Source organism: Oryctolagus cuniculus, chromosome 9, assembly GCF_051225735.1.
Source record: "Oryctolagus cuniculus isolate XC-2025 breed Fujian yellow rabbit chromosome 9, ASM5122573v1, whole genome shotgun sequence".
Lineage (NCBI taxonomy): Eukaryota > Metazoa > Chordata > Mammalia > Lagomorpha > Leporidae > Oryctolagus > Oryctolagus cuniculus.
Genome location: NC_142875.1, coordinates 70505416 through 70647814, shown reverse-complemented (window position 1 = coordinate 70647814; position 142399 = coordinate 70505416). Strand labels below are relative to the sequence as shown.

At 49.4% G+C, this 142399-nt stretch overlaps 2 protein-coding genes and 1 long non-coding RNA gene across 3 annotated transcripts in view; 2 read left to right on the top strand and 1 right to left on the bottom strand.

The window, feature by feature from the left end:
* The first annotated feature begins 42710 nt into the window (after positions 1 to 42710).
* On the top strand, positions 42711 to 83890 carry C9H13orf42 (chromosome 9 C13orf42 homolog). The gene is made up of 4 exons (XM_051832228.3): positions 42711 to 43171; positions 72456 to 72603; positions 81011 to 81251; positions 82121 to 83890. Exons 1-4 carry the CDS (start codon positions 42758 to 42760, stop codon positions 82293 to 82295), a joined length of 978 nt encoding a protein of 325 aa, XP_051688188.2. The 5' UTR covers positions 42711 to 42757; the 3' UTR covers positions 82296 to 83890.
* A 30641-nt stretch (positions 83891 to 114531) lies between these two features.
* LOC149124605 (uncharacterized) lies at positions 114532 to 127066 on the bottom strand. Its single transcript, XR_016213308.1, has 3 exons — positions 126355 to 127066; positions 123537 to 123697; positions 114532 to 114756 (listed from the first exon to the last, which is right to left on the bottom strand). It is a non-coding gene; the product is annotated as an uncharacterized LOC149124605 (long non-coding RNA).
* Positions 127067 to 131520: 4454 nt separating this feature from the next.
* LOC103352148 (putative guanylate cyclase soluble subunit beta-2) overlaps positions 131521 to 142399 on the top strand; it is a 25058-nt gene continuing 14179 nt past the window's right edge. The window contains 9 exon segments of the mRNA XM_089303305.1: positions 131521 to 131653; positions 132882 to 132928; positions 134188 to 134434; positions 134437 to 134481; positions 136509 to 136767; positions 136769 to 136842; positions 139331 to 139333; positions 139925 to 140076; positions 140925 to 141064. Of these exon segments, the coding sequence (XP_089159431.1) occupies positions 131521 to 131653; positions 132882 to 132928; positions 134188 to 134434; positions 134437 to 134481; positions 136509 to 136767; positions 136769 to 136842; positions 139331 to 139333; positions 139925 to 140076; positions 140925 to 141064 (1100 nt within the window).

Below are 142399 nucleotides of genomic sequence, written 5' to 3'. Positions count from 1 at the left end.
CCACATGCTGGTTCATTTCCCAAATCCTTGCCATAGTTGGACTGGGCCTGGCTGAAGCCAGAATCTGGAACTCAATCTAGGTCTCCCACATGGGTTGCAGGAAACCAAGTCAGATAGATATCTTGCACCATCATCTACTGCCTTCAAGATGTACATTAGTAGGAAGCTGGAATTGGGACTCAAACCCAGGCACCCTGATAATGGATGCGGGTAGCTCGACTGTTGTAATGTAAAAGTCAGGGAGTGTAACATCTCCTGTTTTGTTCTTTTTGCTCAATATTGCTTTGCCTATTCAGGGTCTCTTGTGGTTCTTTACAAATTTTAGTAGTTTTTTTTTTCTAGTTCTGTGAAAGATGTTGGTATTTTGACAAGAGTTGCATTGAATCTGTAAAGTCCTTGGGGTACATAAAGGTTTTTGATGAACTAAAAGATCAAGATGTGAAAACTTTATTTTCCTCATACCCTGATTTTCAGCTGTGAGTTGGGAAGAATGAAAACTTGGATTCCAGGGGGCCTGTGTTGTGGCATAGCCAATAAAGCTGTCACCTGCAATGCCGGCATCCCATACGGGCACTGGTTCACGCCTGGCTGCTCCACTTCTGATCCAGTTCCCTGCTAATGGCCTGGGAAAAGCAGCCGAAGATGGCTGAAATACTTGGGCCCCTGCACCTGTGTGGGAGACCTGGCGGAAGCTCCTGACTTCTGGCTTTGGCCTGGCCCAGTCCTAGCAGTTGCAGCCAAATGGGAGTGAACCAGCAAATGGGAGATCCCTCTGTCTGTCAGTCTGTCTGTCTTGGTCTCTCTCTCTCGCTGTAACTCTACCTTTCAAATAAATAATTAAATCTTTTTTTAAAAGCAAAAAAAAAAAAAAAAAAAACTTTGGCTTCAACTCATGGAATTTCCTCTTAAACCGAGTTCATAGATAATTTTGCTGAGAGAGGGAACATTCAATATTTGGGTAAAATGTAATAATAATAATAAAAGAATTATCAAGGATAATAACAGTGGCCAATATTAAGTGCATACCACATGCTAAGTGCTTCCCAAATCACCTCTAGTTCTTTCAACAAGAAGTACATTAGTTTTCAGTAATAATTCCTGAATACAGAAATAAAATCAGGAAGGTAAACAAAGTTTCCAAAATCATAGTACTAAGCCACGATGGGGTGAAAGGTCAAATTTTTAGCCACTTTTGAATTCCGACAGAATAAACACCAACCTCTGTCTACTGAATTGATGCAGGTCGCCAGATATTGGGTGTGTATGTGCTAGTTTGACAAAGTGATATTGCCATCATCCCCATTTTACAGATGGTGAAACCAAGGCTCAGGAAGGATTGATCGTTTCCTCTTGGTCACAGAGGCAGAAATCTGGAGAATCTGGATTCAACTCCAGGACTGGGAACTCCAGTCCCCAGCCTTCTCTCTCAAAGCTGTGATGGTTTCTGGGGCCAAGGACATTCCCAAGTGTGAAGCAAAAAATGTGCTTGGTGAGAACGTTTCTCTGTTCTTCCAGAGGAAGCTAGAACTTAATGTCAACTGTAGTTTTCCAGGGAAATTTATTTCAAAGAAGAAGGAAAAAAATAATGTCCCATATGTCCTTGGAAAGGAAATCCTTTGGGTCAAATGTATCCCTTGCCAATGCAGAATGTTCCAGCCAAGCCTGCTGGCTGCCCGCTAGGGGCAAAGGAGTGCGAGGAATTTTGAAAGCCCCACATCGCTCCATGCAGAGGAATCCTTTCTAGGAGCTGAATTTCACAAGGGATGGAGTGAACATTTGGAGGTATAAGGGAGAAGGCGATTGACATTTGAAACCAACGTGGAGCTGTGTGGCTTCAAGATGCTGGTGTGCATCCCACATTCCTGATGTGGGTCTACTGTGTCTTAATGGTCTTGGAGGGTGGATGTTGGGCTGGAGCGATGGGCCTTGCACCCTTGACCAGATGTGGGCATTCAATCCATCAACTGCTTTATGGAAAGTTTGCTCTGGAAGCCTGATTTCTCCCTTAAAGGCACCCATTTCTCTCCAGGAATCACTTTAAGGCATTCTGGTTACAGCACAGAGAAGTGATCAACACTGAACACAAAGGGTAAAGTGTGGGATACTTCCAAAAGTTTGTGGAAAATAGAATCAAATATAAATTGTTTTGGTACAAAAATATTGAAATCCATAAGTTTTTTTTTTTTTAATTTGAGAGCAAGAGTTACATAGACAAGGAGAGACAGAGAAAGGTCTACCATCTGCTGGTTCACTTTCCAGATGGCCACAATAGCCAGAGCTGGGCTGATCCAAAGCCAGGAGCCAGGAGCTTCTACCAGGTCTCCCACATGGATGCAGGGGCCCAAGGACTTGGACCATCTTCCATTGCTTTCCTTGGTGCATTAGCAGGGAGCTGGGTAGGAAGTGGAGCAGCTGGGACTTGAACTGGTGCCATGATATGAGATGCCGGCATTGCAAGCGGCAGCTGAACTGGCTGCACTACAACACTGGCCCTGGCACTTTTCTTCTGAAGTAGCAAAGTAGAATAATCTCATACCTTACCATTCATCAGGACTTTGTTATGTGACTACACTACGTTGTAAGGAAGGCTTGGAAATGTAGCCTTTATTTTGGGAAATCATTCATTCAACCAAAATTGAGAGAGAAGGGAACGTGGTTGCCATCTCCAGCACAGGAGACTTCAGCAGACAATGGGAACTAAAGCATCCAGTAATTTAAATCAGGCTCAACTCTTGCTTTGCCTCTTGCAAACTCGGCCTCCTTCAGGTATTTCTTTTTCTTGTCCGTGAAATAGAGATAATAAATGGAGACTCACATTTATAATATGTCTGGTGCATCAACAATGCAATAAAAAGATACTCTTCCCACTTCTTGGATTTCAAAACAATTTGAAGGGATAGCTACAATAGAAAGAAAATAGACTATATGAACCCTATATTGAAATTTAATATGGTTTGAATGTATGCATGGATCCATTTTGGGAACATGAACCCCATTATTCATTCATTTAGGCTCCTGCAGATGAATTGAGTGTACTGTACTTCAGAACAGTACCCCACAAACATGAACGATGACTTGAATTCTGCCCCAGGATGACAGGTGCAGCACAAGGATTGAGTAGATGCTATTAGGAAGGTGCCCAGAAGTAGATCCCATAAGACAGCAACTTAAAGAAAAACCAGGGAGAAAAGAGATGTGTGTTGGAGTATCCAGTGCGTAGTACTACCTTCAGTAGTGAAGGGTTCCTGTCTTCTCCCCTTCTACAAAGTATGGATGTTGCATTGGGAAGGCCCTGTTGTGTGGCTAGCTGAAGGCCAGAGCCCAGCTGTGTTCCTGGGACCCTCCTCCTCTGTACAGACATGCATACTGGGCGGCTGCAGCTAAAAAACTTAAGAAACATGATTCTGAAAGCTTCTCTCTGACCATTCGGAGCTCTCAGAGGTTAAAAAGAAAAGCCAGAAAGCAGCAGGATGTGCAGTACAACCAGAGCCTGGTGACCAAGTTGGAAATGAGTGTTATCTTCCCACATACCTGGGTGGAATCTGAAACTCCTGATTAGCTGAGCCCATCAGGCACTTATGCCTGATGTATAAAGAAAACGGCCACCCAGAACACTAAAAATAAATCAGACTGGAGACTTGTCTAACTGTGAAAATGGAATTTAAAGGCCACTTGTCACTTTGCTGTCATGTTGCCTCACAAGGAGATTGCTGTACCCACAAGCAAGCTTGTTCCTTATTCCTGGGCACCCAGGAGCCCCCGCCCCCCCGCCATTGCTGGTCTTTAGTGGCTAGCTCTCTCAGCTCTGCTTCAGGGAGGGATTTGAGGGATCCTAGACTCAATGGCTTTATGGCTGTTGCCACTGGATACATAACTGAACAGGGCTTTTCAGCTTTAGAAGGTGCTACTATGTACTTGCACCAGAAATTCACTTGTTTCTGACTCACCCAAAGACACTCAATGCCCCTCTCCTCTGTTCCCAGGAAGGTACAGGTGAAACCATGTGTATGTACAGGACAGCTGGTGGGTTTCCTGGACAGAATTACCTGGTATTTATATGAGCTTTTTATCTTAGTCCTTGGTGAATATTGGGCAATCAGATGTTTCTTCTTTGAATATGAAATTGAGACTGGCAGGGCTGGCACTGCGGCATAGCATGTAAAGCCAATGCCTGCAGCACTGGCATCCCATATGGGCTCCAGTTCAAGTCCATCTCTGGCCATTGCAGCCATCTGGGGAGTGAACCAGCGGATGGAAGACATATCTCTCTCCCTCTCTCTCTCTTTCTCTCCCTCTCTCCCTCTCCCTCTTTCTGCCTCTGCCTCTGACTCTGCCTTTCAAATAAATAAATAAATCTAAAAAAAAAAAAAAGGAAATTGAGACTGGCTGTGACAATCGTGTTATGATACAGAAAGCTTAAAGTCATGCCTGATTTTTTAAACTACTATTTATTTATTTTTATTTATTTATTTATTTGACAGGTAGAGTTGTAGACAGTGAGAGAGAGACAGAGAAAAAGGTCTTTCTTCTGTTGGTTCACTCCCCAAATGGCCGCTATGGCCGGTGCTGCACCAATCCGAAGCCAGGAGCCAGGTGCTTCTTCCTGGTTTCCCATGCGGGTGCAGGGCCCAAGCACTTGGGCCATCCTCCACTGCCCCTCTGGGCCACAGCAGAGAGCTGCACTGGAAGAGGAGCAACCCAGACTAGAACCGGCGCCCATATGGGATGCCAGCACCGCACGTGGAGGATTAACCAAGTGAGCCATGGCGCCGGCCCCATGATTTTTTTAAAAACAACCTTTTAAATTGTAATTTTTTGAATGCTATTTCAAAGGTTAAAAAATATGCTGGAAAGAACAGTGTTTTATTCAAACTCCAGCTCCTTTACTTCCTGGCTTTCTGAACATGAGAAGATTAAGTAACTTCTCTGTGTTGTGGTCCTTTGCTTGAAACTACACCCATTTAATTCTATATGAGCAGACATTTTCAATTACTGATGTATCCGCCCCTCCCCTCACCCCCTCCCTGCATTACAGCAGTACTTGGCCCACAGTAGATACACAATAAATGGCTGCTGAATGAATCAGTGAAATAGAAATAATAATTCTGCTTCATGGGATTGTTATGAAGATTAGATGAGACAAAACAGAGAAGAACCTGTCCCTGACCCTGGCTCTTGGTGCTTGTTTTATGGTGGCCACTGTTTCTATTCGGGAGTCTCTGCATTTGCATTGAGCTGTGCTGATTAAACATGTGGCTTCAATATGGTTTTATATCTCATTTTCTGGAAGCCAAGATTACATATTGCCATCAGGAAGAGATCAGCAGAATCTCCCCCCACGTTTTACATGGAAGCATCCAGCAGCATGCCACCAAAACTGCTCTTGCTGAGTCATGTTACTCAGTGTTCTCGGTGCTCAGCTCGCAAGACCTGCCATCGCCATTGACCCAGTCACTCAGCTGTCCTCGAACACAATTTCTTCACTGGCTGTCCAGGCTGCCCACACTCGAGTGCTCTTCCACCTCACTGCCGTCTCCTTCTTAGTCTCCTTCACTTGTTCCTGTTCTTCTCCCTAACCTCTTAAGTTAACTTCCCCAGGGCCCAGTCTTAAGGTGTGTGTCTATTTTCTTCATGCATTGGTCAGGCCCTTGGCAGAAAAAAATCTGGATCACTTGAAGAGAGTTTAATAATAGGACATTTTATAAAGATGTCAGCACAGTTTAGGAACACTAATAATAGCTAAAACAGGGTAGATACTCCTCAACTGACAATGGGGTTGTATCCCAATAAACCCCTCATAAGTTGAAAATATTGTAAGTCAAAAATTCGTATAATACACCCAGCCTGCTGAGCTCAGTAACACAGTATACTTTAGAGTGTGGATTGTGTCCCCTCGTGACAACAGGGCTAACTGGGAGCTGAACTCCTGCCACTGCCCAGCATCATAAGAGTAGAGTGGAGCACATAACACTTGCCTGCAAAAGAGCCAGATGCAAAATTTAAATTATGACTTCTACTGAATGCATGTCTTCATGCAGTCAAAAAGAAACAGTAGGAAGCTTGAGCATCTTAAAGCAGGAGTGGTTACCAGAATCCAGAAAGGATAGTATAGTGTGTGGGCTGACTGGTGGGAGCTATGGCCCTGAAACAGTGGAATTATTGACACAAAACAGCCCAGCAGGGAAGGATCTGGGAAAATCAGCAGCCCCACACCCTCCTTGTATGCTTTGATCTCCTGCTGATACTTCCATTGGCTGAAAGCCATTGGAAGGTGGAAATCTTATTGACAAAGTCCAAATGGGCCAATCTCTTGGAGTACAAAGTGGAATGGAGAAGAATGAGAAGTGGAACTATAGAGTCAAAGGGAAGATGGTCAGCACTCCTTGTAGTAATCACCTCCAGTTCCAGGCTTTACATACCATCTACCTGCTAAAGACCACCAACTCAATTAACTGCTTATTTGACATCTCAACTTGGATACCTAATTAATATCTCCACATAAGCATGCATAATGCCCAACTCTCACCTGCCCAGTCTTCAAATCTGTAATAGCCATGTCCTTCCTCATCTTAGCTGGTGTCAGATTCATTCTTTGAGTTGCTCAGGCTCATGTCATCCTTGTTCTATCTCTTTCTCTGACATTCTATAGCATGGCAGTTCGCTCTACTGGTTCTACTTCCAATGTGTATCTAGAGTCTAAAGAATTTCATGGTTTTCACAATTACTCACAGTGTTAATGGAGCATAATCTAGACATTCGGTAGACTTGTAATGTGACTACTTGTATAAAGCACTGGGCTAGGTGGTGCTGATGCAATGGTGAACAAATCAATAAGATCTCTCCCTTAGTGGGGCCTGCAGCCTGGTAGGGAAGCATGTCATGGTTACATTATGAGACCGTGTCCAGCATGTTTCCTATTAGTTCAGTGACTTCGATTTTGATGTTTTGGAACAGGTCATTGAGTTGTGGGGATTTGGTTGACATTCAGTATGACACAGGGCAGGTTAGAGAGAAGGTAATCGTTCTTATTGGTTCCCAGCTTCTGATTCTTTTTCTCTTTCAGCCTTCTTCTGCCCTCACACCTGTCTTACACATTCTGTCCTCCATGGTTCATTTCCCTATCACTTTCTTATTGCTTATTTTTTTAAAGATTTGTTTATTTATTTGAAAGAGTTACACAGAGAGAGGAGAGGCAGAGAGAGAGAGAGAGAGAGAGAGAGGTCTTCCATCCTATGGTTCACTCCCCAGTTGGCCACAATGGCCGGAGCTGCGCTGATCTGAAGCCAGGAGTCAGGAGCTTCTCCCAAGAACTTGTGCCATCTTCCACTGCTATCCCAGGCCATAGCAGAGAGCTGGATTGGAAGTGGAGCAACTGGGTCTTTTTTTTTTTTTTTTTGACAGGCAGAGTGGACAGTGAGAGAGAGACAGAGAGAAAGGTCTTCCTTTGGCCGGCGCCGCGGCTCACTAGGCTAATCCTCCACCTGTGGCACCAGCACCCCAGGTTCTAGTCCTGGTGGGGGCGCCGAATTCTGTCCTTGTTGCTCCTCTTTCAGTCCAGCTCTCTGCTGTGGCCCAGGAGTGCAGTGGAGGATGGCCCAAGTCCTTGGGTCCTGCACCCCATGGGAGACCAGGAGAAGCACCTGGCTCCTGCCTTTGGCTCAGCGTGGTGTGCTGGCTGCAGTGCGCCAGCCGTGGCGGCCATTGGAGGGTGAACCAACGGCAAAAAGGAAGACCTTTCTCTCTGTCTCTCTCTCTCTCACTATCTACTCTGCCTGTCAAAAAAAAAAAAAAAAAAAAAAAAAAGAAAGAAAAGAAAAAAGGAAAGGACTTCCTTTGCCATTGGTTCACCCTCCAATGGCCGCCACGGCCGGCGCACTGTGCTGATCCAATGGCAGGAGCCAGGTACTTATCCTGGTCTCCCATGGGGTGCAGGGCCCAAGCACTTGGGCCATCCTCCACTGCACTCCCTGGCCACAGCAGAGAGCTGGCCTGGAAGATGGGCAACCGGGACAGAATCCGGTGCCCCGACCAGGACTAGAACCCCGTGTGCCAGCGCAGCAAGGCGGAGGATTAGCCTAGTGAGCTACAGCACCAGCCAGAGCAGCTGGGTCTTGAACCGGCGCCCATATGGGATGCTGGTGCTTCAGGCCAGGATGTTAACCCACTGCGACACAGTGCCGGCCCCAGTCTTGTTGCTTATTTTAATTCCTTCATTCTCTTGTCCCTATCACTGTGTTCTGCTGAAAACTTGTGATGTTTCGGCCGGCGCCGCGGCTCACTAGGCTAATCCTCTGCCTAGCGGCGCGGGCACACCGGGTTCTAGTCCCGGTCGGGGCGCCGGATTCTGTCCCGGTTGCCCCTCTTCCAGGCCAGCCCTCTGCTGTGGCCAGGGAGTGCAGTGGAGGATGGCCCAGGTGCTTGGGTCCTGCACCCCATGGGAGACCAGGAAAAGCACCTGGCTCCTGGCTCCTGCCATCGGATCAGCGCGGTGCGCCAGCCGCAGCACGCCAGCCGCGGCGGCCATTGGAGGGTGAACCAACGGCAAAGGAAGACCTTTCTCTCTGTCTCTCTCTCTCACTGTCCACTCTGCCTGTCAAAAAAAAAAAAACAAAAAACAAAAAAAACTTGTGATGTTTCATCTTGGTTTTTATTTAAAGATTAATTTATTTATTCGAAAGAGTTACAGAGAGTGGGAGAGAGACAGAGGGGAAGAGAGAAAATCTTCCATTTGCTGGTTCATTCCCCAAATGGCTGCAATGACTAGGGCTGGGCTGGGCTAAAGCCAGGAGCCAGGAGCTTCTTCTGGGTCTCCCATGTGGGTGCAGGGGCCCAAGCACTTGGGCCATCTTCCGCTGTTTTACCAGGCACATTAGCAGGGATCTAGATGGGAAGAGACTTGAACCAGCACCCATATGGGTTGACAATGTTGCAGTGGTGGCTTTACCTGCTACACCACGGCACTGGCCCTTGGTTTTCTTCTCAGTGCTTAGGAGTCATCCTTTTATATATCTCTAGTGGGACCTCAGATTCTGACTATAATGGAATATTTGTAATAGACCAGTGCTTCTGCTGAGAAAAGCTGCAAAAAGTAAAAAATAAAATCCTTGAAGGACATATGTAAACAACAAAGGCTGCCAATGTTTGAAGGATAAGGTTCCAAAGAGCAGATAAAGTTCGCTGGGGTGAGCCCAACTTTCTGCATGCTGCTTATCTCAGGGGACATCTGCTAATCCTTGACAAAGAGAGAGAGGCAGTGAAGCCAGCATCAATCTCATAGGATTTGGGAGACATCAATAGGAGTTTGGGGCTGGTAAGGCTGCCAAGACTTGAAGGGTCAAGATTTCAGAGAGAAAAGGAGTGTGAAGGGATAACTTTGTCTCAATATCCATTTCCCTTCAATATGTAAGCCAATTAACCTGTTCAGGGAAAAGGGCTAAGAAGGCAAGTACAAAGCATCTGAAGTGGAGCAGAGTTTTTTGCAGGACCACAGCACCAGTGAAATAAAAAAATTGGAATTTGAGAAACTGCCAGTGAGGAGAGGCTCTGGGAACAGAATCAAGCATTCAGTTGGAACTGCTGCAGGACAGTGCTTCAGGAGATGTGAACCAGGAGGGGACCAAGGCATTCTGAGATTGCACCCAGCCCCAGGTAGCTCACAGCTTCATTGTATTTAGGTGATCTCCTCTGCCACCTTCCAGAGCAGAAGGTAAATCTTTTGAGGGAGATGTCATTCAGAGCCTCTACAGCTCTTCAAATATGATGTCCAGCATCCAACAGAAATTACCAGGCATTCTAATAAACAACTCCAAGTGAAAAAATAGATACATCTAAAAAGATTCATAGCTTTCTCTGACATTGACTAATCAATTATTACAGGCTTCAAATTAAGTAATTGATATATCCAGGAAATCATATGACAAGACAGAGAATATCATCAGAAAGCTGGAATTTATTCAAATGGCAAGCCTAGAGATAAAAAATGAAATAACTGAAATTAAAGACTTAGGAAGGCAAGAGTTCCAACACTTTGGACAAGCTAAAGAGAAGATTAGTAGCCAGAACAGTGTTAAAGGATGACCCATGAATTGATAGCTTTGGCAGTGGTTTAAAACATAGGCTGTAAGTTTTATTATTATTCAGATATGATGATGATATGGGGGAACTAGACAGGAAGATTAGGTAGAAATTAGTGAGCTGGAATTTCTACCAGCCCTGTATTATAATTCCACTCTCTTCCCTGTCAGTCTGGTACACTCACTTTCCCATGATGCACCTATGTCTTATCCAGGACCAGGAAGGAAGAGATGCCATGATGGCCATGTAGAAGTTAAACTCTACCTGGAGGCACCATGAAGCCCCCAAAAGCCTCACACGTGCTAAACAACTCTACCCCATTTGTATATGTGATTGGGCATCACCCCCTATTTTATAGAAGAGAATGATAATGTGGGAGGGGCCCTGCTCTTGCTCTTGGCCTCTGGACCATGCTTATAGATCCTCCTCTAGCTCCTCTCCATCTCCTTCCTCACAGGTAACTCTCTCGCCCAAGCATCATGGGTGTTTCTCCATGTGGGGTAGCCCATACCCCCCTGTGAATGTGTATTCACTCTCTCACTTTTAAATCATTCCTGCTCTCACTTGTGCCTGTATTTATGGCTCTGCTTTGAATTCTTTTCTGTGGGAACAAGAACTTAGAATAGACTTTAAGACACATAATATTGAGACTGACGGATCAGGAGACAATTGTCATTAAAAAGATGCTTCTTACTGACAGTTCCCAAGGGGAAGAGCCATAGCATAGCATGCAAGGCCACAAGGGGGAAGCAGCAGGGTTGGCTATGAGGCAGAAGGAGTGAGGAACACCTTGGCAAGAACATTTATTGTAGTTTCCATGGCTAAGAATGGATGAGGCAGGATAAACAGGTGCAAGATTGGCTAGTCTGAATAATTTCAGCAGGCTCTGAAGTGGAGGGGGCTGTCCTGAATTGTCTGGTACCTGGGCTTGGGGGAAATTATGTAGGGGAATGTTGGTCTGTAGAACAAGAGCCTGATGGACAGGTGGGAGGGAGTGTGATGGACCAGTTTGCATGTGAAAGCTGCTCACCTTCCAAACTCTAGGAACTGACCAGCCCCTGCAGGGGTGGTTTCCCCAGGGTTAGTAAGGCCCCAGAGTGAGCAAAACAATAGAACAAAGGCATGCTTAATACCAGCAATAGCTCAAGCTCATCCATCCATCCATCCATTGCTGTCTCTATCACTCTAGTGGTGCACTTCAGGACTTAACTGTGCTTGGACTCAAATCTGTTCATGATAGTTACATTTACTAAAAAAAAAACCCAACAAATATAATTTAGTGAAATTGTACATGAATCCATGGCGATGTCTACAAAAAGAAAGTTGCTATATCTTTGAAAGCTAAATATGAACAATGGTTGAGAAAAACTGCTTTTAAAAATATGGGGGTAGAAGGCCAGCACTGTGGTGTAGTGGGTAAGGCTTCTGCCTGCACTGCTGGCATCCCATATGGGCGCCAGTTCGAGTCCCAGCTGCTCTACTTCTGATCCAGCTCTCTGCTATGGCCTGGGAAAGCAGTAGAAGATGGCCCAAGTCCTTGGGCCCCTGCACCTGCGTGGGAGACCCGGAAGAAGCATCTGGCACTTGGCTTCGGATCAGCCCAGCTTTAGCCATTGCGGCCATCTGAGGAGTGAACCAGTGGATGGAAGACCTCTCTCTCTCTCTCTCTCTCTCTCTGCCTCTCCTTCTCTCTGTGTGTAACTCTGACTTTCAAGTAAATAAATAAAGATTTTTTAAAAATACAAAAAATATGGGAGTGAGGCTTGCACTGTGGCATAGTGGCTAAAGTGGCTGCCTGCAGTCCCAGCTGCTCCATTTCTGATCCAGTTCTCTGCTATGGCCCAGGAAAGCAGTAGAAGATGGCCCAGGTCCTTAGGCCCCTGTACTCATGTGAGAGACCTGGGAGAAGCTCCTGGCTCCTGGATTTGGATCCACACAGCTCCGGCCGTTGCGGCCATCTGGGGAGTGAACCAGTGGATGGAAGACCTCTCTCTCTCTCTCTCTCTCTCTCTCTCTCTCTCTCTCTCTCTCTCTGCCTCTCCTTCTTTCTGTGTAACTCTGACTTACAAATAAATAAATAAATCTTTAAAAAAATATGGGGATATTATGAGTACAATAGGATTTGTCTCTCCAAACTCACGCTGATTGTGGGGAGCAACTGGGAGCAACTCGGACTAGACTAAGTTACTGGAATTAAGACTTATTCTATGCATCTGCTCTCCCACAATATGGCGCTGGGAGAGGAGGAAACAGCTTCTACCCAGCTGCCTCTCACCAACTTGACAAGCTGCAGGAGCTGCTCCTGATTGGAGGAGAGCAGCGTACTCGGCGTGTGGGTAGCAGAGTTGGGATTGGTGGAAGAGGACTATAAAGGAGGAGAGAGACAACATGCACGAGGAACATCTATCTGAAGGAACACCTGTGCAGCCCCCGAGAGAGCTGGCCGGCGGTGTGCCGCTCCCCCGCGGAAGTGGGGAAAGTGGCAGGGGGAACCGCCCTTCCACGGAGGTGGAAGGGACAGTAGCCAACCCGGGAAGAACCAGCAGCAAACCCGGGGAGGGCCGAGCAGACAAAAGAACAGCGCAGGGTTCTGTGTCGTTCCTCCACGAAGACGGGGAGCGACAGCTGATGTTTAAACTCTGATATCCTAATATTAGCTGTTGGTGGGTTAAGAGTGTAGATCTGGTCTAACTGGCTGCTTGAGAGTGGGAGGTGCCTGGGTCCCTGGGTGGTTCAAGAGAGGATGAGTGTTTTGCACTAGAGTTGGCCCAGGTCCTCTGTCTGCTCCCTAGCTCACCATGTAGTCATGCCTCTTGCATGTGCCATGAACAGCCTCCATAGGCACCGGGCTGTGGGGCCACCTCATCCTCAATGGTAGTCTCTACACTGTAAGCTCAAACTCTTCTTTACCTAAGCTCCTCGTAATGAAAAGCAGGCCAATACAGTTGGTTTAGACAATTAGGAAAGGCAAAATGAGAAAGGGAGAAGGGGAGGCAGACAACCCAAAGACTCAGGGGACTGCTTCCTCCCAGGTACTTTTAAATTATTGACCCACTCCAGGTAAACTAGAAACCATAAGTGATACACATGGGGATTGTTATTGCAAGACAGGTGTCAAAGTTCTTAGCCCTGAATAAAAAGTCTGGCAAACAAATGTTTTAAGTTCAAATATTTAATATGTAGATGTATAATTTTTTCTTATATTTGCTCTACTTTCACATTACCAAATGTGTGACTGGTGTATCATGGATAAGAGGGCTTCCACCATAATATCAACACGTGAATTGGACTGTGCATAAGATAATAGGGAGTTTGAGGTCTTTGGTCAGGTACCTACTTAAAAATGTTAAAGTTCAAGGCCAGCGCCGTGGCTCAATAGGCTAATCCTCCACCTGCGGCATCGGCACACCGGGTTCTAGTCCCGGTCGGGGCGCTGGATTCTGTCCCGGTTGCCCCTCTTCCAGGCCAGCTCTCTGCTGTGGCCTGGGAGTGCAGTGGAGGATGGCCCAGATGCTTGGGCCCTGCACCCCATGGGAGACCAGGAGAAGCACCTGGCTCCTGCCATCGGATCAGCACGGTGTGCCGGTCGCGGCGGCCATTGGAGGGTGAACCAACGGCAAAAGGAAGACCTTTCTCTCTGTCTCTCTCTCTCACTGTCCACTCTGCCTGTCAAAAAAATAAAAAATAAATAAAAGTTCAAACTTTCAAAAACAATATAGCAAAATCTTAATGTCATCATTGATGTAGGCAAGGATCATCAATGAATGCTAAAACTATTGGTGCAAAGAGGTTAGGGAACAAGAGAATCACGTGATCATGAAGCCAGGATCCTGGAGCCTCTTCCGGGTCTCTCACGTGGGCGCAGGGGCCTAAGCACTTGGGCCATCTTCTACTGCTTTCCCAGGCCATACCAGAGAGCTGAATTGGAAGTGGAGCAGCTGGGTCTTGAACCAGAGCCCATATGGGATGCTGGCACTGCAGGAGGTGGTTTTACCCACTATTCCACAGCACCAGCCCCCTTGAGTTTTCTTTATGGACAATGTATCAACTGGAAAAACTGCAGATTTTTTGCTTTTCAATCCATGCAGGTTTTGTTTCTTCTTCTTGCTTTTCTTACAGCACGATATTGAATAGAAATGCTGGCCAAGGGACTCCTTGCTCTGTTCCTTGTTCCAGAGAGTGCTTTTAGTGATTTCCATTGGGAATAACACCTGCTGTGAGATTTTAATAGGTAGCTTAGAAAATCAGGTTAAGGAATTTCCTTTCTATTTTTGGTTTTCTGAGAGTCTAATCTTCTATCAGTGTGTTCCCACTCTTTTTTTTTTTTTTTTTTTTTTTGACAGGCAGAGTGGACAGTGAGAGAGAGAGACAGGGAGAAAGGTCTTCCTTTACCGTTGGATCACCCTCCAATGGCCGCTGCGGCTGGCGCACAGCGCTGATCCGATGGCAGGAGCCAGGTACTTATCCTGGTCTCCCATGGGGTGCAGGGCCCCAGGGCTTGGGCCATCCTCCACTGCACTCCCTGGCCACAGCAGAGAGTTGGCCTGGAAGAGGGGCAGCCGGGACAGAATCTGGCGCCCTGACCAGGACTAGAACCCGGTGTGCCGGCGCCACAAGCCAGAGGATTAGCCTATTGAGCCGTGGCGCTGGCCCCCACTCTTCTTGTACCTGTCACTTTGAGAGTTGTTCTTCAGGCTCCATCGAGACATGATCTCCTTTCTGGTGTCTCATGGTCAAATTCACACCTCCTCATTAGTGTTCAATGAGGGAGGCTTATTGCCTGCCTTCTCTTTTGTGCACCATAAAGTGTGTCAATATGGAGAAACAAATTAAAATTGGCATTGTGTCTGCTAGCCTTTTTTTTTTTTAAGTTTTATTTATTTTTATTTGAAAGGCAGAGTTACAGAGAGGCGGAGGCAGACAGAGAGAGAAAGAGAAAGACTTCCATCCACTGGTTCACTCTCCAAATGGCCATAACGGCCAGAGCTACACCGATCTGAAGCCAGGAGCCAGGAGCTTCTTCTGGGTGTCCCACATGAATGCAGGAGCCCAAATACTTGGGCCATCTTCTGGTGCCTTTCTAGGCCATAGCTGAGAGCTGGATTGGAAGTGGAGCAGCCAGGACTCAAACTAGCACCCATATGGGATGCCAACACTGCTGGCAGCTGCTGTACCCGCTACGCTACAGCACTGGCCCCCCCCTAGCTTTTATGTGACACTGTGTTACATCTGGGCTGGCAGGAGAAAGCCATGCCATGTTGTATAAAATTCATAAAATTGTGCAGTGCATGGGGCATATTCCAAGTCAACTGCCTGATGCAGCTCGCTTTATGCCGAGCCTTCGTGTCCTGTATCACTAATAATCCTGAGATCCCAGCATGGCAGTGGAACAACAATGACCGTAGCAGAGACTCAGAGAGGTTGTTTTTGCCTGAAAGTCAATAAAAATCCACCTGCAATCTATTTCCTCAGAGGGAGTCAGCAAGCCTGTCTCCCCATGGCTGGAGGAAGTCACTCCCTTGTGCTCCCCCACGCATCCCAGTCCTCTTCCTGACATCTGTGATTTTAATCATAAGGCAAGTGCGGTGCTCTTGGAAGTTCAGGGGAAAGCACCTCCAGGGAAGAGTACAGAAATCACAAGGGAGCAAATCTCCTCCCTGCCCCCGGCCCAGGGCTGGCCCCCTGCGAGCCTCCCTAGGAGTCTGTATTTTCAATTAACGCTGCAAATCCATTTAGATGGGCCGGACCGGCCTGCAGAGTGGGTGAAGGTGTCAAACACAGTAGTTTCTATGACTCAGAACTGGCACAGGTGTGCAGTGGGAGACAGCAGTTGGTGGATTCACTCTGTCGTCCGATCGGTCACAGAGAACCGTAAGGCAATTGAAAGCAAGCTGGCTTATCAGCATATTGACTCGGAATGAATGCACTTTTCAGTGTTTCCCGATTCCCTACGCAGAAGCAGCAGAGGGGGGAAACCACTTGTCATTGGAAAAAAATGATTTGCCAGAAAATGCTCTCTAACGAGCAGATTCATGCTTGTCTCTATCACACGAAGAGGACTGGCTGGTGCCATCAATTCCTCAGAACAGCCATCAATTCTGCGAAGCAGCCGGTGGGGAGGAAAAGCCCCAGTGATCAATAGCGGTTGTTTCGCGGAATTGATGGCTCACTGCCTGCCGTTCCATCCTTCGGCTGTCTTGAGTGTTCAGTGGGTGCCGCTGCTGTGACTCGTGGTGTGGGAACTCCGGGCTGAGGACAGACCTGGCTGGGGGCCTGCAAAGTGCCGGGTGGCAGAGAAATGCAGCTCGGCCCAGCCTGTGGGGGCGGCTCTTGCTGGAGGGGCCTTGCTGCGGCGCGTCCCTGTCGCAGGCACCGGCCTCTTCCATGCCTCCAGCGAGCAGAGGGCAAGTCATCGTAACCAGCATCCTCGGCTGAATGCTGCGAGAGAGGCACGCTTACCGTCTAACAGACTGGCAGGGCAGGAATGCTCGTCTCTCCCTGCTGGTTCCTTGCTCTGCAGTAGAAGAGAAGCCATTTCCTCTGCTAGCCAGCAGTGAGAGGCAGAGCCATACCCTCTGCCCATCATCGCGTGGTGGCTGAGAACACAGGTCCAGGAATCTGACAGAGATGGTGCAAATCCTGGTACCTCTGCTTATGGCAGGATCTTGACCAATTCACTCAACTGTTGTGAGTTTAAGTCTGCCAGTCTGCAAAATGGACGTCATACGTAGTCACCTTGGCAAGGTGTCCAAAGGCCACTGTGGAGGGGCTGCAAATGTGGCAAAGCCTGCTTTGCGTTGTTTCACTTTTAAAACATCAGTCTTAGGAATATTACTAAGGGTTGTGATTTGAGGTTGTCTTAAGCTCAGATAAGGACTACTGCCCTCCTCTTCCTCACTCTCACCCCTGCAGTACCTTGCACCATCTCCCTGAGAGCTAGATGGCAGGGGTCAGTATGCAATGGCCAAATTGTGAATTTTAGTGAGCATTTATTAGTTCATGACACCCTGGGGATTCTACCAGCTGCTTTATTTTGTGTTTTTTAAATGCCAGTGGTGTATCTCATGTGGTATGTTCTCTCCTTCACTGGTGTGTGTGTGGGGGGGGGCTGGGGTGGAGGGGAGATGGGCAGGAAGAAAGGAGTTTTCAACCAGGTCTCGTTGGCCACAGATACTCACTTGCCTAATCGGAAGGCACCAAGTGCCCATGAAAACATGAACTCCTAGAACCAGCAAAATGGGATGGGCTTTAGCACAACAGGTCAGACGCCACTTGGGAGACCTGTGACACATCGGAGTGTCCGGCGTCTGATTCTAGCTTCCTGCTGATGTGCACCCTAAGAGGCAGTAGGTGATGGCTAAAGGACTTGAGTTCCTGCCACGCATGTGGGAGACTGCGATTGAATTCCTGGCTCTTGACGTCAGCCTGGCATGGCTCCAGCTGCTGTGGGCATTTGGGGAGTGAACGATGGACGATCTCTGCTTGTCTGGTATACTTGGGGGTGGGGTGGGAGTTGATGGGGCAGGAGCAGAGGGAGACTTCCAGGTGCTGTCATTTCTCTGACCCTGAATCTGAGATAGCAGTGGGCTTTGGCAAGTTCATGGAAAGTGCACACATTGACTTTTGATTTTGTTTTCCTCTAAGCTTTGTGAAGCACCCTCATACATGCATATGACATTTGGGCTGTGCCTTGGTGGTTTGCACCCTGTACTGTATTTGTGCTCTGCTCTAATGAGGAATTGAAAATTTAATCACCAAATAAAAAGTGCCTGTGCAGCGTCACTTGGCTAGAGAGGAGGCCATGTGCCACCCAGGGCACCACTGCATTGATTGTACCCTCACAAACTCACCTAATGTGAGCCCATCCAGGTAGACAATCAGCTTGTGGGAGATGGGGCATACACAGGTGCTGAATGCTACTCAGGGTCTTCATTGCCCCAATCAATAATTACTGCCTTTGGTCAAGTCCCGGTTTTATCAATGTATAGATTTTGCCCCCTCTAGTCTTTTTTTTTTTTTTTTTTTTTGACAGGCAGAGTGGACAGTGAGAGAGAGAGACAGAGAGAAAGGTCTTCCCTTGCTGTTGGTTCACCCTCCAATGGCTGCCGTGGCTGGCGCGCTACGGCCAGCACACCGCGCTGATCCAATGGCAGGAGCCAGGTACTTCTCCTGATTTCCTATGGGGTGCAGGGCCCAAGCACTTGGGCCATCCTCCACTGCACTCCCTGGCCACAGCAGAGAGCTGGCCTGGAAGAGGGGCAACCGGGACAGAATTTGGTGCCCCGACCGGGACTAGAACCCAGGGTGCTGGCGCTGCAAGGTGCAGGATTAGCCTACTGAGCCACGGCGCCGGCCGCCCCCTCTAGTCTTTATAATAATCTCTAAAGCAGGTGGCTCTTGTTTCATTTTGTTTATTTCTTTTTAAAGATTTATTTATTTGAAAGTCAGAGCTACAGAGAGAGAGAGAGAGCAAGAGAGAGAGAGAGAGGTCCTCCATCCACTGGTTCACTCCCCAAGTGGCACAATGGCCAGGGCTGAGACAGACCGAAGCTAGGAACCAGGAGCTTCATCCAGGTCTCCCCTGTGGGTACAGGGGCCCAAGCACTTGGACCATCCTCAGTTGCTTTCCTAAGTGCATTAGCAGGGAGCTGGATTGGAAGTGCAGCAGCTGGGACTTGAACTGGCACCCATATGGGGTGCTGGTGCTGCAGACGGCCGCTTAACCTGCTATGCCACAGTGCCGGTCCCAATTTCATTTTAGCACCAAGTCAGTACCAGTCAGGCAGAGACTGAAGTGGGTGGGGAAGCAGTGCTTACCCCCGGTGAGTCCGGCCTTGGTCAGGAGCACAGGCTCTGGACACGGATGGTCTGCGACGGAGTCTAGGTCTGTATTCCTTGCTGCGTGACTTTGGGTGCATTTTCTGACCTATCTGTCCTTACTGGCCTCATCTTCAGAAATGGGGACAGTGGCAGCCACCCTTGTATTTCCCAGGTTTATCATGAGTGCATCCGTGGAAAGCCTGGGCACGTGGTGGAAGCTGTGAGTGTATAAGCAGAATTACTCGGGGGAAGGCCAAAGCCCATGACTTTGTGAGAGAGAAAGTAAAAATGTCAGCTCCAGCTGGACCGCGTTTGCTCTCTCCCTCCCTCCTGCAGGCAAAACCAGCCAGAGGGCCCAAGCACCTGGCAGCCTCATCTTCCCCAGCGGACCCCTGGGCCTGGGCCAGGTGGCAGGGTTGAGGGCCCTGTCACTGTGGCTCTCTCATGCCAATGTGATCCTCAAGGTAGTGTTGGCTTGGCAGCCATTGCTGTGTTGATGTCGGCTACAAAGAAGTCTGCGGAACGAGGAGCCGCCGGGGCTGTGCCATGAGGTTGTCTGCATAGATCTGCAGCCCCATTCCCACGGGGTACTGGCACCTGCCCCTCCCTAACCCACATGGTGATGGTGGTTCACGTGTTGGCCAGTGCCATCTCTGAGGTCACTCGTGACGGACCCACCAGAGTCGCTGCTCGCAGAAACTGGGGCCTGTGAGTCAGCAATGCTGACCCCCACGCAGCTGGGCTCCGAGGTGGAAGAGAGCTGCACATGGAGGAGTGCGGGCAGCCCCTTCCCACCTAGCTCCTCGGAACTAGTGGAGAACAGGAGCGTGCAGCAAGAGTAGATCAGAGGGCAAAGAGGGCTGGGGGACAGAGACCACTGGGAGACCGCTGAGCACCTTCATCGAGAGGTGGGTTTCCGAGGCCAGCAGGTACGGAGTTCAGGCGATTACACCTGGGCTGGGTAATGAGCTGATTCACTTCGTACCATTTTCTGGGAACCCTGCTTTGCTTCCCTACCGGAGGCCAGGAGCCCTCTCTACACCAGCGCCTCACTTCTCCAGACGGCCAGTGGTGACCTAGCCCAAGACTTGCTGTTCCGAAATTTTAACTGGCCCATATTAAAAGATATATTTAACGCGAAAATCCATAAGGAGTCTCCAAAATGCAGTTGAGTTGTCATCTCTAGATTTTTTTTGTCTTATCTGTATGGTTCCTGCATGATTTATTTATATTTTTAGTGTTCTTAAATATGTAGTTTACATCTATTTATGGCTACGTGGTTTCTTTTTTAAACTGAGCCTCATCCAGGAAATATTTAAGAATTAAGGGCTTCATGTAGTCGATGCATGTTTCTAAACATACTTTAAAGTGGATATGCACCTGTTAAAAATAAAAGATATTTTTGTGCTACCTAAAATCATCTCACGTGCCACTTTAGAAAATCCTGCCCTTTCCGCCTACCCCTTGCAGGCAGGGACGGTGACTCGTGCACTCCAACCTGCAGGCTCTGGGCTCCAGGCCGATACCTGCACTTCACAGAGCACATCTCAGGAAACTGTCCATGTGCACTTCCCATCCACTTTGCATGTCCTCCGTGCTGCCAGCCAGCTCTTGCCCCAGTTGTTTTTCTCTTTTTTAATTTATTTTTATTTTTATTTTATTTTATTTTTTTGACAGGCAGAGTGGACAGCGAGAGAGAGAGAGACAGAGAGAAAGGTCTTGCTTTACCATTGGTTCACCCTCCAATGGCCGCCGCGACTGGCGCATTGCGGCTGGCACACCACGCTGATCCGAAGCCAGGATCCAGGTGCTTCTCCTGGTCTCCCATGCGGGTGCAGGGCCCAAGCACTTGGGCCATCCTCCACTGCACTCCCGGGCCACAGCAGAGAGCTGGCCTGGAAGAGGAGCAACTGGGACAGAATCCGGCGCCCCAACCGGGACTAGAACCCGGTGTGCTGGCGCCACAGGTGGAGGATTAGCCTAGTGAGCTGTGGCACTGGCCCCCTGTTGGTTTTCAATACAGAGGGATCAAACACATTCACTGGTGAATGGAATCAGTTCCAGAATGTTCTCTCAGCCTCAGGTGTCAACATTCGCTTCTTTGACCAGTGGGGACATGAGGGGACAATCACTTTGCTTTTCTCATCTGCTCATTGGTGATAGTAACCCTAGCAAATGCTCCCACCCCCCCACCCCCCCAGTATCTCTTCCATTATCCCATCAGGCTCCCTTATAAAATGTGAGGATAAAATCATTAAGAGTTTTAAGATTGCAACTGCAGAGCCTCCAAACCTAACCCCTGCCAGCTGCGGGGTCCTGAGCAGTGCACTGCACAGACTCCTGGGAAACTGGCCCTGGTTGTGCCACAGAAACAGAGTAAACCTTCAGCCTCTGCAGCCAAAGTGTCTCTGGGCTTCCTGACGAACAGGATGGTTCTGAGGGTGTGCGGGATGCAGAGCCCCCGGGGACAGCTCAGGCACAGCAAGGAGACCAGCAGGGTGGAGCAGCCTCGCTGTGACGAGCTGTCTGGATGTCCCAGGACCCAGGTCCAGAGGACCAGGGCTTGGTTTGCCAGGGCCACCCTGATCTGTTTTAACTGACGTCAGGAGAAGTAAATTGAAGCTCCATGATGGGCAAGTGGAGCTGTTAGAGGATATGATCACGGGACTGAGGTTGTGTGGGATGAGAGAGTCACATTTGGTGACAAGGGGCCAGGTGACCTTTGTGTGGAGTAAAACTCCCCTGATGTCCCCACAGGAGATGTGCAACATCTGAGAAACAGCGCGGGGCAGGAGTGCACCTGCCGAGCAGGGTTTCCCGGCAGGGGGCAGCATTCTGTCCGGTCAGGGACTGGAGCCACCCGTCTGTGTTCTCTGCTCACACGGCAGCGTGCTTGTGAGAATGTTGTTACATGGGGCAGTGACTCTCCAACCGTAGGACATGCAGATCCCCCTCCGGATCTCCTTAGAAGGAAGAGTCTGACTCAGCAGGAGGGGCCGGAGCTTGAGTCTGAGTTTCTCAAAGCTCCCAGAGGATGTTGATGCTCCGGATCCCTGGACCATGCCTCGAGGATCAAGGGTCTAGAAGTCTGGACAATAAAGAAAGCGAGTGAAATGAAAGGCTGTGGGCCCCTGTGTGAGGCTGGAGCTGTGAGATCCCTCCCACGGGCCGCCCAGGCTCGGCTGAGGTGCTGCCCCTCCTCCAGCCCCAGGAGAGCCCATGCTGCTCCACACTCCGCTACCTGTCTGCCTTTTCTCTCTCCTTACGGTGGAGCCAACCACTGGGCATCTTTGCATCCCTGTTGGTGGCTCAGCGCCTGGCCACAGGTGAGTGGCTCGGTTTTCTGTGGCTTCCAGGACAAACGCCCATGACCCCAGTGACCTGAATCAGTACACACGTTTTATCTCACAGTTCTGCACGTTATGTGTCCAGCAAGGGTCTCAGTGAGCTAAAGTCAAGGGGCCAGCCAGGCTGTGTTCCTTCTGTGTTCTGCTCTCTAGAGGAGGATCTGCCTCCGTACCTCTGCCTTTTCCAACCTCTGGGGCTGCCCTCATTCCTTGGGTTGTGGCCCCTTCCTCCTTCCCCAAAGCCAGCGATGGTGAGTGAGGCCCTTCTCATCTTATGTTATTCTCACTGCCTCTCCTGTCACCCTGGAAGAAAATCCAGGACAGTCTCCTGAATCTCAACTGATTGGCGAGCTTAACTCCCCTGTCCCACATAACATGAGGTATTCGCAGATTGTGTGAGCAGCTCTGGGCCTCCTCGCTGGCTGTTATTCTGTTGTTAGGATCGATTTCCATAGAGTGGCTTTACACCTGCGGTGTGTCCTCTGGCCTCAGCTCAGGGGGCAGGGGTTCTGAAGAGTCTCCAGCCCTGGGCTTCCTGTGGCCAATTCCGTGGCAAGTCTTGTATTTTAACTTCAGCCAGAACCATGTCTGACTTTGGCTTCTCATTCCAGGAATACATCCATAGGCAGGGTCTGCCCAAAAAAAAACAAAAAATTCAGTTTGTCTCAGCAACTGTCAATTAAGCTCTAGTTTTGGTTTCCATTCCTGGCCAAGAGCCAAGGAGGTGAGGACGCAGTCCCCCCTGTCAAGGTGCCCACCAGGTGTGTTCAGGTGGCCCCAGGTGGGGTCTGTAGGATCATCTGGGTTGGGCCATTGTATTTATTAGGGTAGCCAAAACGGCTGTTTGGAGAGACGGAGGTTTTATAACATAGGCAACTTCCAGAGGTGTTTGAAGCGCTACAAAAACTATGTAATTTATGCAGAATTTGTGCCAAAACTGGGCTGCCTAAATGGCTTTAGCTTGTGACTAGGAGAGAGTCTGCTAAGAGAAGTAAATTTCTTTGTTTACTTTGGATTTATTTGAAAGGCAGAGGTGGAGAGAGAGACAGACAGACAGACACACACACACAGAACTTCCATCTTCTGATTCACACCCTAAATGGCCACAACATCTGGGACTGGGCCAAGCAGATGCCAGAAACCTAGAACTCCATTCGGATCTCCCCTGTGGGTGGCAGGCCTGCTGCTGCTTCCCACCCCCACCCCCACCCTCCCGCCACATTAGCAGGGAGCTAGGATTGGAAGCCGAACAGCCAGGACTTGAACCCACGTTCATATGGGATACTGGCATCTTCAGTGTTGCAAGAGACAGCTTAATCGGCTGTGCCACCATGCTGGCCCCTGGAAGTAAAGTTCTTGAAGACCACCTTCCCAAATGTGTTGAAGTTCTAATTTCACTTCCTAAGCGACTATCATCAGCCTGTTCTTAGCACGTGATGAACACAAAGAAAAACTTGTTTCCCCACAGCTCTCTGAGCAGGAGAAGCCTTGGCTATAAGCTTGAGTGGAAATTGTGCAGTGCAGTGACCAAGTGCCCCAAACCAAGTGCCTGTCAAAAATCTCCCCATCCTGGGGGCCCTGCTCACAGCTGTCTGCATGAATGCAAACGTGCACGGGAAAAGTTCATCGTGCGGCTTTGTCTCAAAAATTGTCCTCAAAGCGACACCTCTTACAGAATGCAGAAAACAGGGATTTCAAAAGAGAGCCTCTTTGAAGCTGGTTTTATAGCCACAAAAATGTGCAACTTTCCAGTGTATCGGTTGGAGCTTATTTGTCAAGGACTGCATGGGTGACCTGCGCACCTGGGCCTATTTTCTGGAAAGTTCTGTGTCCCGGTCTCAAAGGTGGACTCCCAGGACGGTGCCAGCGTCTTTTTGTTCTTGCTGTTCCTGGCACAGTTTCCATGCTGCCTGAACATGTCAGGAGAGGCTTCCCTATGCAAGAAGGGACAGCCCTTGTTAGGGATTGAAGATCCATTTCCACGCCTGGGTCCTTCAAGGGATGTGGGTATTTATAGAAACTCAGCAAAGTGAATTTGCATGCGACAGGCGGATTGTCTTTTGCTCCACACATGTGGCTTAACTTCCCCGCCCACGTGCTTATCTGTCGTCTTAACGTGTGTGTCTGGGGGCAGGAGGTGATCAACCAGAGCCAGCTGAATGGGGACCAGAGCCGGGCCAAAGGGTTCTCGCCTGCCTGATCATCCAGGGTGGATGCCTCTGGCCTGACTCAAAAGGGAGAGGCAGTTCACCCATTTTTCAAAATGGCTCTTCCCAGGAATGGTTTCCCTCGCTTGTATCTGAATTGCAGATTTACTGGGCTTCCTGTGTGAAAATCTTCACTACCCTTTATCACGTTTACTAATTACAGAAGAGACAGAAACCCGATTTCCGAGGGTTTTTCCCATCTCAACCCTTGGCCACTTGCTAGAAAAGATTTCCGTCTGCTTTGAGCATGATTTCCGAGCAGCCTTTGCAGCCAAATTCCCTATTTGGAACCGTGGGCTGTACAGGTCCGTACCGCCATCTAGTGGAGATATGGGGCATTGCCACTGCAGCTGTGGACGGAAATGAGCAGTGGGGTTGGAATTCCTGCCCAGCCCTTCCTGGTGAGCCCAAGAGGGTCTCTGCAGAAGCCTCATTGGGCATCTCCAAGGTGGGGGCCTCTCTGCATGAGATGGGGCAGGAAGTGGGCGGCTAGAGCGCTGCTTTGCAAGGGAAAGGAAACTGTCTTCCTCGGCCTGGTGTGGAAGGTGCTCCGGGTGCCCTTTGCAGGAAATGGAGCCTGGCCCACAGCGAGGGAGTGCAGCCTACAGAGGGTGCCCGAGCCCGGGTGTCCCTGGGGGTCTGCGTGCAGTGCAGCTCCTGAGAGCTGGTGCCCAGGGACCGCCAGAGCAGCAGGGAGTGTGGGGGCTGGGGAGGGGAGAGGCGAGGAGCACTACTGGTGGCTCCCGTGACCTGGGTGAGGCTGTTTCCTTTCATTCTCTCTTTCTTTTTCTTTTTTAAGATTTATTTATTTGTTTGAAAGGCAGAGTTACAGAGAGAGAAGGGGAGAGACAGAGATCTTCCATTCACTGGCTCTCTCCCCAAATGGCTTCAACAGCTGGAGCTGGGCCAGCCCAAAGCCAGGAGCCAGGAGCTTCTTCCAGGTCTCCCACATGGGTGCCTTGGTCCAAGCACTTGGGCCATCTTCCACTGCTTTCCCAGGTACATTAGCAAGGAGCTGGATAGGAAGAGCAGCAGCTGGGACTTGGGACTCAAACCAGTGCTCATCCGGGATACAGGCATCACAGGTGGTGGCCTAACCTGCTGAACCACAGCACTGGCCCCTTCCCTCATTCTACCCAAAAAGGCCCCAGCTGTGGGAGGTAGTGGCCAGCCCAGTGGCAGCCCCTTGTCTCTGCATCTCATCCATGCCCAGCTTCCGTCTTTGTCACTCTTCTGGGGCACCTGGGCCCCGGGGGAAGGCAGGAGGCTCCCCAGGTGAGGAGCCAGGTTGGGGAAGCAGGCGACGTCCACTTCATGGAGGCCATCACCGCAGCGGAGTGCCTTGAGTGCTACCCTCAAGGCCAGCAGGGGGTCCACAGGGAGGTTATCACACAAGGGGATGCGTTTTGAATACTGTTTACTGAGCCCGTGCTGGGTGCCGAGGGCAGCTACGGGAGCTGGGTCTGAGGAGCAGATCAGAGCCGACTGGTAGGGCTTTGCATTTTAACAGAAGATCAGTCACAGTCATGGTGGTGGCTCAGTGGGGCCAGGCAGAACTCAGGCCCTGTGAGCCATCCAGTGTCACGTAAAGAGTATGGGGGCATGGCTTGGGGCGGGGGGGATCATCCCTGCTGTGGTTTGGGTGTCAGCTTGGATGCTGACTGTTCCCCAGAGACCAGTGCAGTTACAGCTTGGCTCTGAGTCTTTGGCTGACGGTGCTAGGATGGTGGGAACACAATCCAGTGACAGTGTTTGAAGGCGGGCCTTTGGAAGGTGTTGAGTTGGATTGCGTCATCAGGGTGGAGCCCCACGATGAGATCCTGGTGGCTGTACAAGGAGAGACCACATAGATGTGGACATGGACCCTGGCACATAGGCTCCCTGTGTCTGGCTGGGTGATTCTCTGTGTGCCAGCAAGAACGCAATCGCCTGAAGCCAAGCCAATGTGTCCCCTCCCCGCCTCTTGGACTTGAACCTGCAAACCGTGAGCTGCATGAGCCCCTCACTTTGTAAGGTTAGTTGGCTCTGGAGTTTCATCCTGGTGACGCAAAGCTGACCCATCTACCGTCTCTCCTCGGGAGACCGTCTGCCAGGATTCTTCTCCTGGATGCTCATGGAGCCCTGCCCTGACCGTGTGACCGTGATGACAGTAACAGGCTGACAGCGACAGCACCACGGCGCTGGGTGCTTCATTCAGCCCTTCACCACCTAACGAAGCAGGTGTATTGTGCGGTGATGAGCTCAAGGCCCCACAGCAGCCAAGGGGCAGAGCTGGGAACGTGGGAAGAGCAGAGCCAGGAGTTTCCGAATCCAAGAGGACTCTGCCAGTGCCCCTGCCAGCCTGGACTGACTCGGAGGTCCTGGACGACTTTTTCATCGCTAAAATGCCAAAGGATTAAAGAAATGGGTATAAAGCAGTGCCTGGAAGATATTTAGTGTATAATGCAGGGTTACGGAAACAACTGGCACAGTTACTCCAGGTCGCTGCCCCCACCTGGCCTCCCTAGTGACCGCTGAGACGGGGACTCCTGCCTGGAGGCTGCTCCCTTGCGGCGGTAGCCGCCCCATGCCCTGCTCAGCCCTCTCTTGGCTCCACCGTCGTGGCTGTGCGAAGGAAGCCATCTGGGCTGTTTGGTCAAGCATGGGGCTTCCTGCTGTTTCTCCAGAGATGAGCTCTGTGCTGGGGATGGAGCAGTTGACTGGTGTTTCACCCTTGGAAAGGCCTAGGTGTGTTCAATCCCCCTCATCTTGCAAATGAAGCTCAGGATGGGCACGGGTTTCGCTTAGCCGGTATCACGGCACTTCTCTTACGCACATGTTCGACCTTGCAGGGTCTTTATTTGGCCTGTTCCAGGGGCCCGTGGACCAGCACCTGGACTCGCCTTCCTTCCTGGCTCCAGGCCCCAGTCTCACAGGCAGCATCTATCTAAGGTGTTGCTCCCAGGTCCTCATGCTCTTAAAATCAAACGAGCTGGGGTGGGCATTTGGCCTGGGAGTTAAGATGCCACTTAGGCACCCACGTTCCATACCAGAGTGCCTGGGTCTGAGTGCTGGCTCCGCTCCTGGGAGGCAACAAGTGATGGCTCAAGTCCTCGGGACCCTGCCACCCAGGAGGGAGACCTAGGTGGAGCTTAGAGCTCCCGGCTTTGGACTGGTCCAGCCGCATCTGTTGTGGGCATCTGTGGAATGAACAAATGGATGAAAGATATCTCTGTCCTGTCTCTGTCTCACTGCCTTCCAAATTAAAACACACACAAACACACACAGAGCTGAGTGTCGGAAGTGGGGTGACATCCGTTCCCCACGGGGCTGATCACTCACAATGCCCAGGTCCTCAACTCCCCAGCCTGACCCTTGTGGTTGGAGGCTCCTGAAGACCAGGGAGTGGGAGGGGGGAGGGCCTGGTTACTGCAGGCAAACCAGTGTGTGACCCTGACCCCACCCGACCTGTGACCCTGCACAGGGTCTGCCTCTTAGCACAAGGCCTGCCCTATGTTGTGCTGAAAACATTTCTTATCCCCTTAGGTGGCTCATAAATGGTCCCTCTCTTCTGCCAGAGCGGAAGTGGCCTGTTCCCACGGAGGCAGTGGGAAGGCCCTAGGGGCTCCAGAGACTCCTTGGAGACAGAGAAGGTAGCCACGCTCTCTGATCTGGGGCTGGGCCCCACAGTGTTTTGAGGCTGGTGGTCAGGTCAGCTTCAGCCAGTGAGGTTTCCTGGCTGGCTTGCTTGTCTAATTGAGGAACAGGAATTGTAAAACAGTTGAGTTGGAGAAATGAGCCCATTTTCTTTTCTCTTCTCTTCTCTTCTCTTCTCTTCTCTTCTCTTCTCTTCTCTTCTCTTCTCTTCTCTTCTCTTCTTTTCTTTTTATTGACAGGCAGAGTGGACAGTGAGAGAGAGAGACAGAGAGAAAGGTCTTCCTTTTTGCCGTTGGTTCACCCTCCAATGGCCGCCACGGCTGGCGCGCTGCAACCAGCGCACTGCGCTGATCGGAAGGCAGGAGCCAGGTGCTTCTCCTGATCTCCCATGGGGTGCAGGGCCCAAGCACTTGGGCCATCCTCCACTGCACTCCTGGGCCACAGCAGAGAGCTGGCCTGGAAGAGAGGCTACAGAGACAGAATCCGGCGCCCCGACCGGGACTAGAACCCGGTGTGCTGGTGCCGCAAGGTGGAGGATTAGCCTATTGAGCCGCAGCGCCGGCATGAGCCCATGTTCATCTTTTAGTATTAACCACTGGAAATTCCAAGAGAGTCAGAGTTTAGGGAGGATCATTAGCCCCAGGCCTGAGGCCTGCTTGTCCCCAGCAACCAGTACTGATGGTGGCTCCCTGACACCCCCAGATGGCTTGGCATTCAGGCAAAGCCAAGTGCATTACAGACCACTGCAGACCCTGCTAACAGAGATCCTGAGACTCACCAGTGTCTTGGAAAAGAGAGGGCAGAGTGGGAGGTTATTGAATGTTTTGGGTCCTGGCTTCAGCCTGGCCCAGCCCCAGCCATTGCAGCCATTTGGGGAGTGAAGCAGCAGATGGAAGGTCTCTTTCTCTGTAGTCCCAACCCCTTCTCTCTGACACTCTGCCTTTCCAATCAATAAAATCTTAAAAAGGAGGAATTCCTCAGTTGTCCAAACAAGCATGCCCGCTGTTGGCCTTGGTCCATCAGAAACAACTAGCAGCTGCCTCCCCCGCCCAAGTCTTGGGCCAGAACCCCCCGCACTCCGTTCCACCGGAGGAACTGCTTCCGAGCCCTGGACATCACAGCTGGCAATCAAAATCCTTGCTTTGGCCCTGGTAGGGGACCCGCTTTTTACACAGCCCCTTCTATTTGCAAACACATTACTGTTTGCAAACAAAGCCTCACAGAGCAAAGGGATCTGAAATGTGTAGGTAAACTCTGGAATGCTTTGCCCTCAAGGAAATACTCGCAGGATTCTATTCCACATCCCTCTGTCTGTCTGCCAGATCATTAAAATAGAGTTTTGCCTGAATACAATTACCTATTAATGTTATTATCAACAGAAAAGATGCTTTGGAAGCCAATTACATGGCAATGGGCAGATTAGAGAACAATGCTTATTTAACTTAAATGTTAAGACAAATGCATTTCATTGGCCTGTGCTTCATGTAAAGTGCTAATTACAAATAATTCCTTATTAAAGGAAAAACTGAAGCAAGTGACACAGTTTCTAGTACATGGTGGGTGCTCAGCCAATGCTGAAGAAACAGGCACAAAGCCTTTGCAGATTATTTTATTTTAATAAAAGCTGCCATTTTTAAAAGTTGTTTTTAAAAAGATTTTATCCAGGGGCTGGCGATGTGGCACAGCAGGTTAACGCCCTGGCCTGAAGCACAGGCATCCCATATGGACACTGGTTCGAGACCTGGCTGCTTCACTTCCAATCCAGATCTCTGCTGTGGCCTGGGAAAGCAATAGAACATGGCCCAAGTCCTTGGGCCCCTGCACCCACATGGGAGACCCGGAAGAAGCTCCTGGCTCCTGGCTTTGGATCGGCTCAGCTTTGGCCATTGTGGCCAACTGGAGAGTGAACCATCGGATGGAAGACCTCTCTCTCTCTCTCTCTCTTTCTCTCTCTGGATAAAATCTTTTTTTAAAAAAAGATTTATTTATTTATTTGAAAGTGAGAGTTACACAGAGAGAGGAGGGGCAGAGAGAGAGAGAGAGAGAGAGATTGATCTTCCATCTTCTGGTTCACTCCCCAGATGGCCACAACAGCCAGAGTGGGGCCAGGCCAAAGCCAGGAGACAGGAGTTCCTCTGGGTCTCCCACATGGGTACAGGGCCCAAAGCACTTGGGCCACCTTCCACTGCTTTTCCCAGGCCATTAGCAAGGAGCTGGATTGGAAGTGGAGCAGTGAGGACTTGAACCAGTGCCCATATGGGATGCTGGCACTACAGGTGGCGGCTTGCACCACCACCCCAGCCAGTACAACTTTTGTGTTGTGAGAGTGCACTTGTAGTTCTATCCACCCCTACGTATATGCACACAAGTGCAGACATGGAATTTGAACTCACCGAGTTGCACAGGAAGCCTTTATAATAAGGGCGTGGATCGGGGGCATGTGTTTAGCCTAGAAGTTAAGTTGCTGGTTGGGGCTCACATTAAGATGCTGGGAAGTGTCTGCTGGAACACTGGGTTTGAATCCTGGCTCTTCTGCCAGTTCCAGCTTCCCTGTAATGTGCACCCTGGGAGGCAGCAGGTGATGTCTCAAGTACTTGGTGTCCCCATGTAGGACACCTGGGTTGTGTTTTCAGCTCCCAGCGGCAACCCGGCCTAGCTCCTGCTATTTGGGGTATTTGGGGAGTGAACCTGAAGATGGAACCTCTCTTTCCCTTACTCTCAAAACAAAAACAAACATTTAAAGACATGGATTGCCCCTGCTTTGCTGTCTATGCCAGCAGAGCCCGGGCTGATCATGTGAAAGTGCTGCCCTCTGGTGGACATTAGAAGACTGGCATGCTCAGTCCAATGAAAGCAACCAGTTACTACTCCAAGAGCACAGTATCACATTGTGGTTGTATTTACTTAATGGCCAACAGACGGAGAGGAAATGGGAAGGATTCAGAGAAGGAGCAGCTGGAGGAAAAGCCACACACAGTCCAGGTCACCGACTTGCACAAAGTAGCTCCCAGTCCATAGCTGTTGGTTAAGATAAGCCCTGGGCCAGCAGATGAGGTTGACTCCTAGACACTGGGATGGGGTTCGGTGCCGGCAACCACAGCACCCTGAATCACTCTGTGCAAACACTGAGAATCCTGCTGAGTCTTGAAATTTTTCAATATTCGCTTCCAGTAATCACTTAATCTCCCCAGCACTGTGAGCGAGGCGTGAGGCTTCTCTCCATCAGCTTTTTGAGTTACAGCATTGAAATGGTCAGCCATTTTCCACTCCAAGGGAGTGAACGGGTTTAGGGATGAAATATGCATTCTTGACAAGTGCAATCCGTGTTTCAGAAGCCTCACCCCAGCCAGGCATCAATATTTGGTGCACAGTAGCAGTTTTACAGATTCTGTCCAGGAAGAGGCAAAGAACATGCTTTGCTGAGAGGGGCAAGCCGGGGAACTGAAGATCTAGTCGGGAGATGATGTAATTATAGGTCAGGATGGACAGATCCCTGTGTGTCAACCTCCTTGCAAACCTTAAGAGATCTGTACCTGCTCCTAATCTGCTTGTCACAGTAAGACTGGCACCTTCGCCTGGGAGAGAGGCTGTCACCGACTGGCGTGATGAGGCAGGCTGCTCGCAGGTATCCTCCTGCAGAGCTCAGAAACCACCTGCAGGGCCCCCTCCCCACCACGACTCAGCAGGGAAAGAATAGCAGGTCCAGTACGGAGGGTTCCCCCGCAGCGCAAACGGAGCAGGTTTCTTTGGAGGATGGCCTAAAGGAAAAAATCCCATTTGGATCCTGTGTGAAAGGCGCTCTGTGTGTGATGGGGATTAGCACTTACTTGAAATGACAAGAGCCAGAGCGGTAAGAGCAGCTGGAGGGGGACAGAGAGCTGCACATTCAGGCTGGAGCCCTAAGCGCGTGGCTCTCCAGTGTTGGTGGAAACCTCTGCGACTCTCCAGGAATGCTGGGAGATCCCCTAGCAAGCCGGGAGCCTGCCAAGAAGCCTGGGAACCCCCATGAACCGGCAGCTTCCGGACATGGGTCTTCCCACTTGCACCCTCCAAAGCTCAGGCATCTGTTGGACCACTGGGCTCAAGTGATTTGAGCACGGTGAGGTTCCGAGAGATGCGAGCTGAGCACTAACAACAGCGTGCAATGCCAAGGCCCTGACATTCCTACGTTCACCTCCTCACCATGCAAGTCAAGTTGCACATTCATTCGGTCAATAAATACAAAGCACTTGCTACTGTCAGGCGACGGGTTATGTGCTGGAGGTGGAATTCACTATGAAGAATTTATTCCTGCCCCATATGAGCTCACACTGGGCTAAAAGTGGAGGTGGGATGTGTCTATGAACCACCACAGTGCGCAGAAGTTGCTAGAACTGTTCGCAGATATTCTGGCTCTCATCCAGGTACACGTCGGGATCGGATGTTCCCCACCCGCTTTGAAGTGCAGGGGCCGTGTGGCTCGCTTTGGTCAATGGAAGTGTAGTAGAAGTGCCATGTGTAGCTCGCGTTTGCAGAGTTCCGCGGTGACGGATGAGTCACCACGTCCACTTTCCCCGCTGCGGTGGTTTGTTGAGATGGATCTCAGTTCAGTCTGAGACCCAAGGAACTGAAGAGCAGAGACCCCGGCCACCCCGGCCTTGGCAGGCAGAGAAATGAGAGAAGAAATCCGTGTAGCAAGCCCTGGTAAATTTGGGGGTATCTGCTACCCTCACAAGACTTGCACAAGAATGAGAACAGGGCTGGCGCCACAGCTCAATAGGCTAATCCTCCACCTTGCGGCGCTGGCACACCGGGTTCTAGTCCCTGTTGGGGCGCCAGATTCTGTCCCGGTTGCCCCTCTTCCAGGCCAGCTCTCTGCTGTGGCCCAGGAGTGCAGTGGAGGATGGCCCAAGTGCTTGGGCCCTGCACCCCATGGGAGACCAGGATAAGTACCTGGCTCCTGCAATCAGATCAGCGCGGTGCGCCGGCCGCAGCACGCCGGCCACGGCGGCCATTGGAGGGTGAACCAACGGCAAAGGAAGACCTTTCTCTCTGTCTCTCTCTCTCACTATCCACTCTGCCTGTCAAAAAAAAAAAAAAAAAAAAAAAAAGAATGGGAACAGGAGCTGGGGCGTGGTAGGGCAGTTGCTGCTGACCAACCGGTGCGCTGATTGCTTCTTCCTCACAGGTGGCTTTGATTTCACTCTCTCTGGAGAAGCTCAAAGAAAACTGATTAACCAAAGAGACGAGGCCAGGAGCAAAGCAGGCCTCAAAAACCATGCCTGCCTCCTCCCTTCTCCCCTCTCCCAAGAGTGCTCTTGGTCTGACCCAGATGATGAGAACCATCGCTGCCCGGCTGGGGAGGACTGGAAAACACGGGTTTCCTTTAAGCGTTGTTTTCCAGATGATAATCAGACATAAGAACAGAACTGCAGACCGAGAGAAATGAGCAGAATAGAGATGCACGAGGTCCCAAGGATTCAGTTCCGAGTTTAAGGCAGATTAGGAAGCGAGATGGGCTGCAGCCAAGGGCGGTGGATCAGCCTCCAACGTGCTGCTGAGCTGGGTCAGCTGGCGGGGGCACCGAGGGCGTCAGATGGCTGAACTAGCTCTCCACAAGATGGTGGTTGTCAAAGTGTGGTCTTTTACAATGTCTATAAATGTCTTATTTTTGATTGTATATATACATATATTTCTCATATACATTCTTTATTTGTTAATTTTTTAAAGATTATTTATTTATTTGAAAGACAGAGTTACAGAGGCAGAGAGAGAGGTCTTCCATCTGCTGGTTCACTCCCCGGTTGGCTGCAATGGCTGGAGCTGGCCAATATGAAGCCAGGAGCCAGGAGCTTCTTCTGGGTCTCCCACATGGGTGCAGAGATCCAAGAAGTTGGGCCATCTTCTACTGCTTTCCCAGGCCATAGCAGAGAGCTGGATTGGAAGTAGAGCAGCTGGGACAGGAACTGGTGCTCATATGGGATGCCGGCACTGCAGGTGGCTGCTTTACCTGCTACACCGCAGCACTGGCCCCTATATATTCTTTATATATGAATATATAAGCATGCACAGATTTTAAGTGTTTTTATTACACATTTATTATGTCACTTTTTTAAAATTTATTTGATAGGTAGAGTTACAGACAGTGAGAGAGAGAGACAGAAAGAAAGGTCTTCCTTCTGCTGGTTCACCCCCCAAATGGCCGCCACGGCCGGAACTGCGCCAATCTGAAGCCAGGAGCCAGGAGCTTCTTCCTGGTCTCCCATGCAGGTGAAGGGACCCAAGCACTTGGGCCGTCTTCTGTTGCCTTCCCAGGTGCATGTGAAGGGAGCTGGATGGGAAGTGGAATGGTTGGGACTCAAACTGGCACTCATATGGGATGCTGGCATCACAGGCAGTGGCTTAACTTGCTGCACCACAATGCTGACCCCTATAATATTTCTTCTGTATTTAAATATTCTTTTTTACATAACAACACATTTGTATGTATAACAAAAACTACATGAAATATTTATTAAGCAGACCCACAAGGGGGAGCGTGTTCTGCCTGCTGTTTTAATTGGACTTTTCCCACTTGACAGTGAACTTCTGTTTGTGTTATTAACCACTGTTCTGGGGCATCATTGTAACTGTCACAATCCATCAGGTGCACATAATTTATTTAGCTAACTCTCAGTTGTAGGAAATTTGTGGTCCGATATTTGTGCATACCTGCGGTGATTTTTTGAGTCTGGATTACTGGAAGTGGATAGCTGGATCTCAGTGAGTGTACAGTTCTCAGTATTTGGCCATGTGTCTCCAGACCACTTCTACAAAAGTTATCCCAGTATCTACACTCGCTGTGAATTAGAGTACTCTCCTCCCCTCAACTCTTCCCACCCTCCCAATGTGGGACATGACTTTTCTCACAGTCTTATCAACAAGCTTGAAATGTTATGTTAATTTAAATGTTGGTGATCACCAGCAAGGTCTGCATCCTGGAGTCACTCCCACTTCCCAGTGCACACTTTCAGTCTCTGGGCTTTTTATCTGCCCCCTCGGGGCCATTCAGTGTGTCCATTCACAGCTCCTGACTCCTCCACGTACAGGCATTCAACTTCTGATCTTGCACTTGACCCTAAGCTGCCAACTCCTGAGTTGGTGAGCCACGAGAATCCTAAAACCTTCCTTCAAAGGGGCAGAGTTGATTATGATGGTATTTTTTTGAAGAAGAAACCAAAGAACTTTCCAAAGTCATGGAGAAACAACGCACAGGCCTGAAATAGAACTCAGGTCTCAGAATCCCAATCTGGTGACTTTCAAGATCTCTGAATCAGCAAAGAAGGGGGGACATGGAGTGGGGAACATGGCCTCCAGGCATTTAGAGAGAGAGAGAGAGAGAGAGAGAGAGAGATCATCCATCTGCTGGTTCACTCCCCAAAGGCTGCAACTGCCAGGGCTGGGCTTAGGGCAGGGCCAGGAGCCAGGAACTCCATCCGGGTTTCCCACGTGGTGGCATTAACCCAAGCACTTGGGGCATCTTCCACTAGCTTCCCAGGCACATTAACAGGGAGCTGGATTGAAAATGGAGCAGCCAGGATTTTAACTGGTGTTCATATGGGATGCTGGCATCTGAGGCAACAGCTTAACTCACTGGGCTACAACACTGGCACCCAGATACCTATTTTTATGACCACAAAATTGTTGACTCATTTATTTGACATTTTTTTTTTGAGAGGTAAGAGTCACACGCACACACACACACACCCACCCACAGAGCGAGCGAGTGAGAGAGCACGAGCGAGCTACAGTGCTGCTATCTACTGGTTAACCCCCTCAAATAGCAGTCTAGCTTAGGCTAGACAAGGCCAGAGCCAGGAGCTGACAACTGACTCCAGGTCTCCTATGTGGGAGGCAAGAACCCAATTACTTTAATCATCACTGCTGCCTACCACGGTCTGCATTAGCAGAAAACTGGAATCAGCAACTGGCTTTGGGCATTGAACCCAGGCACTATGATATGGGTCGTAGGTGGCTTTACCACTAGACTCCTGCTCCCAACACATATTTAGTAAGCACCTGCTCTGTACCTAGAAAGGCAGTGTGGAGACAGCAGCGAGCAAGAGACGCAGAAGTTCCTGCCCAGGTGGAGCTTATTAGAATGTAGTGAGCACCCCAGGATCCAGGAGCATGGCTTCTGGGGAGCAAACCCCAGCTCTTCCATGTAGTAGACAGGGGAGCCCGGGTACAGAACTTAAGCTGTATGTTCCTAAAAGTCCACATCTCTGAAATGGGGATAATGATCATTCTTTTTTATTTTTTTAAGATGTATTTATTTGAAAGAATTACAGAGAGGGAGAGAGAGAAAGACTTTCCACCCGTTGGTTCATTCCCCAAATGGCTGCAGCTGCCATGGGCTGGGCCAGGCCCCATCCAGAAGCCAGGAGCTTCTTCCTGGTCTCCCACGTGGGTACAGGGGCCCAAGCACTTGAGCCGTCCTCCACTGCTTTTTCCGCTGCATTAGCAGGGAGCTGGATTGGAAGTGGAGCAGCCGGGACTCGCATCAGTGTCCATATAGGATGCTGGTGCTGCAGACCGTTGCTTAACCTGCTGCACCACAGCACTGGCCCGTTTAATGGTCATTCTTTTTTAAAAAAAATTTATTTATTTAAGAGGTAGAGTTATGGACAGTGAGAGGGAGAGGCAGAGAGGACGGTGCTCCATCCTCTGATTCATTCCCCAGGTAAAGTTGTAGGAGTGAGATGACACCAGCATGTACCCGAGTCAGTAGCTGCGAATGTTAACGGCGGTCATTACTGTAATTTCCACATTTATATTTATGTTACACTTACACTATTAATGGTAGCAGCTAGTATTCAGCAGACATGTCCCGGGTGCCTGGAAGTCACTGTGGACGTCGATGCTCTGACCCTGGCGCTCCGTTAGGAAGCAGCAGCTAAGCTTGCTTGAGAGCAGTCCTCTGGCTTGGCTGCTGAGGGGGCGACGGCGACGATGATAACTTCTCAGGTTCCCTGGCTGCTTTGTGAAGTTCTGGGGAGTATATATCTTTTTTAATTGTGGAAAAATTTCCCAGCATAAAATTTCCCAGGGTTGAGCATGCCGTTCAGCGACACTGAGGGCTTTCACCTGTGGTGCCGCCACGGCCACCCTGTCTCCAGGACTCTCTTCAGCATCTGCCGTGGAAACTCTGTCCCCACTCAGCAGCAGCTCCCCTTGCTGCGTCCTCAGGCCTCCACTTTCTGTCCCTCGGCTCCCCTAATACCGCACGTAAGTGGGTCACACTGCATCCGTCCTTTTTTGCATCTGGCTGATTTCCCTTAGCCTCGTGCCTTCCAGGTTCACCCATGTGGCAGCCTGGGTCCGAATTTCCTTTCCTTCCAGGGCCAAGCACTACACCCCTGGGTGGAGAGATCACAGCCAGTCTTTCTGTTGATCATCATGTAAGCGATGTTTATCCCTGTGAAAATAATTAAGAATAAGTTTCAGTCCCTACATTTGTCTAAGCATTTTATGATCCACTCCTAATTATCTACATTTCTTTTATATTTTGGAAAAATGAGACCTATTTCTACAGTGATTTATGATTCATTTTGGGCAGTGGGATCTATTTTGCCATTACTCTTAGCTGAATGCACTTAGGAAAATAAACCAAGATATATAATACACCTCATGTCAAACATTAAAGATTTGGAGATTTTTTTTTTTAAAAGATTTATTTGAAAGATTAAGAGAGAGACAGAGAGAGATCTCCCATCTGCTTGTTTGCTCCCCAAATGGCCACAACAGCCAGGGCTGAGCCAGGCTGAAACAAGGAGCCAGAAACTCCATCCAAGTCTTCCACGTGGGTGCCAGGGGCCCAGCACTTGGTTGATCTTCTGCTGCCTTCCCAGGCACATTAGTAGGAAACTGAACTGTGAAGTGGAGCAGCTGGAACTCGAGCCGGCACCCCAATGTGGGTGCAGGTGGCTTGACCTGCTGTGCCACAACACTGCCCCCTGGAGTGTATTCTACAAAAGAAAAATGTGCTTGCTGGCTGCCTTCCAGTGACGGCCTTCCCCTCCCATCTGCGCAGTCTGTGGGTGGCCCCATGGCCCATGCCTTCTTGTGTTCACAATATTTATTTTTTTAAAGATTTATTTATTTGAAAGAGTTACAGAGAGGCAGATGGGGAGGGGTGTCTTCTCTCCGCTGGTCCACTCCTCAACTGGCTGCAGTGGCTGAAGCTTTGCCGATCCGAAGCTGGGACCCTGGAGCTTCTTCCGGGTCTCCCACATCAGCAAAGGGGCCTGAGGACTTGTGCCATCTTCTACTGCTTTCCTAGGTGCATCAGCAGGGAGCTGGATCAGAAGTGGAGCAGCCGGGACTTGAACCAGAGCCCTTATAGGATGCTGGCACTGCAGGCGGTGGCTTTACCCACTACACCACAGTGCCAGCCCCTAGTGCTCACACTCTTGTATAGTCCCCTCACCTTAATCTGCTGATCCTATGATTGACTAAATCGACAGATGTGGCAGAAGGATCATGATACTGACCCTCACTTCAGCCCGAAGGCCCAGGGCTTTCTGCCTTTGCACAGAGGGAAGCCATAAGTGGCCATGTGAGAGTTCCAGCCACACTCTGGAGAAACCTTGTAGAGACAGAGGGTCTGGGCCATCCCAGCAAAGCCCAGCCCCAGCCAGCCCACCACTGAACACAGCCATAGGAGTGCTACTTCTAAATTGCGGATTTATGAACAAATATGATTGTTTTAAACCAATAAGTCTCAGGATGGGCTGTACATAGTAAGAGACACGGGTCTCTAGCTGTTCTAGAATCTTGTGGCGCTCCCACTTCAGGTTTCCAAATGGAATGTTCTCACAATGCCATTGGCCATATCATCTTCTATTCTACGTTCTTGGCCAGTAAAGCTTACTACACACTGCTGTGAGAACTGCGCACACCAGGGCACCCACCAAGGAAGTCAGTGGGGACAACTTGTCTGGCCTTTACCCAGGGAAGGCACTGTTCTAAGTCTAGTGATGATGTCTTAGGGGCTCCCGGAACTCTGATAAAAGGTCCTTTGTGAAATCAAATCCAAAATGGTAGTCCTTGCCCTGAAGACTCCTCTGCCACCACCGTCTCCCCTCCTCTCTGCCTTTCTCAACCCAGTCTCTCATCACCAGTCTCATCCCCAGCTTGGCTTGGTCACCTCCCACTGTTAGCTGAGCCCACTCCACCTTCCCACCTGCAGCTTTGTGGATGATGCTGTCACGGGGGCGGGTCTTCTAGAGGAGGGTGTGAGTTCTGCCACCAACTCTGTGTGTGCTCAGGCACCGGGACTTTGCCAGTCTCATCCACTCGGAGGGGCTAATGCTTGCTCTCAGGTGCATTTTTAGGAATCCCTAAGCAGGGCCGGCGGCTAAGCAGCAGGTGTTCTGCTTTCTGTCGTCATGTGTCCAGAGCCAAGCCCAGGAGGCTGCGAGCTGCTCTGCCCGCTGAGGGGGCTGGGCCTCACCCACAAAGGCCTATTTTCATTTCTCTTGGTCAGAGATCCAGAGCCCAGAGCACTGCTGTGCGAGCCAGGGAAGCCGGTCTCCAGGGACCTTGCTTTCCCTTGCAATCCACAGCAAACCCAAAAGCGACATGTTCCAGTGCACTGTGCAAGTGCATCACTGTGACATGGGATACACGTTGTCGCTCTCTGTAATCTTACCCTTCATTCAATATTCAGCACAATGATTCGATCCCCTCCTTTTCTCAGCCTCTCCCTGCTTCCTCCTCTGCTCTTCTGGCCTACCTCTTGCCCCCCAAGCCTCCCCTGCCTTCTGGGAGGTGGTGACTGACTTTCCTGTTGGGGACACAGCCACAGGGCTTTCTATATGTGAGGTTAGGAGCGAAGGTTCTGATGGTTTTCTGCAACCCAAGATTCTTTAGGAAGTATGGTTGCAGCCTGGCGGGATGGAAGGAGCCACGTCCCTGGGATGTGGGGCCCACCGAGACGCCCCCAGGCTGCCCCACAATGCTAAGCAATGCTCCCAAACTGTAGGAAGAGGTGATGGCTCCATGCCAGAAAGGGGTGGGAGGCCTGGTCCTGAGCCCTGTATGCAGGTGGGCTGTTCATGGTTGGGGGACCCCATTTGCATCTTGGGGAGACCTCACATTTCCAGGGCACTGGGCAAAACGGGCTATTTCTAAGCCAGCTGCTGTTAAGGCTGGCCTGCTTGAGTCTGTGAGCTCCACTAACAGGGAGGGATGAGAGGCCTCCTGGATTAGGTGTGGCTGCATCCAAAGCATTTGCCTAGGATAATAGTTTGTCAACTCTATGTCAGTTCTGCAAATTAGAACTAGTAAAAATGATATTTTATATTATTATAAAGGAATCATAAAGTTATCTACTTGAAAGGCAGGCTGAGAGAGAGAGAGAGAGAGAATTTGTCTATCTGCTGTTTACTCCCCAAATGGCTACAACAGCTGGGGCTGGGCCAGGCCAGAGCTCAGAGCCCGGAACTCCATCTGGATCTCTTGCATGGCTGGCAGAGGCCCAAGCACTGGAGCCAGCATGTTGAGTCAGGCTGCATTAGCAGGAAGCCAGATTGGAAGCAGAGCCAGAGCTAGATCTGGCACTCTGATACGGGTGCAGAAGTCCCAGTGGTGGCTTAGCCAGCAGAGCCTCAGTGCCCATCCCTGTCAGAGCTACTTTTGATTGCGCACATTTGCCATATGATGCATTCCATCTATGTTATCTGTATGTGTACTACATGATGTTTTAATATATACAGCTAAGTGCTTACTCTAGCCAAGCAAATCAACACATCCATTATCTCAGCAAGGTTATTCCTCTTTTGTTTTTTTGTAAGAGTGAGAATGGAGAACTGGGGAGATGTAGGTCAGAGGATATATCATCTCATTAACTCGTTACAGCACCCCTGCGAAGTAGGTGGAAGCTACTTGTGATGAGGCAAATGGGATATGGCAAGCACTCCACATTATCTCATTTAATGATCACAGCCCTATGAAGTCGGTAGGCTCTGGTAGATGAGGGATCCGAAGCTCAGAGAGTTTCAATAACTTTTCTAGGTTGGCTGGTGGCTGAGCTGTGTGGTTCAGGCCCAAGCGAAGCCCAAGTTCATGTCCTTTCCTACCTCCCTGCCCTGGGCTGGCTCCTGGGCCCAAGTGTCACTGCGGGAAGACCAGGCTCACCTGGGTGCATGTGGAGGCTCGAGCACCCTCTTCTCCACCTGCTGCCATGGCTGCTCTTGGCTGGCATCGCAGAAGGGCCACAGCTGCTCCCCTGGGCTTCCGCCCCGTGCGTTTAAGCACTTCTAGAAGAAAGCAAAGTCTGTTACACTGAGTCGCTTCACACGCACTGTCTGTCAAGCCTCGAGGCTCTGATACCACCACAAAGCGCAGGCGTGGTCCATACATGGCATAGAGCACGCAGCCCACTGCAGGGCTGGCGGCCAGGGTCCGAGACGGGGCTGGGGGTGGGATAGGACGCAGGCTGCTCCTGCTTCCTGCGCAGGCAGAGCCCTCCAGCAAGCGAGCAGAGAGAGATGCACGCGGTTTAGCGCTTGCTGGGCATCTGTGACGTTCTCAGAGCCCACTGTGAGGCCGCCGGCTGGTTTCACACCCATTTCTGACAGCTGAGCCAGGAGAAAACCTCAGTAGGGTACAACAGGCACAGTCACCATTCTGGGTGAATTGTTTTCCGCTGGCAGAGGTAACCAGTAGTTTTGTAAAGAGAAGGCTCTCTCTCCCCCCAGTCACCACAGAAGTGACCACCAGGTGAGGGTGGCCTCAGGGGGGACCGGCAAGGGGGAGACGAGAGCCGGCGGCTGCTGGTGACTGCTGTTGAACGCCCCGTCCCTCGGCATTCCCCAGTGCTCTGCCAGCTGACGTCACGATCCTTTTCTCAGTCTGGTTTTAACCGGTCTAAGCTCAGATGTGTTCAGTCTCAAGCAGGTGGCTGCCCTTCAACTCACTGCTGCTTTTGTGAAAAAAAGCCGCAGGTCCCGACACCTGAATCCTGCCGCCTGCACAATGGGCTGCTATCTGGTGACGCCCGTGAGGTCCCCTTACTGCAGGCGAGCTCCCGCAGCACGCTCCGCTCGGGTGCCTGCTGCCAGCCTGGCTTATCAGGAGATTTGCAAGCCCCTGCCAAGGGCCCCGGCTGCGGCCACGCTGCTCATCTCAGGGCTCTGGATTTTACGCTGAGCAACGCCCGTCTGAGGGCTGAGGGGTGTCCCTGCCATCACTGTGTCCGCTCTCATGTTGGGACCCAGAGGACGGAGGACTCGGTCAAGGTGGAAATGTAAATGTCCACACCAAGATCAGGTCAGCAGAGTGAGGCCACGCCCAGAGTTGGAAAAGGAAATGGGAAGAAAATAAGGGGGCGGGCAACGTGGCGTTCCGTTTTCCTCCGTGGACCTGGGGCTCTCCGTGGGTGGGCACGGGAGGTGTTGGCATCACATGGCCAGCAGGCCAACCTGCGCTCTTGCTGTTAGTTCGCTCATAGCACGCTGCCTCTGTCGTCAGCTTGTTCATGGCATCCTCATGAGAGACCTGCAGGTGCCACACCTGACTGAGCCGGGACCCCGGAGAGCAGAGGCTCCTGGACGGCAGATGGCGTGAGGCCTGCCTGCCGCCGCCTCCACCCTTGCCTAGATCAAGTGGCCCAGGCAGCTGGAAGGTGCCCACTGCCGGAAACTGAGCACCATGCTCAGAAAGATCCACTCGCTCTTCAACTCCAGCCCGCAGAGGAAGGCGGCGGCTGAGGGGCCCTGCTACGACGGCACCAGCCCCGCCGTGAGGCTGATCCGAAGCAGCTCCATGTATGTGGTCGGGGACCACGGGGAGAAATTCAGCGAGTCCTTAAAAAAACACAAAAGCACCAGCAGCGTGGACACGAGCCTGCATTGCCTGCAGCAGGAGGAGGACCGCGCGTGGATGCCCTCGGGCACCCAGGCCTGCCTGCAGTACCTGCAGGAGCTGCTGGCTTTGCGTAAGAAGTACCTCAGCAGCCTCAGCGACCTGAAGCCCCACCGCGCCCAGGGTCTCTCCTCGCCCTCCTCCAAGTCCTCCACGGGAGGCAAGAAGGCCTTCGCCCAGTCAGCCGCCAAAGACTTGAAGGTGAGCGCAGCTGAGCCGGAGCTTCCGTGCGGGAGCGCCCCGAGGCTTGCACGCCCGCTGGGAAATTGCTCCCCACCCGTGCACAGCGTGGTTCACGGGGTGCACGCTGAGCAGTGGCCCGGGTGGTCCCCAGAGACTCCATCACCGCCTCCCCAGGCCTCCCAGGCTCCGCGGCAGGGGAAGTGAGGACGGAGTCTGCAGAGCAGCCGGCGGGGAGGGTGTGGGCTTGGGAGTCAGAGCTTGCATCCTGCGTCTGCCACTTACTCTCGTCTTTATAGATGAGCTAACAGGGCTTCCAGGGCATTTGGATGACCACAAATAATTTCTCAGTAATTTTTAAAAAGTATGATTATGATCCCATACGAAAATCCCCATTGAAAAGTAAAATCTTCATATACACTAAATGATTTCATGTATCTAGGTGCTTAGCTCCATTTGAGGCTGGAAACGGGAGGATTCTCTCCAGCTGTGCCTTGGACCCAGGCATCCAGCGGCTTAGGGACAGCCAGAGAGAGCGTCTGTGCTGGATGTGACCGATGGCTTTGCTGGACGCTGGACGCCTCCAGCCAGTCACGAGCAGGAGATTGGTGAACGTGGGTGTCTTGGGTCATTTATATCACAGTGTATGTCGTCCTTCTTCGGGCATTCCAATAATGCCAGGGCAGAAGGCGGGAGAACTCCTTCTCAATCATAGAAGAGTAAACGGAGGCTCAGCGCCGCCCCACCCCCATTCTGGTCACCTGATCCTGGTTAGGAGCTCCCAATTCATTTGATGGCTCGTCCCTTCATTTCCTTTATTTTCTGGTTTCAGGCCTGCGGTTTGAGGCCGTTTTGCTGTCTTTGCCCATCTGTCAGTCATTTCCCTGGTGATGAGGCTGGGCAGTGTTCGGGGCAGCCTGTCTCCCGCTTCCTTGCTATCCCCACAGCGCCCCGTGGGCTGTGCCATGGCCATTAATGTTGCATGACTGATTGGCCTGCTGTCAAATCGCTAAGGCTTGGCCTAACCTGGGGGGGGGGTTCAACTGGCTGTGTGTTACCCCAGTGGGAATCATTTAAATGACTATTTCCACTGCACACGTGTGTCAGTTTGGCATACTAGCCACACAAAAGGGTCCTGGGATCCTGGTGCAGGGCCGTGGCCAGCTGTGGATTTGTGGGCCAGTCACCACCCTCCCTTGGAGCCCCTCTCAGGACAGAGAGCGTAAGGGCTCTGGCCACCCTTCCAGATTGGCTATTCTGGGGTTCTGGGCTCCGTTTAGATTTCTTCTAGCCCCCACTTGCAGCCCCTAACTCCCTTCCCGGGTGAGTGGTCTCAGGGTTGAGGGCGGGGACAGGAGCAGAGCAATCAGCCCTAGCCCTGCCGAATGGCTGTGAGGAGGACGCAACTGTGATGCAACACAGGCGCCCAGCTTCATCTGTGGGAGATTGGTTCCGGGACCCTAAGGATACCAAAATCCGCCATGCTCAAGTCTCCTGTCTAAAAATGGTGTGGGATTTGCGTGTAACCTACATGATCCTCCTGTGTACTTTACATCGTCTCTGGATTACTTTACAACACCTCATATACTGTGCATGCGATCTAGTTGGTTTTCTTGTAACATGTATGATTTCATTCATACAAAATTATTGAATTGACAAAATTATAGTAATGGAGATAGCTTAGTGGTTCCTGTGGGTTAAGGAGGGGTTGGGTATAGGACATGAGTGTGACCACAAAATAGTTGTTTTGTTGTTTGGGGAATAATAACAAGAAAAAAGGTCTGTATACATCCATCTATATGCAATTTAATTTGCAAAACGTTTTTGATCTGTGGTGGGTTGAATCCACAGACACAGACACCATGGTTACAGGGGCCAATTGTGTATGGTTTTCTTGGGACATGCCTTTCACTGTAGTATAATCAGGAAAGAACCTTGAGACAACATTGATGTCAATAACATCAAGGCTTGCATTTTATCTCTGTTCCTTACCAGCTGTGTGTCTTTGTCAAGAAAAGTTGACCTCTCTGGGCCTCCATAGCCATAGCATAGAAACAGAAATGATAATATCCTTGTGAGGAGTCAGCAAGATGCTGCAGGTGAGAGCACCTGGCACATCCTGGGCACTCCTGAAGGTGAGGTGCAGGAGGCTCTTAGCAACGCTTAGGCAGTTTCCTCTTCCTACAGAAGTTAGGGGAGAACTTGGCACAGGTGCTTTCCTAACGCCCTTGGAGAGAGCTCGGCCCTGCTGACACCTTGATTCCAGACATCTGGCCTCTATAAAGCTGCGAGACAATCTCTCCTGTGGCTCTCGGGCTCCCAGTTCATGGCGCTTTGTTATGGCAGCCCACAGAAACAGCACAGCCAGCCATCTGTAGAATGAGCCCCCTTCTCCCCCGAAGTGAGTCCAAACTCGCCTCTGTTCTAGCATTCATCACAGCCAGCTGGGCTCTGCTCAGGGGTGTGCCTCCCCCAGTGACATGGGTGCGCTTGAGGTTTCTTTGTCTTGATTCTATCTCTGGAGCATTGCAGAGAATACCATTGGTCTCGTGTGAATGCTTTCTGGATGTCCTTTGTGCCTTAGGTTAAGGGAAAGCAGGTCTGCATGTTAACTGTGACTCCAGGGCCTTGCTCCCTTCCTCCCAATACTGGCTCTGCCCACAGAACCTCAGGCCTCTTGTCTGTTCCTCTCTTGCCGGAAGAGGGTTTGATAGAACACTCCCAAAACTGGTTGGAGGAATTGCTATAGAACCCCTAAAACTGGGTCTGCTCACCCAATGCTCAGCAAGCCAATTAGTGACACCTCAGTGGTGGAAGGAAGCAGGTATATGGGCCAGGTATTGTGTCATCGCGGGTTCAGCCAGGGCCTGGGATGCCTGCATTCCCATATTGGAGTGCCTGGGATTGTGTCCCATTGCCACTTCTGATCTGGCTTTCTGCCAGCACATCTGAGAAGCAGCAGATGATGGCCCAAATACTTGTGTTCCTGCCACTCACGTGGGAGACCAAGATGGAGTTCCTGGTGACCGGCTTTGGCCTGGCCCAGCTCCAGCTGTTGTGGCCATTTTTGGGAGTGAATCTACAGATGGAAAATCTCTCTCTCTGTGTCTCTCTCTACCTCTCCCTCTTTATATCACTTTCCTTTCAAATAAATAAATAAAAGTTTAAAAGAAGAAAATAGTTGTTTATTGCAAGGACAGAGCAAGGAGTCAGGCAGTTATTGCTTAATTCCCAGACTCCCTGAGGGATGGGGTAAAACTTCCTACAGGTTGAAGCTGGGGCAGAGGGGGTGTGTTCAGCTCATGTCCATGGCCCTGTTTGGTGTGCAGTGCTCAGGGCCCTCCTTCGATTGGTCAAGGATATTGTGTTCGTTAGGGAATTTTGGTGACAGCAAAGTGAGCTCCACATTCAATCTGGATGTGCCTGCTGGTGGGAGTTACCTTTTGCTTGGCACCTGGGGTTCCTGGAAAAGAAATCCCTCAAGACAAGACCCAACATCAAGATATTATCGACAGGGAGATAAATGATGACTCAGTCTTGTGCTCAGGGACCCCTGCAGAGCTGTCTACACAACTCTCTCAATTCAGTGAGTGGATTTGAGTAAGAAAGGGATTTGTGATCGTAAAAGCAGGGCAAGGAAACTTTAGGCTAAGGGAAGGCAGCTGGCGATGAGGGGGGCCTATGTATGACTTGATGGTGTTCTAGCTTCTGCATCAAAGACACTGTACAGGGGCATGGTTTCTGTAGTGGCTTTTAACCCATTTTGGTTAAGAGCAACAGCACGCGGAGACGCAATTTTCCCAGCACCATTTGTTGAAGAGATTGTCTTTTCTCCAGATTGATTTTAGCTCGTTTGTCAAAGATTAGTTGGTTGTGCATGCATGAATCCACACATTTCTGGGGTTTTTATTCTGTTCCTTTGGTCTGTATGTGTATCTTTGTGCCAGTACCAGGCGGTTTTGATTATAACTGCCCTGTAGTATGTCTTGAAGTCTGGTATTGTGATGCCTCTGGCTTTGTTTGTTTGTTTGTTTTTGTTTAAGATTGCTTTAGCTACTTGGAGTCTCTTGTATTTCCATATGAGTTTTAGCATCATTTTTTTCTAGATCTGAGAAAGTCCTTGATATTTTGATTGGAATCCCATGAATCTGTAAGTTGCTTTGGGTAATATGGACATTTCAATGATATTAATTCTTCCAATCCACGAACATGGAAGATTTTTTCCATTTTTTTTTGGTACCTTTTTCTATTTCTCTCTTTAATGTTTCATAGTTTTCATTGTAGAGATCTTTCTGTTAGTAAAAACTAAGAAAAGATCCACAGCAGTAAGAAATATATTGTAGATACTGACCTCATTTACCAAACCTACAACAAAACCCAAAGTTTCATGAACTAGACTTATTCTTATTCCTTGCTCGGCACAGTGATATTTTCTGAGAGTTTTCTATGCTGTTTTATTTGTTATTTTCTTAAATGTTGATCATAACACACTAACTTGATTTCATAAACTCAATGCCCTGGAATAAAGCATTTTAATTGGCTCCACTGAAATGCAAATACGTCTGGGATATGAAATACCAGGGAGTCAAATGGTCTACCCAGCCCCTGGAGCTATGCTGGACCTGGAAGGGGACCATGTGGATGGCTGGGAGGAGGAGTGTGAACCTGGGATGGGTATGGGAAGCCCCAAGAACCCCACATGGTGGGGGTCCTGGCCAGACCCTGTGAAAATCTGCTCCTCCCTCAGAATAGAAGGTCATTACAATAATGAACGAAACATACTTTTTACACTATTTTACAATCAGAACAACAAAAGTCCATATGTGAAGACTTTTGTGTTAGTATTAGGCATAAGCTGTGGTTTGAGAATCATTCTTTGCATGTTCAAATTCCAGAATTTCCGAGGTAGACGTGGCATTTGGCCTAGTAGTTAAGAAATCTGCATCCCCAAGGTCGGCGCCATGGTTCAATAGGCTAATACTCTGCCTTGTGGCGCCAGCACACCGGTTTCTAGTCCCGGTCGGGGTGCCAGATTCTGTCCCGGTTGCCCCTCTTCCAGGCCAGCTCTCTGCTGTGGCCCGGGAGTGCAGTGGAGGATGGCCCAAGTGCTTGGGCCCTGCACCCGCATGGGAGACCAGGATAAGCACCTGGCTCCTGCCATCAGATCAGCGTGGTGCGCTGGCTGTGGCAGCCATTGGAGGGTGAACCAACGGCAAAAGGAAGACCTTTCTCTCTGTCTCTCTCTCTCACTGTCCACTCTGCCTGTCAAAAACAACAACGACAACAATAAAAAAGAAATCTGTATCCCCTAGGAATGCCTGGGTTTGAGTCCTGCCTCTGCTTCCTCCTAATGCAGACCGTGGGGGGATGTGATAAGAGCTCAAGTAGCTGGGTCCCTGCCACTCATATGGGGGACCTGGAGTGGGTTTCCAGTGCCTGTGTCTTTAATTTGGCCCAACCCTGGCTGTTGTAGGCATGTGAGGAGTGAACCAGTGGATGGAAGATCTCTGTCTTTCTCTGTCTCTGTATCTCTGCCTTTCAAATAAAAAACGAATTTTTAAATGCTGGAATTTCCAACTCAAGGTATAATGTATATGGCAGAAGGACAGCACACTTGAAATGGGTCCTGTCCTGAAATGTAGACTCCAAACCTGTAGGGCAAGGCCACCCTTACTTCTGCCAGTGAAGAGAAGCAATGATGCTCTTCTTCACATCCACTTCCTTAGCTCCTGTGCCACAGACCAGGCATAATCAGGACCAACCACCAGAGATTCCCAACTTGTAATCATTCTCCAAACCTGATATGCAGACACCAGCCCCACACTGCAGATGAGAAGACTGGGGCTCTGAGACATTAAGTAGTTTGTGTAAGGCTGTGGACCTGATACAGGGAGAGACAGGATTTAAGCCCAATCTTTCATACTAGAATGCATGCTATTGTCAGTGTATCAATATCACTGTCTGACTGGAAAACCCAATTTGAGCTGGTATAGTGTACAAGAGTCAGGAGTGTACAGCACAGGACGCAGGGAGGAGGCTGTTTTACTCTGCGTGCCTGCACCAGGGAGGTACTTACTTCCTACTCCTCGAGGACTCTGTGGTAGGGCAGTTTCCCCAACATGGGCTGCATGGTCTATGTGCTCTTTGTCTAGGAGAAGCCAGGTTGAAAGGAACTAACCAGAGGGTGTGGTTAAAGCTATCTCTTCTTCACAATCCATGCATAATATTTCCCTCCATCTCAACGCTTTATCTACTCCATGACTATCTCTGATTGTATTTCTTTTTTTAAAATTTTTATTATTTTTTTTATTTGACAGATAGAGTTAGACAGTGAGAGAGAGAGACAGAAAGAAAGGTCTTCTTTCCGTTGGCTCACCCCCCCAAAATGGCCACCACGGCTGGAACTGTGCTGATCAGAAGCCAGGAGCCAGTTGCTTCTTCCTGGTCTCCCATGCGGGTACAGGGGCCCAAGGACCTGGGCCATCCTCCACTGCCCTCCTGGGCCACAGCAGAGAGCTGGAGCAGAAGAGGAGCAGCCAGGACTAGAACCCGGTGCCCATATGGGATGCCGGCGCTGCAGGCAGAGGATTAACCAAGTGAGCCACGGCGCTGGCCCCATGATTGTATTTCTTACTCTTGACCTCCACAGCACTGAAATATTGAGTCTATGCCACCTGCCTTTGCACTTCTCAGCACACACTAAGAAAAGAGCTGAGGAAACAGGGCAAGAACACCCATGGGACCTTCATCATGGATAGGTCATAGGTCCTCAGATAATTTCAGCAAAAATCCTCCAGATCTGCCAAGTCATTCTTAAAAGTCTCTGAGATGAGACACTCACCAGAATAAACTACAGCAAAATTTAAAAAATTTGGGAGGGGAAAGCAGCCACAGAAAATTAAAACCACTCAAAAGAATATGCAGATCATCTGGGCTAATTCAGCTGCTAGAGATGAAAGTTTGATTGGACTTTTCTTTGCTAGAAGCTAAAGTGAAGAGAGCTGGATGCATTTCCAAATTCTGATGATCTGAGAACAATTTTGGTTGCTTAGGTCATGTGGTATTTTTACCTCCAGCTTTGAATTCCAATATTTCTGATCTAGCAGGTGATATAGGGAGCCTTGTGTGATGTGTAGGGTAGTGCTGTCAATGCTATCTTAGTCACAGTTCATTAATACATGAGTGCTCTTCATCCATTGAGAGGTTTATTGAACACATGCTGCATGTCGGGAACTATTTTAGATGCCTGTGAACAAGACAACATCTGTGTCCTCCTGGAGGAATCATTCTGTATGGGGAGCAAGCCAGGAGCCAGGAGCTCAACCCAAGCTTCCCACATGGGTGGCAGGAACCCGATTACATGAATCATCACTGCTGCCTTCCAGCGTCTGCATTAGCAGGAAGGTGGAATGGGTAGCAGAACCAGGACATGGACTCAGGCATTCCAAAATGGGATGTGGGTATCGCAGGCATCACCTTAACTTCCAGGCCAAATGTTGTACCCACCCTGGAAAATACAGCATTTGAGCCTCTGAACAATAATTCTCAAACTTTAGCTTATGCCCAATACTAACACAAAAATCCTCAGATATGGACTTTTATTGGAAGGGTGTTTGTCCTTTGATGTCTGTATCACTTCATTGAACTTAAGATTTTCAAGGTTCATCTGTGCTATAGCAGGTATCAGAATTTCCTTCCTCAGTTTGATCATCTAGGTTTTGTTTTCTGATGGGATGTGAAGAGGAAAAATTAGAGAGAGTATTCTCTGACTCTGATCAGTGTGTTCATTGTCATCTGGGTGCTCACTGAGGACAGTTCCCATCATGGACAGGTGCACGTGAACTTTTAGGGATACATGAACAGGTACATAGCTAGGATCCCACTCAAATGGGCCTGGCCTGGGTAGACCACAGAGAAGAGTCCCAGGGAGTCTGGCTAAGAACCAGGGCTGGCCGGGGAGGCTGTTTGGGGTTGGCCATGGGGCATTGTGGAACCTTAAAGGCCCCATGCATCCCAGATGGTTTGGGTTGGACATTTTCCAAGGCCAAGGTTACTAGTCACTCACCACAGTCAGAAGAAACCTCATGGATTCTCTCTTGAGTCACCTAGTACTGGATATGTTGTATTCCTGATGTGTCTGCCTGGATGAACTAGCTGCAAAATATCCACCCTTTCCTGCCTGTGATGAAAGAAACCCACCTGCCATAAGAATGACTAAAAAAAAAAAAAAACAATTGAATTCTGGAGAATGCCTGTCCAAAGTGATTTATTTTTATTTAAAATAGTTTTATTCTGACAACAGTTAGCTTTCAGAATCAATTTTCTGTTGAGGCCACTCAGTCTTGGTTCATAAAATAAGGCATGTCAAGAGCAAATAGAAGGCCCATTATTCTCTGTGACAGGAGGGGCTGAATCCAATTCCTCTGAAGATTCCAATCCATCCGTATATAAAAGGCAAGTGGGCTGGGAAGCAGGTTCTGGTCCTGTTTTACAATGCTGGGAATGATTTTTTCAGATTTGCCGGGGATACTTTTTCAAACACAATGATATTAAAATGCAGATTTTCTGTAGGCATCAGTTACCAAGAGGAGGGCGGGAGCCTCTATCAGTTGGCTGATATCAGATTTGCAGAGTTGAAAGGCAGTGAAAATTCAATCTCGCTGCAAAGAATATTCCATTATGCTTGGCAGAGCTTTCCACAAGATGGCAGACAGAATCAGAGTGATTGATAGCCGTGCATGTGGCTCCTGCAGCACCTCTCTGCCAAGCCACAGACATGCCATCACAGTCCCCAGTCTATCCTTCAAGCGCTAGCTGTTTGTTCTGCCTAAAAACAGTACTTCCTCCTCCATCCCTCAAACCCCTCCCCAATGCCCATTCACCTAATTTCTTGTCCTTTGTGTCAGCAGAGAAAGCTTCTCTAGGATGCCTTTAAAAAAAAGATTTATTTCTTTGAATGGGAAAGTTACAGACAGAGAGGTCTTCCATCCACTGGTTCACTCCCCAGATAGTCGCAATGGTCGGGACTGGGCTGATCAGGAGCCAAGAGCTTTCTCCAGGTCTCCCACAAGAGTACAGGGGCCCAAGCACTTGGGCCATGCTCTGCGGCCTTCCCAGGCCATTAGCAGGGAGCTGGATCAGAAGAGGAGCAGCTGGGACATGAACCTCTATAGGATACGGCACCGCAGGTGGAAGCTTAACCTACTACACCATGGTGCTGGCCCCTAGGATGCCTTTTTTCTGTCTGGGCTCTCAGCACAACTACTGTAGTTTTCTGTGCTTTTGCTTCCCTCTGCCACTGACTATAAGCTCGCAGAGGGAAGCTGCAAGTCTTCTTGAGCTCTTTAATTCCAATGCTTCACACATTTCCAGGCACAGAGTAGATGCTCAACAAACCAGTATCCTCAGAAACTCCAGCTGTACTTTGAGAAGGAAAGTGTCAAAGTTTGATGGAAGATCTGAAGAGTCCTGGGTGCCGTTGATGGTTAGAGATTTGCCTTTTGTTTTAATGGAATAGGCTAGAGTTTGAATATTCATATGGAATTGTATCTGAATGCAGATGCTCTGTGACTCATTTTTTTTTTAAAGATTTATCTTATTTATTTGAAAAGCAGAGTTACAGAGAGAGGAGAGACAGAGAGATTCTCTGTCTACTGATTCACTCCCCAAATGGCTGCAACAGCCAGGGCTGGGCCAGGCCAAAGCCAGAAGCCAGGAGCTTCATCCAAATCTCCCACATGGGTGCAGGTGTCCAAGCATGTGGGCCATCTTCCGCTGCTTTCCCAGGCATATTAGCAGAAGCTGGATCGGAAGAGGAGCAGCCAGGATTCCAACCGGCGCTCCAGCGTGGGCTGCCAGCGTCACAAGCAGCAGCTTGTGTATAGCTGCTGTACTACCACGCTTGTGCTAATGCAGCCGCAGCCAGTAGAACCACACAGGGGGGTTGAGGTTCTTTGGAAGAGCACAGAATAATTCCAGAATGTCGGCAGTGGCAAACATCCTACAACCTGTGTCCTGGTCGTGAACTGGCAGTGAGCAGCTCTCCAAAGGGGCATCCCATACTGAGGAGTGGTATTTGCCAAAGTCATTGCACTAGGCTGTTGTAGGGCCACAGAGAGTACAACACAGTGTGCTCTGGTGGACCTGTCCACACAAAGCAAAACATAAGCCTGCAAAGGACAGGCCTGCTGCAAGCAGAGAGGGCCCCATGGAGGAGGTGACCTGGGAGCTCAACCTCCCAGGAGGTGGGAAGAATTGCCATGTGGAAGAGGCAGGAGAGGGCTGGAGGCTTTTGGGGAGGGGTAGTCTTGGTGTGGGGTGCAGTTCGAATGTCTCTCTTCCTCACCCTCTGAGGATTATGACTCGAAGTTCATTCAGCGGAATTCAGGTCCCCTGAAGGCCCACGCTGGCAGAGCCCTCCAGTATACACAGCGCAGGCGAAGCCAGGCAATAGGCTGAGAGGAAATGCAGAAAAATGCCCACGCCCGCTCTCAGGGACGGCTGAATGAAAAGGAGAAACATAGTGGGGTTTGGTTTGGAAAAAGGCAGAGGATTCCATCTGGGAGGAGTAATTGGAGAGCCAGGCCGGATATGGGTGGGAGTGACCAGAGGCTCGGAAAATGATAACCCTGAGGTTGCGCCCCAAAGGTTAAACGTGAAAGGCAAGCTGGTGTGGAGCTGGCAATGCAGCGCGGGTGCTGTGAGGGTGGCTTCCTTCTCCTGGGGCTGGCGCATGGCTGACCGCAAGCAGACAAGCACCCGCAAGCGTCAGGCTGGGCGAGCTGCGACAGGAGGCAGCTGCTTCCTGTCTGACCTTTTCAAAGGTGTAACTCAAACATTTTGCACTAGAATAAGGTCAAGACTGGGGGCTTGGGGAAGCAATCCACTTTTGCTTGGAGCTGTGGGAGGGAGGACCGTGTTGGCTCCCATCCAGGGGTAACTGGAGTCAGGTTGTGCACAACCATCGCTTTGTAGAGTTTCCTGCGATGTCAGCCTTAGCCTGAGCCCTGAGCCTCTGTCGATGCTGCTAGAGGAATCACCAAGAATGTAGGTCAGGAGGCTCCATGGAAACTGTGGGAAGGCAGCAAAGCTCCCATCAAGCCAGGACTTGGAAACGCCAGCCCCGACTGTAGCTGAGCTTTGTAACATAGAAAATCATCACGAAATCCATCTGCCGAGGGGTAACATTGTGCTTTATAAAGGATAGTGGAAGCACATTAACCAAACGCCACTTAGCCGACTTGCCAGACCAGTGGACACTGACCATTCTCTCTAAATCATGCCCACGGTGAGCTGGTCGCCTACAAGGAGAAGTCTCTTCCAAATGAGTGCTCTCTTACATGCTTATATTTCAAAAGGAAGTGATGAAAAAATAAACACAACCCTGAAGAAAGAGGAAGGGGCTGGTGTGGAAATGAGTTCTCTCTTGAATATTAGCTATAGTTTTGGCTTTGGATCTACCCATATTGTTATATACTTTCAAAGCATTAAATCAAAAAGGGAGAAAGGAGGCGCTGGTGTTGTGGTGTGGCCAGGTAAGCTGCCACCTGCAGCGCCGGTATCCCATATGGGTGCCAGCACAAGTCCCAGCTGCTCCACTTCTAATCCAGCTCCCTGCTAATGGGCCTTGGAAAGCAGCAGAAGATGGCCCAAGTGCTTGGGCCCCTGCACCCATATGGGAAACCAGATGAAGCTCCTGGATCCTGGCTTTGGCCTGGCCTAGCCCTGGCCATTGTGGCCGTTCAGGGAGAGAGCCAGAGGATGGAAGATATCTCTCTCTGTAACTCTGCCTTTCAAATAAATGGATAAATCTTAAAACAAAACAAACAAAACCAGAGAGAGAAAGCAATTCTTAAACTTGCAAACCAACTAAAGCATATGAGCTTAGCTGATTACCAAGTCTACAGCATAATCGCATAGAAAAGAGTTATTTCAAGAGACTTTAAAGCAGACGTTTGTTTGTATGTGCCAATAACAAAGCACACACACACACACACACACAAATCTCAAATTGCATCACTGGTCTTCTGTTAGTAATGTTGTGCTGTCGTTTTGAAACTATTATGCAGTATATTATACAGAAGGCCAAAGTACATAAATAATTTTGTTAATTTCACATGGAACCAAGATATTCAGTGTGAAAGAGACACAAATCTCAATGAAATAAGTTGAATACAAAGCCTGTGATATTTAAAATGATTTGCAGAGACTGTTGGTTTCTGTTCAGGAGAGCAGGAAGGGAGCAGGAAACCAGATAAACGGAACAACAGAAACCTGATCAACTGCAAGTTCAGGACGGGCTCGAAACTACCGGAGAGCTGAGGTCTCTGGGGAAACCAAGTGGCCCAAAATCTAAGGGGAGAGAGGCCCCTGCAGGGAGGCAGGGCACGTGCATCTACTTAGGGCATACTCAGACACTGGCAAGAGGACTCCACCCAGAACGGTTAACAGGTTAACAAGTCATGGGGGCTCTGTGTGAATGGGGAGTCGCTGAAGGCTGCAGATACTGGTGGAGCTCACACTGGTGTTCCATAAGCCTCAGCTGGTGCTCAGTGGCGGAGTCCTGAGAAAGTGTCCCTTACAGTGCAGGGGGGCGGATGGCTGCTGCCCAGGGAAGTTCATTTGGTGTTGCCAGATTGTTCTTCCTTCTCTCTCCCTGGAACAAGCATTTTGGTGATTTCTTAGGCATACTGATCCCAGAACTACACTGGGAGAAGAGCAAGGACACTGACAAGGCCGCATCCTCAGGGACACGGTGCTTGCCTAAGACTGGGGTCTACTCAGAATAACTGTGACCGCCCTCCTGCCTCTTACCAGCATGCTAACAGTGAAAGGCAGTGGACTGTGGCCAAGAGAGGGGCAGGTCATGGAGAGAAAACCCCTCCCGAGGGCAACACAAAGAGAAGACATAAGGCTGAGGATGCAGTAGACATCAAGGAGAAACTCTGGGAAATTAGCCTCCACTTGAAACTCAAGAAATTTCTAGAGAAAGATGAAATGTAGGGGCCAGCATTATGGTGCAGTGTGGGTTAAGTCACGGCTCATGATGCCAGCATCCCATAGCAGAGTGCTGACTCAAGACCCTGCTGCTCTGCTTCCAATCCTACTTCTTGCTGATGTGCCTTGGAAGGCAGCAGATGATGACCCAACTACTTGAGCCCCTGCCACTCATGTGGGAGACTGGAGTGGAGTTCCTGTCTCCCAGCTTCAGCTGGACCCGACTGTAGCTTTTATGGCCATTTGGGGAATGAAACAGTAGGTAGATCTCTCTCTCTCTCTCTCTTTCTCTCTTTCTCTCTTTCTCTGTCTCTCTCTCTCTCTCTCTCTCTCTGGTACCCCTCTTTCTGTCATTCTGCCTTTCAAATAAATAAAAATTGTTTTAAGAAGTCTGTAGGACGGCGCCATGGCTCAATAGGCTAATCCTCCGCCTGCGGCGCTGGCACACTGGGTTCGAGTCCCATCCGGGGAGCCGGATTCTGTCCCGGTTGCCCCTCTTCCTGTCCAGCTCTCTGCTGTGGCCCGGGAGTGCAGTGGAGATGGCCCAAGTCCTGGGGCCCTGCACCCCATGGGAGAACAGGAGAAGCACCTGGCTCCTGGCTTCAGATCAGCGCAGTGCGCAGGCCGCAGCACATCGGCCGCGGCGGCCTTTGGGGGGTGAACCAACGGCAAAGGAAGACCTTTCTCTCTGTCTCTCTCACTGTCTAACTCTGCCTGTCCAAAAATAAATAAATAAAAAAGAAGTCTGTGATGCACTTAGAATAATCATAGCAACAACAGACTGAAATCTCAGCTAAAGTTCAATCTAGATTGATTAAAAGGCAGACTCAAGGTTTATCCAAGGCAAAGGCCATTTTCAGGCATAAAAACTCCAGTCTCTACTGATCTGCACAAAATATCTAGTGATTAGTCATGTGAAAAATCAAGCAAAAAACCAATGTAGTTCTAAGAAACAAAGTAACCAATAGAACCAGACTCAGGTATGATATAGATATTAGAATCACTGGGCAAGAAATTGAAAAAAAAAAAAACACAATCTATGATTGTTAAAAGCTCCAGTGAGAAAGGTGGAAAACACCTAAGATCAAATGGAGACCTTTAACTGAAAGATGAGAAGTATAAGAAATAATACTAGGAAGAGACTAGAAATGAACAGCACAGTAACAGAGATGAGGAATCCCTTTGATGATGCTTTGCTTGGAGACCACCCCTCCCCCTGAAGTTCTTGTTATCTCGATGCAACAGCGTTGGGAAGTGGGGCCTAGCTGTAAGGGTAGAGTCCTTATGAATGGATTCGTGCCCTTATAACAGGAATGGACTGACTGTGCAGAGGTTTGGTCTACTTTTCTCTGTATGCACTCAGTTCTTCATGTGAGCTGAGTTGAGTTGAAGCAAAACAAGGCCCTCACTGGCACCATGCTCTTGAACTTCCCAGCCTCCAGAACTGTGAACCAAACTAAGCCTCTTTATGAATTCTTTATGAATTACCCAGTCTCAGATATTCTGTTAGGGCAACAGAAAACAGGCTAAAACAGAAGGACTCAAGAGGAGGCTTGATACAGCCAAGGAAAGAATCAGCAAACTTGAAGATGGGTGAAAAGAAATCATGAAAACTTGCATACAATGACAATAGGGTGAAAAATAGAACACAGCGTCCCAGAACAGTGGGCCAGCATGTGTAACATAAGTGACATTTAAGTTCCAGAGAAGAAGAAAGAGAGAAGAGGGCAGGAAAAATATACGAGGAAACGATGATTAAGAATATCCATCTCCAAAAGACCTGTATTATAATAAATATTACAGGATGCTTTTCAGTAGAAAAAAAATGTGTTCCAGGTAGAAACATATATCCACACAAAGAAACAAAGTAAAAGGTATAAAATTGGTGGGTTTTACTTACTTTTTTTAAAAAAGATTTTATTTATTTATTTGAGAGGTAGAGTTACAGACAGTGAGAGGGAGAGACAGAGAGAAAGGTCTTCCTTCCATTGGTTCACTCCCCAGATGGCCACAGTGGGCCAGAGCTGCGCCAATCCGAAGCCTGGAGCCCGGAGCTTCTTCCGGGTCTCCCACGTGGGTACAGGGACCCAAGCACGTGGGCCATCTTCTACTGCTTTCTCAGGCCACAGCAGAGAGCTGGATTGGAAGTGGAGCAGCTGGGTCTGGAACTGGTACCCATATGGGATGCCTGCACTTCAAGCCAGGGCATTAACCTGCTGGGCCATAACGCCGGCCCCAAGGATTTCACTTACTTTTAATTTTATATTTTAATTTCTCTAAAATATAAATGATCTTCTAAAGGAAAAAAGTAGTAATGTATGCTTATAGCATAATTTAAAGTAAAATGTATTACAGGAAGAATAAAAAGAATGGGACAGAGGGATTGTGAATACACTTTCAAAATTTGAATTTCAAATATCCATATGAATGCAATACTTTTTTCTTTCTAAAAAATTAATATTTCCTAGTTATTTCCACTGAAAAGTTTGCAGCAATGAAACCACTAACATCATACGAGGGTACTTCAAGAAGTTCATGAAAAAATGTAATTAAAGTCTTTGTTCTGATGAAAACCATTTTTGAAATTTATGCATAGTTTTCTTATAATACGTATTTTCCATGAATTTTTTGAAGACCTCATATATATTATTGTGTCTAAATATTTTCCACTAAAAACCAAGGCTCCTTGGGAGAAATAATGGGATTCAGATTTGGAGTAGGAAATGGATGAGATGAACATGGACTGTGTTGTTCTGGCTGAAAACTTTGAAGTTCTCAGTGATGCTATGTTATGTCAAAGGTATCCAGGATCATGAGGCTGGTGCTGTGGCGCAGTGGGTTAACGCCCTGGCCTGAAAGGCCGGCATCCCATATGGGTGCCGGTTCAAGACCCGGCTGCTCTACTTCCTGTCTAGCTCTCTGCTTTAGCCTGGGAAAACAGTAGAAGATGGCCCAAGTCCTTGGGCCCCTGCACCCACGTGAGAGACCCAGAAGAAGCTCCTGGCTCCAGGCTCCAGATCAGCGCAGCTCTGGCCGTTTGCGGCCAACTGGGGAGAGAACCATCAGATGGAAGACTCTCTCTCTCTCTTTCCCTCTCTCTCTCTCTGCATCTCCTCTCTCTGTGTAACTCTGACTTTCAAGTAAAATAAATAAATCTTTTTTTTTTTTAAAGGGTACCCAGGATCCAGCTTTAAAAGGGTTCTTGCTGCCGGTGCCACAGCCTAATAGGCAAATCCTCTGCCTGAGGCACCGGCACTCTGGGTTCTAGTCCCGGTTGGGGCGCCGGTTCTGTCCCGGTTGCTCCTCTTCCAGTCCAGCTCTCTGCTGTGGCCTGGGGATGCAGTGGAGGATGGCCCAAGTGCTTGGGCCCTGCACCCCATGGGAGACCAGGAGGAAACACCTGGTTCCTGGCTTCAGGTCAGCGCAGTGGACCAGCCGTAGCGGCCATTTTGGGGGTGAACCAATGGAAGGAAGACCTTTCTCTCTGTCTCTCTCTCTCACTGTCTAACTCTGCCTGTCAAAAAAAAAAAAAAAAAAAAAAAAAAAGAGAGAGAGATATAAAAGGGTTCTTGCTGTCAAAAAAAAAAAAAAAAGGAGGGGGAAGGAATAATTTGAGCTTCAAAAAGGATAATTACAACTGATTAAAAGGGATCTAGTATTTTAAAACTCCATGAATTGGTAATGATTCCAAAAACAAACAAATGAACCTCATTGATCATCTTGGGAACTTTCTAGGATATTATATCATTTTAAGAATGATAAATAGTGGAAGGATCCAGCATTTATTCTGCCATTCACTAACAGACTGTGCAGGTGATAAGAGAAAGTCCTTCACACCAGAAGCAAAGCTAAGAAATGCCAAAAGAGTATAGAATTAGAGAAGCATCATTTTGCAATAGCAGTATAATAATAGATCTCCACAGTGCTGCAGCTGTTATAAAATATGGATGATGGGTTTATAAGAGATGCATGAAACCAACATTACCTAAACCCCCAATTTTACCATCACTTTAAATGTAGGAAAATACATATTATACGTCTCCTGATGTGTGATACACATCACCACAAATTAAATAGTTAAACCTGAATCTAATCAAGTCTCTAGACCTTGAGTTTACAATTCAATAGCCACTGGTCACTTATGGTCATTTAAGTTTAAAATGAAGAATTAAACAATCACTTAGTAACCTTAATAAATCACTTTTCAGGTGGCTGGTGGCTATCATTGGACAATACAGATGTGGGACTTCCGGGTTATCACGGGAAGTCCTCTAGGACAGCCCTACTCTAGATCATTACCATTTATGTGGTAGAATATCACGTGAGCAAACCAAGAAGCACTCAGCCAGATCCAGAATGTGGAAGATTGCTAGAACAACCTCAGATTCTTCAACATTTGAATGGCCAGAATAGAACATTAAAAGAGACTCAAATACATGGCAACAAAATGTAGACTGTGTTTGAATGCTTATTTGAACAGATGAACTTACACAAGACATTTTTGAGTTAGGGAAAAAGAAAACAGGCTGGGTACTTGCTGATATTAAGAAATTATCAAAGGGCCTGCATTATGGTATAGCTGGTAAAGCTGCCCTTTGCGATGCCAGCATCCTATAGAGGCACTGCTTCGAGTCCTGGCTGTTCCACTTCTAATCCAGCTCCTTGCCAGTGGGCAGAAAGTGGTCCAAGTGCTTGGGCCCCTGCACCCGTGTTGGAGACCTGGAAAAAGCTTCTGGCCAGCTATTGCGGCCATTTGGGGAATGAACCAGCTGATGGAAGACCTGTCTTTCTCTCTGTCTCTCTCACTCACTCTCTCGCTCTCTCTTTCTCTATCTACCTGTAACTCTGCCTTTCAAAAACCTAAAATGAATCTTGAAAAAAAAGTTATCCATTTTATTGATTATGATGACAATATTGTGGCTAATAATTCTGAAAACTTTATTGGAGATACATTTTGAAATAATTTTGAGTAAAGGTATTTTTTAGGATAAGATAGAAGAAAAAAATAGAGAATGGCATAGTTGGTGGTGAAGTTGGTGATGAGTTTATGGGGTTCATCATTCAGTTTTGGTGGTTTTTGTGTTTAAGCATTTTTCTAATCAAACATTTTTAAAAACTAGGATATGCCTATGTACATCTTAGCTATGAAAAAGCTGAATTATGTGCTTATGAAAATTAAGTTTGTTCCCTAACTGGTTTATGTTATTTGTACTTACCATAATATTACAATTTATGATAATGTAATATAGTGAAATATGATATACAATAAAATGTGATTTTGAAAAAAGAATTTATTCTATGAAAACCAAGTTGTATCTTTTGGAAAGAGTTGCTAAAAATGAGTTTTAGATAAGGCAAATATGAAAATTCTTTTAAAAATTGCAAATATCCAGTAGGATTTTGTATTCAAACTTATTCACAAGTGCCTTTAATTCCTAGGTTGCTTTAAATAAAGAAAATCTGGAAATTTAATATGAACTACTGTGGATAAGATTTAAGCAAGACAGATGATTCAGAACTTGAAGAAGTTCTATAAAAGAATTGGCGATTTTTTTTTTAAAAAAATCATGGATTAGAGTGAAGAATTTAGGGAAATACGAATGTGTACAGTAATTTGATGGTGAAACGGGCAGTCTGCTTATTGGGAAAACAGGGAGATGCAAAGCTACCATTATGGGTAAGGGGACCAGGTTACTTACCCTCTAACTAGGACTACTTTGTATTCCACTGATGGCTAGTGAAATTGAACACTTTTTCGTATGTTTTTGGTCATTTGTATATCTTCTTTTGAGAATTATCAATTCAGGTCCTTTGCCCATTTCTTAAGTGGATTAGCTGTTTGCTGCTAAATTTTTGAGCTTATGATATATTCTGGATGTTAATCTTTTCTTGGGTAAGTAGCTCACAAATATTTTCTCCCATTCTGTTGGATGTCTCAACTCTATTCATTGTTTCCTTTGCTACGCAGAAGCTTCTGGCCTCTATTTAATCCCATTGGTCTAGTTTTGCTTTTGTTGTCTGTGCTTTTGGGGTCTTGTCCAAAAGTCATTGCCTACACCAATGTATTGAAGTGCAGCCCCTATGTTTTCTTGTGTCAGTTTCATGGTTTCAGATCTTACATTTAGGCTTTTGATACATCTTGAGTTGATTTTTGTATATGATAAGCAGTAGGGATCTAATTTCATTCTTCTGGAAATGTATATTCAGTTTTGCCAGCACCATTTATTGAAGACACTGTCTTCAGTGTGTGTTCTGGGCACCTTTGTCAAAAATCAGTTGACTGGGACCAGCGCTGTGGCATAGTGGGTAAAGCTGCTGCCTGTGGCACTGGCATCCCATATTAGCACTGATTCCTGTCACAGCTGCTCCCCTTCTGATCCAGTTCTCTGCTTTGACCTGGGAAAGCGGTAGAAGATGGCCTGAATGCTTGGGCCCCTGCACCTACATGGGAGACCAGGAAGAAGCTCCTAGCTCCTGGCTTTGGATCTGCCCAGCTCTGGCTCTTGTGGCCATTGGAAGAGTGAACCAACAGATGGAAGGCCCCTCTCTCTTTCTTTCTCTCTCACTGTCTATAATTCTACCTTTCAAATAGATAAATAAATAAATAAATAAATCTTTAAAAAAAATCAGTTGTATGTACATGGATTAATTCCTGGGTTCTCTATTCTTTTCCATTGATCTACATGTCTTTTTTTCCCCTTTCTTTTTGCCAACACCATGCTATCTTCTTTTTTCTTTTGTATTTCTTTAAAAAGATTTATTGGGGCTGGCGCTGTGGCATAGTGGGTGAAGTCATTGCCTACAGTGCTGGCGTCCCATATGGGTGCCGCTTCTAGTCCCAGCAGCTCCACTTCCGATCCAGCTCTCTGATATGGCCTGGGGAAGCAGTAGAGGATGGCCCAAGTCCTTGGGCCTGTGTACCCATATGGGAGACCCGGAAGAAGCTCCTGGCTCCTGGCTCCTGGCTCCTGGCTTCAGTTGGGCACAGCTCTGGCCATTGCAGCCATCTGGGGAATGAGCCAGCAGATGGAAGACCTCTCTCTCTCTCTCTCTCTCTCTCTGCCTCTGCCTCTGCCTCTCTGTAACCTCTACCTTTCAAAGATGAAGTTACAGAGAGGGAGAAGAGGCCAGGGCTGGGCCAGACTGAAGCCAGGAGCCAGGAGCTTCTTCCAGGTCTCCCACGTGGGCTCAGGGGACCAAGCACTTGGGCCATCCTCCCGTGCTTTCCCGGGTGCATTAGCAGAGAGCTGGATCAGAAGAAGATCAGCAGGGACGTGAGCTGGCACCTACTTGGGATTCTGGCACTTGCAGATGGCAGTTTTACCTCCTGTGCCGCAGCACCAGCCCCGATACCGTGCTGTTTTAGTTCCTATAACTTTGAAATCAGGTATTGTATTGCCTCTGGCTTGACTTTTTTCCCCCTTCAGTTTTGCTTTGGCTATTCTGGGTCTTTGGTGATTCTATTTGAATTTTAGGATTTACTTTTCTAGTTTGGTAAAGAATGACATTGGTATTTTGATAGGGATTGCATTAAATTTATAGATAGCTTTGACAGCATGAGTATTTTGATAATATTAATTCTTCCAATCTATGAGCAAGGAGTAGCTTTACTTTTTTGTGTGTGTATCCTTGACTTTTTGCATCAGTGTTGTATAATTTTCATTGCAGAGATTTTTCACTTCGGTTAAATTTCTAAATATTTAAATTTTGAAGCTACTGTGAATGAGATTTCTCTTTCAATTTCCTTTTCAGCAACATTATTATTAGTGTATAAAATGTCCACTGTTTTTTGTATGTTGATTGTATCTTGTAACTACTGAATTGGTTTATCAGTTCTAACAGCTTTATGGTGGAGTGTTAGGGTTTTTCCATGCACAACATCGTGTCATCTGCAACCTCAATAATTTGACATCATCCTTTCCCATGTCAATACTCTGTATTTCTTTCTCTTCCCTAGTTGCACTCATTAACACTTCCATGCTGCACCGGATCAGAGTGGTGGCGGGGGACGTCCTGCCGTGTTCCAGTTCTGAGGGGAAGTGCTTTCAGTGTTTATACTGGTTGCTTTTATAGTCTGTGTGTCCGTCTGTCTCTCATGATTTATCTTTATGTTTTGGTAGCTTTCTGTCACGGTAGGTTGGATTCTCTTCTTTTGCTCTTTTGTGTACCTGCTCTGTTAGTGAATTTTATACTGTACTCATGATGGTTACTTCTAATCTAAGACTTACTTCACGATTCCATGTAGGGCTAATCTAGTGGTGATAAATTTGCTTAGTTTCTGCTTGTCTGGGAAATACTATATTTCTCCTTCACTTTGAAAGATAGCTGCACTGGATATATATTCTTGGTTGAAAGTTTGTTTTTTTCTTTCCAGAATCTTATATGTATCACCCCAATCTCTTCTGACTTGTAGGTTGTTGCTGATAAGTCTCTGTCAGTCCAATGGATTTTCCATTATATGTAACTTGATGTTTTTCTGTCATGCCTTTAGGATTCTCTGCTTGTCCTTAACTTTTGGCAGTTTGACTGTAATATACCCTGGAGAAAGTCTTTTTTTAAGATTTATTTTATTTATTTGAAAGTCAGAGTGGGACCGGCGCTGTGGCACAGAGGGTTAATGGATGCCGGTTTGAGATCCGGCTGCTCCACTTCCGATCCAGCTCTCTGCTATGGCCTGGGAAAGCAGTAGAAGATGGCCCAAGTCCTTGGGCCCCTGCACCCACATGGGAGACCCGGAAGAAGCTCCTGGCTCCAGGCTTCGGATTGGTGCAGCTCTAGCAGTTGAGGCCATTTGGAGAGTGAACCATCGGATGGAAGACCTCTCTCTCTCTCTCTCTCTCTCTGCCTCGGCTTTGGCTTCGACTTCAGCTTCTGCCTCTGCCTCTGCCTCTGCCTCTCTGTAACTGTGCCTTTCAAATAAATAAATAGATCTTTAAAAAAAAGAGTGAGAGAGGAGGAGAGTGGGAGAGAGAAAAGGGGAGAGAGAGAAGGAGAGGGAGAGGGAGAAAGAGCAGGAGAGAAATCAATCTATCTTGTATTTTTCTGATTCACTCCCCAGATGGCTGCAACAGCTGAGGCTGGACCAGGCCAAAGCCAGTAGTCTAGAACTCCATCCATATCTCTCCTGTGTGGATGGCAGCAGCCCAAGTACTTGGGCCATCCTACACTGCTTTCCCAGGTGCATTAGCATGGAGCTGGATCAGAAGCAGAGCATCTGGGACTCCAGCTATCTCTTTTATGCACCACAATGCCATGCCCTAAAAGGTCTTCTTTAATAGAATTTGGCTGGGGTTTTGGAACTTCTTGTATCTAGATATTTGTATCTTGTTCAGTACTTGGGAATTTTTATACTACTATTTCATTCAATAGTTTCTTGATGTGTTTTTCCTTTTCTTCTCTTTCAGGTATCCCTATAATCAGCATTTGTTCACTAAATAATATCCCAAATGTTTAATAGGATTTCTCCATTCTCATTTTTTAAAAAGAGATTTATTAATTTATTTGAAAGAGTTACACAGAGAGAGGAGAGGCAGAGAGAGAGAGAGAGAGAGAGAGAGAGAGGTCTTCCATCCACTGGTTCACTCCCCAATTGGCTGCAACGGCCAGAGCTGTGCTGATCTGAAGCCAGGAGCCAGGAGCTTCTTCCAGGTCTCCCACATGGGTGCAGGGGTCCAAGGACTTGGGTCATCTTCTACTGCTTTCCCAGGCCATAGCAGAGAGCTGGATTGGAAGTGGAGCAGCCAGGTCTCAAACCAGTGCCCATATGGGATGCTGGTGCTTCAGGTCAGGGCTTTAAACTGCTGCACCACAGCACTGGCCCCTTCATTCTTTTTAATGATTTTTCTCTTAACTTTTGACTGACTGGGTTATTTCAAAAGTCTTGTCTTCAAGATGATAAATTCTTTCTGCTTGGTCTGTTCTGTTGTTGGAGCTCTCAGTTGTATTTATCTCATTGATTGAGATTTTCAACTCCAAAATTTATGATTGAGTTTTTGAATGATTTCTTTTTGATGAATCTCTTGTTCATTTCATGCATTGCTGCTGTCATGTCTTTGGATTGTCTGTCTCTATTCTATGCATCTCACTGAATTTCCTTGGGATCATTATTTTGAGTTCTTTTTCAGGCATTTCACAGGTTATTTTTGACTGAAGATCTATTTCTAGAGAACTATTGTGATTTTTTGGAAGTCTCATTCTTTCATGCTGCTTTGTATATCCGATTTTCTTACACAGATGTCTGCACATCTAGTGTAATAGCTCCTTCTTCTCTATGGAGTAGGTTTTGTCAGGAAAAAAAATCCTTTTTTTTTTTGCTCAGAAGGACTAGGAAGTGTCAGTTGAGTAGCTGCTTTGGCTTTGGTTCTAGGTGAGCTCAGAAATATAACTTCTGAATGATTCCTTCAACTGGAAACCATCTCAGCATTGTCTGTGAGTGCTACAGTTGTCTAGTCTCCAGCAGTCAATGGAAAGCAGTCAATGGATTTTGAAGTGTATGTGGGTTTCCAAAGGTGGTGTCTTTGCTACCCGGAGAGTTGGGTGTCAATCACCCGAGGAGTTTTGATGGCCGTAGCCACATCTTGGTTTAGTAGCACACATTGGGTTTTTTCCTCTTGTCCTGCCAGTCTCAGCTGTTCGTGCTATAAGCCTCATGATGGGCTTGGGAATTGTACAGAACAGTGATGGGGCTTATAGCACTAATAGCTATGGCTCTGGAACTGTACAAAGCGTGTGCAATTTCTTCAGGTTCTGCTGAGTGTGTGTGATGAAGCTGGGGATTACAGCACTGACAGTCCTAGTCCTGCCACTGGGAGCTGTGAAGACGACCTGGCCCTGAACCCACGGGGTGAACTCAGGTTATGCTGGAAACTACACACTGGCAGGTGTGGACCTGGACAAGCAGAAAGCAAATATCTTCTTTCCTAGGCCCTTCAGGGTGAGTTCCAGTGACTCTGAGGAATAGAGGGCCAGTAGTCACAGTCCCAAATCTGTCTGGCAAGAAGGGCACCTTGTCCAGGTCCCCCAGGAACAGCAGAGTGTATGCTGGAGATTGTTCACCATGGGCCTGCAGCCATGCCATGAATACTGAGTTGTCCCCAGCTCCTACAGGACAACTGCAGTTGTTCCAGGGACTTGGAGCCAACAGCCCCAGTCCCAGAGCTGCAGGACACAGTGGAGGCCGTACCCAGGTCCCATATTTCACAAATGGTTTATGTGGGAGATTGTACCCTGCTAGGCATGGGTCTTGCAAAATGGAATGCAGATAGGGTCCTCCCCGGGTCCCATGAGGGGCAACTCAGGTGACTGTGGACTATAGTGTAGAGAAGCTGCACAACTGCCTCTCGGGGGGAACACCCCCCTGAAATTAGAGGCATGGCTTCAGTTTCTGCTCATGCCAAAACAGGCCGGGGAGGGGGTGGTGGGCACACCCACTCTAAAGGAATGTGGCAGTGGGAGCAGCAGGGGGCTAATGCACAGGAATTGGTACCTGGAATATTTGGGGGGAATTTGTAAATTTGCAGGAGCATCTAAATGGGCCTGTCTCTGAAGATTTACAACACAGTTCTAATCCCTATGTTAGATACCAGACCGAATTCCTTTTCCCAAATCCTTAAGTTGATGTATAACTTTGCCTACGTGCCTGCTGTCTTGTAGACTTGCTGGTACCCTCTAAATAAAAGTGGGAGCACATAGCTATCCAGTGGCACACTCTTAGAATGGATGCTCCCATGTCCTGTCTCCCCATTTGAGAAACCCTATATCATAGCCCCAGCAGTCCCAGGCCCAGAGCTTCAGGACTCAGAGGGCATCTGACCCACATCCCATAGGTTGATCCCAAGTTATTCTGGGGATCATGCAGCAGCCTGTGCAAGCCTGGATCAGTGAGATGCAGATAGGCCTTCTTCGGGCCCCTGGGATGTATAGAACAAACAGTCGCAGGCCCAGAGCGGTAGTGTGCAGTAGGGTCCTTACCCAGGTCCTTTGGGGTGAACTGAGGTGACTCAATGGAATATAGCTCCAACACTGATAGACACAGAGCTGGACTTGGAGGATAACTTACTCAGGTCCCACGTGGTGATACCACAGTATTCTGGAGCAGGTACAGATCTGGAGCAGAGGAATGTAAATAGGGCCTTCCCTGGCCCTACACAGGAGCGGAGCTGTCCCTGGGACTTATAGAACTGACAGTCACAGTCCCGGAGTGCAGAATGCAGAGGGTCCTTGCCCAGGTCTCAGAGGTAGAGTGCCATTTATGCTGCAGGTTGTGCACTGGGAGCTGCCACCTTAAGTGGAAGAGAGCATAGTCAGCCTTCAGGTCTCACCAGTGAGAACAAGTTACTTCAGGGATTACAGCACCCATAGCCACAGCCCCAGACCTGCAGAACACAGAAGAGACTGTCCCCACTACCACTGGGCATGCAAAGATGATGCTGGGTTTTGGGTCCAGGCCATTCAGCACCCTGTACTAAGACATGCAGGAGGGGGCTCCCTCAGTTCTGGTCGTCTCCGCGTGTATATTGGCTGTTGCTGGCACTGAGCACCAGGAAGCAGAGGGGAGCTTGTGAACCTGGCCTCCAAGATTGTGGCCAGCGCAGCTGCAGGATGCAAAGGGACCTGCTCTCCGCCCAGTCGGGTGCCCTGGCTCTGGCTTGGGGGTCTTCTGATAGCAACAGGGCTGCTTGCTGCCCCCTAGGACAGAATGCAATTTAGCAGTGGCTGTGCCATAGCAGCTAAGGTCTGGACTTTTGGATGTGGAAGGAGGCAATGTAGATTCCTTTTTTTTTTTTTTTCTTTTGAGCAGAATACTTGCTCAGACCCCAGTCAGCTTTCTAGACTGGATTTAAAGCCAGGGAGGGCTACAAGATGTTCCTGTAGTTAGGGGTGCTGGTCCACAGCGATGGGGAGGGTGGTGGAATTCTCTGCTTTCCTTTTCCCAGCAACATGCTAGCCCCTTGGTGGGGGAGCTGGGGTAGGAGCTGCGGCATGCTTTGTTCCTCTCTCTCTGCTGGCTTGTGGAGTCTGAACTGTTCACAGTTCCAGTCGCTTCTTGACTGGAGTTCTCCCCGTCAGTCTCCTGGAAACGTGGCCCTTCCTTTGTGGTTCTCATTCTTCTCTGTGGCAGAGCTGAGCTCAGGGCCTCTCTGCTCAGCTGTCTTGGATCAGTTCTAGATTCTTTAAAAACCCTGTATTGTGATATTCATTTCTCTCCAAGTTATTCCATGTCCAGAGCCCAAATTTGGCCACTTTAGAAATTGGCAACCCCCAACAGAGCATCTTCAACAGATCTTGTTCCTGTTTCCCCTGCTGTGAGCAGCTCATCACCTCCCTAAGGAATTGGAAAATCTCCTAATTGGGTGTTTAAAAACAGGAAACAGGAAATAAAAAAAAATTGTCCTTGCACCCTGCCTCTTTCGGGGATTGTTAAAAATCCATTGGCTGTCGCTCCCCCTCTTCGCGGAGGAACGACACTAAACCCTGCCTGGGCTTCATATCCGAGTCACGGCACCATTATGTCACTCCCCCTCTTCGTGGAGGAACGACACAGGACCCTGCGCTGTTCTTTCGTCTGCTCGGCCCTCCCCGGGCTTGCTGCTGATTCTTCCCGGGTTGGCTACCGTCCCTTCCGCCTCCGTGGAAGGGCGGTTCCCCCAGCCACATTCCCCACTTCCGCGGGGGAGTGGCACACCGCCAGCCGGCTCTCTCGGGGGCTGCACAGGTGTTCCTTCAGATAGATGTTCCCTTAGATGTTCCTGGTGCATGTTGTCTCTCTCCTCCTTTATAGTCCTCTTCCGCCAATCCCAACTCTGCTACCCACACGCCGAGTACACTGCTCTCCTCCAATCAGGAGCAGGTCCTACAGTTTATTGGTTGAACTGGAGGCAACTGTGTAGAAGCTGTTTCTCCCTTCTCAGCGCCATATTGTGGGAGAGCAGATGCATAGAATAAGTCTTAATTCCAGTAACAGTCTAGTCCGAGTTGCTCCCCACAGATCCCCCTTTCTTTTTATTTTTTGGCGTTGATACGCGCCTGTCTTCGGTGCCCCGCGGCACACACTCTGCTCTGCTTGCTAGAGTTGCCCACAGGTGCTTACAAGCCCTACCAATAAGGCAAACCGAATCCGGGTCTTCTCTTCACCATGCTGTGAGGAGGTTTTTAGGCGCTGATGCGTGCCTGTGTTCGGTGCCCTGCAGCGCATGCTCTGCTCTGCTAGAACTGCCTGCAGGTGCTTACAAGCCCTAGCAATCAGGCAAACCGAATCCAAGCCTTCTCATTGCCATACTGTGGGGAGACTTATTGATGTTGATTCGTGCCTATCTTCGGTGACCTGCAGCTCATACTCTGGTCGAGCTGCCTGCTGGTGCTTATCGCCTAATCAGGCAGACCAAATCCAAGCCTTCTCATTGTGGTATTGTGGGGAGACTTATTGATGTTAATTCGTGCCTGTCTTCGGTGACCTGCGGCGCATAAGCTGCTAGCCGCCCGCAGGTGCTCACCACCTCCCTAATCAGGCAGACCGAATCCAAGCTCTCTCATTGCCATGTTGAGGGGAGGCCTTATTTTTCTCTATTTCTCTACCTCCGGGCATTCCTATCTCTCCTATTTTACTTCTATCTGCCAGCATTCCTATTTCTCTCATTTTACTTCTAAACTTCTATTTCTCTTATCCCTGCGGCTTCCCGGCACCCGCCCCGAGGCTGCTTCTCGGCACCTCGCCGCCCCGCGGCGGCTTCCCGGCTTTGCGCCGCTTCAGCCCGCGCTTCTCTCATCTGCGCGGCTTCCCGGCGCCCGCCCTGTGGCGGGCTCCCGGCTCTGCGCGGCTCGGCTTCGCGCACACACTCCGCGGTCTCCATGCCCTTCGCGCCCGCACCACGGCCTCGCGCCAGCCCCGCGTTCCCTATCTATTCACGCCCCGTGCTCTCTCTGCACGCGGCGGCTTCCGCGAATCACACAGCGTAGCTCACGTTTCCACCACCACTGGCATTCAGTCCAAGTTCCCTGGACTAACCTGGCGAATTCCAACCTGGCAGCCCACATCTCTGCCTCAGGTTCCAGATTTTCGCCTTTTGCTCCCCTGGCTGACTTGAAGAATTCCAAGCTGGCTTACGTCTCCGCCTCGGCCTGCACTCGCGGCTTCATCCTCCCTAACATTTTTCTCTACCCGGTATGTTTCCCTAAGTTTTCTTCCAACAATATTCCTCCCTCATTTCTCCTGGCTTCTCCCCACAGTCCGTATCCGAGTCTAAGTTTCTTCTAGGTTTCACTTTCACTTTCAACCTGCAGTCCATATCTAAGTTTCTTCTTGCTTTCACTTTAAATCCTAACTTCTTTCCCACAGTCCGTATCCAAGTCCAAGCCTCCTCCAGGTTTCACTTTCGCTTTCAATCTCCTAGCTTCCCCGCCATAGTCTGCATCCAAGTCTATGAAAGCTTTCACTTTCGCTTTCAATCCTAACTTCTTTCCCACAGTCCATACCCGAGTCTATGCCTAGGCTTTCGATAGCTTCTTCTGGCACTTTTTCCGTCCGGCTTTCCCCTAGGCTCTTTGCTAGTCTCTCTCTCCAGTATTTTCCCACTTCTTCCCGTTTCTTCCCTCCTAGGTTTCCTATCCGAGTCACAGCACCATTATGTCGCTCCCCGTCTTCATGGAGGAACGACACAGGACCCTGCGCTGTTCTTTTGTCTGCTTGGCCCTCCCCGGGTTTGCTGCTGGTTCTTCCCGGGTTGGCTACCGACCCTTCCACCTCCGTGGAAGGGCGGTTCCCCCTAGCCACTTTCCCCACTTCCGCGGGGGAGCGGCACACCACCGGCCGGCTCTCTCGGGGGCTGCACAGGTGTTCCTTCAGATAGATGTTCCCTTAGATGTTCCTGGTGCATGTTGTCTCTCTCCTCCTTTATAGTCCTCTTCCACCAATCCCAACTCAGCTGCCCACACGCCGAGTACGCTGCTCTCCTCCAATCAGGAGCAGGATTAGCTCCTGGAGGTCATCACTCAAGTTGGCAAGAGGCAGCTGCGTAGAAACTGTTTTCTCCTCTCCCAGCGCCATATTGTGGGAGAGCAGATGCATAGAACAAGTCTTAATTCCAGTAACTTAGTCTAGTCCGGGTTGCTCCCCACAATTGGCTGACAACAATTGTGGCTCTGGAGACTCTACACTCCTTCCTCAGGACATTTAGTCCAATGCACCTGTGAAACCACACACATTTCTAGCTCTGTTTGCACTGAGTTTTAGCAACACTTCATCCCGTTCAGCATCTCTGGTACACAGACCCTGACTCCAGCCACCCTCTCTGCTCTCTTGTTCCTCTTGCAGAAAGCGCCGTCAAAGAAATATGCACAGTTCAGTGCTGATGTGGCAGAGGCCATTGCCTTCTTTGACTCCATCATTGCAGAGCTGGATACAGAGAGACGGCCCCGGGCTGCTGAGGCTGAGCCCCCAAACGAAGATGTGGACTTCGATGGTGAGTGCTTTGATGGTGAGGCATTGTGAACACGTGGCTGAAGGTGGTGGGCTGTGAGTGGACTTCAAGAATCCCACTGTTACCAGAAAGTGTGTCCAGGTTCTTAATGCAGCTACAGGAAAAAAATTTCTAGATGTGTCAAGGTCGAATTGAGCCAGCCAAGTTTGTTGTAAGCAGAAGTACACTCTTTTTTTTTTTGACAGGCAGAGTGGACAGTGAGAGAGACAGAGGGAAAGGTCTTCCTTTTACCGTTGGTTCACCCTCCAATGGCCACCGTGGCCGGTGCCCTGCGGCCGGCGCACCACGCTGATCTGATGGCAGGAGCCAGGTGCTTCTCCTGGTCTCCCATGGGGTGCAGGGCCCAAGGACTTGGGCCATCCTCCACTGCACTCCCTAGCCACAGCAGAGAGCTGGCCTGGAAGAGGGGCAACTGGGACAGAATCCGGCGCCCCGACCGGGACTAGAACCTGGTGTGCCAGCACCACAAGGCGGAGAATTAGCCTAGTGAGCCGCGGCACCGGCAAAAGTACACTCTTCAGAGAGGGAGAACGGGCAGGCTCACAGGGTGGAGAGCATCTGCCCATGGGGTCTGGAGAAGTTTCTCTTTCATTTCCATCCTGTAATGATGGGGCGGGAATATTCAGGAGATCAGGAGAAGTGTTCTAGGGACAAGGCTGGGTTTCCTGGAATGGGAGTACCACCTATTTTCTTTCCTAGTAAGGTCCTTTTGGATCTGTCCTGGCCATTTTGGAGGTGGGTCTTGACCCCAATGACAATGTTCTTTTTTTGTTGTTGTTGTTTGTTTATTTGAAAGGCAGAGTTACAGAGAGAGGTGGAGACAGAGAGAGGTCTTCCATCCACTGGTTCACTCCCCAGATGGCCGCAATGGCCAGAGCTGTGCCAATCTGAAGCCTGGAGCCAGGAGCTTCTTCTGGGTCTCCCATGTTGGTACAGGGGCCCAAGGACTTGGGCCATCTTCTACTGCTTTCCCAGGCCATAGCAGAGAGCTGGATTGGAAGAGGAGCAGCCAGGACTAGAACCATATGGGATGCTGGCGCTTCAGTCCAGGGCATTAACCCACTGTGCCACAGTGCAGACCCCCAGTGTTCTTGATAGTCAAGGTGACAGTATGGCTGACAATATGACTGCCTTTTCTGGGATATTTGCCAACCTTGTTTTTGAGTATTGTGACAGTGAAAGTCTTTGGGACCTCCCAGGATGTCTGGGCTGCTCTCCTATGTCTACCTACTCTCACATTTCCCCTCAAGGAATCTGGACCCTTAATTATTATCAGGGATAACTTATTCAGGCTGAGAAGGGATGTAGACCCTTCCTGTCCCAGGAGTTCAGATTTCCTTGCTGTCTGTCCGTTCAAGAGTCACTTATGTGGAAGGGTTGGATTTGAGGAAAGGATAGAAGACCTAGGAAGTTTGGTCAAACAGTCCCCGGGGCAAATGTGTGTCACCAGTAGACTACTCATAGAGTCACTGGTGGTGCCCGGCCAGGCAGAGTGAGGATCTGCGGAAGCCTGGAAGAGACAAATGTAACAAACATGTTAAAAAGACAGGGACTGAAGAAGAGAAAGAGAATGACAATGGACCCAACAGTGGCAGTAGCCAGGAAAGGTTTGGAAACCAGTCTGGAGAAGACTGGATTAATCCCTGCTGCCTGCATTACACTTGTGTAACCATTCAGTCTCCTTGAAAATGGCTTGAATATTTATTTCAACTTGACCTGAGTTGTTAACCAAGTGCAATAATAACTGCACAAATATCTCCTTGTTCAGCTAATAAAAGATCGAGCCCTTTTAATCAAGCAGTCTTTGTATCACTAAGAAGGGTGACTTCTGGAGCAAGGTACCCCAGAGTGCAATTGCCCATTAAGCAAGAGCCAATTCAGAGAAGGGGGTTGGTGATGTCAGAAGAAACCCTTTGGGGCTTCCAAGGATCCAACTGTAGCCAGAGGAGTGCAAGAGTGGTTGGCAGAGACCTGTGATAGCTGGGAAAGGTGCCTGAAAGAAATTGGGGCAGTCACTGTTAATGGGTCCTAATTCAGGGAAGGGGGGCATTGCTTGCTGGTCTGGACAGTAGGACTTGAAATGAAGGCAATTTTCCCTAGAAGGCCTGTCCTAATTTCCATCCCCTGAAGATTTTCCATTGACATTCCTGGGGCTGCAAAATCTGGCAGTCCGCTGTCCTCCACAATCTAACCGAAATCACCTGATTTTGGCCCATGACTGCTCCCTGGTAGGACGGTGTGGTGTCTGGTTGCAGACATCCACTTGGGGTAGCAATGCTGCCTCTTTTGCCACCCTATCAGCAAAATGGTTTCCTTTGATGATGTCTAAGACCCATCTTCAGTGTCCCTGGCAATGTGCTAGAGTAGCCTTGCAGGGTTCCTGGAGGACTTACAAGAGAAGTAGAATCCCTGAGCCATGTTGTATGGAGGAGTCTTTGGCATCCGGTAGTCCCCTGCCTTTCCACGTGGCCGCATGGCCGTGTGAAACCATGAAAGCCTATTGGGGGTCAGTATAAACAGTGAACCTTTTTCCTTTGCCAAAAAAGAAGCTTGGATTAAAGCAATTAATTCAGCCTTTTGTACTGAAGGCTTAGGGGGCAAGAGTTGAGCCTTGAATACCTGTTGGAAACTCATGGTTGAGTATCCAGCTCTCCTGATACCTTTTTTTTTTTTGACAGGCAGAGTTAGACAGTGAGAGAGAGAGAGAGAGAGAGAGAGAGAAAGGTCTTCCTTTTCTGTTGGTTCACCCCCACACACACACACAATGGCCACTATGGCCAGCACGCTGCACCGATCTGAAGCCAGGAGCCAGGTGCTTCTCCTGGTCTCCCAAGCAGGTGCAGGGCCCAAGCACTTGGGCCATCCTCCACTGCACTCCCTGGCCACAGCAGAGAGCTGGCCTGGAAGAGGAGCAATCGGGACAGAATCCGGCACCCCACCTGGGACTAGAACCCAGTGTGCCGGCGCTGCAGGTGGAAGATTAGCCTAGTGAGCTGTGGCGCCGGCCTCCTGATACCTTCTATGGTAAAACAATTACCAAAAGCAATCTGGGCTTTCTCAGGGTTCCCAAGGGTGACATCCTTTCAATCTGATCTGCTGCCTAAACCTGTTCTACTACATCAGCGCAAGAGGGAACCAATTAATTACCCTCTAGAGTCGGTAGGAGGGTTGCTGGATTTAGGATTTGGGAGGCCTTTAAGGTAACTTCCAGGGAGTCTGGGAGGAGTAGTTGATGTTTGCAAAGACATCCTCTCATCAGCCATTGGTGACCCCTTGAGGTGTTTGGACCTCCATAGGTTGCCCTAGAGTAAGCCTAGAAGCTGCTTCTACCAGCAGTGACAGAATCCAATTATTTATTTATTTTATTTATTTTTATTTATTTATTTATTTATTTTATTTTTGACAGGCAGAGTGGACAGTGAGAGAGAGAGACAGAGAGAGAAAGGTCTTCCTTTGCCGTTGGTTCACCCTCCAATGGCCGCCACTGCAGCCGGCGCACCGCGCTGATCCGATGGCAGGAGCCAGGATCCAGGTGCTTTTCCTGGTCTCCCATGGGGTGCAGGGCCCAAGCACCTGGGCCATCCTCCACTGCACTCCCTGGCCATAGCAGAGAGCTGGCCTGGAAGAGGGGCAACCGGGACAGAATCTGGCACCCCAACCGGGACTAGAACCCGGTGTGCCGGCGCCGCAAGGTGGAGGATTAGCCTATTGAGCCACGGCGCCAGCTAGAATCCAATTATTTAGAAGAATGGGCCAGAGGTCGGGAAAGCTCCCTTAGTTTTTGGGTCGGTACCCTGAGAACAACTCATCTTTTAGCCACAAAAAGGGCGAAGGGCATTTCTAGGTTAGGAAGGCCTAGTGCCAAGCCTGTGGTCAGAGCAAGTGTCTGAGCGAGAGTGGTATAAGTGTCTGCAACAGTGGAGTGAAGGGAAACGACAACCTCATTTATGGCCCTAAGATCTCCAACTAAGGCAGATTCTTCAGTGGGTTTTGCTGGCAGAATAGGAGCACTGCAGGGGGAGTGACGTGGGACCTGAATCTCATAAGCAAGGAATTTTCAGTTATGCATTGAAGCCCCACGTGGCCTTAGGTTTTGATGGAGACTGGTGTCACTGGGGGAGGCTAGTGGCCTTTTTAAAGAGGATCTTGATGGGTGGCATAGGTGACCTCACCCAGAAATGTCTAGGTCTCAGACCCGAGGGTTCGCTTTATATTCAACCTCGACAGGGAGGTTTCTTTTTAAAGATTTATTCTTATTTATTTGAAAGGCAGAGTTACAGTGAGGTAGAGCAGAGAGAGAGAGAGAGAGAGAGAGGTCTTCCATCCACTGGTTCACTCCCCAGATGGCCACAATGGCTGGAGCTGCGCCAATCTGAAGCCAGGAGCTTTTTCCAGGTCTCCCATGCGGGTGCAGGGGCCCAAGGATGTGGGTCATTTTCTACTGCTTTCCCAGGCCATAGCAGGGAGCTGGATAGGAAGTGGAGCAGCTGGGACTCAAACCAGCACTCATATGGGATGCCGGTACTGTAAGTGGCAGCTTTACCTGCTATGCCACAGTACCAGCCCTGACAGAGAGGTTTCTAAGCCCAGGGCTTGACTCTGATTCCATTAATATCCTGGCTAAAGGGCTGGTCTGCAGAGCTACTAACTATGACCAAAGAACAGTGTGAGTCTCTTCCAAGCAATGGTGTCAGACATCCTGGCATCACCAGAAACTGATGAGAGACCAGAATGTCTTCTCTCTGACATGCTAGAAGCCAGCTGAAACACTGGGCACTAGGCTCACCATCCACTCCCGCAGCAGTGGAAATCACAACAAAGAGGCTGTATGTCAGCTAAGACACCAACAGTCCTGCCTGTGACAGCCAAGGTCAGCCAGGGCTCCAGGCGTGTGACGGGAACTGCCTGATTCCAGGGCCCCTTTAGGCCTCAGCCAGGAACACACAGGAATGGGGAGGAGAGGGCTCCCCTCCCTTTGGTGTTGAGAGCAGTCCCATTTCCAGGGTCCCTCCTGTTAGCAGCGGGGGCAAGGGTCAGGCAGCCTTCTCATGTAGGGACATACTTGGCACCAATGTCCTGGCTTCCCACAGCTGAATCTCCCTGGGTTTTCTTAGCCACGTTGGGATGCTTTTCAGGTTGGCCCTGGGGTCTCAAGGCGCTGGTGACAGCCACTGCTACCATGTGAGCCGTTGGTTAGACTGATGCTTCCCGTGCTGGAGCCCCTCGTCCTCCCAGCTCTGTCCCTCACTAAGTACCCCCGAGGCGGTACCTAACATCGGCTCATGGGAGGAAGGGTCCGATGGCTAACTTTTGAGGCTTTCTCTGAACGTCTGACTCTTCCTGATGACATGGGTACTGAGGAGGACCTGTGCCTCGGGATTGCTGCAGTCAGTGTTAGTGTGGCTCCTTAAGGCCTCTGGCACTCAGCCCTGGAAGAGGGCTGTGCTTTCCTGCTCATGCTGGGTTACTTCCCGCAGGGGCAAAGCCTGTCTACATCTGGATGGCAAGAGGCTTGAGTAGGAGTGACCCCAGCTGGACTGTGCCAGGTTCCAGGGGGGAGGCAGCATGCTGGGAGGAGAGGCAAGAGAATCGGGAAGGCTCGTCGCTGCGTTGGCAGTGCTGACAGTGGAGCAGGTGGGAGCTGAGGGGCTTAAATCCTGGGAGGTGGAGGTGCTATTGGAGGTGGGTTGCGACAGCACCCATAGTGCTAATGACAGCTAAGGTAATGACATGGCTGATGGCGCGGTGGCCTTTTCTGGGTCACAGACATGGGAAGTCCTTGGGACTTTTGGGGCCATCTGGGCTCCTCTTGTGGCTAGCTGTCTGCTTACTCTCATACTGCCTCACTGGCTCAAGGAAGTACCTGTTCCTGCCACCCAGAAATTGGCCTCTGGGCTCCGTCCCTTTGGGGAACCCTTGCTTTAGCCATCCCTGCTGCCACCTCTGCAGCTCCAACAGCTGGGCCGAGTTTGGACAAAAGCTCTTTCCCTGCGGTGCGCTGACTACAGCAGAGGCAGGGCGGAACTTTCTAAGACTATGAGGGAAAGCAATAGTGAAATGTAAAGAAAGGGAATGGGTGGCGAGTGTTGTTTACAGCATTAAAACGGACTTCCAGTTTTGCAAGGTGGAAAAGTTCTGGAGATTGTGTGCACCCCAGTGTGACGCCACTTGGCACTACCAACCTGCACACTTAATAAGGGGTTAAGATGACAACTTTCGGCCGGTGCCGTGGCTCAGTAGGCTAATCTTCTGCCTGCGGCACCAGCACACTGGGTCCCAGTCAGGGCACCGGATTCTGTCCTGGTTGCCCCTCTTCTAGGCCAGCTCTCTGCTGTGGCCCGGGAATGCAGTGGAGGATGGCCCAAGTCCTTGGGCCCTGCACCCGCATGGGAGACCAGGAGAAGCACCTGGCTCCTGGCTTCAGATCAGTGCGGTGCACCGGCCGCATCGGCCATTAGAGGGTGAACCAATGGTAAAGGAAGACCTTTCTCTCTGTCTCTCTCTCTCACTGTCCACTCTGCCTGTCAAAAAAAAAAAAAAAAAAAAAAAAAAAAAAAAAAAAAAGGATGATAACTTTTATGTTGTGTGCATGCCATTGCCATTTTAAAAAGAGTAAGAGATAAGACAAATTGAATTTGAAAACCCTGCTTCTGACCCTCCCTAAGCTAGGCAGTGGGTGGTCTGAAGAATAGGTGAGGTCCAGGCGCCTGACCAGGCCCAGCCTAATCCCTGGAGAGGAAGGAGCCTGAGGACCAAGCCGTGCCTCGCTCCTTACCAAGGCCTGCACTGGTTCTGTCCTGCAGGAGAGCAAAGAATTCAGACCTGTTCTTGAGGTGAGCCCATGTTTAAATTTCTACATTCAGTCATTCACTTCTTTCATCTTCGACTTGTCCCCTAGGGTGCCATTTAATGATGACTTTATTCAGGAGGTTATCAGCTCCTGGCCACTGAAATAGCAGCTTCTGGTATCAGTGTGCTTGTACCTTATTCTTGTTATTCTGGCTTCGGACAGATGTGTAACTGGGAGATCTGGGTTCCCAAATTGGGTTCTGTGCAATCTCACGGTCATTCTCCCTCGTAGCTACTACTCTGTCCCCCACATTACACAGCCCCTGCAGCCCTCACCCTGGGAGTCAGGCCTGGGGCATCCAGGATATTGGTAAAGGAAGACCAAGTCCACTGAGGACACAAGTGTCATTTTCACAGTCATAATTTTTTAAAATGTTTTTTTCTTTTTTTTTTTAACTTTTCACACGTATACATTTCCAAAATACAGCTTATGGATTACAGTGGCTTTCCTCCCCCCCCATAACACATCCCTCCCACCTGCAACCCTCCCATCTCCCGCTCCCTCTCCCATTCCATTCACATCAGGATTATAAAATGTTTTTCATTTGAGAGGAACACACACACACACACACATGCACACGCATGCACACGCATGCACACACATACACACACAGCGAGCGCATGCACTGGTTCACTCCCCAAATGCCTGCAGTGGATTTGTACATGCGTGGAGCAGGCAGAGTCAAAGCTGGGAGCTGGGACCTCAATCCAAGTCTCCTAGCTGGGAGATAAGGACCCAAATACTTGAGCCTGCTGCCTCCAAGAGTCTACACTGGCAGGAAACAGAAATCAGGAATCAAATGCGGGCACTCCAGCGTAGGACATGGCTCTTAGCCAGTGAGTGTCTTAACTGTAGGTGGAACACTTGTGCAGTAAGGAATTTTCAGTGAAATGTCGTGGAATGGCCAGTTTTCTCTGGTTGCAACGGTAATATGAAAGTACTTGAGAAAGCGCACGGAAAGTGGAATTCAAGGACAAGTCTGTTTTGGTGCCAACAATTTTTGAACTCCATGCCTGGCTATTTTGTGATATACATTTTCCATGAACTTTTTGAAGACCCCTCATAAATGTTCATTGTAAGTCACATCAAAGTAAAAAGAAGAAAGTGAAAACTAGGACCCATGGTACTGCCTCCCGAGATAAGCATCACTGTTACCCCTCGGGTGCGTGTCCTTCGGAAATCTTTTCAATACACACACACACACACACACACACACACACACACTTTTATTTTTATTCTTGTAAATAAAGAGGTTCTCTTTTCACCTAACAATTTACAACATGTCCTGAACATCTTTTCAAGCCAGTAACTATAGATCCATGTCCCACTTTTCATTGACATAATATTCCATAGTGTGCCTGCACCCTAACTTCAGAGTCAAATCTCCTTGGCTTGGCCATCCAAGACTTGCTAAGAGTCAGGAACCGGGTCGTCTCTCCCTACCTGCTGCGAGTTCTCAGTCCAACCCACCGTCTCCTTTGCCTATGCTCCTCCCCATGATGCGTGCTCCCATCCGGGTCACCTGCTTCTCTCTTGCAGTGGCCACCAGCTCCCGGGAGCACAGCTTGCATTCCAACTGGATCCTGCGTGCGCCCCGCAGGCACTCCGAGGACGTAGCTGTGCGTTCCGGGTACTGCACGGACGGCCAGCGGCGCAGGAGTGCTGAGCGTAGGACCATTGGCACTCAGAGGAGACTGGAGAGGCACCCTATTTACTTGCCCAAGGCTGTGGAAGGGGCGTTCAGCACCTTGAAGTTCAAGCCCAAGGCCTGCACCAAAGAGTAAGTGCTTGGGCTAAATAGCAAAGGCGGGATGTCCTGTGCTCTCCAGACCCCTGGGGTGGTCCTGGCGGTGCATGGAGCCCCCATCCTGCGTGCCGCAAATCCTTCTCTCTTTTTTCTTATTATTGCCAGTCTGTGCTCTAGTCTGGCTCATTGCTGTGGTCTGCGTGGACTCGCTGCAGCTCTGCATCTGTCTCCCTGTCTCTGGCCCACCTGGCTCTCATGCCGGCTACTTTCTGCACCCCCACCCCCGCCCAGTGCCTATGTCACATTGCGTGTTGCAGATCTCTGATGAAGGTTTGGAGCGACGCACTGAGAAGGCACCAACAGCAAAGTAACCAAGAAGTGTTGGCTGCTGCTGGCCCTCCTTGGGCCGTCTTGCCTCCACCTGCTACGGCCTCTCTCCCTCCAGGCTCTCCCCTTCCGAGACTCGGCACCATCAGTAACCCCCAGTGCCAGTCACTTACTCATGCAGAGCAGTGAGTTCTCTCCTGGCGAGGTGGAGGTGGGCTGTGCTGCCAGGGCCTGGCCTGTCCAGCAGATGGGCCCCTCTGGACTCATCCTGCTGTGTTCAACCCGGATGGATTCAGGGGGTTTCTGGATAGCATTTTGCTCCTATAACAATAGACCCTAGAGTAGACACATTAAAGCCACTACCCAGCCTCCATCATGCATGCCCTTGAGTACCAGGCTGAGGTCCACCTGCTGCCCATCTATAGCCCCACAATGACCTTGCCTGGCCCTCCGCAAGGCCCAGGACCAGGCAGCAAGCCCATGGTCTCTTCTGGAATGCTGCTAAGCCGAGTCTCCTTCTCCTCTGTGGCCGGCTAAGCTGAACTGAAACCCTGTGCTGCCTTCCTCCCTTCCAGCCTGGGGAGCTCCAGATGGATCCTGTTCAATCTCTCGGGAGAAGACATGGAGTGGGACGCAGAGCTGTTTGCCCTGGAGCCCACGGCATCGCCGGGAAATGACCACCAGGAGACAGAGAACCCTAGGGGACAGTGGCTGCTCCGAGAAAGACTCTGGGAGCGGACAGTACCCTGACTGCCTCTGGGCCTCTTGACCTGTCACAGCCAGAGTCCCCAGGGTGGGGGGTGGGGGGGTCAGCTCTCCGAGCAGCCTGTGGACAGTAGGAATTGGACCACAGTCAAACCCCTTGCTGTGGGTGCCCCATTAGTGCCAAACAGACCTGCAGCTGCACCGTGGACAGCCTAAGGACACTCTGGGAGCCTGGGCTGCCCTGTGCAGGGGGGCGGGTGAGCAGGATTCACAGCCTGGCCAGCATCCCAGGGCCGGAGGAGTGGATGCTCGCTCCCCTGGCCTTGTCCCCCACCCCCCACCACTGCCTGCCCCTCATGCCCCACGTGTCTGTCCAAGTGGCTGCTCACATCCTGCCCACACCAGAAATGAACTTGAATGCACCCAGGGGTCCAAAGTTTCCAAAGAGTGGCTCCTCTCTCCACGGGGCTCAGGGTACCCACTCTGGGTAGGTACTGAATGTAGTGGAGGATGTGGCTACTTTTACTGTAACGCTTTTCAAAGTTTTCCAGAAACTTCTTCTGGATTAGGCTGAAGATGGAGCCGGTGTCCTGGCAGTGGGGTGAGGGAGGGGGTGTGGCACACCCCTTCAGCCCCAAAACTCAGCTCCATTGCCCTCAGGGAACTGGCTGGGAGGGCAGGGGAGTGGCTCCGTGTCTTCCTAATCCTCACCCAGAGTCTGCATGCGCACCCACGCGGCTGGTTGTGAGCAGCTGTGTGCTCCCTCTTCCCCAGTCACGAGTGTTGTCAGCGCCACTGGGTTCTGTTGGTCTAGAAAGACAGCTCTTGCAAGAGCTGTCTGAACCAGAATTGCATCTTAAACATATTCTTTGCATTTCTAACCTGCTTTTTGCATAGAGCCCTGCCCACTCAAACTTGAGAGGCCCTGGTTTAGAGAATGCACTGCATTTTGTCTACTCTCACCTCTTTCTCTCGGCATTTTCTTGTACAACAGTCAGCTGGGGGCTGCAGGCCCCTCAGTGTGTGTGTGCCAGGCGGGAGGAGGCGGGACACAGACCAGGAGAAACCAAACATCCATATGCAGCCAAGGCTGCTCCAAGCTAAAGTCACACTGAGAACCGAATAAAGCTGTCCTTCCACCAGGATCGTGTGATCCGGCACTTACTGTCCAGTCTTCCAGAAAGAATCGTTTATTTATGTCTGAATCCAAGTGTTTGTAATTCCTAAGAGAAAACAGCAACAACTAGTGATTCTATGGGCATTCTTAGAAATTTCATAGCAACACGTTTTCCGGATGAAAACGCACTGGAAACGTTTTAAATCTCTGTTATTTTTGGAGTGCCAATGTCAATGTTTGGGAGGTTCCTCTCATTTTGTTGCTTGAAGCTTGACTGAGTAGAAGTGTTTGGGAGATCTGTTTAATAAAGCTCATCAGTGCACTACAGCTTCTGGGTGGGGGCCTCTCCCCTCCCCAGGCGTAGCCTTGTTCGAAGCTCCATGTTGGGAAGTCTGCTGCTGGGAGGAACTCGGGATAAAGGTTTCTTTACTCTGCCTCTTCTCAGACTCCAGTTTGTACTGACATTATGGTGTGAACATGCTATGTCCACTTGACCTTTACAGATAAGGAAAAAAATAAACAGAACCCAAAAGATAGTTGGAGTCCTGATTTATTTTTTTTAAGCGTTCATTGCTTACGGGGCACGGAGCTCTACTTTTCTATTTTGCTTCATGTTTTGTATGGTTTCTGTCTTTAATAAGTCTTCAGACTGGCTGCCCAAAGAATGCTGGGATGGGGAAGTGGAGGGAGGGCTTGTCTTGGGGGGTAGTTTTTGGGTTGTGAAGTTGACAAAAAAGCCCAGGATCTGGGATCTTGAGATGGTTTCTGCTGGGGTTTGAGTAAATCAACTCTGAAACAATAAAAGCTACTGAGTCCAAAAACCCAGCTCATCTGATTTTTGCCCCTTGAAACTGACCGCATACCCAGCAGAATCAGCTGGTCACTGGGGCACGAAGCACCCCTAGCTTCCCCAGGACTCTTGCAGTCTGTATACATGAAGATCTACCTATCCTTAGACAATACATTCTTCTAAAAAAGAGGGTGTGAGTCCCTGACATCTAGCCTAGTCTTAGGCCACTGGCTTCCAGCTCCTTTCACAAAGCATCTTCTCCTCCACGCAGGAAGATGTAGGAGGCTATCTGTTTGATTTGCTCCGTTCGTACCCAGTGCTTTGCCTGGTTGCTATGCAACTAAGAACATGGCTGCCAGGACAGAACTTTCAGTGCCCCTGCTGTAACTCAGAGCTGGAGTGGTTCTAACAGGAGACTGTGTTCCCCTCGTCATGGATCACCTCCTCATAGTGGAGTCGTTCCCGGCAGCTGCTGTAGTACATGACCACAACTGCACAGATTTCAAATAACCCAAATCCTCCTTAAAGCAGTCTTCCGGGGATAAGTCAGCGAGGGGGCAGGGCACTCGGGGGGGCCTCCTCCCAGTCCTGGGAGCTGCCTGCATTCCCCGGCATGGATGGCTCCAGCCTCTTGCTTCCGTGGTCACATGTCCAGCTGCACACTCAGCCCTCCTGCCTCCCTTCTTATAAAGATCTTTGCAATCACATCAGCCCACTGGGTGATCACAGGCAAGCCCCCTGCCTCCAGATTTCTTAGCTTGACCACATCTGCAAAATCTCTTTTCCTATATAAGGGAACATTCAAAGTTTCTGGGGATTGTGAGAGAGTGAAGAATTCAGAAGGGGGACAGTCATTCAGCAACCACGCATAGTACCAAATATATTCTATCCTTCTTACTAGCCAAGGTGAATTCCCTTCTAAGCTTGATATAACAGGCCAGTATTTATAGCTAGGTCTGACGTCGATATCGTTTCCAGATTCTTTTGTTTATTTGTTTTTAAAGAGTTATTTGAAAGAGTGACAGATTTTTCCATCTGCTGGTTCACTCCCTAATGGGGCTCATGTAGGCCAAAGCCAGGAGCTTGGAGTTCCATCCAGGACCCAAGGACTTGGACCATCTTCTGTTACTTTTCAGGCACGTTGGCAGGGAGCTGGATGGGAAGTGGAGCAGCCAGAACTGGAACTGGTGCCCATATGGGATGCAGGCATTGCAAGTGCCCCCTTCGCCCACAACTCCAGCACCTCTGAATTCCACTGGTTCTAGCAGCTACCTTGCAATTTTGTGAGGGTGAAATTCTCTCTTGTCTAACAGGTTCCCGTTTCAGAAGGACTTTTGAATGATACAAAACTCCCATGTAGGAAGACATGGCAATTCTACCCTGGAAAGATGAAGACCAGGATCTAGTTCTAAATAAACATCACGGCTGCTCTAGAGTGAGGTTTCCCCTCCAGCGGCCCAACAAGTCTGTATTAAGCAACTGCTTTGTGCCACACCGTGGGACATGCTTTCTGCTCTCCAGCAGCCAGGGTGAACGCAGATAAAACTCAGTGCGTCTCTTGTCTGCAGGAGTTCTTTGAAGGGAGTGAGTCTAGGTGGTCTGAGGTCTTAAAGAAGAACTTCACAGCTGAGGTGGGCCTGACAGATGGATGAGATGTCAGCAGCAGATGCTGATGAGGGGGACAGCATGCCAAGGGACAGACATCCCATCAGGCGCAGGAAGGGTAGGACAGCAGGGGGCGCCCTGGCTGCAGGGCAAGGGGTTCTGGAGAGCAGCCATGGAAACTCAGATCAGCTGGGTCGGGAGAAGTCCAAAGAGGAGAGGACCCTGATCAGATGGGAATGAAGAGTGGAGCGGTTATCCAGTGTGGGGCCGGAGAGCGGAGGCGTGGAGCAGAACCCTCGGAAGAGGCTGTAGGAGAGAGGGACGGGAGCAGGGGGCTGTCACCCCAGGCGCTGTGGAGGTCAACCGATCCAAGCCACCCATGTCCTCAGGAAGAAAGAGACTCTCCAGCCCCCGGCTGCTCCCTGCCCGTCTTCTTCCTCCAGGGCCCGCTCCACCATCTTGGACTCCTCTTTTCTTCAGAGCGTGGTGTTCACACAGACGGGGCCAGTCCAGCTCCTGGACTGTTCCTGCCCACAACCCCCTGCGGTTAACCCGTGTCCCCAGGGGCTCTGTGCCTCCACTATTCTAGTGCCGCTGATCAACGCCAAGTACCTGGGACCCCCAAGTCCTTCATCCAACAGCTTCGGTCTGGGCAGCTGGCCAGCAGTGTGCGGGGTGGGGGTGACGGTGGGGGTGGGGGTGGGGGAGCGAGTGCATGACTTGGGCGGAGCCCCTGCGTGCATCAACGCATACAGCTGTTTTGATGGAGCTACAGGCCGCGGAGGATGCTGGAGCGAGCCAGATGCGTATTGGAGGGATTGTCTGCTTGCTTACCCCTTCCTTTGTCAGCAAAGAGTATTAAGCATGTGGTGCGCCCTTGCCCTGGGCTCTCATGGGCCGTTCAGTCCAGTGGGCGAGATTGGTATTAACCAGAGGACTACACCAATGTGTGTGAGTTGGAAGTGAGTGCTGTGCCGGAGGGCCTGGTGTTGCTGGAAGCTTGTCACAGGGGGTCTGAGCTAGGCAGGGCATGTGGCTTGGGGAGGATTCGGGGTGAACACAGTCATGGCTTCGTTGTCCTCAGTGCTCAACAGTCACAGAGAGGCCTTTCCTGGCTGCTGTGTCTCAGCCGGCCATCCCACTGCTCTCCGTTGGGTGTGCCTTGGTCTGACACACGATCGCACACATCTGACATGCATGCACACACATGAATAGGCATGCATACGTCTATGTCCCGGTGGGCTGAGAGCTCCATGAAGGTGGCTTAGTCCATCCTGTCCACACTCTGTTCTGTCCTCTGTACCTAGAACTACACTGGAAACTATGGTTGATGGAGTGATTGACAGATTGCATGCCTGAATGAACTGACCATGAGCTGAGATCTGTAGGAGAATATGAGCCATCAAAATGTAAAGGAGGGGCCAGTACTGTGGTGCAGCGGGTTAACGCCCTGGGCTGAAGTGCCGGCATCCCATATGGGTGCTGGTTAAGGACCCGGCTGCTCCTCTTCTGATCCAGCTCTCTGCTATGGCCTGGGAAAGCAGTAGAAGATGGTCCACGTCCTTGGGTCCCTGCACCCATGTGGGAGACCAAGAAGAAGCCCCTGGCTCCTGGCTTCGGATCGGCGCAGCTCTGGCCATTGTGGCCATTTGGGGAGTGAACCAGCAAACGGAAGACCTCTCTCTCTCTGCCTCTCCTTCTCTCTCTGTGTAACTCTGACTTTCAAATAAATAAATAAAAAATTTTTTTTTAAAAAATGTAAAGGGCTGGGGCTCTCAGGGAGAGATTTAGCCTAAGGGAATGCCATGGGCAAAGACTCCCCTCTAGAGAAAGTACGGCGCACGTGGCCGAATTCAGAAATGTCATTCATTCCTTCATGTGCAAGTTATCATCGAGTGGCTCTAGTTGCCCAGCACCGTTCCAGGCCCTGAGGACAGATCCATGGGACCAGATCCCCTCCCTTGGGGCGCTTGACTTTGGGGGAGGGGGCGTACTGGCAGCAGCAAGAGGGTGATCCTTCATGATATGCACATGTATTTAAGTCAAATAGGGTGGCAGGTGAGCGAAATGCGGAAAGCAGAATATGGAAAGGGGTAGAGAGCGGAGGGGCACCACGGGGACTGTGGTCAGACAGTGCCTAGAGGAGGTGACCCTCGAACAGAGAGCTGTCTGGTGTAGGGCATCGATTGAGGCTGGGGAAGAACTGCTCAGGCAAATGCAGGGGCCATGCAAGGGCCCCAAGGTGGGGCATAGCAGGCGGCCCCTTTGGGTGCAACAAGGAGCGTGCTGAGGGGTTCCTGAGGGTTCCAAGCAGAGCACTGCCCTGTGTGCTTCCGTTCTGAAGATGATTCTGGCTGTTGGGTGGCGATTTGACTGGAGGGGGCCAAGGGCAAGGTTGGGAGGTGAGGCGGGCTGCTCTGCGGTGTTGCAACCAAGAGATGGTGGTGGCTGGGACCCTGGAGGGAGACGTGGGGGCCATTGAGGATGCTTGGATTTAGGACCTGGAGTAGAACCGACCAGTGTTCAGGTCTGCTGTGAATCAGATTTGGAGATGTGGGGCTTTGGCCTGAGGAACTAGTGACAGGGCTTCGACGGTGGAGCTGGGTGAGGGAGGGGCTGGTATGATGGTGAGGACTGGATGCATGCAGGCCTATTACAGTGGCTGGTCTATGGTAGTCATTAACCAACCAGGCACTCGGATATGGGATGCAGGCATCCCACGTGGCAGCTCAACGCGCTGCCATGACACCCACCCCATGATTAACGCCCGCCCCATGCATTCGGTTAGATTTGAAGGTGGCAGGATTTGGGATCCAACAGGCCCTTGTTGGGAGTGGACCAGTTCTCTTCAGCCTCTCACACCATCTTGCCCAATTTCCACAGGTACTGGGTAAAGCAAATGTGGAAATCAGTGCCCCATCTTACACTGCGGGGCACTGCCACTCATGGAAGACGAATGACTTTCTCACGATTAATGTGCATTTGTTCAGACCCCAAGTCCCAGGGCGCCTCCTGGAGGCTAGGGCCTGTGGTTCTTCAAAGCCACACAGCACAGCCTCCCTGCCGCCCTCAATTACAGGGCACTCTGTGGGTATGCGGCACCATGGCCACACGGTGGCGCCCCACGCCCAGCTATCCCGCGGGTCCTAGGGTTTCGCTGAGGATTTGACATTCACACTGAAAGGGAACCGCAGTGCCCTGTGATTCTCAGAACACACAGCCACCCTTGTCAGCGAGCCCAGGGCTGCTGGCCATGGGGAGGCCAGCCGGGCTCCTTAGCTGCCGCCGCTCTGCTGGAAAGCCTCCTGTCTTCCTTGGTCCCAAGGCTCTGGTTGGAAGCCAGAAGACCCTCAGAAGCCATTTTCTGGGTCTTTTTCACAAACGCTGTGCCCGCCTCTGGATGCAAATCAAAATGTCATCCTCCAGGGGGCAGGGGAAAGAAAATGGGCCCAGTCTCCTGGAAAAGGAGATTTTTTTGAAGCTATCATCTGGCTCCAAAACACACCCCAGGTTCTTCCAGAAAGAAAGAAATCAAAACACGCCCCCGCCGCCCCCGCCGCCCACCACCAGCATGCGTTTTCATTTCTGGAGGCCATACCGGGTATGGGCTGTGTGCCAGGGACACCAGCTCTGATGCTAGAGACTTCTGCAGCCTCAAGCAAACGACTTGCCTGTTCTTCACCGTGACGTTCTTGTCTTCAAAGGGGTTAATAACCACAGGATCGGCTCTATAAGGCTGTGGTAAGGATGAGTTACTAGTAAGCAGAGCAAATGAAATTGCCGAATCCTATAGTCTTAGGCCTACAGAAATTTCCTGTGGCTGATCTGACAGCGTGTAAAGTGCCTTGTGCCAGGTACACCGTGAGGCTTGGGAAAAGTTATGATCACAATGGGCATAGCCACAGTCTGACTTCTGGAGATGTATTCTGGAAGACTCTTAGTGTCAAATGACCCTGTGGGTTCTGGATACTGACGCTCCAAGTCTGCAAATACACCTGAAGGAAACCTGACTCTGTCACAGCTCTTCCTCTAGCCAAGTCATCCCCACCTCCGCCATCTGTCTTTCTTCCTTTCCTTTCCTTTCCTTCCCTTTCCTTCCCTTTCCTTCCCTTTCCTTCCCTTTCCTTTCCTTTTTTTTAAGAGATTTTATTTATTTGAGAGGCAGAGTTACAGTGAGGAGAGACAGAGAGAGAGAAAGGTCTTCCATCTGCTGGTTCGCTCCCCAAATGGCCACAAAGGCCAGAGCTGGGCCGACTTGAAGCCAGGAGCCAGGGGCTTCTCCTGGGTCTCCCACACAGGTGCAGGGGCCCAACGACTTGGGCCATCTTCTACTGCCTTTGCAGGCCATAGCAGAGAGCTGGATTGAAAGTGGAGAAGCCGAGATGTGAACTGGCGCCCACATGGGATGCCAGCACTGCAGGCAGAGGCTTAGCCCACCACGCCACAGCGCCAGCCCCCCATCTTTCATCTTTCTCCCACCTTGTGAGGAAGTCAAGCTACCTGCAACACAGGTAAAGCTGAGCTTCAGGAAACCCCTGAACATCTGCAGAACTTGCCTCTCAGGGAGCACCCTGGGCCTTGGGCTTGTTTGGAAATGTATCTCCCTCATCTCTCGGATGCCCATGTGCCAATGACAGCCCATTGTGTGAGAAATGCATATGATGAGGAAATTTGTAATTTTTAAAATTGTTTTTAACTATTTACTATTCATTTTAATTGTTTGAAAGGGAGAGAGATGGGGGTAGGGACAGAGAGAGTGATCTTCCATCTGCGGGTTCACTCCCCAGGTGCCTGCATCAGTCCTGGCTGGACCAAGTTGAAGCCAGGAGTCTGGAACTCCATCCGGATGTCCCACCTGGGTGGCAGGGACCCAACCGCTTGAGCCATCACCTGCTGCCTCACAGCGTGAGTGCTAGCGGGAAATTGGATCAGAATCGGAGCTGGGGCTTAAACCTGGGGACTCTTAACGTGGGATGTAGGTGATTTAACCACTGCAACAAATGCACGCACCTCCGTTGCTTTGCACCAAAAGTAAATGCATCTTAGTTTCAATTTCCCACAGCCTTTTTGAAGTGCCCTCCTGTGTCCCACAACTAACGAATGATGATCAGCCAGAGAAGCAGCTAATGTTGCTCTTTCGGCAGACATTTGAAAGCTGTAGTCAAAAGGAGTGACGATTGCAGACCCCAGCTGGCCCTTGGTGGGTACGCTGGTCAGGAGAGAGACTCCTGGGGGGCTGGGAGGCCGGCCACACCCCACCTCGCACCTGGGGACACTGCCCCCTGCTGTTTAGCATCTGATTGGAAGTCAAGGAGCCCAGACTCATAGCAGCAGCTCCAACACAGGGGACTCCTCACCAAGACAGAGGCAGCTGCGCTCCAAACAATGCAGAACCACAGAGAGGCAAGCCAGCTCTGTGACTTCTCCCCGGGCACTCCGACCTGGCGTTCTGTCTCTCGCCTTTCTTTCCTTAACTGAGAGAGACGAGCCCTCGTGGCTTCCCTCCGGTAGCTCGTCCTCCCACTTGTCCTGGGAGAAGCAGGTTTGTGCTTCTCACTACGCAGAGCACAAGGCTCCTTGCCGGATCTCACTGCGTGCCCCAGGAATGACTCAAGCGAGGCCGTGTGCACACACTGATGCCTGCTTTGGGGACCAGTGTCCCGACATTTCTGTACACGAACCGCGAGCTGAGCCCTGAGAAGCCGGAGCCAGCAGAGAGTGCTGTGTGTGAGTGAAGTTCAAGGGCAGGAAGAATGGCTCTCCAGGGACAGCAATCAGAACAGGGGCAGTTAGGAGGAGCTGAGCCGACTGGGCAGGGAGCCTTCTGTGACTTGGCCTGTCCTGTCGCTTGTGGGTGTCGGCACCACAGGTTTGCCAAGGGTCTCGAAATTGCTCTCTTAAGATCCCAAAGGGCACAGTGGAAAATGCCCATGCAAGCCACCGTCAGAGGCCTGTGATGTTGTGGAAGAGAGGAGTGTTCCCCCACAGCGAGCGTGGCTCCCCCACTATCTGTGAGAGCGAAAACACGAGAGGTCACCAGCACGTGGTCAGCGTCGTTGCGAATGTTTGCAGGGTATTTCCAGACAGTGGGTCATCGCCTGGCAGTTGTCACTGGGGAAACTGGCAGCGAGAAAGAATACGTCCCACAGAAGAGGCACAGAGACTCCACCACCATCTACAACAGTATTATCAAATGCCATTGGCCCTCGAAGCCAGCCGGCAGGCACTCACCCAGGCTCCCCATCACAGGAACGAGCCTACGTCTCGTTGCCCTGAGCGTGAGGCCGACAGGCTGGACGGCACATGTCGTCAGAATCTGAATGGGCCTGGGCTTTTTGTGCGAGATGCTGACATTTATTAGAAAATCGGAAAGCCTTGTTTCCACCAGGTTCCCGAGACCCACCATCTGCTGCTGGAGAAAGAAAATGGAGATTTTTTTTTTTTACTCATTTACTTATTGTGAGATGGGAGAGTGTATGTGTGTGTGCGTGTGTGTGTGTGTGTTGTGTGTCTTTGAAAAAGCAAGGTTGGGGGATGGGAGTGTCAGAGAGAGAGAGCGCGCGCGCCAGAGCGAGCCCCCTTGGCAGGGCAGACAGAGGGGCATCGGCTGAATGGTGGAGTGGCTTGGCAAGCACAATTATGGAAATCGTCTACCCAGAGCTTCTCCCCTCCCCCTCCTGACCACATGTCCTTCCACACAGGAGTCCAGCTTCTGCGAACAGGCAAAGTCCCCATTTCAGGGGGGAGAGGGGGCTTAACCAAGCACCAGTTACTCTGAGTAATACGAGGGTGCTTCAACAAGTTCATGGGAGATGGAATTAAAAGACAAATTAATTTGGTGGAGAAAAACACAGAAACCCACGCACAGGAGAGGTCTCTGGTAGCTTTGGGATCTGCATGGAGGGAAGGCCTACACTTCCGGGAATGGAGAGTCCCTATCCGCACTTCCGGGGAAGAAAAGTCCTTGCCAAGGTCCCTGCGGGTGCCTAAAAGTCAACCGATGAGGATCAGACCCGCCTCAACCTTTAACCCCCACGCCCTGAATCTATAAAAGGAGCCCTCCCAACCTCTGACGTGCGACTTCCCCGGCCCCCGCTCTGTTGAGACAGGGGAACTCCGCCCGGGAGCGGAACCCCAATAAAAGCCTGTGAATTAATTGATTCGTCTGCCTGGGAAGATTTGTTACACGCTGGACACCTTGCAGTCTCCAAAAAGGTCATGGAGATGTGTGCTATGAAAAAGCTATGCATAGGCCGGCGCTGTGGCTCAATGGGCTAATCCTCCGCCTTGAGGTGCTGGCACACCGGGTTCTAGTCCTGGTCGGGGTGCCGGGTTCTATCCTGGTTGCCCCTCTTCCAGGCCAGCTCTCTGCTGTGGCCCCGGAGTGCAGTGGAGGATGGCCCAAGTCCTTGGGCCCTTGCACCCGCATAGGAGACCAGGAGAAGCATCTGGCTCCTGGCTTCGGATCAGCGCGATGCGCCGGCCGCAGCACGCCAGCCACAGTGGCCATTGGAGGGTGAACCAACGGCAAAGGAAGACCTTTCTCTCTGTCTCTCTCTCTCACTCTCCACTCTGCCTGTCAAAAAAAAAAAAAAGAAAAGAAAAGAAAGAAAAGAAAAGAAACAAAAAGAAAAAGCTATGCATGGAGGTGGCACTGTGGCATAGTGGGTTAAGCCTCTACCTCTCATGCCAGCATTCCATATGGGCACCGGTTCAAGTCCCGGCTGCTCCTCTTCCCATCCAGCTCTCTGCTATGGCCTGGGAAAGCAGTAAAATATGGCCCAGGTACATGGGTCCCTGAACCTACGTGGAAGACCAGGAGGAAGGTCCTGGCTCTTGGTGTTGGATCCACCCAGCTCTGGCCATTGCAGCCATTTGGGGAGTGAAGACCTCTCTTTCTGTCTCTCCCTCTCTGTATCTCTGCCTCTCAGAATAATAAATATATAATAATAAGAAGAAAGCTATGCATGGATGACACAAGTTTTGCACCAGAATAAAGTTATCTTTTAACTCCATGTTCCCCAACATTTTTCAAATTCCTCTCATAGATCTTTTCAGGGAGAGGGTGGCATCAGGTAACACAGGTGGCCACCCCCAACAGAAGCAGCAGGCTTAGTGGGGGGAGGGGCCAGGGTCAGTGCAGAAAGAGGGGCAAGCAGGGTGGGGGCCAAAGCCAGGTGAGGACAACGAAGGGTGCCTGGGCAGGTGGGGTGGATCTTTGGGCAAACTGGGGCTGCCCAGGTGGAGACACAGAAGAAAGTTCAGGACAGCATCCCAGGGCTGGCTGACATCATCGTAACCACAAGCCACACCCTACACACCTGCCTCACACCCCCTGCAGCCTGGTTTCTCTTGTGTTTGTTTATTTCCACTCTGGTTGTTGTTCCAAAGCTGACCTGTCTGTTGGGTTTGTCAGCTCTGAGCACCAGCAACACCCAGGAGCTAGGTCTCTGGAAAACAGCCTAGCACAGCCTGAAACCGGACCATGAAGTAAAGGCAGATAAGATTTTTGGGCTCCAGGGGGCCCCACATTATACCTTCATAGGGTCAAGTGCTGGGTGAGGCAGGCTGCTCCTGGATGGTGTCCACCGTTGTCTAATGAGCGACTTTTTAAAAGACAGTCTCAGCCGCAAGGTGGTCTTTCTGCAGGAACCTGAGTACCCTCAGAGTCAAGTTCAAAGTTCTGGGAATGCGCTGGGGCAGGAGCTCTACGACCTGACTACTCAAGCAGAGCCCATGAGCTCAGCCCCTGCGCTCCCCAGGTGCTCGGCGTGCTGACGTCATTACACAGGTAGGCCACCGACAACCATCTGTCTCCCTGTTCAGTGAAAGGCTGAGGGAGCTTGCGAAAGATGCTAGGCTTCAGGAGCTGGCCTGCATTCCGCCAGCCCCAGAATGAATCAGAGGCCAGTCTCTGCAGAGGGATGGAGCAGGAGGGCCAGCACGATGGGGCTGCGCACGACCTCGACCTCGGAGCCCGCCCCACGCGGTGCTCTGCGGGTCTGACTGCCCCAGGCGCCCGGGCCTCCAAGCCGGCAGAGCGGTGCTGCGGCTGTGTTGGCACCTCTAGGGGGCGGCGTCCGGGTCAGCCTGAAATCCCGGAAGCCTAACCCCTGAGCCGCACGTCCCTCGCAGTGCCAGGAAGCAGGTCCCCCGGGCTCGCTGGCAGAGGCGGCCTTGCCGTCTGCCCCTCTGCGGGGGAGCTCATCCTTTTGCTCCTTGCTTGGAGGCCACAGGTTGGCCCCTGATTTCCCTGCGGAGCGCCCAGGCCTCCCTGAGAAGCCACGGAGGCCCTTGAAGCATCCATGCACAACAGCATGGACGCTGAGACCTGAGACCCTGCGGCAGCACGGGTGAGCCACACTGGAGCCCTGTCCTGAGTGCCCAGCTAAGAAACATGCCCACGGGTTCCCGGGTACTGGCCGTGTGCCCGGTGCCGGTACCTGCTGTGTCCTGGAATGCTTCCCCAGCTCTAGGAGGAAGAGGTTGAAGGTCAGTGGGATGTGACTTGGGGTCAGCAGTCGGCACTGGCGGTCGATGGCAGAGCCATCCCCTCCTCTATAACCCGCAGCAATCCTCCAGCTCAGCCAGCATGATTATTTCCAGCCTAGTACAAGAGCAGCCTGGGCTCAGAGAGCTTAGGCAATTCTCCTGCAGCCACACAGCTCAAAGGCACAGACTGACACCTGTCGCTCCAGAGCCCAAGCCCCTTCCTCTCCACTGCACCTGAGCCCCCTACCCCACCCCGGGGGCAGAGGGAGTGCTCGTCGAGGCTGGGTCACACTGTGGACCCCTGTTCCCCAGCCAGGGGGTAGCAGGCATGGTAAGAGGGACTGGGTGGAAAAGGCAAGAAGTTACTTTTATAGCAGGAACATTTAGCTAAACCTTACCATTTTCAGATGTTTTCATTGCTTCTTTTGAGCACTGATGTCTCTCAGGGATGACAAATAGGCCCTTCAAGATGCCAGCCAATGAGAATGCCCTGCCTGTTTGTTTATCTAACTGGTCTACCAGTGCCAGTTCCAACCCGGGCGACAGTGTCCCTGCGACTCAACATTCTTACCCCCTTCAGCCAGGCCCTCTCGTGCATGTGTGTGTCTTGCTGAGCACTCCCCTGCACCTGGGGTGGGAGCAGCAGACACCATGGTCTCGCCTGACACTGCACACGTCGCCTGGAACCTGCCGGGGTGCTGCCCCACTTTGTCCTCCCCAAGGGCAGAGAGGGTCCACTGATTTCAGCAGGTGGAGAAAGGCACACTTACACTCAGCAGAGGGGACAGACCCCCCCACCCCCAGCAGAGGAGCTGGCAGCCCTCAAATGATTGGTTTAGGGCTGGTTTCTTTTTAAAAAAAAATTATTTATGTATTTGTAGGAAACAGAGAGAAAAAAGGAACAGATATACGAGAGAAAGAGAGAGAGCACTCTCATCCACTGGTTCCCTCCTCAAATTTCTGCAATGGCCAGGCCTGGACCAATGCCGAAGCTGGGAGCCAGTAGCACCATCCAGGTCTCCTACCTGGTGGCGGGTACTCAGTTACTAGAGCCATTGCAGCTGCCTCCCAGGCCGTGGATTTGGTAGGAAGCTGGAGTCAGGGGTCAGAGCTGGGAATTGAACTCAGTACTCCAAGGTGGGATGTGGGTGTCCTAATCACCAGGCTAACTGCCTTCCCTGCTTTGGGGACTGCTGAACACCAAAGCCAAATGCTGGGCCCCATGTCTCCGGGTGGCCCACAATTCATGCACTTAAGTCTACTACCGCTCGGGGTTGCAACTCAGAAACAGATGACGTAGTCATGGCTCAGCACGAGACTGAGGTGGCTTCCCTAGGCCTCGGCTTCCGGTCCTTACACGTTAGGAGGGCATCACTCGTCCCTCGGGTGAGCCTGTGGGTACAGTGCTTTCATGCGACCCAGCTCTGTTTTGCTAGGATAAGCAATTGCTGTCTTTGTATTGTTGGATTGATTTTTAAGATCTGAGTGATGTAAAGATGTTTATGAGTTCAGACATAAGGCTTCAATTCAGGGATTATTTATTCTGTAAGTACATATTAAATACCTACCATGGGCCGGCGCCGCGGCTCACTAGGCTAATCCTCCACCTGCGGCACTGGCACCCGGGGTTCTTGTCCCGGTTGGGGCACCGGGTCTGTCCCGGTTGCTCCTCTTGCAGTTCAGCTCTCTGCTGTGGCCAGGGAGTGCAGTGGAGGATGGCCCAAGTGCTTGGGCCCTGCACCTACATGGGAAACCAGGAGGAAGCACCTGGCTCCTGGCTTCGGATCAGTGCAGTGCGCCCGCTGTAGCGGCCACTTGAGGGGTGAACCAACGGAAGGAAGACCTGTCTCTCTCTATCTCACACTCTAACTCTGCTTGTCAAAAAAAAAAAAAAAAAAAAAAAAATGCCTACCATGGACCAGCCACTCTCTTGGCACTTTAGTCACAATATGGATAAATGACACCAACTTCCTGATCCAAGGGGCTTATAATTTAGCAAAGGAGAGAGAAGGCAACTCTGTTCAAAAAGCACCACCTGTGTTTGGAGAAGCATGGCGGCCCTCGGGCGAGCCTGAGCCAGCCGGAGTGGGTGCTAACACGAAACGTCAGTCAAGGCCATTCTAGAGGTGAGTGCGTGCCAGACCAGGCTGTGGGCCCACGTGGGGCACGGGTAGCACCAGGAAAAGATGGAGTCGGGGTGAGGATGGCCTGGTGTCGGGGACCTGGCACACACACGTTCCCATTTCTAGAAAAGAGCTGCGTGAGTTATCCACCGTGTTCCCATTTCTAGAAAAGAGCTGCCTGAGTTATCCACCGTCCTGCCCATTGGCGCTGGCCTCTTTCTGTGAAGAAACCCCTGTCTGTGAAGATCCAGACGTACGGAATAAACTTGAGGCTGACCCTTGTGGGACAAAAGGTTCTTGGCTGCAGGGAGAAATCTGTGGGGAGCTGAGCTCTCTCTGTGCTTTCAGGGGTGATTCAATCGCCCCTGGTTTGTGAGCTCTGAGGAGTGGAAGGTGGGCTGGTGGGCCAGCTGCCCGGGGCACGGTGCCCCTCCTGAAGCCCTGCGGCGTAGGGGCCTGCCTTGCTTGTTTGGATGCAGGAAAGAAGAAGGCGTGGATGCGTGGAGGAGCTTGCTCGGTTCACCCGGAGTCACCTTTCCTCATTGTTAGCTTCACTCCTCTCTTTTTCCTCCGCTCTGTTCTTCCTCCCACAGATACCCACATCTACGTTCATTTTTAAAAATTTTGCATACTTTTATTTGAGAGCCAACAAGCGAGTTCCCACCCACCCACCCCCACTATACCCCCCAAAAGCCTGGGTTGGAGTTGGGAACTGGGAACTCCGTTCAGGTCTCCCGTGGGGATGGCAGGGACCCAAGTGCCTGAGCCCTCACCATTGCCTCCCAGGAGCTCCCTAGCAGGACGCCGGGACTGGAACCCAGGCACCGTGATATATGGGACACGGGTGTCTTCAAGTCTTGTCAGTGCCTTGTCCCCATCGTCTCCTCCACGGGTGAACTCCCCCCTTGCCACTGTCGTGTTTTTGAACTCTTCTTTCTAACCCATCAGTTCTCTGTCTTGCAGAGTGTGATGGGCGGTCAACACTTTCGACACTTTGATTAGCCACCCCTCACAATAGTCTGATATCAGATTCGGTTTGTCTGTCTTCTCTGCATGGCTTTCCTTGTGTCCGGAATGAGTTGCAGCTCCTGGGCAAATAAAGCCGGGAGAAGCAAGGAGACACGCTCGTCACTAGTGTGTCCCCAGGAGAGCTGTCACCACACCCCGTTAACATGCCCGAGACTGGACTTGCATCCTTGCTCACGCATCGTTTTCTTCTGGTTTTGTGTTCTAGTATGGGTTTATCAGCACCCGTCTGCAGTTTCTTATGAATGAGAAATTTGGCGAAGAGACATGGAAAAAATTGAAGTAAGTACCTTAAAGGGAAGGTACGCTATCTCGTGAGCAGCGGGCGTGCCTCCAGGTTGTTGAAGGCGACAGCGCTCTGTAGGCCTTTTGATTGAGTCAGCCAGTTGACTAGAGCTGCTATAACATACAGCTGCTTCTCAGAGACTCTGCTGCGGAATCAGCTCAGCACAGAAAACCCGAGAGCCCTGTCTGTCTTGGAAGAAGGTGTCAGTCTCAGCTCCTGAGTTCAGCCTTAAAGCAGGATCCCATGGCAGCTGGCAGCAGTGTTAGGTTAGATTCCCCTTGGATGCGCTCTCGCTTACTCTTTCAATGCCAGGAGAGAGGACAATTCCTCGTCCTGGCCACACACAGCCAGAGCCGCTGACGGTTAAGCCGTGTTGTCTCTTTCTCTGATTTTTTTTTTTAATCATGAGGGAAGGGAAGAGATGGAGAGGGAGGACTCCCATCTGCTGATTCACTCCCTAATTCGCTGCCACAGCCGAAGCTGGGCAGGGCTGGAGCCAGGTGCCAGGAGCTGGGAACTGCACGCGGGTCTCCCGCGTGGGCGGCAGGAACCCAGCTCCTGAGCCATCACTGCCGCCTTCCAGGGTCTGCATTGGTCAGGAACTGGGAATCAAACCCAGGCGCCACCAGGAGGGACGCTGGCGACCTGGCCACGAGGCCGGAAGCTTGCCTTAAGCGCTCCTTTCCAGCCCCCTGAGTGCCTGGAAGACTCGGCGCTAGTGGGTGGCCTTTATGTTGCCAAGTCGGGCTCAGTGAGATGAGAGGGTCTTCTGGTGCCGAGCTCTTCCTTTGGGCCAGCTCCTTCCGTGATGCTCTTCCCAGCCCAAGAAGAACTGAGCAAGGCAAGGGGGAAACTGAGTCCCATGCAGGGCCTTGCAGGAGGCAGCACCGTGCGTTCCAGGGCTGGGACTACAAAGACACCTCTTCCTAGCAGGCCACCCTACCTGAGGAAAGGAAGGGCGCTTAGCAGAGCCTTTGCATGCACGCCAAGCTAGCAAGTGATGGAAAAGGGGCGTGTCTTTTATTATTTTTTTCTTTTTTGACAGGCAGAGTTAGACAGTGAGAGAGAGAGACAGAGAAAGGTCTTCCTTCCATTGGTTCACCCCCAAATGGCTTCTACAGCCGGCGCTGCGCCAATCCGAAGCCAGGAGCCAGGTGCTTCCTCCTGGTCTCCCATGCAAGTGCAGGGCCCAAGCACTTGGGCCATCCTCTGCTGCACTCCCAGGCCACCGCAGAGAGCTGGACTGGAAGAGGAGCAACTGGGACAGAATCCGACACCCCAACCGGGACAAGAACCCGGGGTGCCGGTGCTGCATGTAGAGGATTAGCCAAGTGAGCCACGGCACCAGCCAAGGCAGGGGGTGTGTCTTAAATACGCACTTACTTAGTTCCCGCAGCATGCCTGGTACTGTGAAAAACATGGACGAAGTAAAGCCGAGCAGGCCCTCTGTCCAGTTGGTTTTACAACCTACAGAAGCATTACCTCTGGCACCAGGATGTAGGCACCAGGCTGCTGACGGCCCCTGGCAGACAGGACACGGATTCATCGGCCCTGCCCCAGACTCATTGGGCAGGGGCGGGGTGAAGGCGAGGGCGAGGGGCCCTTGCCAGCTGAGCAGAGGTCCTTCCTGGGAGGAGAAGGGAGGGAGAGGAGGTGGGGGAGGAAGGGGGAGAGGTGGCAAGCTCAGACAGGCTGCTTGGTGGCCAGTGTGGGACGGACGGGCTGGGGAAGGCACTTGGGAAACAGGACACTTGTATTCTCAGAAGTCACTGCACATGGTTGCAAGTTCCTAGGAAGCGATAGTTTGATTCCACAGCGGTTCTGGGGGTGACCTCACACAAGGGCTCCTTCCTATGAGAATGATAACAAAAGGTGCTAACCTCGTAGAGGTTGTTGCAAATGTTAAATGGGATAACACAAGCCAGACACTTGAGAAAAAACACCATGGTAAGCTGCCAATATTGAAGCTGACACTCTGTTGGCTTATCTTCAAGCCGCCAGCCCTCCGTGGGCTGAGGGGGGTAGGGGATGCCTCCCGCAGGACTGAGCTCCAGTCCTGGCCCTGCTTGTGGGGAGCTGTGTGTTCTGAGCAGGTTGCTGCACCTCTCTGAAGCTCACTGATAAAAGGGCAATAATGCACCTCTCCTCCAGGCTTGAGGAGAGCACTGAGGGAGAGTGTACCCCAGAGCACCAAGTGAGAATTGGTCAGCACCGTGTCCCACCCCCACCCCTGCCGTATGCAGGTGTAACATTAGGACTAGGGTTATACTTGGCATCAATGGAAGCCACTTTGCTGCTGGTCTGATGGTGACGGGGACAGCTGAGGGAGGGGTGCAGGCCATCAGAGAAAAGGGTCTGCGGACAGGAAGCAGGAACCCAGCAGGGCCGTGTGCAAGTCTGCACGGCTGGCTCTTAGCTCTTTAATCCTGCAGTACCAATTCTCTGCTTAATTGAGTTCCAGAGATGTGCTTGTACAGCGAGCACTGCATACCTCTGCCATCGAGTTGGAAATACATCTTTGAGCCCAAAGTCAAGTCCAAACAGCTATGAAAATTGCATCTTATTAGAACTCGTTAAAAGAAGAAAACCTGTCGTGCAGAAAATCCAACTTATAAAACACAAATTAAGGCAAGATTATTTGCTGGACAGGAAGACTTGCTTCGGGCTACACTTAACTAACAAGTTCCCTAGTGCTTTTAAAATAGGATTTTTGTGGGAAAAGAAAAACCCATCAATTCCTACGTAAATGTTAAGAAGAAGTGATTAGGCAGAATGAACTATGTCTCCAGACCTGATGACATAGGCTTAATTTTATATGGGATAATCAGAAGCAGATGTTTTGCCTCCCTTGCCCGCATTGTTTATTTCCCTCTCATGTAGTCTAGTTGTAGAGATTCTAATGATGAGCCACTCGTTTATAACTCCTGGCTAAACCCTGTATCAAAACTGAACAATGAGAATCGACTACTAGACTGAGGAGAGTGAGGGTTTTGGGAGTCAGACAGCCCTGTCCAATCTGCCTGGACCCCTTACCTGCTTGTTTGACTTGGGCCAGTTTATTCATTCAGCAGCTTCTTGGGAAGCTCTAAGCACATGCAAGCAGAGTTCTAAGCCCTGGGAACACAGGTGAAGGGAGCACACTGTGCCTCTGTTTTCTGGGAATGTGTATTCGAGTGTTGTGGGGGACAGTAAACAAATAAACAAACAAGCACCTTTCAGATTGTGATCATAGTGAGTGGAGAGAGAAGATGCTGGATTCCCTGAGGTGACCAGAAAGAACCTCTCTACAAAGGTAATGTTTGCCCTGGAAAGAATGAAGGAACCAGCCTTGAGACAGGGAAGGACATGTGCTCCAGGCAGCAAGAACAGCATGTGCAAAGGTCCTGAGGTAGGACTGAGCTTGGTGAGTTTGAGGCCCCGGGGAAAATCCAGTGTGTCTGGAGTTTCTTGCATGAGAAGCCTGGGAGGAGATGCAAGTGGAGACGCTGTTAGGGATAGAATATGCGAATGTGTCAGAGATGGGAAGGAGTTGACATTTTATGCCAATTGCAATGAGTTAGCAAAGTCTCTGCGCCTCAGTGCCTTCTTTGTAAATGGAGATGGTGACAGTGCTCACCTCACCCACTTGTGAGAAGGGGGTGACCCATTTCCCCTGGCGCTTTGCTTGCAGAGCCTTCTCCGGGATTTCGCTCTCAAGGGGCAGCAACCACCGTGTAAGGTGAAGGGCAAAGGAACGAGGGTAGGAACTCAGAGGTCGCACACGGAGCTGGGCTGGAGGAAGAGCGGTGGAGCACACGGGGGAGGCCTGCGGGCCTCTCCGTCTCTGCATCTCCCTTCACGGTCACTCTGTTCTCCTCATGTTCCCTGTAGGCTTCTTCCTTCCCTCCACGCTTTTCCTTTAGATTCCCAAGCTCACCATCATCGGACTCCAGGAGCCTGGGACAGAGGGTCAGTTGGACGGGCTTTGGTCAGGGGTCCACGCTTGATTCCAGCTAATGGGCTGTGGTGGGCAGGGTCCCTAAACGGACGTTGTAAGTAGGCCACCAGGATGGGCAGATCTGCTCTACGATAACTCAGTGCATGAACAGTTGGCTGACTCATGTGTGCAATGGACTGAAGATGCATAAGTGGATTAAAGACGTGCTGTCGAGCCCACATCAACCCACAGTGTATCTCTGTGTCAGTGCTTCTTAGCCAGAGTTCATGCAGGGCTGAAATCATCAGTGAACATGTTGGGTCCATGTGTCTATGTATTCTGGGAGTTCCTAGTAGTCGTCAGAATCCCTAGGAGCTCCACGACCTAAACAACTCAGAGACGTCTGCCTATGCATTCTGGGCATTGTTCTTGCTGAATAGGAAGTGCTGCTATCTTGGAAATCATCCTTTCAAATACAGACAGTCCCTGACTTATGATGGCTCAACTTAACATTTTTTAACTTTGCTTTGATGGTGTAAAAGTGATACACATTCAATAAAATCTGTAGCTTGAATTATGAAATCTGTTCATTTCCTGGGCCAATGCTATGCAGTCCGGTCCTGTTTGCAATGCTGGGCGGCCCCCAGTCAGCCTCATGGTCACAAGTGGAAGCACCCACTACTCTGTGGGGAGCTGCGTCCAATACATCATAAGAACTCTTCAACACTGTCCTGTGACCCAGGCTTTGTATCTGATGATGGTGCCCAACTGTAGGCTAATGCAAGCATTCTGTGCATGGATAAGACGGGCTGCTCTAACCTGGGTGAGCCACAGGTTAAAGGCATTTTTTGATTTAATGATATTTTTAACTTCTGATGGCTTTATCAAGATCAAAGAGTATCTCATTTGAAAACCAATTTGAGCTGGAAAAGATTCAGAACGGCTCCCAGCTGCCCCTTCCTTGCCTGGCCTCTGCCACGCCAGGGACCCCCTCAGCCCCCGAGCCCTTCCTTTGAGACCCCACGGCCCCTTCTTTCTGCTCCCTACTTTTTCTCTAAGTCTGCAAGCAGAATGATTTTATTATTTAACTTTTGACCAGGACTGTTGCTTGCTTCCTCCTTCTGCTCGGTTCCTGGCTGTGAGTGTGTTTGCTGACTCACTTAGCTGCCTCAAGCCATGGGCCAGGAGAACCGGGAGGGTCCCTGGAAATCAACTTGGTAAGGGTATTTCATCTGGGCAATCAGCCTCCAAGAGACCACACTGGAATATCCAAGAGTGTAGGAAAGTTACAAAATACAGTTTTCTATTAGTATACCTATAAAGCAGAATTGGTTTTTCTAATGAAGCCGTCAAAAGTAGAGATTGAGAGGCAGACGTCGGCACAGTGGTTAAGACCCGACGTGGGAGGCTGCATCCCAGCATCCCTTTCAGCGTGCCAGCTCTGCTCCCAGTTCCAGCGTCCTGCTATGCGCACCCAGGAGGCAGTGGTGAAGGCTCAAGTGACTGGGTTCCTGTCGCCCACGAGGGAGGCCTGGAGTGAGTTCCTGGCTCCCAGCCTCTCTCCTCCCCATTCAAATATACAAATTAATTTAAAATTTTTTAAATAAAAATTTAAAATAAAAGTGTTAAGCAAGAGGAATATTTTTTGTTTATTGAGAATATATGGAGATAAAGCTAGCACAAATATATACAGATATTATACGGCGTGAGGCTTCAAAATAACTGAAGGACTCCATAGGTTCTCAACATACAGTATTGATAAAGGTTAGATCTGACCATGATCCATACTGTACCCCATATATGTACAAATATGTACAAAAATGTCAATAAAAGATAAAAAAGAATATAAAGTAAATTTTTAAAGATTTATTTATTTATTTGAAAGTCAGAGTTACACAGAGAGAGAAAGAGAGGCAGAGAGAGAGAGAGATCTTCCATCTGCTGGTTCACTCCCCAGATGGCCGCAATGGCCAAAGCTGTGCCGAACCGAAACTAGGAGCCAGGAGCTTCTTCCAGGTCTCCCTCGCAGGTACGGGGGCCCAAGGACTTGGGCCATCTTCTACGGCTTTTCCAGGCTGTAGCAGAGAGCTGGATCGGAAGTAGAGCAGCCGGGACTCAAACTGGTGCCCATATGGGATGCTGGCACTGCAGGTGGTAGCTTTACCTGCTACACCACAGCGCTGGCTCCTGTAAAGTAAATTTTAAGGCTAGCTATAAAAGTGAGTAATGCTGGGGCCGTTGCTGTGATGCAGCTGGTTGAAGCCCTGGACTGAAGCATTGGCATGCCATATGGACACCGGTTCTAGTCCTGGCTGCTCCTCTTCCAATCCAGCTCTCTACTATGGCCTGAGAAAGCAGTAGAAGATGGCCCTAGTCCTTGGGCCTCTATACCTGCGTGGAAGACCTGGAAGAAGCTCCTGGCTCCTGGCTTCTGATTGGCACAGCTCTGGCTGTTGTGGCCATCTGGGGAGTGAACCAGCGGATGGAAGACCTCTCTCTCTCTCTCTACCTCTCTTTGTAACTCTGTCTTTCAAATAAATAAATAAAAAATAAATAAAAAATAGAAGTGAGTAATGCTTATGTAGAATGAAGAAAAAAATAAGGCTGACCGATAACATAAACATCAAAATCTCTTAAGATATTATAGCTTTTAAAGAAACTTTTTATTTATGTATTTGAGGGGCAAGAGAGAGATGAAGAAAAATGAGAGAGAGCTCTCACAGGCTGATCAAATGCCCACAAGCTCTGGGCTGGGCCAGAGCTGTAGGCAGAAACCAGAAACTCAACCCAGGCACCCCAATACAGGAACCAGCATCCTAACCAATGTCTTAACTACCTGGCCACATGCTGGTAGCAATGATAAGTTTAAAATATCATTTTCTATAAAGAGCGTAGAACGAATCTCCCTCTAATACGGAGAGCTGAAAACTCTTCATTGCATATTTGTAACTCAGACTAATTTCCTTATAAGCATCCATAACTTTCTCAGCAGATTCTTACCAAGCTGTGCTTCTTACTTGTAGGGGAACTCTCGCCTTTGATTTCCTTCTGCATGTCTCATCCGTCTTTCCTACTTCGAGGGCAAGTCCCCTGGGGCCAGTGGGCCCCCTGGGGAATAAGCAGCCTCTTCCTTGGATGCCTCTCTGGGGAGTCAACATTAGGGTCTGGATGCCTGTTGAGTCTTGGAGGGGCAGGTGGTCCCGAGGCTGTGTAGACTGCAGCCCCGCTCACAGGCGCGCAGCATGGCTGCAGGTCATGTCGGGTGAGCCCCAGGCTGGGGATGGTGCCAAGCTCTGGGGAGCTGGATGGGGCTGCTGCCTCCCTGTCCTGCAAGCCACAGCTTCATCTGCTTCCCAAACAGGTCTGACTCACTCTTGGTTTAAATCACAAGTGCTCAATCGTGTGGTCTTGGGAAGCCTTCATACTCTAAAACGTGATGGGAGACCCCCCCCCAATAACTTCTCCTTAAATATTAGTATTTAAAGTATTAGAAATTAAAGATGAGAAATTAAAAAGTTATTTACAAATTCACCCCAAAATAATCCTAATAACCATATTAAGTGTCAGCATAAACCAGCTCTCTTATGACAAATAACTATATTATCTAAATAAAAAATCATTAAGAAAGGGGCTTTGTTTAAGATTTTTGCAAACCTCTCTTTAACGTCTGACTTAATAGAAGATGACTGGGTTCCACCTTTCGCACACTGGCTGTTGTGCTGTGTGATTTTGGTTGACACATATATATGAAGAAGTGCAGAAGGAAGTAATGCTTTCTCTTTTCAGATAGTTGTGGGAGTTTCTCAAAGGTCAGCTGCAGGGTTTGAATTTGAAACCATATCATTGACCTTTCTCAAGCTCTAATGATATTAACATGCCTTGGTACATTTTATACTTCGAAATAAATCTTTACCATGACTCTGTACCATCATGTGTTAGTCATTTGGAAACTATTAACTCACCAAGTTTAGCAGATCTTGCAAATGTTGACATGTTTCATTATACAATAGCAGAGACTCATCTGTCAATATCACCACAATCTTATCAGAAAAGCCCCCAGGAGGCAGGAAGCTCCCAGCAGCAGCTGCCAAGTTTCCCCAAATTCTCATTTTTGTACTTGAAACTCTGAGTTTTATCCTTGGCAATGCCTTCTGCCAGTTATGTTCCTTGAAGTGACAAGCTAACTTTGTTCTTTTTTTTAAAGAAATGTCTGCCAGATATCCAAGTCTGAGTGACTGCAGTTAATCTGTCAGTGATTCTTTTATAGTTTTCTGGAAAAAAAATCCTTACTTGTTTGTGTGTTTATGGAGAGAGTGCAAGAGCAAAAGTGAGAACGAGAGCGAGAGTGAGAGAGAGAGAGAGGGAGAGAGGGAGAATGATGTCCATCTACTGGTTCATTCCCCAAATGCCCACTATGGGAGGTGCTGGGCCAAGCTGAAGCTGAATAGTCAGTCCAGTTCTCCCATGTGGGTGGCAAGAACTCAACTACTTGAGCCATCACCTGCTGCTTTCCAGGATCTGCTTTGGTTGGAAACTGGAATCAGGAGTGGAGCCAAGACTCCAGGCCGGGCACCCTGATATGGGTTCTGGGCAGCCTAACGGGTTGCTTACCCACTGTGCCAAATGCCCGCCCCAGTCATTCTTTCCAGTAGAAATGCTGTCCTGTGAGACAGAAAGTGCCTAATTCAGTTCCTAACTCGGCTGAGTATGTGCTTTTCCTGGAGGCAACCGTGTCCACCCTACCACAGCAGGAGGGCATCGTGTCTACGCACACTATGTCACACTCAAGTATGCTCCAAGGACGCGCGCCCGGGGTCAAGAGGTTTAAAAGCTGATCATTTTTACTGCCTCACCAAGGACAGTCTGAAGTGAAACTGGATTTTTTTAAACTGCATAATGTATGGTCATGAAGAATATAATGACAACTAATAATGTGATGAAGAATATGATAGTTTGATACCACAGCCTTGATTCATGCTAAGACGAACAATTTTACCACCAGAGCTTTTTTCACCATTGGCACAAATATCAAAGGCAAGTATTGGCTTAGCTTTATTAGGAAATAATTTGACCTCATAGTTTTCTACAAGCACCTCAAAGACTTCCAGGGGTTCCATGGCGCACACTCTGAGAACTGTTGGTTTAAATGGTGGTCTTTCCCGGTGACTCAGGATGTACCAGGGATGGCAGGGAAAAGGAGCAGAGGACTGAACCTCCCGGTCTCCATGGAAACGCTGACCTAGCCCAGGACTACCGTTGTAAAGGTGAAGAAGTGGAGGCAGAGTGAGATTTGTTCCGAGTCTCCCAGCTGGGTTGGGTAGAGCCAGGATTCACTCCCAGGTCGCCTCCTGACCCACACACTTAGTATGTAAGCCTCCGTCAGGTCACGTCTCTCCCCTCAGCCCCTGGCTTTTCTCTAAGTCTTTACCAGGCCCTGATTGCGCGCCAGGCAGAATTCTCGGCACTGCAGATACGAAATCAGTTGGTGTTTTCTTGATCTCCGGACCTGACTGTCCAGGAAGCACGCAGACAGGTGAATCTACAGGGACGGGAAATCTAGAATCTTGGAATTTAGAGGCGGAGCTTCTGAGCTTGCGTCACTCAGAACACCCAGGGTAGGAGGCTCTTCAGTTACTTCGGCAAAGAGGAAGGAACTCAGCCAGGTAAGAGGGACCCAGAGCCTTTCTGGTGCGGGGCGAGGCTGTGGAGGGTGGGGAGGGAGGAGCTGTGGGCCGCGGAAGGAGGGAGCGTGCAGAAAGGTGGCCGGAAGTGGGGAGGGGGGCCGGATGTGTGAGGCTGAGAAGTGTGGACATCATGAAGAGAGCCGTGGGGAGCTGAGAAGTTGGCTGGGGCACAGATTAGAAAGGCAAGCTGGTGCTTTTCCTAAATTCCAGAGGGTCGTGGCACCAGGGCAAACCCTTTAACTTCCCCGATCTCTTCCCCCCAGTACACACAAATCTGTTCTACCAATCCTCCACCTTCCGTAAGGGAGCTGTCGAAGGAATGATTTCCTTCGGCTTAAAAGCCGTTTTCTTGCCCTGAGACCTGCTACAAACTGCTCCTGGTTCCTCCAGCGGGTCTGGTGGCTCCCTCTGGACTCTGAGAAACAGTCGTGCCAGTTCAGAGAGGCAGAACAGCGGGGAGTTCAGCCTGAAGACCCCTGGGTGATCCCACCAGCCTGAACAGGCAGTCCAGTGCCCCGCCAGATGCATCGCAGAGTTCCCGAGCAGGGCTTTCCAAAGCTGGAGAGCCAGCCTGGCGGGACAAGGGGTTTAGAACATGCAGACTTGCAGACACTGCCTCCCTGGGCACAGGAATCTGTGTTGATTTTGCTCCCTGAGTTATTCTGATTCCAGCAGCCTGGCCCTGGTTTCCTGCCCAGATGCATATTTTGGGTCCCACCAGTTGGAACTAACTGAAGAAGAGCACATTTAATGCCTGGCTGTTCCAATTACATACCGATCCATCTGTCTCCTGCGTGTGTGGACATAGGATCGCCTAGGCGGCCGGCATTTTCCATGTTCTGCGAGATGACTCCACTTTGTGCAAGCTGGGAGCATCACACTCATAGTTCATTTTCCATATTTGTTGCTTCTCCAAGCCCCAGCCTCTTCAAAATATTTTCTAATAATCTTTTCCCCCTCTGTCCTTCCTCTTATCAAAGGTTTTGTCTACCTATTAGAGAATACCAGTGGGTTTATTTTTTAAAAAATTCTTGGTGAACATATCTTTTTTTTGAAGATTTGTTTATTTATTTGAAAGGTGGAGTTACAGAGAGTAAGAGGCAGGAGAGAGAGAGAGAGAGAGAGAGAGAGAGAGAGAGAGAGAGAGATCTTCCATCCACTTACTCCACAGATGGTCGCAACCAGGATCCAGGAGATTCTTCCAGGTCTCTCATGTGGGTGCAGGGGTCCAAGCACCCAAGCCATCCTCTGCTGCTTTCCCAGGCACATTAGCAGGAAGCTGAGTGGGAAGTGGAGCAACCAGGACTAGATCTGGTGCCCATATGGGATGCTGGCACTGCAGGCTGTGGCTTTACCGGCTATACCACAGAATGTACTGGTTTTTTTAGATTTATTTGAAAGAGCTACACAGAGAGAGGAGAGGTGGCGGGGGCGGGGGGAGTCTTCTATCCGCTGGTTCACTCCCCAGAGGTGGGCTGATCCAAAGCCAGAAGCCAGGAGCTTCTTACAGGTCTCCTAGTTGGATGCAAGGGCCCAAGGACTTGGACCATCTTCTGCTTTCCCAGACCATCAGCAGAGAGCTGAATTGGAAGTGGAGCAGCCAGGACTCGAACTGGTGCCCGTATGGGATGCCAGTGCTGCAGGCGGTGGCTTTACCTGCTATGCCATAGCACCAACCCCTCTTATGGGTACTTGAGAAGGGAATTCTTTGCCCAAACTGGAACTCAAGGAAGGCTTCTTGGAGGAGTTGGCACTCAGACACCCCAATTTCTTAGGGGTGGTCTTGCTAAGTTATATCTTGCTGGGTCAGTGGCTGCACTCCTGAGGCAAAGCTCCCGTTGTTGGGTATTTAGTGTACCTCGATTTACCTTCCAGAGCTTCTGCAGAAGTACAAGACACCTTCATGACGCACACAGTAAACAATGATGTCATCACCATTAAACTCATCCAAGAGGCCTGCAAGGTGCTGGGTAAGGAGGAAAGGGCTTCCTTTGGTGCCTTAGGGCTGCTAAAACACAATGCGGTTGGTTCTCATTATTGGCAGTAATGTTCTGTGCATTTGTGGCAAACATGGACTCAGTGAATCTGAACCAGCGCTCCTAGGGGAAGCACAGGTAGGTTCCTGGCGGTCTCTGGTCACAGTAATTTTGTTAATCAATAATGTATAACCTTCTGTTATGCAGGCTTCTAGTTGCAGACACTGCATCTAATAGATGTAGTTGACTCATGAACATTGCACACAGTTAGCAGCACTGTAACTCATGCTTGCACAAGCTGAAGAGGGCTCGTCTAACATAATTTTGCTGCAAAGCACTCACCATCTTCTTGCACTCAGAAACACCAGAAAGCGCTTTAGCCCTGTGCCTAGGGGAGAGCATTTTACACAGCAAAATCACCAATAGAAAGCACAGAAGTGTGAAGAATGTGACACTAAGGAGACCGCCACAAGAGCACCTGCTATTCACATGAGAAATGAAAGAATGTGGAGCGTCCTCTTGCTCCAACTCAGCCGGAAACTTCCTACACGATGACAGTTTATCACCACTTTGTCGGTGTCTGTGAATGCCCTTGACAGCGTGGTGAGTATTGATTTTGGGGGCTAACGTTTAGCAAGTGGGTACATTTGTGAATATGGAATTCTCAACTAGCGGGGGATCAATTGTATCAGAAACTGGGTAGATTAAGACAACAGAAATTTGTCCTCACATAGTTCAGAGACCCAAAGTTCAGAGTCAGGTTGCTGGCAGGGCTGTTCTCTCTCTCTGAAGGCTCTTGAGAAGAATATTTCATTTCTTCTTCCAGCTCCTGGTGGGCCCTAACCTTCCTTGGTTTGTCTCTGCCTCTGTCTTCACTGTCTGCTCGCTTTGTGTTGAAATCTCTTCTCAAAAGGATACTCACTGCTCGTGTTGGATTTAGGGCCCACCCTAAATGGCCTCACCTTAACTTGATTATGTCTGCAAAGTCCCAAATCACGTCGCAGTCACAGGTTCCTGGAAGACATGCATTTGTTGGTGGTGGCAGAAGGAGCTGGTCCTTGCACTGAATCCAGTGACAGGGCTCATGTGTTCCATCTGAGCAGCCTTAGCTTTTCTGCAGGCAAAAATTAAGAGCATCACTTTGGGTTTCATGACCTGCACCATGACCATCATGTGTGGCCTGCATGTTGATTTTGAAAATGGCTTTGAAGTAGCATGATGAACCCTGGGTGTCGGAGGAATATTGAGAAACCTCTTATCCCAACCACACGGGTTTATCTAGAAGAGGACAGAGCTTGAGTTTAGGGCTGCTAAGGGCCCTTCTCGCCCATCTCTCTGCCAGGTTTGCCCCATGTGCCTGGACATGAGTCATAATGGGAGACCACAAGGGGATGGCCCCCCTTTCAGTACACAGGGACTCCCAGGGTGGCTTCTCCCACAATGCATCATTGCATTGTTGACCTCCTCACTCCTCAGGCCCTGAGGGGTAGAGGTAAAGGACAAAAAGGGGAATTTTAGCTCTGCCTCATTCCAGTTTAGTGATCCAGGACAAGTTACTTAAGCAGGCATTGTTTTCTCAAGTGAGAATAATGATATCTACCCCTCAGCTGTTTTGAAGATGAAATGAGATAACTTGTGAAATCATTGAATATGGAATCTGGCATGTAGTAAGCTATCAAAAATATTTTCTTCCTTCCTCCTCCCCTCCCTCCCTCCCTCCCCCCCCCATCTCCTCCCCTCCCTCCCTCCCTCCCTCTGACTCAATTTCCTAGGGCTGCCATAACAAAGTAGCAACAACCAAATGGCTTCAAACAACAGAAATTTATTTTCTCACTAAAATCAAGGTGTCGGCAGGGCAAGATCCTGTGACAGCTCTGGGGAGAGTCTGTCCCCTGCCTCTCTCCCAGCTTCAGGAGGTGGCCATCCTGGGTCTGCAGACACATGTCTCGCTGCCTGCCTCCATCTTCACAAGGCCTTCTTGGATGGACACGAGCCACTGGATTTAGGCCTACTGTACTTGAGTAGGATCTCACTGTGACATCTACCTGTGCAAAGACCCAGGTGGACACGAATTTGGCTGGGACACTATTCAACTCAGTACACCCTTGTGTCCCTTAGCCTTCCTTCCCACCAGCTCTGAGCACAAAACAAGCTGGGCAGGTTTGGGAGCAGGGAGGCAGGTGGCCTCCACAGTCCCAGGTGCTGGGGAGTGGGGAAGAAAGCAGAGGAATCCCCCCCCCAATTAAGGGACAGTCACTGCTTCCCAGTAACACCCCTGCTTGTGACATAGAGCTACGCAGGGGCCAGGGGCGCCAGTGAGGCCTAGCAGGATGGTGGTGATTGGAGCCAGGAGGAACTCAGGCACCACCTGTCGCTGAGACACTTACACCCCACCTATGGGAGACCCTGGTCGCGTGCAACCTGTACCTCCTCGGGCTGTAGACAAGCCCTGACTGAGAATGGGGAGTCGGCACAGGAGTCACTGGCTCCTGTAGATCCTGGCACCTGACGCCAACGGCAGCAAGACCTTCTGGATGCCGCCTAAATCAGCCAGCACTAGCCTCCTGCTGTACTGGCCTTGGAGGGAGGCACACAGATTCTGACGGATCAGGCTCATAGGGCCTCCCACCAATCACAGCTGGGCATCCTTCTGCTCCCACAAGCAACCAGAGGAGCTCATGGAGAGAGTATCTAGAGCAAAGCAGGGAGGTCTCAGTGGCATCTCAGTCCCTACCCCTGCCTCGTCCAGCCTGTTTGGGGGTCTCCCAGACCTCTTGTCTTGCCCACAGCTGACACAGGGACCTGAGTTATCAATAGGCAGGTGGCGTCAGGCTTTCTGAGCAGAGGTTGGGAGCCCTTCACGGCACTGTGCTGCCCCCATAGCCTGGGAGCCTGGAGAGCCGGGTTCTAGGCTCATGTCTGCTCCCCAGAAGCACTTCTAATTCAGCACACAGCAGGGTGGCTCCACGCAGCCTTCTGGCTTAGCACACCTGCCAAACTGAAGTGTTTTTGCCCATAAACATTACCTTCAAAAATATTTCAATATCTGGATTTCCATATGTAGTGATATTGGCTGTGCTTTCCCGCATGGCACAGACAGACCCCTTCTTGATCCTGGTATGCAGCAGTGCACACAGGCAAGGCCTCGGAGCAGCCCTGCCTGCCAGCAGCAATGCAGGTCTGTGACTGCTGCTGACCTGGCTTCCTTCTTCTAGCTGAGCGGGAGGAGCAGCCGGGCATTCTCTCTCCACACAAAGAATAGAAATCATTAGGTGGGAATAAGAAGCAAATATCTGCAACCTGAAAAACCGGAGTTATAACAGAGGCTAGAAGATGAAAGGGTGAACAGCTGAGAATGGGTGGTGAAATTGAGCCCGCCATGTACCAATGCCAGCGCACTTGGTAAAGTGATAAGTATAAGTACATAACCAATCAAAAAGATAGGGTAAGTGTCGAAGAGATTTCACAAATAAGACCAGTGTAAGCAAATAATGAAGGCTAGAATTAAAAGGGAGAGAATGATCCTGCAGGGGAAGCAGGACACACAGCAGACTCATAGAATGACAAACGCCCCAAACAGCACTCCAGCCTCAGAATCAACCCTTGGGGCTTCAGATCTGGCTAAAAGGCCCATGGGAGTCTCACAGGCATGGAAAGCCATGACACGGTGGCAAAAACAACCTAAATGAAAGATCCTGGTGAACAAGACCCCAAGCAGAAGGAACAGGCCATCAAGGAGGGAGGCGCCTTTCTCCTAAGGGAGGAAGGAACGTCTACTGTGATACGGCCTTGACTAAACAAGTTCAGAGTTGGTGAACTCAAGGGGCTTCCATAGCCTAGACAGCTCATAGCAAGAGTCTCGGGTGATTGCTGACTTCATGAATAAGTGTGCCAATTGTTAAATCAACAATGGGAGTCTCTGGGTACATGCTCCCCATGTAGGATCTCTGTCCTTAATGTGTTTTACTATGAAACTTAAAAACAACACTACCAGTCGAACAATGCCCTATACCTTGTGCGGTTGTGTGAGTGCAGCCTGTTGAAATCCTTGCTTAGTATATACTAAGTTGATCTTGTGTATATGAAGGTAACTGAAAATGAAACTCCATGAAGAGCGGGATGGGAGAGGGAGTGGGAGAGGGGAGGGCCGCGGGAGGGAGGGAGGGAGGCTGGGGGCGGGGGAAGCCACAAAAATACAAAAGTTGCACTTTGTAAATTCACATTTATTAAATTAAAAAAATGCACAAAGCCCATTTTGTTAAAAAAAAAAAAAAAGAAATTGACCCAGCCCTTCGTTCTTGTCCTGACTTTATTCCAGGGCATCCCAGCAGCAGCAGGGGGATGTGGTAGCTACATCGCGCAGTCTCCGTCCGTTCCTAGCCCTCTCCCAAGGGGCATCTTGTGGTTCTAGAATGAGCAGGAGGGCTCGGATTCTGCTGTCCTACTGCCTGTGAGGTCTCAGCTGCAGTGTCGTTGAGAGTTGACATTCTCCTGAAAAAGGAATAAACCACAAAGGGTTGTGGGAACGAGTAAAGTAAATCCAACAACCAATGTAGAGCACATGGCCACATGCATGGGGCCTGCTGGGTGCACAGCAGGTGAGACCGAGGTGTGTGCTGAGCCACATTGCCCTTCTCTTAGCGATTTGCCTACTAATATTTCCATATTAATAAGCTGTGTGGGCTCTTGCCATGAATTCAGAGAAAAATTCTGAATACTGGCTCAAATAAACTAGGCAGCGTGGTAAGTTTTTAAGCTTTTAATTTAGTGAGAGAAATGCATAGAAGAGCAAGGGCTCTATCTAAATGAGAAAGGGAGGTCTGGATTCCTACCAAGCAGAGATCAGGTCGAGAGCCAGCCCCGTGGGTGGCCCAAAGGCCACGTGCCCGGAAGGTGTGGGGCAGCAAGGGGATTAAGGGCAGGGAGGAAAAAGGGCCCGACCCACTGTGCTCCAGGCCTTTAATCCACTTCCAAAGGGGAGTGGTTAATTAGTCTGATTGGCAGGTGGGTGCACAGGTGTGGTCAGGAAGGGGCATGAGGTCACACAGGGGCGTGGTGAAGGCGTGGTCTTCCAGCTCACAAACCTGGTCAATTTTATCCTATGTGCCTGCCTAAATCACTTCCACCAAAAGCCAAGGTACATCACCGTGATTTTTCTCTGTCTTGCATTGAAATTCAGAAGCCTTTTTCCCCTTTGTTGTTTATAATATCTGAGGCTCACATCTGAAAGGGTAGGTAACGAGTGGCGGGTGCCTTTTTCAAATAAAAGTGGGGAATGCAGAATCCAGTGAGCACATGCAAGAGATTTGGAAGTAGCAAGGCCCTGGGAAGCCTTGCTTGCTTGTGTGGTTACTGCATGTATACATGACAGGCTTTAAAGAGCTCACTGAGGGCTGGCACTGTGGCGCAGCGGGTTAAAGTCCTGGCCTCCAGCGCCAGCATCTCATATGGGCGCCGGTTCTAGTCCTGGCTGCTCCTCTTCCAATCCAGCTCTCTGCTATGGCCTGGGAAAGCAGTAGAAGATGGCCCAGTCTTTGGGCCCCTGCATCCATGCGGGAGACCTGGAAGAAGCTCCTGGTTCCTGGCTTCAGATCAGCACAGCTCCGGCCGTTGCGGCCATCTGGGGGGTGAACCAGCGGATGGAAGACCTCTCTCTCTCTGTAACTCTGTCTTTCAAATACATTAAATAAATCTTTATAAAAAATAGTTCACCGAAAATGCACGTTATCTTTTAATTCCATTTTTCCTCAAACTTCCTGAAGCCCCCGAGTCAGAGAGAGCCAGGCTCAGCCAAAGGGAAGGCTAAAAGAAGGGCCTTTTACTGTGTAAGAAAGCGCTCTAGTTGCTCACTTGAGACTGCTTCCTTTGACAAAGACAAAAACATGCTTAGTCACCACTGGTCGGCGCTCTGATTTCCAACTGGGCTTCAGAGCGCACATTCCCTACCTTGAAGCAGCCCCTGGGACTTTTCCAGACAACTCTGCCATTGCATAGCTCTGTGTTTTCTCATTAGCATAATTCAGGATGGGACCAGATGGCAGGTTGAGCATTGCATAAGGAATTGTTCTGCCTTTGAATAAGTGCCTACTTAGTGTGTAAGTGGGTTATTAGTGATCTGAAGTGACAAAATTCAAACAACCCCCAACAGCCATTTGGCACAGCTGTGTCTGTCTAGACTTTGCTTGCTAAGAGACCCATGGTAAAATGTGTTTCAACAGTTAGCTATCAGCAAATGCCAACAATCTTTCTCGGCACCTACTTCTTTAAAAATAAGTATAACGGCCTAGCGTGGACAAAGGCCTGTAATCAGGCATGAGAGCATTTGCTCTTTAGCATGCCCTTCGAGGCTGGGCCAGGGCGGCTAGGCTGTGCAAGCAGCTGAGAATGAGGCTTGACACAGACACAGGAGTCGTCAGCCTGACGCTAAGCCAGGGCTTTGGAATCAGGTGGAGGACATGACGCACTGCTAGCCCCTAATATGTAACCTGGGGCAAATTCCTCGTGGGGAGGTCAGCAAGGATACCTGTGACATCTGTTTCAGGGGTGTCCTGGAGAGAACATCAACTAAGGTGAGCAAAGTGCCTTACGGAGCTGCTACTCAGTGGAGTGCCGCGCCCTGGCCCCCTGCCCTGCTCCGGCTCCTGCTTGGTCTGACTACTGTCTTCCAGGAACTGCTGAGAGACAGGCATCAGTGGGACTGCCCACCTGGGCTGCCTTCATCTGCTTGCACATCCTTTGCTCCCTGCGCCCGAATAAACATATTGCTACGTGTGAAACCCAACTCACTGGCTTCCTCTTGGTAAATCAGCATCAGCATGGGTAGCTGCTTCTCTCCTTTTCTTAAACTCCCCTTGCTCCTTCTCACAAGATATCCCCATGTTGGCCAGTGCTGTGGCTCACTAGGCTAATCATCTGCCTGTGATGCTGGTACCCCCTGGGTTCTAGTCCCGGTTGGGGCGCCGGTTCTGTCCTGGTTGCTCCTCTTCCAGTCTAGCTCTCTGCGGTAGCCTGGGAAGGCAGTGGAGGATGGCCCAGGTCTTTGGGCCCTGCACCCACATGGGAGACCAAGAGGAAGCACCTGGCTCCTGGCTTCGGATCGGTGTAGTTCTGGCTGTAGTGGCCATTTGGGGAGTGAACCAATGGAAGGAAGACCTTGTCTCTCTCTCTCACTGTCTAAATCTGCCTGTCCAAAAAAAAAAAAAAAAAGATATCCCCATGTATTCTCTCATGTCTGTCTGTAAGTGATGTCCTTTGAGAAGGTAAGTGTGGTAGATGGATGGCTCTTTCCAGATAGCTGAAGTTTAATCCTTACCAAAGCTTTGGGGGAAAAGACTACCCAGCTTGCATGAGAAATTTCTGCAGAATGTAAACTATGTACTTCCTGTCTTGTGGGATAGCAGGTGTTTTTCTGGGTGACCCTGGAAAGCCACCATGAGGCATAGCTGTTGTCTATGTCTTGGGTGGTGAGAGGTGTTTAGGGGTTTTGGGAAGTCCAGCCCAGAGCAGGCCCTTTGCCAATGAGGCACAGCTTAGGCAGCCATGATTCCAGCGTTTCTTGGGGCTTCAGCAAGTCTTCTGTCTCCCTCTAACCCCGTCAGCCCACTTCCGACCTTTCCAGTCCCTTGAGCTGTAACCCAACAAGAAATAAGGCGTTCCAGTGACACAGAAGAGCCAAGCTCATGAAATCACCAAGTTCCAGCTCGCACATCGTTGCCACGTGAAAGCCTGTTCGAAGGCCCTGTGCCTCCCCTGGGAAGCCAGGCAGTGATGCTTTGTGGCAGTGGTTTTCTTGTTAACAAAAGTCTTTTATTTTACAAAATCAAATCCTCTTTTTAAAACAGCTTTCCATGTAGACAAAAAAGTCAAGAGAATTGTACACTGTCATCCACATGCCCGCTCTCCAACTTCACAGTGATCAGTCTGCTGCCAATCTTATTGCATCTATCTGCTCCCTCCACCCTTTGTTCCTGCTTTTGTTTTCGCTGGAATGCCTTAAAGCAAATCTCATGTTTCCCATAATCTTACCCATAAATATTCCAGTATGCATCTCTAACAAGCTATTTAAAAATACTGTGATTACACCCAACAAAAGTCAGAATGCTAGAGAGGCCTGGGTCCCAGCCCTCTCTCTGCTAGCCGTGGGTAAGTGGTCTTTGTGGTCTGATAACAGGAGATTTCCTGAGGTCTCCTTAGGGCAATAGGCAAAAAGTTTTTATACTTTGATGTAATTTTAATCTCACAAAAGTTTGGAAAAGTAGTACAAAGAATTCCCATATGCTCTTCATCAATATTCCCCAAATATGAACATTTTAACATCTTGACTCTATCATTCTGCCTCTATCTCTATTGTTTTTCCCTTGAAGTGTTAGTATGTTGCCGATATGATGCAAAATTCTCTTACACAACTACAATACAACGATCAGACTCAGGAGATGAACACTGATACAGTGCTATTATCTAACCTAAGACTCTGTTGAGAGCTTTCCAGCTGACCTAGTGTGTTCTTTAGAAACAAAGAAAGCCCTAAACACATCAGTGCTCATGTCTCTAGTCTTCTTTATCCTGGAACAATGTCTGAGTCTGCATTGTAAAACCTTGATATCTTTAGAGAGGTCTGGTGGGCTCTTTGAAGAATACACTCTCGGCCGGCGCTGTGGCTCACTAGGCTAATCCTCCACCTACCAGCGCCGGCACACCGGGTTCTAGTCCCAGTCGGGGTGCTGGATGGTGGCCATTGGAGGGTGAACCAACAGCAAAGGAAGACCCTTCTCTCTGTCTCTCTCTCACTATCCACTCTGCCTGTCAAAAAAAAAAAAAAAGGAATACAGACTCTCTCACTTCAGAATTATCTAATATCTCCTCAGGATATAATTCAGGCAATGCTTTCTTGGCAGAAAGACCACAGAAGTCATCTTTTGTCCTGGTTCATGATATCATTCTGTCTGTCCCATTGTTGGTGATTTTAACTGGTTGCTTGGTTAAGGAGATATCTGTCAGGTTTCTCCACCTCTTTAACTAGTATTTTGTGAGGAGATACTTTCAGATTATGCAAATAGCTTGTTGCTTTTCATACTGGCTTTTCCATAACTTTAGTATTCATTTGCCTTTTATTTAAATTTTTTAAATGATTTTATTTATTTATTTGAGAGGTAGAGTTATAGACAGAGAAGTCTTCCTTCTGCTGGTTCACGCCCCAAATGGCCACAATGGCTGGAGCTGGGCTGATCTGAAGCCAGGAGCCAGGAACTTCTTCCAGGTCTCCCACATGGGTGCAGGGACTGAAGAACTAGGGCCCTCTTCTGCTTTCCCAAGCTATAGGAGAGAGCTGGATCAGAAGAGCAGCACCCGGGACATGAACTGGTGCCCCTATGGGATGTCAGCGCCACAGGTGGAGGGTTAATCTACTGCACCACAGCTCTGGGCCCCTAGTATTCATTTGGATTCTTGTCTGAACTAATACTTAAAATGGTGATCCAACAGTGATTTTCCATATTTAGGGGCATCGTTTCCTTTACATTTGTTAGTTGGATTTCTGGAAGGAGGAATCCTTTCCTTTACTCCAGTAACTGATGTCAGTATGAACCATTGATTCTTATTTATAAAAAGTAGGTTGTCATCCCTTATTTTCATGCTTCATCTTGGTGCTTGAATGCTCTGAGAGTTAGTCAGGGACGCCCCTCCAAACTGGGCCCTGTGTTCTGTTGACATGGCCTCATTATTCTCTGATAACTTTTTTTTTTAACTTCCTGTCATGAAAAGATGATCTAGGCTCATCTTATTTTCTCATGTCCTCGCCTTAGAATCTGCCATGTCTCCAAGGAGCCCTGGTTCCCTTAATGGAGAATGGAATTTAGAAAACAAGATCTGGGTGCTAAGGGAGCTCATTGCTACTATGGTATCAGTGCTTTTAGGGTCCCTCAAGTTGACAGAGCTGACAAATAGACCACACACACACACACACACACACACACATCTGTCTGTCTATCATCTGTCTTGTCTAAAACCATGGCAGATTTTTTGATCTTGTGATGTTAGATTCTCTGATCCAATACTACACTGTGCATTCTACTTTTCCCCTTCCATAATTGTGACTTCATTCTCTGACACCAGAAACCTGGCTTCCACAATCCACAATATATTTACTTTTATGCTCAATTCTCAAATGTTTGGGAAGTCATTTCAGGATTGCTAACCCAAACTGATTTGAAAAGGAAACCTCTAACTACAGTTAAATATTTGCTTAAAGTTATTTTTGTCTTTAGCCTGAGTAAGATGCAATCAATATACCATGTTCAAATGTTACTGGGTTAATATTTTTTTCTGGATAATTATGTTATTCCCTTTGCTCTGTTGAAATATTGTTTTGCTAATGTGCCTGTATTTCATCTTAGGGTTTTCCCTATCCTTATTGATCCTTTTATTTTTAAAAATCATATCACACATTAACATGATTCCCCAAATCAGAACTTGTCAGTTACATTCAGAGAAGTGTCATTTCCTCTCTCCATAATTTTTCTAACCATCTTACCCTGTAACCAATCACAACAGTCCCTGGTGTATGCTTCCAGTGTTTAATTTTGCACAAATAAAGAAAGTACATGCATGCTTCCTTATTTCCCCCTGTTTCCTACACAAAAAAATAGAATGTTAAGTCTACTATGGATTCTCCTTTGCACTGTCAGAAAGCCTTTTAAGGCACTGTGGAGTTGTGTTTGGTTCTCACCCACATTTTCTTACCATTTCCTACACGAGTATAACCCTGATCCCCTGTGACTTAACAGAACTCTTAGAATTCTAAATTGGTCAAGAATAAGACAGGTGTTGATTTTAAAAAGAAGCCTTTGTGCTCTGCTAGACGAGCATTTCAACCCTGGATCCCAGGAGCAGCCCCAAACCCAGCACCGATGGAAAACACCGCACCCGAACCCAGGGTCCTTGTTTAAGGAACAGTCAGTCTCTCAGCCAGATGTCCTTTCCTGTTAACAGAGCTGAGTGCCCAGAAACTAAATAACCAGGGTCTGGAACCAGCAACTTCATGGATTTTTTTCTTTAAGTTTACAGATTTAAAAGAAGAGTGAAACAGGCAGTCTTTCTACACAAAGCTGCCACTGTCACTTGAATATAACTTGGCTTGGCTTGTGGACAGCCCAGTCCTCCTGGGAGAGGTCCCTGGGAGAAGGCAGGCCTCCGAGGCCTGTGCTTTTCCTGGCAGGTAACAGGATGCACCTGCTCAGAGCTCCAGCCTGCAGACTGTGCAGCACAGCTGTTTTTTCTCAGCTCAAATAAGCTAGATTTAGAGGGAAGAGGTGGGGTGGAAAGAGAGACAGGAAGGAGAAATTCCACTCCTGCCCAGTTGCCTGTCAAGACTTCTCCTCCCAGAGACTCATAAAAATTGGACAGGACCCAATTAGAATTTATTTAAGTTCATTTTAGGAGTTGGCAGGTGGCTCCCAAGTACGGGTATAGATGGTATAGACAGGCCTGCCGCATTCAGCTGGGATTCACACTCCAGATCCCAAAGAAGGCCTTCAGCACAGGTAACAACCAGATCCCACCCACCATCCCAAGCTTTGCCTAGCTTCCGAAGACATGGCTAGTAAATTTTGATGAAATATGTATAGCTCATCTCTGACAAGACCAGACCAACTCAATGGGGTTCTATTCTGTTTGGGTTACAGAACGATCACCCACCAGATAGACTTGACTGTAGAAATCCTGCTGTTCAGACCACCCTAGAAAACAAGTGGAGGCAGGAAGGGACCCCATCCCTCCCTTCTGCAGGGTTTAGTCCTGGATAGCTCAGGAGGCCTGGAATGTCCTTACTCTGGTTCCATATCCAGCCAGAGTATCCTCACTGTCAAGGATACAGCCAAGGACCCCAGTGATTGTAAATTCGGCAAGTTTCCCACAAACCTGAGCATTCTGGACATTATCTCTAGCCCTCAGGACTTATGTGTGTCACTACCTCACTGTAACTAAGAGAGAGTTTCTCACGGGAATTGCAGGCCAGCAGCATGGATGGTTGCCCATCTCCAATGTCAACTCTGACTGCCCATAACCATACTTCCCCATGGGAAGACCCTGCCTCTCTAACTGCTGTTCTACAGATCTGGGGCAAAACTGTTAGAGCTGGAGCTTCGTCAACGAATCTGGCCTCTGTCATGTCACGTGATTGGGGTCAATTCACAAAGATGGCTCATTAGTGGACACATGATCATAAGGTTACCCACCTTGCAAGCTTTTTGCAAACACTGGGTAAAATGACTTTGATTAATGTGTGTTACAGCAGCTACAAAGCATTTGTACAAAAACCTTCTCTGCCTCTCCCATAAAGTGAATGTTCTCTTCCACCCATTCCAACAGCAACAGACTGGGGGAGGGGGAGAGGTGGGCAGCCATCCCAGCCAACACCGCAGATCTACCCCAAGGAATTCAACAAGTACCTGCCTTATGTTCTCCACGGGAAATGTGCAGGTTGGTGTCACTGACCAGCAGGATTGCTATACAGTTAGGAAGGGGAAAAATGCAACATGTACTCAATGTGGCCTGGGATATTCAGAGGAATTTATAGAGAATACAATATCCAGTGACCTTGGAGGGAGTCCAGGATCTTGTGAGGCCGAGAGAGAGAGAGAGCAAGAGAGAGAGAGTGAGAGAGAGGGTGTCAAATAGGCATTTGGTGTCATCTTTTGGATAAATTAGGATGGTACAACCTTGGCAGAATTTTTGTGATCGCTGTTGCAGTCTTACTTATTTCTTAGAAGTAACCTTTTGTTCCACTTTAAGCTGTTGTATTTAAAGATGCTGGAGAGGGTCAGAGGTCAGGGGGTCTACCAGTTTTGCATCTTTTCTGTGGAGGTCCCAGAAGACAGCAGGGTGAGTGTGAGAGGGACTCGTGTTGAATGAACACCTACAAGGTATCATGGCTACTCTGGGCTGCTCAAGACAGTCCCAGGCCACTGATGTCATTGGCATTTCAGTGATGAGGAAAGTGAAGGCTTGGAGAATGGTTGAGTGACCACGACGCAGCCAGGAGCTGAATCATTTGTTAATAAATGAGGAACTCCCACCAGGGAACAGACACCTGGTGGGGCATTTTATTTGGGATGTGTGCTTCGGATTCCACAGGTGTCTTCATGGAAGCCATTCTGAAACTCTTTGGCAAACACTTCCTTAAATTCTGTAAGATGTCTGGATAGGACAGGACGCTGTGGACCCTGGGCGGAGATCTCACCGAGTTTGCGGAAAACCTGGCTGCCCTCCACAGTTACCTCTCGTTGTCTTATCAGGCAAGGCCATCTGAGCTTGACCTTGGCGGCACCAAGCTCGGTGATGGTTCCAGGTCATCTCCCTGCCTCCCCACACAGATGTGCAGTTGCAAAGGAGCTGTCTTCTCCTTGCCAGGGCTGCAGAATCCTTGGCCCCAGGAGTTCTGTTGGGGAAGGAATGGAAAATAAATGCCTCTTGGCCTCTTTTGGAAATCAGACAGCAAAAAAAAAAAAAAAAAAAAAAAATCAGACAGGCAAATTGCAGAGGTCCAGTGTTGTCATGGGGGTGACCTGTTCAGAGAGGGGGCAGCTGTGGGTTTATTAAATCTAGGAGGCTGATCACAATGGGAACAAAGGCTGGAAAACAGTCAGGTTTCAGTGGATTTGCAAAATCTCTCCTAAGGTTTCCTGGCCTGGATGGAGCTGATAAATAGCTTATGCAGCCAGATTTATGTTATTCATGTATCAGAAGGAAAGACTTGACAGGGCCAAGAGCCAGAATCGGAAACCATCCAAGTCTGATTAACCCACGGGGTGGCTGCCTGAGGCGTTAAGGAACTCATTTCCCTACTGGGATATGTCCTTCTGGATTCTATTCCTTGGTTTCTCGTTTGTGGAGATCATTGAAAATTCAAATGCCTGGACTCCCTTTTCTTCTTTGGAAAAGAAAACGTGGTATTGAATAGATGAAGTAGACTTCACGCACATCGTAATGCTAGTGTATTATATTATATTGAAGAGTTCATTTTTATGTAGGGACCCTTATGGTTTCCCCAGGTTTTTCTTCCCCATTGCTACATTTAAAGCTCATAAGCACTGTTGCAGGTTGTCATGAGGATAAAATGGAATTATGTAGGTCAGAGGGCCTCAGCAATGATTATGCACCTTTATAGATGCAAGATGGGAGAAATATCTTTTTCTCCACTTTTCAGATAAGGAACCCAAGGGTCGGAAACCTTAACTGATTTCAAGTACAAGGAGTGGTAAAATCTGTTCTGTGGTTACTATGGGAACTTCTCAGGGATGGAGGAGTGTTGAGCAGTTCCTGGCCATGGGGTCAGGTGGGCTTGAGTGCTGTCTGACCAGCTCAGCCACTTACTATCTCTGCAATCCTGGACAGCTGTGCTCTCTCTGAAGTTCTATTTTTTCACTTATTGATTTTCATAAATATTTATTGAGTATCTACTATGCACCAAGCACTTCTTAGGCATTGAGATACCAAGACACAAAAAATAATAAATAAAGGGGGGAAAACCCTCTGATTCATAGATTAAAAGTCCTTAGCACTGTAGTTGTTCCAGAAAAGGCATTCCCTAAATAATAACTCTCTCCTTTCCCCTACTTTTGTTCTCTGCTCAATGTGGCTCATTTTAAAATTGCAATAATTTACATGGTAACCTCCCGGCAAATTTTGTAGCCAGAGTACCATTAGGATAACAAGGTCCTTCGAAACTCTTCCACAATATTTTTAAAATTTTATTATTATCTGCAAAGTGAGATAATGCATGAAGTCACAGTCCTGGAGAAGGCGTTACTATTCTTCCATTTGTTTATTATATGAAAACATATTTTGGGATGCCCTTCATATTGCAGATACTGTTCTGTCTTATCACCACCCTCATGAGTAAGACTGAAAGAAATTGAGTTTCCGAAGTCCCAAGAGTTCATTATTTTTATACCCATTCCTGCTCTTCTTCCTCAGTAGTTAACCCTGCCCCCACCCCTGCTCACATACTCCAAAGCCATATTACTAGCAAATAGTAGACTAGCACATCTCTGAGGAAACAAGGGGGACATTTTGCACAAATTAGAAAAATAAAATAGTTGATTGTTATAGAATGTAAGCTGAAATAAAATATATGCAATGAGAGCTGAGAGCTACGCATGGAAAGGCAAAGTATTCCTTTTAGTCAAAAATAAAGTAAAATAAATTGAGGCATACATTCTTGCTTACAATTATGTCCTTTTACAAACATTGCCTTATCCTCCTGACACCCTGACATCTTCTCTACACTGATGAGAAAAGTGAGACCCAGAAAGACCAAATCACCCAGGTTGTGGTGGCCAAGCCAGAACCCAAACCCCATGCCCTGACTGTCCCCATTATTTTCCTTTTACTCTGATTCGCCATTTTCAGAAAGTCCCATTTTAATCAAGGGATAAATGTATAATGGTGTTATTTAGGGATTTGGTGGCACTGACCAGAAGAGTTAAACTCCTGAACTTCAGGAAGTGTCTCTGTGGGATTTAGATAGGATTTCTTTCCAGCTAACTCTTTTTTTTTTTTTTTTTTTTTTTTTTTTTTTTTTTTTTATAGGCAGAGTGGACAGTGAGAGAGAGACAGAGAGAAAGGTCTTCCTTTGCCGCTGGTTCACCCTCCAATGGCCGCCGCGCTGATCCGAAGGCGGGAGCCAGGTGCTTCTCCTGGTCTCCTATGGGGTGCAGGGCCCAAGCACTTGGGCCATCCTCCACTGCACTCCCGGGCCACAGCAGAGAGCTGGCCTGGAAGAGGGGCAACCAGGACAGAATCCGGCACCCCGACCGGGACTAGAACCTGGTGTGCCGGCACCGCAGGTGGAGGATTAGCCTAGTGAGCCGCGGCGCTGGCCGCCCAGCTAACTCTTAATATCCAGTTTTATCATGGGGTTTTTATATGTGCTACCTCAAGTTCTCTTTAGATTTGTAAACACACAGAAAGATAAACCCACTTTCCCTGTGTACATACTTCTGGAAACAGAAAATAAGTATTCAAAAGAAAGGAAACCCATGACCTAACCACCCTCCACCATGGAAGAGGAAAAAGATGTTGGAAGACACTCACCCGCTTCAGCTCTGCTCACCAAGACCACGGGCTGTGTGTCCAGGGTGCTGAGCTGACTATTTGTGAAGCAGAGGGGAACATTCCTTCTCTCAGAACTGCTGTTCCCCCAGTGTGGGGAGCAACTCGGACTAGACTAAGTTACTGGAATTAAGACTTATTCTATGCATCTGCTCTCCCACAATATGGCGCTGGGAGAGGAGGAAACAGCTTCTACGCAGCTGCCTCTTGCCAACTTGAGTGATGACCTCCAGGAGCTGATCCTGCTCCTGATTGGAGGAGAGCAGCGTACTCGGCGTGTGGGCAGCCGAGTTGGGATTGGCGGAAGAGGACTATAAAGGAGGAGAGAGACAACATGCACCAGGAACATTTAAGGGGAACACCTGTGCAGCCCCCGAGAGAGCCGGCCGGCGGTGTGCCGCTCCCCCGCGGAAGTGGGGAAAGAGGCAGGGGGAACCGCCCTTCCACGGAGGTGGAAGGGTCGGTAGCCAACCCGGGAAGAACCAGCAGCAAACCCGGGGAGGGCCGAGCAGACGAAAGAACAGCGCAGGGTCCTGTGTCGTTCCTCCACGAAGACGGGGAGCGACACCCCAGGGCAGTCTTTATCCTTTGTTCCTAATGGACAAGGACGTGGCACCCACCATCGATGGTCCGCAGTTGTCAATATTCATTCCTGCAGGTAGACCCTCTCGTCTGATGCGTCCTCCAGGGCTCTGTTTTCCAGATACGCAACATCACACCACCAGTGGGGCTCTCCTTCCAGGACAGTAATTTATTCATTTTACTTGCATGTTCTTCCCAGCCCCTGATCTTACCGAAACCGAAGATGCCCATGGTCACTTGGCCACAGGGCAAGCGTGGCAGAGACTCACTGAGGACTCCCGGTACCCGAGAGTAGGGCTGGGTGCGTGTTCTGACATTAATGTAGCTTTAACTGCTCTGAGCCTCAGCTTCCGCCCCTTCAAGAGGAGATAGTACTTACCATCTAGAGCAGACTTAGTGTAAAATTCCCAACACAGAGAAACCAGAACCAGAAAAATGTTCATGTGAGTCTATATGATATAATAAATAAGAACTATTGTTTTATGAAAACTTAAAGGTTAATTTAAACAGTTTGTATTCACTAGGGGAAATATGCTATGTCTTTTGATTAGGCACCAATGAAGGCACCATTATTTCATGTGGAGAGAGGAGCAGATGGGAAAATGCTTCTCCATTACTACTCGGATAGAAGTGGTCTGTGCCACATTGTACCAGGTATGGACTGGCTTCACCTGTCCCAGAGCGCTGAGGCCTCTGGAGTGAGAAAGGTATCCCTACAAATTCTCCAGGATGGCAAACAGCCAGCCGTAGATGGAGAATTAGAGTCTGTCCCTTACAGTGCTGACTCCTAGCCATCTTGGTCATTACTCCATATGTCCTTGACCTTTTAAAATAAGTTTCCTAGGAAAGCATTTGGCACAGTGTTAAGATACTGCTTGAGATTCCCACATCCCATACTGAAGAACCTGGATTCAGGTTATATCCCTGCTCCCAATTCCAGTTACCTTCCCCAGGGCCAGGGGAAGAGATGTGGAAGTAGGTGATCCAAGTTCCATAATAAGAAACCCAGATTGAATCCCCAGCTTAGCCATTGCAGGCATTTGGGTGGGCAGTGAACCAGCAGATGGGAGATATTTGTCTCTCTGCCTTTTGAATAAATATGAATGAATGAATGAAATGTTAAAATAAGCTTCCTGAACGCCAAAAGAAGGAATAATTTTTATTTCTCTAACAGTATTTTAAATTATGCAGGCTTCTACATAGTTGTGATAGTTATGTATATATTATTTTGTATCAGCTTTTTTGTGTGTTTTTTACATTGTGGAAAAGACATGTTTCCATTTTTTTAAAAAAGATTTATTTATTTAATTGAAAGGCAGAGTTAGAGAGATGGAGAGATCTCCCATCCTCTGGTTTACTCCTCAAATAGCTTCAATAGCTGGGACCCCATCTGGGTTCCCTCTTGGGTTCAGGAGCCCAAGCACTTGAGCATCTGCTACTTTCCCAGGTGCATTAGCAAGGAAACAGAGCTGAAGTGGAGCAGCAAGGATTTGAACTGGGGCTCATATAGCATGTTGGTTTCACAGGCTGTAGCTTAAACTGCTGTGCCACAGTGCTGGCCCTGCTTCCCTGTTTGTATAGTCTTTAAAACTACTTCTTAAATGTCTCAATTATATTTTACCTTAAATAATCTCCTCTTGTTGAACTTTTAGTTGTTACTAATCTTTTGCAATTTAAACAATGCAATGATGAACATCTTCATGCATGCTTTACCCATATTTAATATTACAACTCTTGGATAGATTCCTGGGGGAACTTTTAAAAAAACAATGTTTAATGTTTTACAGATTTTACAAATGAATTGTGTTTATATTATCTCCAGAGTTTGTTTTTTGATGAGTTAAATACCTTCCTAAAATGACAAATGAATGAACTCTTCACTTAACACAGAATTATTCTTAGGTATTTAAATCCAATTGAAAATTGATCCCTGTAAAAAATAAGAGTGAGAATAAGAGAAGGAGGAGATGTACAGGTTGGCACACTTTCCCATGGTCTTACACCTAAGGACTAAAAACTTGCCATGGGACTCCAAATCCCATTAAGTTGACAGGTACTAATGCCATAGTACTAGTTAAAGTGATCATTTTAAGTGCATAACTGATCATAAAGATAGGAATAAGTGTCAAAGGGATCACATAAATAAGACCAACTGTCTGCTAATAACAATAGATAGAATTAAAAAGGAGAGAATGATCCAACATGGGAAGCAGGCCACACAGCAGACTCATAGAATGATCAACGCCCTAAATAGCATTCTGGCGTCAAAATCAACCCTTAAGGCATTTGAATCTGGCTAAAAAGCCCAAGAGAGCATTTTAGTCATGGAAAGCCAAGACACTGTGGCAAAGAATGGCCTACATGAGAGATCTCTGTGAGTGAGATCCCAGTGGAAGAAGAGGCCATCAAAGAAGGAGGTACCTTTCTCTGAAGGGAGAAGAGAACTTCCACTTTGATTACGGCCCTGTCTAAATAATGTTGGAGTTTGTGGACTCAAAAGGCTTCCATAGCCTTGACAGCTCATGACAAGAGCCTCGGGTGATTACTGAAGAGTGTCAGTGGTTAAATCAACAACAGGAGTCACTGTGCACTTGCTCCCCATGTGGGACCTCTGTCCTTAATGAGTTGTACTATGAGAATTAACGGTAAAGCTTGTCTCCATATAGTATTTTATACTTTGTGTGTCTGTGTGGGTGCAAACTGTTGAAATCTTTACTTAGCATAGAGTTGATCTTCTGTATATAAAGATAATTAAAAATGATACTTAATGAAGAATGGGATGGGATGGGAGTGAGGGTGAGAGGGCAGGTATGAGGGGAAGAGCTGCTATATTGCAAAAGCTGTACCTATGAAATTTATATTTATTAAATAAAAGCTTTCTAAACAGTAACAAATGAATGGACACTGAACTGGAAATTAGAGTGCCAAGGATATATATGGCATCCAGGCTTGTGTAACATATATTTGTGAAGATTATTATGTTGTTAATTAGTCATATATTGCTTGTTTTGAGACGGGGTCAGGGCTTGCTGGACTCTGGAATACTCATCAGAAGTTGTGTAACTTGATTATTTAATGGTTTTTACTGACACAGCTGCCTTCTACCATCCCTCACCACTAGGTGTCCTTCTGCTGCAGATGTATACTTGAGGCTGTGGCCAAGGACTTGATGTGACAGTGGATACTGCTGACGTGAGAAGCGGAGAGGACAGGGAGGAAGGAGCATGTTGTGTTTCTGATTCTACGGAAGACTCACAGTCAGATGAGAAGGGCAGAGTCAGAGTCAGAAAGGTTACAAGATGGTCAGAGACCAAGAGGTACTGGGTTCACTATGACTTCAGAAAGCCACAGTTCCCCCTAAGTAGAGTTACCAGTCTTGGAGTCATCTATGCAAACAGCAGAATCAACCGGAACTTCTAATACTGGAATTGAGATGGGGTTCTCTCGGCACTATTGACCTTAGGATCAGATAATTCCTTGTTGTGGTGGGCTTCCCCTTGCAGTCAGGATGTTTAGCTACCCACTAGAGGCAATAGCACTCTGATCCGTTATTTGCGGCAATTGAAAAAACGTCTCCTGGCACTGCCACGTATCCCGAGGGTGGGAGTAGAAGATACTGCCAAGTTCAGGTTAACTGGATATACCCTGGAGACTTTCTGGGATGTACCTTAGCCTGGACACTGTTTTCCTATAAAAATTACCAATATAAATGGTTTGAAATTGAGATCCAGTGACTTATTTTGCAATCCCCCTAAAATGCGTTGACTTTCGAGTTCTCTAATACTGGCTTTGCTGCTGGAGCCTGCCAAGGGTCCAGAGTCAACTCCCAAGATCCTGTGCTGGGCCACCTCCCCTGCAACATGTAGGGTGACCCCTGCCAGTTTAGTATCACCGATGATCAGCTTTCTGTGTCCACTAGAGTGTGCAAACATCCAGACAGGTCCCTGACTCCTGGAGCACAGGGTGTTTCCATCTTAGAGCATGTAAAAGCCCATCACAGGGCCAGGTCACTGTAGGATCTTCAACCACAGAAAGAGAAGACGTTTATGTATGACTTTACTGCCAGATATCATCCAGGCCCCCTTTTGAGAGTTTCTAAAAAGCTCTTAAAGCCTTTGATAGAGCAACAGCATGCGAATTAGTTTGACAAAATAAATCTGGAGAGTTCCAACATCTTGGAAGCCCTCCCACTGTGCCTCATTTAAAGATGGATTCAGGGACAGGCCTACCAGTGAAGAAGCCGGTTTGGATGCCTGCATCCCATTAGAGTGCCTAGGTTTGAGTCCCAGTCCCAAGGTGGATTCCAGTTTCATGCTAATACACACCCCGGGAGGCAGCAGGTGATGGCTGAGGTACTTGGTCTCTGCTACCCACATGGGATGCCTGGATTGACTTTGCAGCTTCTTACTTCAGTCTGGCCCAGCCTGGACATGGGGGCGTTTGGGAATTGGGAGATGAACCAGCAGATGAAATGCATGTGTCCTCTCTCTCTCTCTCAAATAAATAAGTACAAACTTTAAAAATGAGCTCCATCACTGCAGATGGTGCATTCCTGTCTTCAGCGACATGTCCACACACCTGTGCTTCTCCCCCTGCCACCGGCAGGCCCTCGAGGTAGCTTTCGTACCCGAGTGTTTCTGTTTGTCCCATGAAGAAATCTCTCTGGGGGCTGTAAGAAGTATGGTTATGTTTGGGAAAGGTAAGTGGGCCCTTGTCCCAGCCTCAGCCCTTGGATGGGAATGATTGCTTGGTTCTCAGGAGAGCAGCCAGTACACACAAAATCCTGGATCATGATGATGTCGCTGGTTTCTGCAGAACACGGACTTGGCAACCGGGTATTTAACTTCAGACTGTAACATGCCTTCCATGACACCTTTTATTTGTGCCTGGTAACATGGAGACAGGGCCTCCACTGTAATCAGGGAAAGCCACTAGAGAGAGAGAATTGGGCTCAGTCCCAACCGGTGCCTGCCGAAGAAAAGGCGAATGAGTCATGACATAGTATCAGAAGCAATGCATTTTCCAGAGCTCCTCTTCTGCACTCAGGCTTTTTCAGTTGGGCTGTGTTTCTCGACTGGAGATAAGTGGATAAAATCATGGTCATCCACTAGTGTGAATGGTAAGAGCCAAGAGAGCAGACCCCTGGCTCTGTCCTCCAGCAGCCGCGAGACTTGGACAAAAATCTCCCCTCTTCCCGGTAGCAAAACGAAGGCAGTAGGCTCTCTGCCGGGCCCTCGTGGGCACCGAGCTTGCCTAGCGAGCAGCTTGCGGCACCTGAGTCAGAACAAGGTCAGAATGAGGGCTCCAAACCACTAGGAGCCCGCTGGCCGCGTGACACCGCATGACACGCATCTCGGGGAAGGTCTGTGTGCTCAGAGAGCTGCCTTTTGAGTCCTTCAAGCCGTGGCAAGTGAGTCAAACACGCAATTGACATCCTTTGTCTAGGCGATTTTCATATCAAAAAGGCTCCATTTTGAGTCTCTACCCCCTGCCAAGTAGGACTGTTGGTTAAATTTTCACGTGCCACCCAAAACTGTCAGTCTAAAAAGCTCCATGGCAAATGTCCCTGACGCGGGGCCCGGCGCACACGCTCTGCTCCGCCAGCTCATTGTCTGCCTGTCACGCGCTCAATGCCGACGCTGTTTTCATGGGGAGACATACTCAATTGGCCCAGAATCTCTTCAGCGTCGGGCAGAAACTTGGCAGGGGGCAGGAGGGCTTCTCAACCTGGTAGCAAGTTTTCTGTTTGTTTTAATTTGGAAGAAGAATTGCTGAGGCCATCTGGAGACGCCGAGGGGGCCCGTGTGAGAGAGTGGGCATTGCACTTGCCTGTGAAACACTTCAGATCCGTGTCCCAAGCTCACTGCTCGGTGCGGGGGTGGTGGCGGGAGCCGCCTCTTATTAGGACTTTCTTTTTCCATGTCTAGGGCATCTCACCAACACCTTCAAGCCCATTTATCCTGAGAGGCTCTGGGTGTGTGTTTGATGAAGCAGTAAGCGGCCCTTTCCTTCTGGGGCTGGGAGTTGGATAGCAGCCAGGGAAGGAAGCTGGTGTAGGACTTTCAAGTCAATGAGAAGTCCCCAGGGTCTGGGAGACCAGACTTTGACCTAGCAGGACCACTGGCTTCGTTTTTATATGGTAGTGTCCTCCAGAAACTAGAATGTTCTCGACAGGTGTGAAGGGGAGATTTGAACCAGGGAGTGAATGGCAAAGTTTGACATTAGGAAAAAGGAAATGATATTAAAATGCACTGCACAAAGAGACAACAGGACAGTCAACAGCCATGGCTGGGTGGAGTTCCAAATGTGACCTCTCACTCGTCGATGGGGCCATCACAAATGTCTCAAGCCTGCTGGAGACTGTGTCAACCTCATGCCGTCTTCCATGGGAGTTGTGAGCATGAGCATTTAAGTTTGATGGATATTGCTATCCATCAATATTACATATGCCCACTGAATTGATTATGAACTCATTTAAAGGGCAATTAGACAAAAAAATGGCTTCAGCCACTGCGATTTTTCTGTTATTTATTTGAATCCAACGACACCTGCCAGTCCACCGCCAGACACAGATTCAATGCAGTGTGATCATTTGAGGGTAGTCTGCCTGCAAAGAAATGATGGTCTAACTGAGGCAGACAAGCACCCCATGGAACAGCAGGGGGTTTGTAACACAAGACTGTTACCGCCGAGGATATCTTAAGTTCTGGTCTACTTTAATAATAAACCCCAAACACATTTTTTTTCATGTAGGTTTTGGGCATAGAATAGCAGAAAATGTAATGAAGCTTATTCTAAAGGTGAGGCGGATTTCCATAGCCTAACAGCCCTCTTCGTGGTCAGGGGAGTTAAGTGTTCCTGGACTCTGTGTTGGCTTCGGATATTTTGCGTACAGGATTCCACTGCACGTCCTCCTTCTCTGCGTTGCCTGGAGATGGCCATGAAAGGCATCTTCCCCCACACCCTCTTGATGACCTGGAAGTCATATTCAGGGCTATAATTTGCCAGTGTCTTTGAGATTTGGGGAGAGAGACAGACAGAGCTGTCTCATCGAGCCAGGTTAGAATGATTAGCCCAACTGAGAGAGCTTCGCCCTGTTTCTTGTTCGTCAGAAATACACTTCTGAGTACACCCACTCCGTGCTTTCCTCTTTCAGACACGAGCCACTGATTTGTTTAAAAAATTACCTATCCCTTCCATCTTTGTTCCATTACTGGCCTCTTTCCCCCCAAGGGAGTGACAAATCATGGCCATGAAGTTGCTGCTGAGGGGACGTGGAGGGTGGAGGCTGCTTGCTGTCCCCCTGTCTTACATCATGAGTCCTCTGTGGGTAGCAGAGGGTCCAGCAAGCTGGGGGAATCTTCAGAAGTACGGAAGGTGCGGTTAGATGAGAATTTCGCCATCATTCATCCTCCAGTGACCTTCAACATCCTCAGCGCCCGCAAATTCATCAGCAGTTGATTTGTCTCGAAGGCACAGAGGGAATGATGCCTGAAGTATGGAAAGTGCAGCCCGCACTCCAACTCCCCACTGATCAGAAAGGGAGGGGAGGCCCCGACACAACAAGAACAAGTGGGTTGTTTTCCCCGACATTTCCACTTGGCTTGCAAACAACGTGTTTTATTTCCTCAGCCGTTTCTGGTTGAGACACAAACAGTGAAACACACATATGCATTCAAAAACTTCATGGAAAATGCATATTATAAAAAATTATGCATGGATTTCAAGGTTTTTTTTGGCACCAGAATAAACTTACATTTTAATTCAATTTTCCGCGAATCTGAAGTACCCCTGTATGCATATATCATATGATTATGTGTAATTATATCACTGGTAAGGTATAGATTATAAAATTCTGTTCTCTCTTGCTGATGTTTTCAGAACACACAAGGTATTATTGGTGTTATTTTAGCGTCTGTCCTCTATCTAGCAACATGTTTGTTATATAACATGATCTACTGTTAGTAGGGTACATATTTTGTTTTTGTTGTAATTGTGGTGACATTTACATAGCATCAATTCACCATTTTTGATTAACCCTTTTTGAGTCTATGGTACATTGAGTGTCAGTACACTCATAAGTTGTACAACCATCACCACCATCCAATTCTCGGACTTCATTTTCCATCTTTTGCGAAGCAGTAACTCTATGTTTATTGAACAATAACTACCCCCAGTCCACCTTCCTCCAGCCCCTGGAAACCACCATTCTACTTTCTGTCCTGATGATCTGACTACTCTGGGTATTTCCTATCAAAAAGACCACACCTTTTTTTACCTATTTATAACTGATGTCTTTCACTTAGCATCACGCCTTCAAAGTTCCTCCATGCTGTCCCGTGTTTCAGAATTCTTTTTATTCCATTAGATGTACACAGCACACTTTATTGATCTATTTATCTACTGATGGACACTTGGATTGCTTTCTACCATGTAGCTATTGTGACTAATACTATTATGCTTTCAATTCTTTGAATATAGATCCAGAAGTGGAACAGCTGGATCGTGTATTAATTCTATTTTTAATTTACTGACGAAGCACCCTACTGTTTTTCACAGCTGCAATGCTATTTTTTTTTTAAATTTTCTGCATATTTTGAGTATTTATTCGTTTTACTTGAAAGAGAAAGAGAGAACTGATTTCCCATCCACTGAATCACTCCCCACATGGCCACAATTGCCTGAGCTGGGCCAGACCAAAGCCAGAAGCCAAGAACTCAATCCAGGTAGGCTGCAGGGCGGCACAGATTATGAAAAGGACGGGACCTACTGCTTGAGCCATCACCTGCTACCTCCCAGGGTGCATGTTAGCAGAAAACTGGAATTGAGAGTAGAGGCAGGACTCAAATGCACATACTCTGGTATGGGAGGCAGATGTCCCAAGCAGTTTTTCAGCATCAAACTCTCGCTACAACATATCTGTTTTAAAGACACATACATCTTTGAAAAGTCCAGAAAGCAAGATTTCGTATTCTACAAAGCTGCAGCTCTATATCTATTAAACAGTAATTTCCCCAAGCCTCCCTCCTCCAGCCCCTGGTAACTTAACTCCCATCTACTTTCTGTCCCATGGGTTTGACTACTCTAGGTATCTCATTTAAGTAGAACCCTATAATAACCATCCTTTTTATGATTCATTGTCTGCATGGTGGAGGGGGCAATTGTGTAAGGATAAAAGAGAAGAATGCCAAGACAGAACCCTAGAGAATACCAACATTTAAGGAATCAGGAAAGAAAAAACTGAAAGAAAAATTCAATGAATTCGAGGAAGTCTCAGAGCAAAAGCAGGGCGAAGCGGTATTTTGGGAAGAAGGGTCTGGATAAGACCCTCAGACAGCAGAAGGGCTGTTTGGAAAGATGGAGAAACAGTTGAGAGCCTTGCAGGGGAGCCACTTCAAAGTCAGAAAAGTGACTTTGGAGGGGGCTCTCATAGGGTGGGGGGCGGTGACTCAGTGGAGACAGGAAGTACAGAAACCCCTCGCGAAGTTGGCTGAAAAGGAAGACACAGCGTGGGAGATGCTGCTTCCGCGGTGAGCTGGTCTTGTCCCCGGCTGGTGGTGCTGTTGTATTTCTCTCCATGGTGGGAAGGCCAGATGATGCGGTGGGGTCCCTGCAGTGCATGCTCGACCTGTGCTCCCCAAAGCACCGCAGCCTGCAAGATGCACTCGTCCGACATCGCCCCCCGCACGATGCCACCAGGGACCTCGTCCTCCTGAACCAGCGGCAACTGGCAGAGATGGAGCTGTCCAACCAGCTGGAGTGGAAGAAGGAGGCGCTGCATGCCCTCCCCAAGCACCTGGCCATCAAAAAGAAGACAGACCCTGCTTTATGCCACGCGGCCTGAACACGGGGCCAGCCAGCTGCAGGCAGGCAGAAAGTTGGCTGCAGGTCAGGCTTCCCAGGCCTCCCCCAGACCCTCTGAGCAGAGGGCTGTGTGCTTTCATGGCCAGGAGCCCAGGCTTGAGAGCAGGCAGATCTGGGTTGGAATTCTGGTTTCATTATTTCTCAGTGCACTATTTTGGGCCAGTTACTTAAGCTCCATCTCCTCGGCTTTCTTCAAGATACATTGAGAATACTTAAAACAATACAAGCATGAACTATGGATCATACAAAATTGCCTCTCGACCACACACACACATATGAGGTTCTCTAAGAATTCAGGAGACAGCAGGTGCAAAGACACAAAAGCAGTAGGCACTTACTATGAGGCTGAGTCTGGCCTTCTCATTCAGTTGACAATAGTGTCCTTAACTATAACTGGAGATAACACACCCATGTGTTAGCTAGATCACAGAGTGTGTGTGATGAACATTCTAGAGGAGCAAACTATTTCTAGGGGAAGGCAGCTGTGTTTTACCATGAACTCACTTTCCGTTTGTCACGGGTGTGTTCATTCATAGACATGCCTGGTAAACCCTCTCATCATCACGGTGCTGTACCAGACCTGGGGCAGCCCGAGCAGCTCATGGCCTTGTGGGTTTGACAAGCAAAAAGGACACTTCAAAAAAATTTGTAAAAAAAAGGAATTAAAAAGCTAAAGTATATTTTGGTGCAAATACATTTTGAAATTCATGCAGTTTTCCTTTAACATGCATTTTCCATGAACTTTTTGAAAATACCTCACACACAGAATAAGATAATAGAGGTTAGCACGATCACAGGAAAGGAAATGCGTGCACGAAGGAGCAAGTATTATGCCAGGTGCTGGTCAGACAGCTTGCAAAGGCTCTTTCATTCAGTTTTCTCAGTGTTTCCATGTGGGGGTGGGAGTTCTCCACACAAGACAACCCAGGAAGCTGACGTTCACCCGGCTTGTGACTCGGAAGCGAATTATGTCACGTCTGTGTAACTGCAAAGCCATGCCCTTACCATCACATGCAGGGCTGTGGAAACACAGCTGACAGGGGATTAAAAATAAACTGGAGCTCGAGGAGAAAGAGACTGGGCCAGGGAGGAACTCTGAGGCACTTCACAGAAGTGTGCAGCACTGGGGTGGGGCCTTGAGGCTGAATTTTGGCAAGTGCAGAAGGGAAGGCCCTTCTGGAACATGGCATAGCAAGAGCAAAGATCAGGCTGCTGGAACAGAAACACAGCGGGGATGACAAAGTGGTGTCGGAGGAGGCCGGGTAGGTGGGATGAGGCTTGGGCTGTGCAGTGATGAATCTGGATGATCGTGGCAAAGGGAATTAATTATCTTCTATTCTGTTGGTAGTGGGGATTCACTGAAGGTTTCTCCCTTCAACAGAGGTCATGTGTTAGTTTGGCTGCTACTGTAGAGGGAGACAGTCTGACAGCTCACCGGAGCCCAGCTGATTCATAGTTAAGGCCTGAACTAAGGCAGCACAAAGAGGGGTCAGCAGGATTTCATGACTGATGCTATGGGGAAGGTGGGAGACAGGATTCCGTGAGGAGTCTGAGGTCCCAGCAGGGCGGAATGTGGTGCTTTATCCCCAGACAGAACCAGAAAGCAGCGCAGGCTTGCGGGGAGGGTGGTTAGGTCAGTTGAGAGCCGTTGAGTTTGAGATGTCTGTGGATGCTCCAGTTAGCAGGAGCAGCTGCAAGATAGGAGTCATACAGAGAGCTTAGGGGGGCGTCCGAGCGTGGAGTTGCAGGTCTGAGAGCTAGTGCAGTGTGGGTGGTGGCTCATCACAGCCCCTGAGGACAAGGGGTGAGGTCTCCTGGGAGTTCACAGCGCTAAGGGAAGAGGATGGCATGTGAAACTTTAGGGAACACCTCATATTGAAGAAGGAAGAAAATCCAGTGAAGGATGAAAAGCCAGCAGATCAGAAAGGTGGGAATAACGTGCAGAGAGACCAGTAGGTCAGAAGCCGAAGGAAAGAGAAAGTTACAGGGAGGGAAGTGATTACCAGGGTATCCTTGTAGGGGGCATCCAGCTGTGGCAAGGAGTCACTCATTCACTTCTTTGTAAAGATGTATTGAGCATCTACTGTGTGCCAGGCCCAGCTCTCAGCACTAGGGATACGAGCAGTAATACACTCTCCTGTCTCGGAGCCTCATACTCCAGTGGAGGAGTACCAGATAAGCAATCAACAAGTAACAAAAATACTAACAAATGATTCCATATAAAATACTATGCCACACAAGTCTTATGGAACAGGGGGCAGGTGATCAAGCCAAGAGGGTAGAGACTTTGGGGGCTGTTATTTTAGAGAGAGATCTAGACACAAGGTTCAGGGCCCCGTGGATGTTTGTAGAGAGAGTGCAGCAGGCAGAGGAGACAGCAGGTTCCAAGGCCCTGAGGTAGGAGACATGAACATGCTGGAGAAACCCCAAAGAGGCCAGAGTGGCTGCAGTAGAGTGAACCAGAGGGATGACATCAAGATGTGAGGTCAGAGAAAAGTCAGGGACAGAAGAGGGGGTCCGTGGCAAGGACTTGGGGCTTTTGTTCTAAGTGTGATGGAAGTCATGGAAGACTTGAGGTAGCAGAAGGGGGGCTGGACGGGACATCTGGCTGCGTGAGTGGGGGCCAGAGTGGAAGCAGGAATGTGAGTGAGCAAGGAGGGCACATTGAGGCCGTGGTAGCTGCTGCACCATACAGTCAGGGGAACGCTCATCTCAAGGCGACTGTCTCTGTGGTCCCGTGTCCTGTGACTCAGGCCCTGCCTGGGCCCACTTGCTGCAGGCCGCTTCCGTCATCCCACGGCACGTGTCACATCCTATCAGGAGGAGCTTCCGTCATCCCACGGCACGTGTCACATCCTACCAGGAGGAGTTGCTTACCTTTAGGTCTTGTCCAGCGCGGCCGCCCTGTCTGCCGGTTTTGTGTGGCAGGATTATCCCAGCACGCTGACTCGCTCACGGCAGGCTCTCAGTAGCTGTTATCACAAATGTCCGCTGTGTGGCTGGAGAATGGTGCAGCAGGACTTGATTCCCCGAGGGCGCTCGAATCCAGATAGGATTATTGTTTTACATCCTCGCCTATCACTTATACCTGCCTCTGTTCCGGGAGAATTTAGAAGCTGCACAATCCTTTTCAGCGATGTGGTGGCATTTACGAACATCCGTGCTGCCTGTGAACCTGTCTGCATCGTGAACATGCTGAATTCAATGTACTCCACGTTGGATAGATTAACCAGTGTCCATGATGTGCACAAAGCAAATGTGTGTGCAGAGCAGGTGCTCAATTCTGGGCCCTCCTTGGTCTCTGAACTAGACTGGGGATTGGCGTGGGTGGGAGTGGGGTAAACAGGAAAAGCTAAAAGTGAATTGGAAGTGTTTTAGGAGTTGAAGCTTTTGAAAACTATTTGAGCGGCTGGCATTATGGCAAAGCAGGTTAAACTGCCACCTGCAACGCTGGCATCCCATATCAGAGTGACGCTTCGAGTCCCAGCTGTGCCACTTCTGATCTAGCTCCCTACTTATGCTTCTGGGAAAGCAGTAGAAGATGGCTCAAGCATTTGGGCCCCTGCACCCATGTGGAAACCTTAATGGAGTTCCTGGCTTCTGACTTTGGCCTGGCTCAGCTCCAGCTGTTGCGACCATTTGGGGAGTGAACCAGCGGATGGAAGATCTCTTTCTCTGTCTCTCCCTCTTTCTCTATCATTCTGCCTTTCAAATGAAATAAAATAAATCTTTGCAAAAAATTATTACACACACACACACACACACATGCAGAGAGAAAGCAAGCGCTCCCATCCCCTGGTTCACTCCCTGGGAGTGATAACGCACTGTCTAATGTGTAGCATTGCATGACTACTGCATGGGCTTCTTTTTCTCTGGAATGTCTTCCCACCGAAGCAGACAGCCCTCTAACTCTCTCATGACTGTTGCCTGACTCACTTTCTTCCCCACTTCCTCCCACATGGCCCTCATACCCCTAGCAAAGAGTTGCATGCTCTAATGTGGTCCTTTTGCCAATATGTGGAAAACAAAATAAATATTAGGGATATGTTTAGTGCAGGAGGGAAACCTTCTAAATACTCATTTCTCCCCACCCCCACCAGATGTAGACAGTAGGAGCTGCTTACCTGGTGGTAGGGGGTGCACCAGTGCCTACTGGGAGCCATGCTCAAGGGGTGGCTAATTTTGCCTTGGGGATGAGAATTTCTGCAAAAGAAGTGCTGAACCCTGTCCCTGGAGAACCCGTCCAGGCAGGGAACAACTGCGTGCTTTGCTTCACCACAAACCTCTCACACACAGAAGCAGAATTCTCCTGATCTGCTTATGCGGTTCCTGGGTGTGTTACAGGAATTAAAATGGGCAGTTTCTCCCAACTCCTTTTTTCTCTTGCATACATCCCTAAGGAGTGGCGGTACGAGTAAGGCTGTCACAGGCTCAACTTGCTTCCAGCTTCAGAAGAGACTGCGGTGCTCAGGATTTCCCTGGGACTCCCTGCAGCCCCCTTGTCCATGGCTGGGGAGACTGCGAGCACGGGCGGCTGTTCACCGGATAGGGCTCCATCTGTCTGGAAAGCCACTCCCTTAGAGTTCCCGCTTCTTTCTTTAAACACTGCAACAGTGGTGCTTCTTGTTTCCTGAACACCCAGCTTTTCCCCCTTGGGTAACAGCACATCCAACACGCGGTCTGATGGGGCCAGAACCCAGGCTGAGTGGTGAAGCTGCCTCTAGCTGGTGATCAGACTAGGCACCGTGCTACCAGATACTCAGACTGGCTTTCTACCACACGGCATCGGTGGGACAGCTGCCTGCCTTTCTCCTAGGAAAGTACTCTTCCAAATAGGGAAGTTTGTTCCCACTATGAATGATGGACAGGATTTTTTTTTTTTTTTTTTAAGTCAGAGTTACAGAGAAGGAGAGGCAGAGAAGGAGAGAGAGAGAGAGACACCTGCTGTTTCACTCCACAAATGGCCTCAACAGCCAGGGCTGGGCCAGGCAAAAGCCAGGAGCTGGGAGCTTCTTCCAGGTTTCCCACATGGGTGCAGGGGCCCAAACACTTGGGCCATCTTCCACTGCTTTCCTGGGCCATTAGCAGGGAGCCAAATTGGAAGTGGAGCAGCTGGGACTCAAATTGGCACCCATATGGGATACCAGCACTGCAGGTGGTGGATTTAATCACTATGCCGCAGCACAGGCCCCCAATGGATGGTTTTAAGATCAAAAGTGGGCCGGTGCCGCGGCTCACTAGGCTAATCCTCCGCCTTGCGGCGCCGGCACACCGGGTTCTAGTCCCAGTCGGGGCGCCGGATTCTGTCCCGGTTGCCCCTCTTCCAGTCCAGCTCTCTGCTGTGGCCAGGGAGTGCAGTGGAGGATGGCCCAAGTGCTTGAGCCCTGCACCCCATGGGAGACCAGGATAAGTACCTGGCTCCTGCCTTCGGATCAGCACGGTGCGCCGGCCGCAGCGCGCCGGCCGCGGCGGCCATTGGAGGGTGAACCAACAGCAAAGGAAGACCTTTCTCTCTGTCTCTCTCTCTCACTGTCCACTCTGCCTGTCAAAAAAAAAAAAAAAGATCAAAAGTGAGCAAAGT

Excerpts from the sequence above, each read along its gene's own strand:
- C9H13orf42 (XM_051832228.3), top strand. The coding sequence starts at position 42,758 with ATGCTCAGAAAGATCCACTCGCTCTTCAACTCCAGCCCGCAGAGGAAG. Across the intron at positions 43,172-72,455 it reads CAGCCGCCAAAGACTTGAAG|AAAGCGCCGTCAAAGAAATA; the intron begins GTGAGCGCAGCT and ends TTCCTCTTGCAG. Across the intron at positions 72,604-81,010 it reads CGAAGATGTGGACTTCGATG|TGGCCACCAGCTCCCGGGAG; the intron begins GTGAGTGCTTTG and ends TCTCTCTTGCAG.